The sequence below is a fragment of the Lynx rufus genome, unplaced genomic scaffold (genome assembly GCF_022079265.1).
Source record: "Lynx rufus isolate CCGP_SWC_20201006 ecotype Redwood Valley unplaced genomic scaffold, mLynRuf1.p SCAF_29, whole genome shotgun sequence".
In the NCBI taxonomy this organism is placed as follows: domain Eukaryota; kingdom Metazoa; phylum Chordata; class Mammalia; order Carnivora; family Felidae; genus Lynx; species Lynx rufus.
Genome location: NW_025814844.1, coordinates 3583772 through 3727950, shown reverse-complemented (window position 1 = coordinate 3727950; position 144179 = coordinate 3583772). Strand labels below are relative to the sequence as shown.

The window sequence follows — 144179 nt, the reverse complement described above, 5'->3', positions numbered from 1 at the left end:
ATATATATATATATATATATATATATATATATGTGTGTGTGTGTGTGTGAACATACATATATATATATGTGTGTGTGTGTGTGTGTGTGTGTATATATATGTATATGTGTGTGTGTGTGAACATACATATATATATATATATGTGTGTGTGTGTGTGTGTATATATATATATATATATATATATATATTCCAAAAAGCAGCCGCAGCCAGCAGCCAGGTTACTGAGGCTTATATAGCATCCTGAACTAACGAAAGGGGTTGGGGGCTGGGGTTGCAAAGGCAAGGAAGGCCATTCACAGGAAGGCAAGAGGAGATGTTTAGAAAACAATGATTGACCTATTATATACATAAGTTTCTTAGGTAAAAAGGTAATAACTCTCTCCCTGATACAGGCCCCCCTTTTCAATGTAAGTTTAGGCAACTGAGGAGGCAGTAAAGGGCTTTTCCTGAATCTGATCAGTTTTCATTGCCTTTAGCTCAAAACAACAATCCTTAAGCCGAACAGACATTTTGAGGTGGCAAATTCTGCTCCTCTTCAGGTTTCTGTTTTAGGTTATAAGGGTCAAAAACAACAACAACCTAGTCTATCCATTTTTCCTTCCCTCCAAGTAGTGCATGCAATGTGATCTTCATAAATTATAGAGAACAATGGAGAAGGGGAGTTTTCACATGAGACCCCTGCAGCAAGAGGTTAAATGACTGACATGGTTTATAGCATTGCAGTTTACAAATCACCTTCCTACTTCAGGTATCCAATATAATCCTAACTAAATTAGAAACTCCTTGAGGAGAGGGCCTACGTTTCATACCTATTCCTATCTAGAATAGCTTATAACAGAATACACAACACGTAACTAATTCCCAGTAAAAATATAGCAATGCCCCCTTATCCATGACGGGTAGATTCCAAGACCCCCAGTGGATGCTCAAAATGGCAGATAGTTCTGAATTCTACATATACTGGTTTTTCCTGTGCATACATACATACCTATGATAAAGTTTAGTTTATAAATTAGGCACAGTATGAGATTAATAGCAACAACTAACAATAAAATAGAACAATTATAATGTTATACTATAATAAAAGTTATGTGAATGTGGTCTCTCTCTCTCAAAATATCTTATCACACTGTACTCATCTTTCTTCTTATAATGATGTGAGATGATAACATGCCTACATGATAAGATGAAGTGAGTAACGTAGGCATGTGATGCAGAATTAGGCTACTTTTGACCTTCTGATCATACATCAGAAGGACGATTATCTGCTTCTAAACCATGGTTGACCACAGGTAACCGAAAGCAAAATTCAGATAAGGGGGGCAACTACCATATATTGGATAAATTGAAAACATTAAGATATGTTATTTATTGTCAGAGATTCTAGTTTAGGGAACTTTAATTACTTTTCAGGAAACTTGCTTTTAAGCAGCTTGGTTAGTGCTTTCCCAGGAGGATTATTCTGATTTGTTCTGCCCTGATGTGTTTATTTCAAGTCAGAGTCCAGGGTGCAAATTATTAAGACTAACTCATTAAAATTTCCCCTTTTTTTTTTTTAACATGGATCAAGGGCCATTTATCTATTAGATGCAGTGGACTGAGTAACTAGATAACAAAACCAAAACCCCTGGACAATGGTTGGGACAAAATTAGTTGACAAGGTATCCCCACAGACCCCAAAATGTAAAGGCAGTGAGGATGAATCACAGCATAGCTGCAAGATTTGGTGCTATCAGAGTACGTGTGAGCAGAAACAGGGGAACAATAAAACGTCTAATGGACCTAAAGATAGAGAAACCCTGGGGTGCGTGGGTGGCTCAGCCAGTTAGGTGTCATGATCTCATGGTTCATGGGTTTGAGCCCCGAGTCGGGCTCTGTGCTGACAGTTCAGAGCCTGGAGCCTGCTTCAAATTTTCTCTCTTCCTGTCTCTTTGCCCCTCCCCTGCTCGTTCTCTGTCTCTTTGTTTCCCTCTCAAAAATAAATAAACATTAAAAAAAAAAAAAGAGGAAACCTGAAACAGCATTGAGTTTCCCCTATGGAAGGAACAGCATCAAAAAATAGGAAGGTCATCCATCCAATAGCAGTAAATGCAAGGAGCCCACGAATAGACCTGAAGGGTTAGAACAATCCTTCCTTCTCCACAGGGATAAAGATAAGACCCTCCATGGGGTGGAAACTCCTAGGATGCAATAAGAATTTTGCAGGACAGGGACAAGAGAAATGTGGAAAAGAGAAAGGACAGAGAAAAGCGGGAAAGGAGAAATTTCAGTAGGCAAGCTTGCATATTTTAACATACTCTCGAAAAACAGAAGGCATTGTTAAGTGAACTGGCAAAAGCCCTCCTTTTGGATGCCGAGAAGTAAATAAGTAAATTCACGTAAGAATGTGCATTAGAAAAGAATCATGGTTGGGGAGCCTGGGTGGTTTAGTCCGTTAAGTGTCGGACTCTTGATTTAGGCTCAGGTCATGATCTCACCGTTTGTGAGTTCGAGCCCTGCATCGGGCTCTGTGCTGACAGTGCGGAGCCTGCTTGGGATTCTCTCTCTCCCCTCTCTCTCTGCTCCTACCCCACTTGTCCTCTCTCTCTCAAAATAAATAAACTTAAAAAAAATATTTTTTAGGGGCGCCTGGGTGGCGCAGTCGGTTAAGCGTCCGACTTCAGCCAGGTCACGATCTCGCAGTCCGTGAGTTCGAGCCCCGTGTCAGGCTCTGGGCTGATGGCTCGGAGCCTGGAGCCTGTTTCCGATTCTGTGTCTCCCTCTCTCTCTGCCCCTCCCCCGTTCATGCTCTGTCTCTCTCTGTCCCAAAAATAAATTAAAAAACGTTGAAAAAAAATTTTTTTAAAGACTCATGGTTGAAAACTATCAAAGTTATCATCAGAAGAAAATTGAGCAAGAAGTAGAGTAACATCCCTACAGACAACAAAAGCACGCCACAAAGACATGCCCACAAAACACACCCGAGCCAGAGCCTATGATTTCAAAACAAGCTAAAGGCATCAAGAGAATGAAGGCAGACTAAATCAGGACTAGGGAAACTCAGAAATGAAGTAACAACTCAGGAAAGAATTGGAAATAAGAGAAGAAAAATGAAGAAACAGAAACCAAAAGGACCGTGAAAGGAAATAAACAATTATCTTAAAATCAAAAAGAAATGGAGGAAAGGTAAAATGAGCTTCAAAGAATATGACAAATATGGAGGATAGGCAAGAATATCTTGCAGATAACAGGAGTCCCTAAAGATGAAAAGTAATAGCAGAGAACAATTCTAAAACCTGTAATTCAAGAAGGTTTTTCTGAAATAAAAAATGCACATATTCGAAGCATATTGAAAGCACTCCCTATGTACCTGAGAATATTCATTCAGAATGTTCAGCATTAAGACACATTCCAGTAAGATGATGGGATTTTTAAAGAAAAATGCTAAGAAAATATATTTGGGCATCTAGGCAAAAAGTGATTTATGAGGGAAAAATACTGATATTGTAGGAACTAGGGCAGGCCATCCCAAGATGGGCTACTTTGGCACGAAGATTATTGTGAGTCGAAAAAGCAATCAAAACCCAGCAGATACATTAAAAAAAAAAAGCTCTTTACTTCCCCCACAAGTGCCTAAAAAGAATTCGAGGACCTGTTCTGGGAAGGGAGCTATCACCACAGATCACCACATTATACTACCAGGTGTGGTTGACAAGAAGGAGCCTAGCAAGACCTGTTGACCAAAGTCCTCTATGTCCCATGTGTCCGAGTGGCTCAGCAAACATTTGTTTACCAAGCATTTACTCTTTTACATTATTCCTGAGGATTGTATGTCTTCCCCTGAAGTCCCGGACCCCTACCCCCTTGAGGGACACATGCACGCCTCATTCTGAGTGTCTTTGGAATCTCCGTGTTTCTGTGGATTCCCCGTTAAGTACACTGTTACATTTGATTCTCCCCTGTGGATCTGTCCCATGTCAATTTGATTCTTAGTCCAGCTAGAAAGACCTTGAAGGGGACAGGAGTTCTTGCTCCCTGACAAGATTATCGTCCGACTTTGACTGGAGAAAACAGAGTATACCTACTCTGATTTCATGAGGAAAGAAAATGTGACCAAGGATTTTTATATGCAGCAAAATGGAATTTCAAGTGTTAGAGTCATAGACAACTGTTATCAACATGCAAGAATTCAGAGAATTGAGTTCCCATGATTTCTTCCAGAAAACAAGCTTTGGACAATTGAAGGGACGAGGGAGAGACATTGACGTAAAAGCATTGATGGTGAACATCGGAGATACAGTTCCTTTTGAACTCAGACCAAGTTCTGGTTAAAAGAGAGAGTATGGTATGTAATAGCTATGCACCCTGACAAAATAGATGTAGAACAACTTTTTTTTTAATAGAAGAATGGAGAGCACAATGCAAAAACAAATTGCTGTTTTCAGTAAGCATATTGCTAACAATGGTATTTATGGTGTTACTCTAACACTTTTGCATGTATAACAGGGGATAAGGCAACTTAATAACTGTGGGATATTCTAATCTATTAGGCCCTGTGCCCTTTACACCAGGACTCTTGGTGTGGAAGAAAGGAGATACAGACAGGGGTATGCTGAAGCCATGTGCGCTGTTCCAAAATCCACAAGCGGTGACATCACACTGGTAACATCACTTGGAATCAGCCATGCTGGGGGTGTGTACCCCACTGTCAGGGAGGAAGAATATCCTGCCCCCTTCAAGGTCTCTCTAGCTGGACTAAGAATCAAATTGACATGAGACAGGTTAACAGAAGAAAGTCAAACTTAATGTCATATATCCCGGGAATCCACACAGACATGGAAATTCCAAATGAGGTATATATGTCATCCTGAACTAAGAAGAAAGTGGTAAGGGTCTGGGACTTCAGAGGGAAGGCATGCAATTCATATACCTTTGCCTCACCATACACGTGGGTCACTCAGATAAAGTTTATCTCTGGTAAGAATTCTTATTCTTGGAAAGAGCCCCAATTGAGATTCTTCTACATAGTTAAGGGAGGGGCAAAAGTTTCTCTTGAGCCCACAGGGTCTCCATCACCTTCAGCCCAAGATAGTCCACAGGCGAAAGGGATACATTTGGGGGAACCTGCCCCCAACCTCTTCACTATGGAAACTTGTGAAGGAGACCAGAACATGCCACTTTGGCATAATGATTATTTTTACCTTGAAGGCACTGAGAAACAACAAACATGGCAAGAGTCTACACCACCACACCCCATCTGACTAAAAGCAGGGCATACCTTTCGCTTCCATTCATAATGGAAATTTCCATTTTTAAAGATGTCCCCTTCTCCTGTACTGGAAGACAAGTCACCTGAGACTGCCTAACAAAACTTACTAGTATATACTTCTCCTAGTCACCTTCCCACAATTTACCAAATCCCCAGTTTGCTTTGTCTAGCGTCTACCCCACAATTATCATCCTTTTTTAAAATGACATACAAGCCCCAGGCCTAACTGCTTCTCCAAGTTTTTACTTCTTTTCTGAGAAGGCGCTGTGTGCCTGCAAAATAAACTTTTTTCCTATTACTCTGTCTCATAGCTTTAATTCACAGGCCCCACTCACAGAACCTCAGAGAATAGAGGAAAAGATGGTTGTTTTTTGGTTTTTTGGTTTTTTGTTTTGTTTTTGTTTTTGTTTTTTTCTTACTCCGCTAGAGTTTTGACTATCACAAAGGACAGGTGGGACACCTCAATCATTTTAGAGGTTGTAGCTGAGAACTCAGGATGTCTGACAAAGCTTGCAAAAAGTAAAAATTCATACCAAGTCAGCCTCACAGATTTCTGATCAAATGAGGACAGCAAGAGCCCCTCTTTATCTATATTTGGATTAGCAGGAGGAAACACTTGGAAGAACCAGTTCTTTGGGTATTACTCTTGGGTGACTCTTGGTTTTGAGAACTCTTTGGTTGTTGATCCTTGCTCTCCCAAGGACAGCCATTGCTTTCCTTATTGTCCATTTTGTGTCAGGCTGTCAGACCTGCATCTGCAAACAGCCAACCTTCAGGTTGGGGAACCCCAAGAACTTGTAGTTGACCACACAGAGATGTGGGCTGCACTCCACTGTTGCTGATATCCTACTGACTATTGCCAGAGATCAGGAAGCTCACTTAAGTCTTTCTTTCTTTCTTTTTTAATTTTTTAAAATGTTTATTTTTGAGAAAGACAGAGCGTGAGCAGGGGAGGGGCAGAGAGAGAGGGAGACATAGAATCCGAAGCAGTCTCCAGGCTCTGAGCTGTCAGCACGAGCCCGATGTGGGCTCAAACCCATGAACCCCACGTGAAATCATGACCTGAGCTGAAGTCGGAAACGTAACCAACTGAGCCACCCAAGCGCCCCAAGTCTTTCTTTCTTCTGGCTGCCTTTGGGAGTAGCTCTAGATCATGGTAGCTGCGTCTTTTGCACCCGCTTTGGAAATCCTCTTGGGTCCCTGGTTAAGCTATAAAAAGGCATAATTATTGACTTTGGTTTTGAGTCACATTTGTAATAGGTATACCTTTGGAAAGAAACAAAGTGGGAGGGTCAATACTGCCAGGAAAATTCAACGTTTGTCTTCACCAAACCTGATAATAATATATTTGAAAGGATTTTTTAAGAGTCTGTGGTCAGAAGTTGCCCAATTGGAGGCCAGCATTCAGGGCCCAAGAGGAGCTGTTTTTAAGGCCTCCTCACCTATGAATAACTGGGCTAAAATGGAACTATGTACTCAGAGGAAAAGAAAACAAACTCTAGCCTTTGTGGAATGACTTAAAAACAACCCAAAGGCACATAGCTATAAATCTGGAATTTGGGAATCCTCAGATTTTCATCTTAGTCGGAAATCTTTCTGAAATAAAGAAACAAATTCAAAACGATGTAGTTGGATGAGAGTCACCCCCTTGATATTATCATTGAGGTGACCGAATTCTTTGAGGAATTAAAAACTGACCCCATCTTACTAATCGAATCTTTACAAAGACAGAAAGTGACACCCTAGAAGTAATTCAAAGCCCAGACATCCTTCTTACCAATTCCCACATCTCCCTTGTTCATCTGAAGACTCTTGCAGATACTGTGAAAGGTCAGGACATTGGAAATGGAACTGTTCTGCACCTAAGAAAAAAACAAAAGGGGGGAACTTTCTAAACATCAGTTGCCCCAAACCTCTGATGATAGGAACTGTTGTTTCAAGAAGCCAAGAAACTTCTCTGAAATGGAAACTTCCAAGGAGGTTACTGTTGGTCCCTCAACTGAAGGGCTCCTTACTCTAACTTCCCAAAAATGAACTAGATATTTTATCCACTCAGATGAGCTTTTAAAATCCTCAATCTGTTGGTGTTTCCAAAAGAGCTCTTGCCTAAAATTCAGTCCACAGCCTCTATCATTACATATCAGGGCAAATGAAAGTCTTCCCCCCAAATATTGGTAGGCTTCATTGAGCAGGTAGCCTAAACCTGTTCCACCTGCCAGAAACACAGTTTGGATCCAGCCATTTTATATAAACCTGTGGGGTTTGAATGCTATGTTGGCCTGACTCATGGCTAAAATTTTAGGATGCAAGCTTTAAGATTCTTGTGTCTGTCTGCATGTTTGTGTCTATGTATGTACGATGCGTGTACATGGCATTTTCTCCCTCCAGAGGGTATTGCCAGAATTAATCTAAAATCCCATATAAGAGATCTATTTTAATTGGCTTAGAAAAACACAAGCACTTACACCAATTAGATATTGCTAAAACTTTCAGAAAAATTGGAACTAATCCAAGTACCTTTTAAGTTCACGTGAACTGGAATCATCTTTGGAAAATGGGGCTAATTTAATATTACTGGTTTAATAAAAACAGGCATGTCTTCAGAGTCATCAGCATTTAGGATAATGGAGGCATGTGTTTATATTCTACTTGGGTTTACTACTCAAATAAGCTTAAGTTATTTCTACTAGATATTTAAGATTGTTGAATTCATGAAACAAGGAGGCCATCACACTGAAGTGACTCTAATGCTCTTGGCAGCTCACCTAAGCAAACTAAAACCAAGGTCTATAAATAGCTCAAGGTTGTGAATTTGAAACCTAAGGACAACCAAGCACCAACAGCCAACTAGACTTTACGCTGTAAACAATCAGTGATTTTCTGACTTGGTTTCCACACCTTCTCTGAGTCTTTCCCCAGGCTCCTGTCCATAGAGTGCCTTCTAACCCCTTCCAGTTTGATGCTTCCCCATCTGAATAGACTTTTGCTCAAATAAACTCTTTTCTTTTTTTTTTGTTGAGGTGGAGTCATCACACAACATTACAATAGGTTCAGGTGTACAACATAGTGATTCAACAACTCTATATGCATTATGCTATACTCACTGCGAGTGGAGCTGCCATCTTTCGCCAGACAACATATTACACTACCATTGGCTATATTCCCTGTGCTGTACCTTTCATTCCCATTACCTATTCATTCCATACCTGGAAGCCAGTACCTCCCACACCCCTTCAACCATGCTACCCCTGCTCCACCCCCTTCCCTCTGGCAACCATCAGTTTGTTCTCTGTATTTACGGATCTGTTTCTGGGTTTTTTGTTTGTTTGTTTGTTTTCTAGATTCCATATGTAAGTGAAATCATACGGTATCTGTCTTTCTCTGTCTGACTTCTTTCACTTGGCGTAATATCCCCTGGGTCTATCCATGTCGTCGCAAATGGCAAGATCTCATTCTTTTTTTCACAGTTGAATAATATTCCATTGTAAATATATGCCACATCTACTTTATGCATTCATCTATTGATGGACACAGGTTGCTTCCATATCAAATAAACTCTTAAAATTTTTAATATGCCTCACTTCATCTTTTAACAAGATCATAAAATTACAATTTATCCTAAGAATAAAAAATAGAGCAAATTAATTGTCTGATGTGTCAAACACAGCAATTAAAAAAAAAGGAAGTCATACGTTTAAATTTTTGGTTCTTTACTTCTGTGACTTTTTTTTAATATATGAAATTTATTGACAAATTGGTTTCCATACAACACCCAGTGCTCATCCCAAAAGATGCCCTCTTCAATACCCATCACCTACCCTCCCCTCCCTCCCACCCCCCATCAACCCTCAGTTTGTTCTCAGTTTTTTTTTAATTTTTTTTTCAACATTTATTTATTTTTGGGACAGAGAGAGAGAGACAGAGCATGAACGGGGGAGGGCCAGAGAGAGAGGGAGACACAGAATGGGAAACAGGCTCCAGGCTCTGAGCCATCAGCCCAGAGCCTGACGCGGGGCTCGAACCCACGGACCGCGAGATCGTGACCTGGCTGAAGTCGGACGCTTAACCGACTGCGCCACCCAGGCGCCCCTGTTCTCAGTTTTTAAGAATCTCCTTATGCTTTGGCTCTCTCCCAGTCTAACCTCTTTTTTTTTTTTTTTTTTACTTCTGTGACTTTTGATACTTGCCAAACAAGCATATGTTACACAATTTGTCAACAACACCAAAATTACTTAAGATGATGGCTAGCTTACTAATGTCTCATATGATTTTCATGAGCAGTCCAAAAATAATCATTAGGAACATATGAATTAAATAGATGTAAGTGGTATAAAAGTTTATAAATGAATCCTTCAACAATACTTCCGTCTTATAATATGTCTGCTTGAAAATAACTTCCAAAATCTTTCTGGTAACTTAAAACCTTAGAGTTATACTAGGTTAAGTTAAATGATAGATATTTGTTGAATATTTAGATCATTTCTAAATAAGATAAAATGTGGAAATATTATTTTTTTCCTAATTCATTTTATTTATTTATTTATCTATTTACTTAGTATGCTTACATTCTGGTTTTTTAAATTTTTTTAATTTACATCCAAATTAGTTAGCATATAGAGTAACAATGATTTCAGGGGTAGATTCCTTGATGCCCCTTACCCATTTAGCCCATCCCCCCTCCCACACCCCCTCCTGTAACCCTCTGTTTGTTCTCCATATTTATGAGTCTCTTATGTTTTGTTCCCCTCCCTGTTTTTACATTATTTTTGCTTCCCTTCCCTTATGTTCATCTGTTCTGGGTCTGTTCTGGGTCTTGAAGTCCTCATATGAATGAAGTCATATGATATTTGTCTTTCTCTGACTAATTTCTCTTAGCATGATACCCTCTAGTTCCATCCATGTAGTTGCAAATGGCAAGATTTCATTCTTTTTGATTGCCGAGTAATAGTATATATATATATATATATATATATATATATATATATATATATATATATACCACATCTTCTTTATCCATTCATCCATAGATGGACATTTGGGCTCTTTCCATACTTTGGCTATTGTTGATAGCACTGCTATAAACATTGGGGTGCATGTGCCCCTTCGAAACAGCACACCTGTATCCCTTTGATAAATACCTAGTAGTGCAATTGCTGGGTTGTAGGGTAGTTCTAATTTTAGGTTTTTGAGGAACCTCCATACTGTTTTCCAGAGTGGCTGCACCAATTTGCATTCCCACGAGCAGTGCAAAAGAGATCCTCTTTCTCCGCATCCTGGCCAACATCTGTTATTGCCTGAGTTGTTAATGCTAGCCATTCTGACAGGTATGAGGTGGTATCTCATTGTGGTTTTGATTTGTATTTGCCTGATGATGAGTGATGTGGAGCATTTTTTCATGTGTCGGTTGGCCATCTGGATGTCTTCTTTGGAGAAGTGTCTATTCATGCCTTTTGCCCATTTCTTCACTGGATCATTTGTTTTTTGGATGTTGAGTTTGATAAGTTCTTTATAGATTTTGGATACTAACCCTTTATCTGATACATCGTTTGCAAATATCTTCTCCCATTCTGTTGGTTGCCTTTTAGTTTTGCTGATTATTTCCTTTGGTGTGCAGAAGCTTTTAATTTTGATGAGGTCCCAGTAGTTCATTTTTGCTTTTGTCTCCCTTGTCTCCAGAGACGTGTTGAGTTAGAAATTGCTGCGGCCAACGTCAAAGAGGTTTTTGCCTGCTTTCTCCTCGAGGATTTTGATAGCTTCCTGTCTTACATTTAAGTCTTTTATCCATTTTGAGTTCATTTTTGTGTATGTTGTAAGAAAGTGGTCCAGGTTCATTTTTCTGCATGTGGCTGTCCAGTTTTCCCAGAACCACTTGCTGAAGACACTGTCTTTATTTCTTTGGATGTTCTTTCCTGCTTTGTCAACAGGGGTTACAAAGTAGACAAAAAGGTCTATCCAAGATTACTAGGGTGATATCTAAAAGACTTAAAGGCAACTTGAAAAGGCTCAGGTCAAAGATCAGGATATCTGAACCTCAACAAAGATAATAATTACAATGAGTTAAAACCCATGAGATACCTTGAAATCCATGAGTTCATATTAATATTGTTTTAAAAAATTAATTTGGGGGGCACCTAGGTGGCTCAGTCAGTTAAGCATGTGAGTCTTGATTTAGGCTCAGGTCATGATCTCCAGGTTTGTGAATTTGAGCCCCACATTGGGCCCCATGCTGACAGAGGAGTCTGCTTAGGATTCTCTCTGTCTCTCTCTCTCTCTCTCTCTTTCTCTCTCTCTCTCTGCCCCTCCCCCACTCAAGCTCTTTCAAAGTAAATAAACATTTTTTGAAAATAGATAATAAAATAAGAAACTAATTTTTGAACTGCACCATGAAAATATAATCAACACAGCAAACAAATAAAGAGAAAGAATTAAAATGTACCCTGGTTTTCTTATATGAACTGTACACTGGGTTAGTAAAGAGTTGATCTCGAAATGTTTTATGGAAGTACTCCAAGTGAATAGATGAAAAAGACAGGATATAATTAGATTATGTCTACTTTGTAACTCCTGTTGAATTAATATCACTGAGCAGTGACAAGTTCTAGCATTACACATCAGGCATTAGGTCTCTTCTGCCTGAGGAAAGAACACACAATCTTCTGTTCTTGCCAAGGGGAAGAAGCCGATCAAGCTTCCGATCAAGGTGACAACGTGCATGGCCTACTGAGGAAAGAGGAACATGTTAAACTGGGTGTGAGTGTGCTACCAGCAAAATCCAGGCTGTGGGAAATTCTACAGGACAAACTCTACGGGCCTTCAACAAATAGATTGTAAGGAAAGGAGAGGATGGCAAATGGAGCTTGAAAAAAATTTTTTTAATCTTTATTCACTTTTGAGAGAGAGACAGAGACAGAGACAGAGCATGAGCAGGGAGGGGCAGAGAGAGAGGGGGACTCAGAATCCAAAGCAGGCTACAGGCTCTGAGCTGTCAGCACAGAGACCAACGTGGGGCTTGAACCCACGAACCGTGAAATCATGACCTGAGCCAAAGTCAGATGCTCAACCGACTGAGCCACCCAAGTGCCCCGCAAATGGAGCCTTTAAATTAAAAGAAACTATGACGAAAACCAGGGGTCATATATAAGTGTTGAATCACGAAACTGTAAACCTGAAACTAATATTGCACTGTGTTAACTCACTGGAATTTAAATAAACACCAAAAAAACCCCAAAAAAACAAACAAAAAAAAAAAAACCCACCTGGGTGGCTTAGTCAGTTAAGCGTCCAACTCTTGGTTTCAGCCCAGGGGATGATCTCACAGTGGTAAGATCTGTGCTGACAGCAAAGAGCCTGCTTGGGATTCTCTCTCTCTATCTCTCTATATCTCTCTCAAAAATAAATAAATAAAAACAAAATAACTTAAAAATAAATTAAAAGAAGCTCAAAAGACCTATAAAAAATGGACAAGACCAAACTACATTGTCTATGTGGGTAGTAAAACTACAAAGACGCATAGGGAAGTGATTATTATGAAAGTCAAGATAATGGTTATTTTGGGGGGCAGAGTGATGTGACTGAGAACAGCAACTGGGCAGGGGGTTCTGGGGTGTCTGGAAAAGTTGCACTTCTTGACCTGAGTGGTGGTTTCAAGAGTGTTTGCTTTATAATAATTCATAGCTCACACATTTGGTCTGTGTGGTTTCCTGTGCCTGGGTTTTATTTTATAATAACTTTTAATTCTAAAATACAGAAAGGAAAACTGTGAAATTGGAGTTAATGTGTTTCATTAACACTATAAAATGTATCCAATTTATTCATTGGAAACTTGAGTTTTCATAAAAAGGTTATTGCTCATAAAAACATTTTTTCTTGCTTTGATCAAATCCCTGAGTGTGCCCAGAGATTGTCAAGAAATTGGTCAAGTACAGACTGAATATTATTCAAGATTAAGTAATTTCAAGAGCAAAAGTGCTCTTTTTGAAATCCTTCCAAATGTATTACAGCAACAATACAAATACATATATAGTTTTTAATATGGGTGTGGAAGCATTTTAATGTTTAATATAATGCAATGGGATTTTTAATTTGAAACAAGCCTGGAGCTTACAAAGTTCTTGAAATGGCCTGGAACGGGTGCCATCCGATGACTTGGAACTGGATATAACCGGATATGTCGCCATGACTCTACGCAACCTTATGTTTAGTGCAGTAGTTAGACATTTCAACTGTGGGACTAACCTCCTGGACCTAAGGCCCAACTCTACTGCTCATTAACTGTGTGGTCTTGGACAAGTTCCTTAATTCCTTGTTCTGGATCTGTAAAGTGGGAATGATACCAATATCTACTTCATAATATTGTTGTGAGGATTAAACCCTTTACTAGATATAAAATGTTAGATTGGGCACCTAGGCGGCTCAGTTGGTTAAGCATCCAACTCTTGATTTTGGCCCAGGCCATGATCTCACAGTTCATGAGATGGAGCCCCACATTGGGCTCGCTTTCACTCTCTCTCTCTGAAAGAAAGAAAGAAAGAAAGAAAGAAAGAAAGAAAGAAAGAAAGAAAGAAAGAAAGAAAAAAGTTTTTAAAAAGCTTTAAATCTTGGGTTTTACCAATTTGACAATAAATTTCATATATTGGAAAAAAATAAAAAATAAAAATAAATAAATAAAAATAAATCTTGGGTTTTATACGAAAGAGACCTCAGATTGCATTATGACACATAAACTAGCCTTTGATACTGTGTTAATCATTGCCAATCCCTGTGGCAATCCAGAGTAATTGAAACAATTTAATTAGTTTATAGATCATGTCATAGTTCAGTTACTTTTCATATGTAGACCCAGCCAGTTTCAGAAGAAAAGAGAATGCATTTTCAACTATGGTAAATGAATCAGAAGAAAAATATATTACTAATTCCAGTAAGTAATTACCTTTTTATTTTTTTTAATATTAGCTTCTTATACTGTTTGCTGTTCCTGTCATTTTTCTCTGCCTGTTCCCCCTTTAGTGATGATCTTTCTAGGGATATTCTTGTCCCCAATGTCACCACTAGGAAAAGGAACAGGCTGTAGGAGTATTTTAAATCCTTTATTCACTGCTGTATCCCCAGAAATTAGCACAATGCCTTAAACAGAATTTAATTGGGCCATCTTAAAATAATTCATCTTGAATTAATTATTAAGATGGACTTGGATATTTCACTCAGAAAAAAAAAAAGCAACTTATCCTGATACAGATTTGAAAATGTCCTTTCTGTACCCAAGCAACTCCAGCTTGGTGGCCCAGGTACTCCAACTCCTGGTGGCCGCCCTCTTCCTAAAAGTCCATGCATCAACTCTGCAAGCACTGCTCAATAGTCATCTTACTGTTTTCTACATGTGAGTCTTGCCTTCCCAAGAAAAATGCATTCTCCTTAAAGATACAAACCATTTCTCATCAACCTCACTCTGGATTACTGGAAAGAGATGATTAAACACCTAAAGCCTAATGGTTAGAGGAGACTTTCTAAAGATTGAATTTTCATTTATATACATATCTTCATGTATAAAGAAGACTTTCAAAAACAAGTGTATGTAATAGAAACGTTATTTCAAGATGAGAAGAAAATGTAAGATTTCTGACTTTAAAAAGAGCATGTTAGGGGCGCCTGGGTGGCTCAGTCGGTCGAGCGTCTGACTTTGGCTCAGGTCACAATCTCGCTGTCCGTGAGTTCAAGCCCCATGTTGGGCTCTGTGCTGACAGCTCGGAGCCTGGAGCCTGTTTCAGATTCTGGGTCTCCCTCTCTCTCTGCCGCTCCCCCACTCTGGCTCTGTCTCTCTTTCTCTGTGTCAAAAATAAATAAACATTAAAAAAAAGAGATAACAAAAGCAAAAATGAACTACTGGGACCTCATCAAAATTAAAAGCTTCTGCACACCAAAGGAAACAATCACCAAAACTAAAAGGCAACCGACAGAATGGGGAAGATGTTTGCAAACAACATATCAGATAAAGGGTTAGTATCCAAAATCTATAAAGAACTTATCAAACTCAACACCCAAAAAACAAATGATCCAGTGAAGAAATGGGCAAAAGGCATGAATAGACACTTCTCCAAAGAAGACATCCAGATGGCCAACCGACACATAAAAAAATGCTCCACCTCACTCATCATCAGGCAAATACAAATCAAAACCACAATGAGATACCACCTCATACCTGTCAGAATGGCTAGCATTAACAACTCAGGCAACAACAGATGTTGGCGAGGATGCGGAGAAAGAGGATCTCTTTTGCACTGCTCGTGGGAATGCAAACTGGTGCAGCCACTCTGGAAAACAGTATGGAGGTTCCTCAAAAAATTGAAAATAGAACTACCCTACGACCCAGCAATTGCACTATTATATATTTGTCCAAGGGATACAGGTGTGCTGTTTCGAAGGGGCACATGCACCCCAATGTTTATAGCAGCACTATCAACAATAGCCAAAGTATGCAAAGGAGCCCAAATGTCCATCTATGGATGAATGGATAAAGAAGATGTGGGATATATATATATATATATATACACACACACACACACACACACACACACACACACACGCACAATGGAGTATTACACGGAAATCAAAAAGAATGAAATCTTGCCATTTGCAACTACATGGATGGAACTGGAGGGTATTATGCTAAGTGAAACTAGTGAGTCAGAGAAAGACAAATATCATATGACTTCATTCATATGAGGACTTTAAAAGACAAAACAGATGAACATAAGGAAAGGGAAACAAAAATGATATAAAAACAGGGAAGGGGACAAAACATAAGAGACTCATAAATATGGAGAACAAACTGAGGGTTATGGGAGGGGTTGTGGGAGGGGGAATGGGTATGGGGTATGGGGCACTAAGAAATCTACTCCTGGGGGTGCCTGGGTGGCTCAGTTGGTTAAACGTCTGATTTCGGCTCAGGTCATGATCTCATGGTCCGTGAGTTCAAGCCCCGCGTCAGGCTCTGTGCTGACAGCTCAGAGCATGGAGTCTGCTTCAGATTCTGTGTCTCCCTCTCTCTCTGACCTTCGCCCGTTCATGCTCTGTCTCTCTCTGTCTCAAAAATAGATAAAACATTTAAAAAAATAAAAAAAAAAAAGAAATCTACTCCTGAAATCATTGTTGCACTGTATGCTAACTAATTTGGATGTAAATTAAAAAAAAATTAAAATAAAAGGAAAAATTAAAAAGTAAATAAATAAAATTTATAAATAAATAAATAAGCGTGTTCATTTTTTTAAATGTATATAGGTGGGTATAAATCACAATGACACTTATATTTCCTTGGACATATTTAAAAGACAGATGTAACAGTTTCATTTAAATGTGTTGACAATTGCATCAGATTAGCAACTATTTAAACTTATAAAGAAATTATTTGAAGACTATTTAATGTGGGTGAGGGGTACAGTTTTTCAAAATCCCTTTAAGGTTATATGATTAAAAAACTGAAAATTGGCTTTATGGCCAGTGGCTCAGTTGGTTGAGCATCCCATTTTAGCTCAGGTTATGATCTTGTGGTTCATGGGGTCATGCCCCAGGTCAGGCTCTCTGCTGACAGTGCAGAGCCTACTTTAGATCCTCTGTCCCCCTCTCTCTCCTCCTCCCCTGCTCGCTCTCTCTCTCTCTCACACACACACACAAAAACAAACATTTTAAATAATAATAATACTAAAAATAAAAAGCTGACAATTATTGAGCTAAATGAGAGGAAATATTCTCCCCACCCAAAATGAGAAGGTTGAGCCCTTGATCTTTTAATATAGACACGTTCTAGTTTTATTCACACAAATACATCCTACATAAACCAAAAAGTTATTAGGGAACAGTGACATGTTTGTGAGCACTTCATTCTTAGCCTTAGTTAAGCCAGGCATGGGAAGATATTTGTATACAACAAATAAAAATCACTATATGCCAAACAAACCACAAAACACACCACATAACTTCATCACAAAAAAAAAATGATCTGCTCTGCTTTTCCCCCCAGAATCAATCAGCAGTTATTAAGTAGCTTTTACGTATCAGCAATGTGTTAGTCTGGGGCACTTGGCTGGCTCAATCAGTAGAGCATCAGACTCTTGATCTTGGGGTGGTAGGTTTGAGCCCCACATTGGGGGTAGAGACTGCTTTAAAAAATAATGTGTTAGCTTGTATGAGTGAATGCAATAATTTCTCTTTCTTTGAGGCATTCACTGAATTAGTGAATACTGAGCCATTGTTCTTAAAGGAAATGTTAGATTAGGTTCCTGCACGCCACTGGTCACAACATTTTCATTAGCAAATCAAGGCAGAACCTTGTGTGATGTGTGTTTCTGTTTAAAGACACCTTCTTTAATACATGTTGTTGATTGATTTTCCTTTAGGGCACAGCCTACAGCACCCTCGGCATGTCCTAAATGAAGCTTATCTAACACAGGCACTTTCTCTATAAGGCATATCACACCTTCTTGCTAAGCTTAGGAACACTGCACCACACTTCAGCATTACACTTGGGGCCTGTTGTAAACAAGACAGCCAACAAAAAGCACAAAGATGCAAAACACAGGCCACTAAATAGACTCCGAAAGGATTCTTCTTCACAGCGTGAGAGCTGAAACAAGGCCACAGAGAGGGTCTTGTGTGACCTCAACTGGAAATACACATATTGGGAAATTTACCTTTTTTGTCACTTGCATGTATCTGTGAATGATCTTGGGGGTTACAGATAAATTTTAGGAAGTAGGCAAATTCAGAAATATAGGATCCAAGGATAATGAACATTAATTGTAAATACATGCTCAAGAAATGTTAACTCTGGAAAGAAAGACAAAAAGAAATTTAAGCATTAAGGTAGGTAGACTTTGGATAAGATAGAGGAAGTAGGGTATTGTCTAATGTAACATAAGACCAAGATTGAAATGGTATCTGTATTAGTTTCCTATTACTGCTGCAACAAATTATCAACAAATACAGTGGCTTGAAAGGCAGACTTATTATCTTACACTTCTGTAGGTTATAAGTCCTACATGAGTCTCATTGGGCTAAAATCAAGATGTTGGCAAGACTGAGTTTTCTGGAGGCTCTAGGGGAGAATCCATTTCCTTGCCTTTTATAGCATTGAGAAGCCATCCATATTCTTTGGCTCATGGTCACTTCTTCCATCTTCAAAGCCATCAATGATGGATCTAATCCTTTTCCCATGACACTATTCTGACTTCCTCTTCCACCTCCCTCTTCTACTTTTAGGGATTTTACATGATTTTATGGGCTCACATGGATAATCCAGGATAATTTCCCCTTTTCAAGGTCAACTGATCAAAAACTGAGGATCTTTTTTCCTCCTAATACCAAACATGTAGCATCTTTCCAAACGCTACTGCTCCAATTTCCTAACACCAACTGAGTGTCTTACAACTCAATTCAATTCTGACACTAACTATCCATAGTTAGCATCAGACTCCACAGGTTTAAAGATTGGTCCCACAAGACTGCCCTCATTTCAGATACCAGTTGCAAGTATCGGGTGCCCAGGTTAGCCTCACTTCTCTTCAACTTGGCTACAAAGTCAGAGGTCCCCCCAGGGCGCCTGGGTGGCTCAGTCAGTTAAGTATCCAACTTCAGCTCAGGTCATGATCTCATGGTTCGTGGGTTCAAGCCCCACTTCTGGTACTGAGATGACAGTTCAGAGCCTGAAGCCTGCTTCAGATTCTGTGTCTCTCTGCCCCTTCCCCTCTTGTGTGCTCTCTCTCTGTCAAAAATGAATAAACACTAAAAAAAAATTTTTAAGTCAGGGGTCCCCACAATACAACCCCACATACACAATGACTCCAAGAACTCAGGAAACTGCTATCCTTGCTATTAAATTTTAAAGGATACAAAGACAGCCAAATAAAGAGGCACATAAGGCAAGAACCAGAAGTACCCCGAGTGCAGGAGCCTCTATCCCTGTGGAGATGAGATGTGCCACCCTCCCAGCACATGGATGTGTTTGCCAACTTGGAATCTCCTTAGATTTTTATGAAGTTTTACTACGTAAGCATGATTGTGGCCTTTGGCAACAATCTCAATCTCTAGTCCTCCCCTCCTCCCCAGAGGTTGGGGAGATGAGGCTGAAAATTCCAAGATTCTAATCAACTCTTGACTTTTCTGGCAACTGGCTCTTACCCTGATGCTATCTGGGGTAGCAAGAGTCACCTCCTTGGAACACCTCCTCACTTAGGAATTCTAAGAGTTGTAGGAGCACTGTTTCAGGAAGTGGGGACAGAGACCAAATATCTTTCTTATCTTACCACAGCAACTTTAATTCCATCTACAACTTTAATTCCCTTTTGCAATGTAAGGTCACATATACACAGAGTCTAGGGATAAGAATGTGAACATCTTTGGCGGAGGAAGGGGCGTCATTCCACTAACCACAGCATCTGTTGCAGTTTGCAAGCACTAAACGGTAGTGCTTTAGGAACCTTGATGTGCCAACATTATGGTGCTTGGATGGAGGGTCAGCCAAAAGGCTGAAGCCAAAGCACTACATTAGGGTGATGGAGAGAAAATAGAGAGGGGAGAGTCTGCAGGGCATTGTCAAAGCAGAAATAATAATTATGTAACAAATATGGAGCTCGTGACAGTTCTGTTGGATCATACCCTACAATTTGTAGGTGGGTTTTCTGATGAACCAGTAAACGCGTTATGAGCATGTTGGTGATCTGCATTAGTTTTAAACAAACACCTAAAAGTCTAATTCCAGGGATCCAAATTTTCCCTGCTGACAAACTACATTCTTGTTACCATGGAGAAATTTGGAAGCACCTCATTTATATTCCTTACCTCCTTCCTCCCTCCCTCAGCTCACCTCACACTACGTCCAACACTAGCTGATGTGGATGTGGGATGTGGGGAGGGAGCACAGAGAGGGAGACACCCTCCCCGCAGGCTTCATTCTATCCCATGATATCAGTGGCCAACCTACCAGTGACTTGTGGATGAGACTGATGAGCCACAGGATAAAGTCCCTGTATACCCAGGCTTTATCCTGTGGACCCATAATCAGCAGCCTTTTTCTCCGTGCCTTCCCAGAACACTTTTACAGGTTTCTAAGCCATCACCTCCTCTTCACCATAATCAACATCCCTTGCAACACCTCCGATGTAAAAAATTGCACAATGATAAGTTGGTTTCACAGTTGGTCACTAATTGCCAAAATCCCTCCAGATGGCAAATGTGCCTAGGCATCTCCGTTTTAGATATACACTCATTTTTTTCTAAAAATGAAGATTGTGGCAGTTTAAGAAGTATGGTTCGGCGGGGGGGGGGGGGAGGGAGATTGACCATGTGACTTTGATGTGATTTAGACAAATGAGAATATTTCTTGAAATCTAAGACATCATCAGCTGTGACATGCACCACTATTTTAGGCTCTGGGGATCTGGGGCAAGGGTCTCTCATGAGGTTGCCGTTAAGCCACCAGCTGGGGCTGCCATCATCGGGGGCTAGAGAATCCATTTCCAAGCTCACTCGCATATTTGATGGCAGCGTCCGGTTCCCCCTGGCTATTGGCCAAATACCCCAGTTCCTTGCCAGTAGCCAAACTGTCAGCAACCTGAATGTGTCCTCCCAAATGAGGCGAGCCCAAGATGGTGAAAGCCATAGCCTTTTATAGCCCGATCACAGAAGTAACACACTGACTTCTGCCATGTTCTATTGGTCACACAGACTAACTCTGGTACAATATGGGTGAGGACTCTACAAGGGCATGAATATCAGGAGGCTGACTACCACAGTAACGTATTACAGAAAGGAATGTGAAACTAATTTGCTTCATTAAGTGACATTTATTGAGCACTTACTATACACCTTGCCCCATACTAAACACTAATAACTCGTTTAAGACAATTAAGTGAGACCCATAATCCCATGAAATGAACCCTGTTATTATCACTTTTTTTTTTTTTTTTACAATCGTGGAAACTAAAACGTAGAAAGGTTAAGTAACGTATCCAAGGTCACTAGCCGGTCAGAGTGAGGGCTGGGACTTCTGATTTTTCACTAAAATGCTACCCAGCCTTCACTTCAATGTATATTATTGAATATGTCAAGAAAGAAATCCCACTAGATAATTTGAAAACCTCCAAGATTCTTTATGGTTTCTTGACTATTGCCCTCACCAGTCCATAAGAAAGTACTTGATTGTGTTGTGACACTTTTAAAACTTTAGCTTATTTCATTTGCTTTGGTAATTATTTATAATTGTTTAAATCAACCGTGATGGACTTCAGCTCTGGTGCCATCTATACCTTCACGTAAGAAAGGATCAAAACTGCCTGCTTTGGCTCACATGATAGTAGGTATCATTTCAAAAGCTAGGACAAACCTTCAAAGAAATCTGACCAATTTTCTCTGAAGACGTAATAGTCAACACAGTTTTAAAATTATTTTCATAACTTTACAAAAGAAATAGAAGACAAAGGAGACTACTTTTTATTCTCACGTAGATATGTTCAAATATGAATTATCTCAAACACCTGTCAAGAGTAGACACAATCACTCTCCCCCTATATTCAATAACAGTAAAAAGAAAAAGTAATGTAACTTTTAGACTGCTCTGAGAGCACAAAGTACAGTAAGTCTTACTTGTGACCCTAAGACTCATCACCTCCTATCACGCATTCTAACCCATTCTGATAAAGAAACAGGCCCAGAGATTATGAAATTAGTTCACTGCGTTTCCAATTCAGACTAGATAAAGTAATTTTCTTAAATCCCTGCAAGTAAAACCTACTAGAGTCATCAGTATGGAAACTGCCATCACATCAGGAAGAAAATAAGGATTTAAGGTACTCACCGTTGGATCAGCTAGATTGAGTTTGGAATAGCAACCAGTTGTAACTAAGCAAAGAAAGCAGTGGGTCTGGTATTCATGGAGAGTCAATTCATTGTTAAACTCTTCCTTGAGGAGCACAGAGCTAATGAGGTCTATCCTTGGGTGGTTGGGTGGGGTCTGGCTCAGGCTCAAGAGTAGGAGCAGGGAAGACCAAGCTGAGAAGACCAGTGGCCCAGACCATCAGAGAGTAGGGGTGCTCCCAGTACAAGGGTGGGGGACAGAGAGGAGTACAGGTGTGGGGGAAAGGGCGGGGTGAGGGGGCAGGAATCCAGCAGACAGTAGAGAGTTTGGGGACTCAACACTGCTGCAGGCTAGATAGTGCTCAAAGAAACAACTGATACTGACAAGTCGTGAGGGCCAAGTTGGAACCTCCAGGCCCAGGTCTCTGACTGCACTCTTTCTGGCTCTTTAGGGAGCAGAGGCCCCAACAGACTGGCTAGTGATGGGGTACTCTGAGCCCAGCACCCAAGAACCACATGAACACTGAGTATTCGGCTCCTTGTGTTTCCTCAGCTCACAGCACAGAATTCTGCAGGAGTCTAAAACTTGGGAAGTTAGCCAACAAAAGAATATACCTAGAGCTATTTCGCTCACAGTTTTTGTTCTGGATGCATATCAGATTCTCAAAAAATTGTTTTGTTCATTAGAGAAAGAGAGAAAGAGAGGAAGGGAGATGAAAAGGGAAAGAATATGGAGAAGGAGGAGGAAGAGGGGGAATGAATGAGAGTGGGTCAAAGGAAGGAAAGAGGGAAAGAAATAGAAGAAACACAAAGATGAAAAAAGAAAGGAAGGAAGGGAGAGAGGGAGGGAAGGACGTCAGTTTGGTGGGACCATGCGCATGCGCGCGCGCGCACACACACACACACACACACACACACACACACACCACTGTGATCACCCTAAAGACATTAGCTATTTCTCAGCTCTGCCTATTATATGAGCCACTCCTTAGGACATCCTTTGGGGTAGGAGCAGATGTTGGCTGGGATAACGCTATAGATTTTGGTTTAAATTTATTTTGTCTCTAGGGTAAGTTATATTTTGCTTTTCTCTGAAACATAAAGACAAAGGGTCTCAAGGCAAATAATCGTCAATCAGAAATACTAAAAGTGGTCAGGTTGCGAACTAATTAGACTCATGCCGAGGATACAAGGACTATTAATGTCCCCAGCAGGTGGCGCAAGCTGCCCTCTACTGTGATGAGACTTCCCAGATCCTTACAGTGTTAAAATAAGTTTCCTCTTCACATTATGTTTCAAACAGCAGATCCTAACCAGGTAAGGGGTTGGGTTAGGAAAGAGATCGTTCAGCAGGATTCCAAGAGACACTAAGTAGGGAAGACAAAATCTGGAGGCTTTTAATTTTCTCAGGTTAAACTGTTTAAAAAACACTCATTGACCTCACAAATAATATTGTTCCATTCATATCATTTTGGGCTCTGAAAACTTAAGAATTCTTTCAAGACAGAGTTTTAGATTAAGTGCCAAAGGACAACAAAGTACCAAGAATTAGGATATCTGAAAATATTTGTATTAATTGGTGAAGGGTTTATAATGGAGAAGGCTTTCCCATAACAAATTAAAGATAAATCAATTCTGAAGGAAACCTCGAGAAAGGGGACGTTGATTAGAGATTGTTGAGATCAGCCAACGTAGAAATTCTGCTGCTTCGCTAGTTTCTTACAAATAAATACAGTGTTCCTGCTCACACTTTCAGCTCGGGGCTATGCATTTTTTTTTGTGAGCAAACAGTAGAACTGAAAACATTTGCATCCCTGGGGATGAGGTAACCCTTTTTTGGGAAGGTAGGGAACATAATATGTTATCCTTGGAGTCATCTCCAAAATCTGGGACAGAAAACAGAAATTTATTAATTAAGTCTTCTTAAATGTCTGCCCTCATATGTTTCCAAAGAAACAAGAGTTTGGAATGTTCAGGTCAGTGACTAATTTCCAGTGAATAGCTGTCCTGCCAGCACCTACTGCCTTCCTTCCCTCACATCCATTGATGTTTTAACTCTGCGTCGTCTGCTTCCCTGTTGGTCTGCCACTAGAGCTTTTACTTGTTAAAGATATTTTAAAATATAAAAGTCGCATGTGCGAACAGCAAGAAATTTGAAAACGCTGAAAGGCATAAAGGAGAAATTTCCCATGACTGAGTAGATATTGGCAACACCTACTTCTCACAAAGAGCTTGTGCCCAGAATAGACAAAGAACTCCGACAAATCAATTTTAAAAAAAACGATAAAGAAAAATAAATAAATAAATAAAAATAAAATAAAAAACGATAAAGAGAAAAAATGAGCAATAGGTTTGAACAGACACTTCACCAAAGAGCATACTCAAATGGGCAATCTCAATTCTGTTAATAACCAGCTGTCAATGAAAACCATGGTGTGCATGAGGGTTTTAAAGTCCACAAATTCTTTGCTACTTCTCCCTTCAAGACATGGGGACTAGTTCCTGTGAGGGCAGTCTAGGAGTAAACACTGGTTTCCAACAGAGAATAAAGCAGATCGAAGTGTGTGGCTTCCCCCTTGCCCCCTCTCTTGGATCACTCGGACAGGACCACGGGCTGCCATGTTAGGTGGCTGCCCAAGGAGCTTTAGGGAGGCCAACACCAAGAGCAACTGGGGCCTCTAGCCAAGACCCTGAGCAGAACTGCCCTGCTAAGTCTCTCCCAAAGAAATGGTGATCCACAAAAACTGTGAGATAATGAATTTCTTAAGCCACCAAATTTGGGGGGAAGTTGTTATGCAGATGACATATACACTAGGATACCACTGCACATATACCAGAAGAGCTAAATTTAAAAAAAATTTTTTTTAAGTTTATTTAATTAGAGAAAGAGACAATATGAGGAGGGGAGGGGGAGAGAGAGAGGGAGAGAGATAGAGAATCCCAAGCAGACTCTGCACTGTCAGCACAGAGACTTATGTGGGGCTCGAACACAAAACGGTGAGATCGTGACCTGAGCTGAAAGCTTAACCAATTGAACCACTCAGGCGCCCCAGAATAGCTAACATTTTTAAGTTTGAGGTATGGAGAACTCATTACAATGTGCAACATGGCAACTCTCATTGCACTGCCGCTGATGGGTGTGTAACCGGTGCAACCATTCTAGAAAACCGTGTACGTGATCTACTGAAGTTGAACATATGCATGCCCTATCGTGCGTTTCCACTGCTGGGACACACAGACAGAAATGCACGCACATTAGGCATTGAAAATCACGTACAACAATATTCACAACAGCATCATGTCATAGCTCAAACTGAAAATATGACAACAGTATTTGGATAAATAAAAGGCGGTGTGTCCACGGAGTGATAAGCAGCAGCGACAATCCATGAACTATCGCTGCGTGTAATAAGCCAGCTGAGTCTAACTCCCATGATGCATGAAAGAAGCCAGGCACAAATTAACCCAGAATAGATTCTATAGTCAGCAACCAGTAAGGAGAGAGAAACCACACCAGCTAACCCAATAGACAGGATGTATCATAAAGAACAGTTAACTAGGTATAAAGATATTAACTAGATGACTAAAAGTCAAAAACAGGTATCAGGGAGGTAGCTACCACCTCCTAGGACTGGGGCACAAGAAGAAAAAAGCTGAAATTCCTGAAATCCAGAAGCTTGGAGGCAGCCCCCTCCCCAACCGTCTGGTGCTGGGACCGGTGTCTTGGGGGGCGCTCAGAGGGGTTCTCTAACTGCTGCGAAAATTACAAACTAGACTCCATTACTGCTGCCGGAAAGCGCTGCTGGCACTGGGGCGGGGGGGGGGGGGGGGGGGAGCAGGTTGCTAGGGTGACGTTGGCAGGAAAGGGAGCCAACAGGAAGCCAGCAGGAAGAAGCAAGTCCCTCCCCTCTCCTGCGAGCTGCAGGTTCCCTGCAGCCGGTTTCCAGGGGAGTCTGGCGTATCAAGGGACAGGGGACAGAGGGATGGCGCTGAGGCAGCCTCGCCCGCAGCGCGAGGCCGACGGGCGCGTGGGTCTGGAACCGAGAGGCGGCAGCCTGAGAGCTGGCACAGAGGGCATACGTGAACCTTCAAAAGGAAACAAAATGGACACGTGGTGTTAATGTTGGGACAGCGGTTACCTCGGGGTGGGGGTAGGGATTTCTCGAGCAGTGGGCCCTCCCACAAGGGGAGCTTCTGAGGTGCTAGGGACTTCGAGTGCGTTCACCTGGGCGATGTACATAGCCCTGTGTGGGCAAAGCCTTCCCTGAACACCCTGCTTTCCGGTTATAAAAGGCAACAAAAGGTTCCAGGAGGTTCAACTCCGTGTAATCCAGTGACTACTTACTGAAATCTCACCTAAACTTGAAGATGGGCCTCTTCTTGGAATGTTTCCCCGATTCTTTTATTCGCATGGGTCTCTTCCTCCTCTGAAGTCTTAGAAAAGTCGTCGACGGATTTCACAATGTAACGCAAATTGGTGTCATGGATTACATCCAAGGTGCTAGTTTCATCTTCCCAAAGAGGTGATAAACCTGAGGCCAGAAACTCAATACCCCCGAGGTGGCATAGCTCCGGACTGAACTCAGGTGTCCATAAATCAGTTATCTGTTATCTAACAATCAGCTTCAAACCTAACCGAAATGCTGATGAGTTAAACGTCTCATTTGACACGAGCTAACTAGAATATATGAAAGAGGTCACTGTTTTGAGTTTCTTTATCAAGAAAGGGAAGGCCCAAAGATGACCCGGTAAGTGTACCGTCTTCAAGGGAAAAACAAAATCCTTTTATGGAAAATTCTGTTTTCCCTATTATGTTGAGAGTGAAAATGCTTCCGGCACAAGAACCAGAGCGTCTGGGCCGCCGCAGGCGGTGGGTGCCACGCGCGACCTTTGCCCCACTTCAGGCGGCGGCGTTGACGCTTCTCCCCGCGGGCGGCCTCGGCCCCTTCTCCTCCTCGCTCAATCCTCGCTCAAGCTTGCACTAGAGCAGGCACTCGTCCCTTGCCATAGAAGCCGCTCTTCACGCGTCAGCCAGGCTATTTTTAAAGGCTCTCCTGGAGATCCCCAAAGAAAAAGCATCGCGGGGCGGGGCCGCCGCCCCGCCGGGTCCTCCGGGTCTCCACGCTGCAGCCCGGCCAGCGAGAGGACCGTCCCCAGACACCCCGGAGAGCACCGCCCCCAGACCCCGGAGGGAGGACAGTCCCCGGACACCCAGAAGGGTTACCCCCAGACCCCGGGGATCCGCCCTCAGAAGCCCCCGGAGGGGCTGTCCCCACCCTGTCCTGCTCTCTTCCTCCTTGGCGTGGCCGCCGCCGCCTTCCTTCCACGCTCTCCCGGGGAAAGGCCGCCCTCTAGGCCTCCTTGCTTTCCCCTTTCCCAGGACTGACGATGGCCCTCTTCCCACCCTTGGGCCGCCCGGAAGCTTCCTCTTTAATGGCCAGGGGCCCATACGACTCGAGTCTCAGATTTCCCACCCCTCCCCCGCGTCTGTGCCCCGCCTTCCCCCAACCTGTCACCCAAGGCGGGGGGCCAAGGCGGGCGTGGGGGCGGACCTTGGCGTGGCTGCTGTTTGAATCGCGGCCCTGGACCCTTTTTGGCTGTTGTCTCTGGGCAGCCTAGGCCAGGCGAGTCTGGGACAGGTTCAGGGGTCTTATTTAGTTCCTATAAAGGGAGGACTTCACCCTCCCATCCCCCACCCAGCAAAGAGCCTACAGTTGTCAGAAAGTCTGATTTAAAACTCATTAGGGGCGCCCGGCTGGCTCATTGCGCAGGTCATGTGACTCTTCATCTTGGGCTTGTGAGTTCCAGCCCCACCTTGGGTGTAGAGATTACTTTAAAATAATCTTGGGGCGCCTGGGGCGCTCAGTTGGTTAAGCTTCCGACTTTGGCTCAGGTCATGATCTCTAGGTTCCCAGGTTCAGGCCAGGGCGGTGGGCTCCGTGCTCACAGCTCAGAGCCTGGAGGCTGCTTCAGAGTCTGCTGCCCCTCCCCCGCTTGCACTCTGTCTCTGTCTCTCAAAAATAAATGCTAAAAAAGAAATTTAAATAAAATCTTAAAACCCTCATTGGTTAAAGAGCAGACTCTTAACTATACAGGACAAACTGATGGTTGCCGGGGGGGGGGGGGGGGGGGGGGGGGCGGGAATGGTGAAATAGTAAAGGGGATTAAGAGCACACTTCTGATGGGCACTGAGCAATGTATACAATTGTTGAATCACACCTGTACACCTGAAACTAACATTGTCTGTTAACTATCCTGGAATTAAAAATTCTTTCTAAACTAAATAAAACTCACTGGGTGAGAAACTATTAACAATGTTTTTTTTCTCTAGAAAGGAGAACTGGGTGACTGGCAAATGGGGTAGGAGGGAGACTTCTTTCATACATACTCTTTTGACCTTTTGGATTTCATGTCACATGCAAAATTGTTCATATTATTAAAATAAAACCTTGCTTTTTATTTGTTTTTTTTTTAATGTTTTAAACGTTTTATTTATTTTGAGACAGAGAGAGAGCATGAGCAGCGGAGGGGCAGAGACAGAGGGAGATACAGAATCGGAAGCAGGATCCAGGCTCTGAGCTGTCAGCACAGAGCCCGACGTGGGGCCGAACTCACAAACCACGAGATCATGACCTGAGCCGAAGTCAGACGCTTAACCTACTGAGCCACCCAGGCGCCCCTTTATTTATTTATTTTTTTGTGCTTATTTACTTATTTTGAGAGAGAGAGAGACAGAACCCAAGCAGGGGAGGGGCAGACAGACAGAAAGGGAGAGGGAGAGAGAGAGAATCCTAAGCAGACTCTGCACTGTCAGCACAGAGCCAAATGCAGGGCTCAAACCCATGAACCATGAGATCATGACTTGAACCAAAATCGAGTCAGAGGCTTTACTGACTGAGCCACCCAGGTGCCCAAAATAAAATCTTGCTTTTTAATTGGGATTGTTTGCATAGGTATGTTCAGTTGCTGAAAATTCAGTGAGTTTTATGTTTAGGGTATATGTACTTTTCTGAATGTATGTGTACCTCGTAAAAAGTTTTTAAAAATCAAATAAAATCTGTAGGCAAAGAACAGAGTGCAGGCCACCATTGTCCTTGAGAATGTCCTTGAGCACAGGCCTATGTGCCCTTGAGAAGCCATCTAGATGTGCTTGGACACAGACCAGCTCCAGGCGTCCTCTGCCCCTCCTCTTGTTGCCTTCCTTCTCTTAATCTTGGAGTCCTCCTGTGTGCACATTCTTAGTACATTCCTACTTTCTAATCTCTCTATGAAGCCAGCAAAGCCTGGAATGTTAACATTTATATTTCAATGGAAAATCATTCATAGCAATTCAGTGACTCAATAAGTAATCTGTCCCAGATTCCTGCCTTTTCGTTGGAAGGCATTGTTCTCTGTTAAAAGCGTTCCATGCTATAGCACTTCAGTTAGAGGGATTATATATCGGGAGTAAGGGGACCTCTTTCTGCTCCTACAGTCTCCTGGGGAATTAGAACATGCTTAAATCAGGTTTTGGAAGCAAACATGCTTTAGCTAACACAGTGTATTTGCTGGCATTAGAATGTAATCCCAACAAGGACGGGGATCCTGGAGCCTAGAACAGGGCATGGCACGTAGTGGGAACTCACATGCTTGTTGAATTAATGTTTGTAAGTGAACTGAGCCAAAAGTGACTAAAAAGGCCTGTCCCCTCTCTTTTCTCTTTTTCTGCCACCCACAAGCACAGACACTGCAGTACCAAAACTGCAGTCAATGGTTTGGTATGTAAAGTAATATTAACAGTCCGTTTGTAAGTATTAATGCCTGATAGTCACAAGGCATCTTACTGATTTTGGTGTTATGAGAGATATGAAAGCATCTTTACATTTCAGTCTTCTATGTCTAACCCCATAAGCTCTGGCTCCTAATAGAGTGTGGTGATTGTCAGACAAATCCAGAACAATGGCCAATGGGACACATAAGGACTTTAAAAGAGCAGGCGACCCAAGTGAGGGTTCCAGGATCTAAATAGGTGCACATTTGTGTGACAGAAGGTTAGGTGATGTGATTTAATCATGTTGTTGGGGAAACTAACGTATAGCATGATGCACTGAAGTTGGCGAGAAGATACGGGTATGTCAGATGAGAGAAGCCAGTGGCTCAGAAAAGGGAGGGAAATACTGAAAATTTTATTTTATTTTACATCAGATTGCTTTAAATAAAGAGTGCTTCCTGGGCGCCTGGGTGGCTCAGCTGAGTATCCTACTCTTGGTTTCAGCTCAGGTCGTGATCTTATGGTTCGAGGGTTCAAGTCCTGTAAAGAGTCCTGAGTCTAGCTCTGCGCTGACATCATGGAATCTGCTTGAAATTCTCTCTCTCTCTCTCTCTCTCTCTCTCTCTCTCTCTCTCTCTCTGCCCCTCCCCCACTCAAGCTTCTTCTCTCTCTTTCTCTCAAAATGAATAAATTTTTAAAAAGTTTTTTTTAAGGAGTACTCAGGGGCGCCTGGGTGGGTCGGTTGGGCATCTGACTTTGGCTCAGGTCATGGTCTCGCCGTCTGCGGGTTCGAGCCCCGCGTCAGGCTCTGTGCCAACAGCTCAGAGCCTGGAGGCTTTTCGGATTTGGTGTCTCTCTCTCTCTGCCCCTTCCCCACTTGTGCTCTCTCTCTCTCCCTCTCAAAAATAAAATAAAAAAACATAAAAAAATTTTAAAGGAGTACTCAGTAAATAAAGATGGAGGTAAAATTAGACACATACATATGAATTTCTGATATTTACTAAAGCAGCCTAAATCAGTGTCACGTTCCCAGGGCCTCTCTGCTGCTTTCAATCATAGCAGCTGATTCTATGTTGTAGAGAGGGAAAATGAAAACCAGCCTGACACACAGGGTATTTCAAGACTAAAAAGGAGCTAATTTAAATAAGGGACTCCCATGGGCTGCACTTGTGACAGTGTGAGCATTAAAAAGAAAATAATCATTCTGTAAAGCCCCTGAGTCCATTACAACCTCAAAAGAGGCAAACAGTATGAGGCGTGCTTCAGGAAAGCTTTATATAAATTTGTAATAACAGGTTCAGAAAATGATATGTACTGATAACCCCTGATTACATATCAGGCTTGTATTTTGTTTGACAACTGTCGCCATGCAGTGTGCATCAGGGCATGGAGAGTTGATCTGCTGGTGCAGGACTGACTCTGGGATCCTCTGAGGGGGATAGGGGACCAGGTAGAGGCAGGTGGGGACTATGCAGGGGTAAACTGTTATCGGGAGGAAATCCATAAAGGCAAAGAAGTGAGTTACCAGGTGGTAAGGAGGTCTTTGGGAATGAGGGTGCCAGCCTGACTCACTGGGCCTCTGCTCCAGTCCTGAGACCCCACACCTGCTCTCTCCCCTATGGCACTGCAGGCCCAGGGCCTGGGATGTGGGATCCAACTCCGTGGCCGATAAGCACCTTTTTAACTCTGAGATGAAGAAGGAACTCCAGCCTATTATATGGGGGCTTGTTTAAGTTGCTTATATAGTTGTGGTAGCAAGTTTTGCAATCATTGCACTATTTTATGTATGCTTTGGCTGCGGTTAGGATGGGTGATAGGGCTAGGGATCCTGATTTGTTGGGTTCTGAAGTCTGACTTATCAGATGGACAAGCTAATACTCGAGGGTACAGGGCAATTTTGCCTCTCAGAATTATAAAAACTCCCAGTTGAAGTATTTGAAAGAATTAGATATCATACTCAACTATAGTTTGAACTATCTAAGAGAATTTAGTCAAGTTTGGAAATGCTGTTGTTTAGGGGAATTTAATCAGTCAAATTTACACACAGATTGAGTGCTGATTAAAGATCAAGGAGGGGCACCTGGGTGGCTCATTTGGTTGAATGGCCCACTCTTGATTTCGGCTCAGGTCATAATCTCACTGTTAGTGAGATTGAGCTCTAGGAAGACAGTGTGGAAACTACTTGACGTTTTCTCTCTCCCTCTATCTGCCTCTTCCCCACTCACATGCCTGCACGCTCCCTCTCAAAATAAATAAACATTAAAAAAAATAATAATGAAAAGTCGTATTTGACTTCCCAACATTATTAGGTGGTTGAAAAAATGAGCACGATTTATCAACTGAACATAAAGGTTGAAGAACATTTCATTTTTAATTTTATAATTTTAGTTCATTAAGTATTGATTAAAAAAACCCTACAATCTTCTTTTCTTTTTGGAGAATAATACTGCCTCCCTATCAAACAACACAAATGACAGCCCTCTACCACAGTTTAGTAAAGGAGACACAGTCGCCCATGTCACAGAAAAGGCCAGGCTCTTTTCTCCTAACAACCACATGATTTCTTTTTCTGACTAATCCAATTTTGGAATATTCATACAACAACCATGTTTTCCAGTGGGCTTTTTTTTTTTTTTTAATTTCCCCTGAAAGGGCATTTTGAGAGAGATGGAGACGGAGACAAAGAGAGGGAGAAAGGGGTGCCTGGGTGGCTCAGTCGGTTAAGTAGCCAACTTAAGCTCAGGTAATGATCTTTTGGTCTGTGAGTTCGAGCCCTGCTTCAGGCTCTGCTTCCGATTCTATGTCTCCCTCTCTCTCTCTCTCTCTCTCTGCCCTTCCCCTGCTTGCTGTCTCTCTCATGCACTCTAAAATAATAAACATTAAAAGAATTTTTTTTTTTTTAAAGAAGAGAGGGAGGAAGGGAGGGAGAGAGAGAGAGAAAGGGAGATTTCTATTTAGTACTTGGAGAAATTCATTGAGGCTTGGAAGTTCTGGAGATTCTCACCAATGACTTGTTCTTTCTTTCTTTCTTTTTTTTTTTTTAATTATTTATTTATTTTGAGAGAGAGAGAATATGCTAGCTGGGGAGGAGCAGAGAGAGAGAGGGAGAGAGAGAACCCCAAGCAGGCTCTGCACTGACGGTGTAGAGCCCAAGGTAGGGGAGTGGGGGCTCAATCTCACAAACTGTGAGATCATGACCTGACCCAAAATCAAGAGAGTCCGACACTTAACCAACTGAGCACCCAGGTGTCCCCAATGACTTGTTTTTCTGCTTTTAATCAGGCAAGAATGAAGAGCTGCCCTTTGTTGACTAACACCCCCTCCCCCAGTTCTTTCCCTCTTGGTTAAGGAAAGACTCAGGAGAAGGGCCCCCGGGACATGCCTTTTATCGTGGTTCCCAGACTTCTAGATTCCACACACCAACAAAAAAAAATTTTGTTTTTGTGACCTACATAGATTTGTCAATCATGTATGTGGCCAACCGAAAAAGAAAAGCAAAAAGAAAGCCCTGCCATTTCCCATCACGATCATTTTATTACAGAAATGACATTTTGACACCAAAATGCAGAAGGGACATGACTTGGGCTAAGGACATTTTTTTCACATGAAATACACTTAGCTGAATGAAAATCTCATGGGGCTGTCCCTATGACTCTAGTGTGGGTATAAATGTCATGGGGGCAGACCAGCGCCCACCTGGGAGTTGCAGCCCCAGAGAATAGGCTGTGCACTGGGTCCATCCCACAGGTCTCGTCACACGTGTGCAAGGACTCACTCTGTGCCATCTTGGGTCTCCTGTCTCTGACCGCCCCCCCACCCCCCGCCGCCGAGCTGCCTGGCCCTCCTAGCCTCTTAGTGGGCTCAAGTGTCAGCCTCATATTGTTTAAAGTATCTGTGCCCCTCGATTAATGCGCCCCTTGGTTAATGCGCCTTATTATTGTCAGCATTACTTTACTCTCCAAAGTTGTCACGGGGCCAACCGTGAGTCCAAAGACATCATTTGAGCCCTTCCCGTCCCCAGCGGACAACTTGGAGAGGGAACGCCCTCTTCAGAACTGAGAAGTGACCTCTGTGGGGCCAATGTGCTTCCCTGGGAGGAAATTTAGCATTGTTTTGCTGTTTCTGTCATCTTCCGTAAAAGAATAACCATCCTTCCCAAAGAAAATGGGAAAAGAACAAAACCCTTCCATATATGAAAACACCTCTGTTCTCAGACCACAAGTATTTTCCATGTGTGTTATCCAACTCATGCAGAGATGAGGACTTTTAAACTCTTCCCGAAAAGTTCCTAATCCATTTGATTACTAAAGGAAAGTTATATTAGAGACTCCTCAAAAGCTACCTAATACATTTAATTACTAAAAGGAAGTTGTTAGAGTTTTCTCTAAATTAGGAAAAATCAAAAACTAATTTTTTTAAAGTCCAGTGTGCTTCACTTTCCTTTAAAGATTTTCAATTTGTATATTAATGTTTTATATGACCTCTTCCAATTAGATTATCAGTGCCATGACTGGGCAAACATCTACGACATATTCATTCAACAAATGTTTTGTTTGTTTGTTAAAGATTTATTTATTTTTGAGAGAGAGCATAAGCAGGGAAGGGGCAGGGGGCCAGGGAGGGACAGAAGATCCAAAGTGGGTTCTGCGCAGATAACAGCTAGCCCGATGAGATCATGACCTGAACCGAAGTCAGAGGTCAGCTGCTCAACGGACTGAGCTACCCAGGCGCTCCCTCAACAAATGTTTTTAAAGTATGTGCTATGTGCCAACCATAGCTTTGGAGGCACGATGATGAAAACTCACCCTTTTCCATCAAGGGGCTTCAGGATTTTAACAGGGAGAAACAGACATGTTGATGTGTTCCCAGTGCTTTCTTAATTACCTGGGCAGGTACAACGGAACCCGAGGTGGGACCACACCCCCTCATCGGGGAGGGAAGGAGACGAGGGGAAGGCAAGTGTGATCAGCAGACCAGGTGGTGAGGGGTCTGGGTGTCCTGCGGGCAGGTGAGGCTGTGCTAGTTATTAAGTCATTGCCTCGCAGCTCAGCACCGCCCTCCTCTGCTCTGCAGTTTGAGGCCAAGGTCAAGGCTCTGCAAATACACTTCCCTTTTCCAGCTGGCTCCCCATTAGGACCCACCAGTGGGAGCACTGAGAGGACACTGGAAGGCTTGAGGAGGGAATGGCCACCTGCTGGCCTGCTGTTCTTGTCACCATCACACTGGCGGACTCCCAGCTCTTTTCCAGACCCCCAAACCAGTCTGCCCGTGTCTTGCAGAGGTGACAGCACCACCAGGCAGCAGTCTGGCCTCAAGGCCCCTCTTCCACGCCTCTGCTCTGCCTGTGCAACAGCTCTCCATGGAGGCCCAGCTCCCCGCCTCAGGCCACCCCTCCCAGCTGGCAGGTTCTGGTGATCCGGCCTCTGCCTTGTTTCCTGAGCCAGCCCCCACTATCTCTGCTCACTAAACGCTTTTCTGTGTTTGCCTTCTTACCTGCACAGCCAATTTCCTACATTGAATTCTCTCTAGTGAAATGCCTAGGGTTGTCTCTGCTGTCCCGAGAACCATGATCCATGTCATATCGGGTGTGAGTGGTCCAAGAAAACAAACTTTTAAAGGTCAGAATATGGGATGGATACGGATGTGTTTGGCCTTGAATGCAGTGCTGAAGTTCTTCCTGATGAAAATGGGACGCCAGTAATCCGCAGCATATGACGGCATCACTAGTAGTGAAATGATCACCAGTGGTTCGTCGTGAGGAAGCGTCTACTGATGTGCCTGAAAAGACCAGTGGCCACTGCGCTTGACAGTTCAACAGCAACAAACATTACTGTGATGGTGGGGTGCTGGCCACTTCTCTCTGCGCTGGAGACCTTACTGAAGGAATACAACCACGCCTCTAGCTGATTTTGAGCAAGGAATCCAGCATCTGGGAGCATGGCTGGAGGAGCAGGAGATTAGGAGTAATAGATTAGGAGTCTATTGCCAACTCGATTCAGTGACTTCCTACTGGTTTGAATATGTTTGAGAAAGTTCATCGTGGAACACTGAATGCTTCTGAATATTTTTATTACTTTTTTTTTAATACAGTGACTTAAACCTAGCAAACTATACGTGCCTGGACTTGGGGGTCCCTGCTATTGGACTTGGGGTCCCTACTATTAATACATAGGCAAGCAAATGCTGTCTTAGTGCCCTCTCTGTAGCTTATCTCAGAGACTTTGATTCCTAGAGTTGGGAGAGATCATCAGCCCCTCTTACAACACCCCTGCCTCATTCGCTTCTACCCAAGGCATCCAATGACGCACTTTCTGGTTTTCTGCAGCCCATCCCAATTTTTAATAGCTCTAACTGGGAGAATTTCCAGATCTTGAGCAATGTTTGCCTCACTGTAACTTTCTACTATTAATCCTAGTTTTGTCCCAAGGAATTATGTAGATTAATTCTAGCTCAGGGGTGGATCCAGAATTAGTGGAGCTGATCTTATTCAACTTGGGGTGGGGGGAGGGCTCTCCTTCAGAAAAAAAAGAATAACAATGATGAACGTGATATTAGGTGGAAGTCTTCAAAGAAGATAGCGCAGGTGGGGGGCCCAGAAGCTTCTATTCCATGAAAGCCATAGCAAATCCACTTCTGTTCCAATCTCTTTTCCTGAGACTTCTTCATGTTACCTCATTCTCCACCATGCTGAGAGGTTTTTCCTTCTCCAAGATAAGCATCCTTCGTTGACCCAATTGTTTCCTTGGACGTATTCAGATTTGTCATGGACCCTCCTAAAAAATGGTTGCATAAAACAGTCACTGCCTCTGGAGAAGGAAAGTGGGAGACAGTGTCCGAGCTGAGAGGACACCTGTCAATACATGCCCTCATGAAGACTTTGTGTCATGAGCATGCATGGCTGCACAATGAAATGCCTTTAGTCACAAATTTAAGCAAATAACTTTTTCGAGCATGTCAAAAACTGAATAACACACTCCAGGATGACCTACCCAGCCAGAGTACAATTGGAGTCTAAACTACATGACTCTAAATATCAGGGAATCCTAACATTTCGGGGTGCTGGTCCCACAAGTGCTAGGTAACCCTAGGCACTCACTCCGCACTTGCACAGTTACTCTTTGAGACCTAAACAGAGGAGTTTCCGCTGACCCCAGTGAAATTTTCCTTTGCCAAGCTGTCCACAAAATTCCTTGAAGCCTTTTTCTATCATCTGCTGTGAATTACCCCTCTTAGGTTTGCCGTCTGGAAAACTGACACATGCTTTTGTTCACTCAGCTCTAAAATCATTAAGGGCCTCTCAGATTCGAAGACAAAGAAAGCCAAATAATTGTACAATGTGACTAGGTCTACAGCCAGTCAGAGAGTAGAGCCGCCAGGACCTGGGGGCCTGGGGAGGTAGAGGTGAGGAAGGCTAAGAGTGGAAAAGTACTGAATGCTGAGTCAGAGTGGAGAGTAGTGTCTTCAAGGCCCCCCAGACCAGGTGGTCTTGGCAGAGGTCCTGAGAAAGGCCTCATCTGAGACAACCCCCCCCACAAAAAGAGGCCTGGAAGTGGGGGTGTTTGGGCCAGGCTTGCAGATATGCCTCAGAGCAGGGCTGGGGTGGGGGGTGGGGGTGCAGCGCAGTGGGGCTTGCCTCTGAGTCTTTGCAACACTGTCCAGAAAACTGCAGTGCCCTGGCTGAGCACCAAGTCTAGCATGGGTAGGGCAGAGCCTACCCCTTATGAGACCTGCCAGGTAAAACTTTGTAATTGCCTGCAGTCTGGTCTGAAAACATCACACGTTGAAACTTGGCCTGGAGCCAGACTCCTCAGGCTAAAGTTAGAATAAAACATGATGTCTCAACCTCAGCGTTATTAACATTTTGAGCTGGATGATTCTTTGTTGGGGAGGGGAGGGGGCTATGCTGTGCATTGTGGGATATTTTACAGTATCCTTGGCCTCTATCCACCAGATGTTAATAGCACTCCCCACATCATGACAACCCAAAGTGTCTCCAGACATTGCCAAATGTCCCCTGAAGGACAAAATCACACTGGTTGAGAACACTGAAACAGAGGAACATAGTACCTCTGAGACTTGTGTTACTCAGAATTCTACTTCTGTAAATCTGCTTCCGTCTACCTTTCAGGCATTGCCCTGGGAATGTTTCTTCTGCCTAAAATATCCTTTCTTTCCTTGTCTGGTTGTGGACACCTACTCTTCCTCTCACCTCTCCATGAAGCCTTTCCTGACCACGCTCCAGCGTGGGTCTTGTCTTTGTACAGCTTCGGACTGTGCTTCTATTATTATAGTCTTAGTCTGTCTGCAACACATCCATCCACACAGGTCTGGCACTCAATAGGCACACAGTATATGTTGCAGAGAGTGGACTTAGACAAGAGGAACCAATAGTTTTCAAAGGAGACTGAAAAAGGAGTGGCCAGAGTCATGCAAAAAAATATACCAGCAGATATTGAGGTCCTGGACACAAAGAGTAGAGCACTACAAGAAGTCACCCCCAGAGTGAAATGCTGTTGAGACTTGAAGTAGGAAAAAAAGATTAAAAAGTCTCTTGTATGCAGCACTCAGAAGGGCACTGGCGACATTCATGAAAGCAGGTGAGGTGGGTGACACAGGAAGCCACATGCCCTGCAGCAGGTTGAGGGGAAGCTGGCTGGCTGGGCACTGAGGAGTGGGAAGGCTCTTTCAAGGAGATCCAGACACAATGGGAAGGTGGTGACTAGAAGGGGTGCAAGGTCAACAGAAGATATTTAAGAAGAGGCAGACATCATGGGCGGAGCAAGGAGGAAGAAATAGTCGGTGGAAATGGATGTAGGGAGTAAACATACCAGAGAGAGGAAGTAATTGATGAAGTGAGGTCCAGAGGGAAATTGGAGGGAATGGGTCCAGAGCACAATAGGGAGGAAACAGAGAAGTGCATATTTTGAAACAGGGGAAAATGAGTGCAGGGGAAGGGTGCTGTGTGTTACCATGGTGAATTACCTCTTAGTGCATTTGGACTTAGTGCAATAGGGCATTTGGACAGTGAGCAGAGGTTTGGAAACGTCAGTGAAGGGGAGAGGAAAAGCATTGCTGGGAAGCACCAAAGTCGAGGGAATGGAAAGTGGCCAACATTAATGAGCACCTACTATGTGCCAGATCTTTTAGCTGTTACTTCATTTACTGCTTGTGACTGCCCTATGAAGTTGGTGTGATATCACTTTATAGATGACCAGAAAGTGAAGTGAAAGAGATAAGGTCTCAGGTAAAGCCTGATGTCCTAGCGAGTAGCATACCTGGACCCTGAGCCTACGTTGGGTCTGAAGTCATATCCTTTGCGGTGCTCCACTCTTGGAGGCATCAGGACAGTTAAGATAGTGGGAATAGGTGCAGGACAGAAAGAAGTATGGACAGTTCAGACAGGGAGTGGAATATGGGAATGGGAATGAACACATTGGAGGCAGGAGGTCAAGAACCTCTGAGACTACTGCAGTCTGTCATTTTTTTAAACGTTGGCAAAATCTGGAAAAATGGGATAGGCCGAGGGAGGGTTAAAAAACTATAATCCTGGAGATGGACTCTGCAAAATGTGAATGATGACCTTGAAGTTAACACCCTGAGGACGGTGGAGTTGCTGTGTGGGAGGGATCTCCTTGGAGTTGGGGTCTCCCCTGAAGTCAGGAGAGCAAGGTGTAAAATGTGAAGGGATGAGGGAACACTAACCTCCTTCTCCCCACCCCCATCCTTCTGTCCTCACTCACATAACCCAGGCCCTAGAGATGCAGAAGAGTTTCCAGAAGGGGTGCTTTATTGCTAGAGACAGCCTGCTTTCACTTAGGACCAGAAGAGAGAGGAAGAGCTTTCTGTGAAGATGCTGAGTGTGTGTGTGTGTTGAGGGCAGGGGTTTAACAGAGAAATGGGTACATTGGGGTGGGGGTGGGGGTCTCAATGAGAAAGCCTGTCACAGTAGCAGCAATGGGAGGAGGGTGCATGAGAAACCAAGATGGGCCCAAAGCCCAAAAAGATAGTAGGCTTCTACCTGTTTTGCTTTCGGGGCTGATCTAAGCTTTGGACAGTAGTAACCGTGAAGTGCTCAGACACAAACTGCTTTAGTCCACACCTCTTGTCCTCCTTTCAGATGGACACACACCATTTAAAAATAAACATACTGAGGCGCTGGGTGGCTCAGTCGGGTTGAGCATCCCACTTCAGCTCAGGGCATGATCTCAGGGTTCAGTTCCTGAGTTCGAGCCCCATAACAGGCTTGCTGCTGTCAGCGTAGAGCCTGCTTTGGATCCTCTGTCTCTCTCTCTCTGTCTCTGCCCCTCCCCTCTTGCACTCTCTCTCAAAAATAAATAAACATTAAAAAAAAAAAAAAAAGAACAACCATACTTAAGAGGAGTTACCCAAGCCCCGTCCAAATACATTGAAATTTCAGGATAATTTATCACATTCATGCCCAATTCTCCTTCAACGTCCTGAGCTACTCTAAGAGGACAAGGTCATTGCCTGATAAATCACATCTCTTTTCCCACTCCCAGGCACCACAGAGTATTTATTCTAAAGACATTTGATTCTTAATGATCTTAGAATATGGGGAAGCTATGAACCATTTCTGCTGCTGCAGTGTCTGAGTACTGAGCAAATCTTTCCCTGCCTCGGCCTTTTCCGTAGAGCCCATGGAAAAACTGGCAGGGAAGACAAGTTCCCCAGACTGGGGTGGGAGTTGGGGGGTGGGGTGAGAGGGATTAGCAATCACTCAAAGGGTCTCTTGTGCCAAAAAGAGCCTACAGATCAAGATTTGAGGACCTGGAAAGATAAGCAAGTCTGGGCTGATGTTGCTGTCCCCCCATTCACCTCCCTTTCCTTCCCTCCTCTCCCAACAGCAGGTACACCCATTGGAAGTCCCACTAGCCTTAGGACAAGACTGAGAATGCACTTTTGGAAAAATATGATCCTGTCCTCTATCTTTGCTTTATATACCCCCTTCATCCGCATTTTGTGTGGCAGACCATTTGATCCAAAACAATTTGGTTAAAAAGTTGATCCAGGGGCGCCTGGGTGGTTCAGTCAGTTAAGTGTCAGACTTCAGCTCAGGTCATGATTTCACAGTTCATGAGTTCAAGCCCCGAGTCACGCTCTGTGCTGACAGCTCAGAGCTCGGAACCTGCTTTGGATTCTGCGTCTCCCTCTCTCTCTCTCTGCCCCTCCCCCACTTGTGCTCTGTCTGTCAAAAACAAATAAACATTAAAAAAAAACATTAAAAAAAAAAAAGAACTAGCTGATCCAAAACAAAAATTTAGTTTACACAACAAATCACTGCTGGACAATGTGTCATCGACTATTATTATTTTTTCAGCGTTACTGAGGCATAATTGACAGGTAAAATTGTAGGATATTTAAAGTGTACAATGTGATGATTTGATACATCTATATGTTGTGAAAGAGCTTCCCCCCTCCGTTGAGTTAATTAACACATCACCTCATAGACTTACCTCCTCCTTTTTTTCTGATGAGAACATTGAAGTTCTATGGTCTTAAAAAAAAATTAGTTCTACAAGACACTCTCATCAGCTATATTCACCATGTTAATACATTAGATCTTCCAATCTCATTCATCTTATAGCGGAAAGGTTTTAACCTTTTACCAACCTCTCCCTATTTCTCCCAACCCCCAGGCCGTGGCACCACTGTTCCACTCTCTGTTTCTATGAGTCGGACTCATGGAAATTTTTCAGATTACACATATAAGTGACACCATGCTTTCTGTCTGGCTTTTTTCACTTAGTATAATACCCACCAGGCTCATCCATGTTATCAGAAATGACAGGATTTCCTTCATGTTAAAGGCTGAACTATGATCTATCTATCATCTATCTATCCACCTACCACATTTTCTTTATCCATTCATCTGTTAACACTTAGGTTGTTCACATACTATTATGAATAATGATGTATTATTTTTAAAATTTCTTATTTGAATTCTTTTTGATTCATTTTAGGCAAATAAGAATCTACATTTTTGGTAACATCTTTTTTATATAAATTTATTTAAATCTTTGTAAAAATGTTTTTAATGTGTATTTATTTTTTGAGATAGAGACAAAGTGCGAGCGAGGGAGGTGCAGAGAGAGAGGGAGACACAGAATCCAAAGCAGGCTCCAGGCTGTCAGCACAGAGCTGGATGTGGGGCTTGAACTCACAGACCACAAGATCATGACCTGAACCAAAGTCGGATACTTAACCAACCGAGATACCCAGGCGCCCCTGTTTTTGGTAACATCTTGACAAATCTTTTAATTTTGCAAATCAGTTGGAAATGAATGCTTCCAATCATCTGTTCATGTTTGCATATTTTTTCTTGCACAGTGGGAAGGGGCGTATTAGATTTAGAAATGTTTCAAGCCATTGTGACACAGACAAGTGGTGCCGGCTTGAGTTGTTGTTCCAGCAAGCAGAAGGAGATAGAAACTCCTTGATTCAGCTGGACTTTATGCCTAAGATTTCTGTTCGTCCTGCTGGGCAAATTTTAGAGTCCTTTCAGTGTATTTTCTACATACTCACATTGCAAAATAAGGAGTGTGTTCTCTTTGGCACTGCTTAAATCTGGAGTCTACCACAAACATGTACATTCTTCTGGAGGTCAGCTAGAGAGTAGCCATGTCGGTGGCCTGTTGAATTCCCCAAAGTCTGTGCTCTGCAGTAGCCCTGAGACAGGTTTGTTTTAATGATGCTCTTACTGTGGGTGGGGTCATGCAATACCTAGATATTCAAACTCTGGCTTAACCTTAACAATATGGCCTCAGAATGTATCTCCTTGTTTTTGTTTCTGAGATTTAGGGATCAATGGATGGCACCCGTTTTCTCTTTTTCCCCTGTTTCCAGAAGGCTTCACCTTTAATCACAAAACTATTTGGAATCCTGGGGAAATATGCTCCCACCTTATGTGAAACCATTTTATAAGACACAAAGTGGATACAACAGTCCATCAACATGAAATAAGAAAATTAAGGGTGCCTGAGTGCTCAGCCGGTTAAGCGTCTGACTCTTGGTTTCAGCTCAGGTCATGATCTCGAGGTTTTGTGAGTTCGAGCCCCACATCAGGCTTTGTGCTGGTGGCACAGAGACTGCTTGGGATTCTCTCTCCTTGCTCTCTCTGCCCCTCCCCCCACTCATGCTGTCTCTCTCTCAAAATAAATAAACTTCAAAAATTTAAAAAAAAAAAAAAAAGAAGAGGAAGAAGAAAACTAGAACCCTGGCAACTTGAGAGTTCAAGTATGTCATTTCTTACAAATGTTAGAAAGCACTGCAAATAGCAAACAAAAGGCAAATCAAGTTCCGGAATGCGGAAGACATGAGAACAATGCTCATGATATAAATATGAAGACTTTTTTTCCCTAAGTAATGAAAAGTAGGATTGACTTTGTAGAAGTTAACTTTAACTTCAAGAGACCTCTCATATCGGAATAAAAGAAATATCTTTGTTTTACTTTGCTTTCTGTCTCTGGTCTCAATGATGGCCCCCCCACAATCACCATTACCTCCAAAAGAAATAGGCTTTGAAGGGAGAGTCATATGAGTCAGGGAGTTGTTTAGTGTCCTCGAGGATGGTATTTGTGCAGAGGAAACAGGTGGCTTTGGTCCTATAATTAATATTTATTACTAAGTTTCTAGTTCAACTTAATTCATATTTTGTTTAGCAAATTTAAACAATCACTTCTAAAAAGTTATTTTTTTATTATAATATGATTGTTTTGTTAAGTGCATTTAAATTTTTAGATTACATTTATACATTTAATGTATATGTGTTCACCGACAATCCCTTAACATGGAGATCCTGGGATTATGAGTTTGGTTCTCTTTAGTATGTCTTCACTTAATTCTACATCCTACATTTCTTCATTTAATTAACTTAATTTCTTCACTTAAAAGATGCCCCTCCACTGAAGGAACAACGCTCAACCCAATTCCAGGAAGACAAGGTGTCTGCTCCAGGCTTTTGAACTTGATGACATTCTGCTTCATTTTCACATTCTTCCTATTGCTGGGACCACAGCTCTCACTGATGTGACAGTGACACTTGATTGAATTCTGCACCTGTCCCCCGGATTTTGTCTGACTCTGCAAACCAGTTTCCAAAGACAATCTAATGACAATCTGTTGCTACGCTCATCTACCAGTTTTCCCATCCTCTTTCTCTTAAGCCCTACGTGATATTTTCCCCTGTCCAGAGACATTTCCAGCTCAACTCAGTGGTGGCCACCTTCCATGTGCAAAGCCACCAACCGAAATAACTGATAATATAGAACTGATAATATAGAATCACCCTCTCTTCTTGTTTCCCTGAACACCAAGAGCCACTATGTCATGAAGATATGCCTGTTGAATAAATGAACGCATGAATGAATAAACAAATGATATCTGTGGGGATAAATCCACACGAAAATATGAAATTTATCTTTGTTTTATTTTCCTCTTAAACTGCTTTCCTCTCTTGGCAGAAGAGACTCAAAAGTTAATACTGATCAAAATATTTCCTTTTTGTGAGAGACGGGTAGAATGCACATATCTCATTTAAATCTCATATTCATCCTTCAAAGTGAAAAATATGCTAGCTTAAAAGCAATGGCTGCCTTAGAAATGAAAATTCTTGAGATTCTTTATTTGCTAGCTTTCCTCTGTCAGCTATAAATTCCCTAAAGGTATATGGTGATGTGCTCTCTCTCTCTTCATGTGTGTATAAACACAATTTTTAACTGTACTAAAAAGTACTTTCTTTTTTTAAGTTCAGATTAGATTTTTTAAAGTTTAGGGGCATTTGGGTGGCTCAGTCGGTTGAGCATGAGTTTGGCTCAGGTCATGATCTCACAGTTCATGGGTTTGAGCCCCATGTTGGGCTCTGTGCTGACAGCTCAGAGCCTGGAGCCTGCTTTGGATTCTGTGTCTCCCTCTCTCTCTCTCTGCCCTCCCCCCACTGTGTTCTCTCTCTCTCTCAAAAATAAATAAACAAACATTTTTAAAGTGTAATATAAAACATGGCCTTAGGGGCGCCTGGGTGGCTCAGTCAGTTAAGCCACCAACTCTTGACTTCCACTCAGGTCATGATCTCATGATTCTTGAGATTGAGCCCGGTGTTGGGCTCTGTCCTGAGCATGCTTGGGATTCTCTTTCTCTGCCTCTCCACTGCCTGCATGTGCACGCTTTCTCTCTCTCTCTCTCTCTCTCTCTCTCTCTCTCTCTCTCAAAATGAGTTAATTTTAAAAAAAAGCCTTAATTAAAACATGACGATTTTTATTATTGCCAGAAACTCCATTTTAATAAACTTAATCTGCCTTCCAAAGGCAGGTGAACTGTTTAAGGGGCTTCATGCAACAAAGTTGGTTCAAGAAGCTTGTTATTTGTTACTCTAAGCATTGGAGCCGATGCAGACTATTATCACTAACGAGGGAGTACTTAAGATACTCTTAAGGAAGAAGGAAATGTGAAAAATGAACTGCAAGGTGAAGAAAGGTCTGGCAGGACTGAGCACATTCGTGCACTTCCCCCTTTCTGCAGTTACCAAAACAACCCGAAAAAGAAAGTGCAAGTATGAACACTTGAAAAGCCAGCGACTGTGTGATGAAGATATAAAGCTTCCAGAGGAATTGCCTGACTCAGTGCTGGTCAGTGTTCCATCCACTTCAAAAATGTCAAGTGTTTTGATAATTGGATTAAATGCAACAGAGTCTCACCGTGTCTTCCTCTCAAATGTTATTAATAACTTCGTAGCGTTTTGTAAGTACTATCAAACAAACTTTCTCCACCGTAATGTAACAATGCCTTTTTAGGTTAAAAAAAAAAAAAAAGCTTTGCAAATGGAGCATAAGCTTTCAATAAAAAGGCGGAGAAACATTTGCCTGAAAACAATCCAGTTTTAAAATACAGGCAGATGGAAGAGTTTGTTAGTATGGTCCCATCTCCATTCCTTTTCAACCCCAAGAACCTTCCCCCAGCAGAGAGACCTGAGGGTGAATTACCCTAAGGGGAAAGGGATACGTACCAGGAGAAGAACTCAGAACAAAGCATGCCCATTTGGTCAATGCTGACGAAGAAAATACAAATTTGGAAAAGATATGATGAGGCAGAGGTTGTGTCCCTCCCACCACCGCCTCCTCCCCGGGATATCGGAGATCCGGATGGCGTGAGACACAGAAGGAGCACTGCTGTGACGGAAGAGTTAAAGCTTAAAGCCAGCCACGCTGCCCCCTCCCGCAGAAGGGCGGAGCTGGGGGGTAGCGGGGGAGGAGGACTTTTCCTGGAAAACTTTAGGAAGCCTGGGCCCCTTCCTGGCAGGACCTGGGAAGCGTGCACGGACCTGATTTCCTTCCACACGACACCAGCTTGGGGGAGGGTGAGCCAGTAAAGGGGAAAATGTCCAAACTGGAAAGACCAGGCTGGGAACGTCCCCTGGGGAGCATCCCACAGCGCCAGTGCCCCGGAGAGGGGTTGCCCGAGACCCGAAGGGACCTGGGGGTTAAGGGAAAAAACTAGCACGGTCTGTCAATACCCCAGATTAGGATGGCCAAGCCTGTCAAAGGAAGGAATGATCATAGTGGCCTGGATGGAGCAGGTCTCATATCAGCATCAGCTAGCATAAGACAGAGAGAGGTTCAAAGGGCAAGAGTCCTCTCCCACGGCTGAGCCCCCTTTGTATGGACCCACCTAGGGAAAGCAGGGAGAGCTCAAAGCTGAATTAATTGAATTGTGAACTTGAAAAAGTCTGAAAACTCAGACATGTCTGAATTGTCCTGGAAGTAACTTTTCTGCCATCGGGTAGGAGAGGAAGCTAGAGAGGGAATCCAGTTATGGGGAAATAAAGAGAGTTGCACGTAATACCTCTGGGTCCGTGGGTTGTGAAATCTCATCTACTCTGCTAGAATCATCAATGTCATGAACTTCCTCATGCAGAATTTCAGGTGCATGGAACTGGAAATATTGGACATTTATTTTACAAGACTGAGGTCTTGCAGGTTAAGGTTAGGTTAACAGAATGAAAGTTAACAGGTTAAGGTTAGTTTAACAGAAATTGAAGTACAATTTCATGAAGCTTTGTTGTAGATCTCCAGGATCCACAGTAGTAAGACCGACAGACATAGCATGGAAATAAGCAGTGAGTGGAGAGCACAGCAAAGAGGAAACAGGGGTTCCAGAAAAACTGCAAAATTCTGAAAGCCAGCACACCTGGTGAATTCTCAGGGCTTATCTGGTACAAGGTCACACTCAGCAGGAGGGGTAATGACCCCATTGACTGCTTCCTCAGTGGGAATGATGACCTGGAAGTTTTTTCCAGAGTAAGAAAAAGCATCTCCAGTTTTACAGTGGAAGTAAATGAGGAGAGATAACCTTCAGAGGATGTTTTTTATAGACAATTCTGCTGGAACAGAGTTTTGCAAGGTCTCCAAGAATGGTTCTTTGTTGTGGAGCCATGCATAGAACATTGGGTGATATTTAAATACAGAGCATGTGTTGGTAATCACCTGTCTGACTTAATTTAGTAAGAAGTTGTGGGGTTGGTTGACTTTGATTATTGCATAAGTGACCCCCTCCCCCCCCCCCCCCCCCCCCCCGCCCGCACAGCTTGGCAGGGAGCTGGGCGGTAGACAGAGTGTTGGCTCTGTTGTTGCATCCTGGAGAGCCAGACTCCCTATGGCCTTCTACAAGGCCTCTTAGCTGAGAAAAGCTCTCTGTAGCCCTAAGTGTGGTGATGAACCTCTTTAACTCCCAACTGTATCAATTTGCTAAAGCTGCAAAGTACCCCAGACTGGGTGGCTTAAAAACAGAAATGTATTTCCTCACAGTTCTGGAGGTGAGAAGTCCAAGGTCAAGGTGTCCACAGCTTTGGTTTCTCCTGAGGCCTGTCTTCTTGGCTTCCCTTTTCTTATAACGGCATCAGTCATACTGGATTAGGGCCCATCCTAAGAACCTCGTTTTAACATGATTACCTATTTAAAGGCCCTATCTCCAATGTGTCTGTAGACACATTCTGAGGTGCTGTGGGTTAGGACTTCAACAAGCGAATTTGGGAGGAGACAAAATTCAGCCCTTAACACCAAATTTCACACCTGAGGCCAAGAATGGTCAAATGTTTACCCTGGGCCTACTTCTAGGGATTCAGATGAGATGAAAGGACAAAGCTCGTCAAATGTCCTAATCAGTGAGTCTTGGCCTCCAAGAATCATATCAGATTTCAAAATAACCTGGGAAGCTAGAGAAATAGGTAGAGTAGAAAAACATTGTTGACATTTTATTTAGACCCTGCTTTGTTCCAGAAAGGACATGAGGCGAGAGGACTCCCAGATTAATAAGGATATAAAGAGTAAGGCAAAAGGAGACAGTCTGTCATGAGTGCCCATCTACTCTCTCACTGCCTCCCTCCCCCCCTCTATTCTTTGACTGCATTTCACATCCTGGTGACCAGAGTGCCCACTGAGGCTGCACCCTCAGGGTGGGGGTGGAAGGGACAGTTAAGAAGTAGCTTTTCAAGGCAGAGCACTGTACTCTAGGGGCTTACCAAAGTAAATGTGATTTCCCAGGGCCTCTGAAAGAGGTAACTAGCAGACTAGCATATAGGTCATGATGGTGAAGAACTATTTTGTGTTTCCACAGAGAATCGTCAGTAAAGCACGAGAAACTTGGATAATCCATTAGAAAAAGCTGGTTTCAGTATTCAATGATTAACAGATATTTACTAAACTCCTACTATGTGCCCAGCAACATGCGGATCACTTTATGGTACACTGGTGAGCCAGTCTTTAAAAACAGTAGCAAACACACTAGTACCAAATACATGTATATTAACGTATATAATACATAACAAAAACCCTGTTGTTTAAAAAATATAATTTATTGTCAAATTGGCTTACATACAACACCCAGTACTCATCCCAACAAGTGCCCTCCTCAATGCCCATCACCCAGTTTCCCCTCTCTCCCACCCAAATACCCTATTTTTTGAGGAGCAATTAAAACTGAGGCAAAGGTTATTTGTAACTTACTCAAATCCACATAGCATGGAAGAAATGAGGCCAATATTTTGACTTAGGAAAATCTGGCTGGCTCCAAACTTCATTCTGGTAAAAAACCACATGATTCTACCTTAAGATATCTGGAAGTTAAGCAATGAAGTTATGAAGTCTTTTTCTCTAGATGTTTAGATAGGCTGAGGTCCATAAGAGCTTATCTAAAGATGTAATTGAGCTCCTAGATTGGTCCAGGACAGACGGTAGCACGATGTGTTCAGAAAGGGGAGCTAAGAAGACACCAAAGAGAAATTTTGTAACTTCCTAATTTTGCTTGGTGTTGGAAGGGATCTCTAACGAAAACCTGCCGTGAAGATCAACAAATGAATGCATTAATTTCAGAGTAAAGCATTCAGAACACAGTCTTATGTATTTTCAAAAGTCCAGCTCTGTATCTTGAAAACCATGAAAAACTGGAACAAAGAATATGAAGCAGAGCATCCCTTTAGCTGCCCCCAAATGGCCGTTGGTGGGAGCTGGGGCAATTCTTGGCCTAGTTTTCTGAGCTGTTGGGCAAGGCTAGAGCGCAGACTAAAGCCCTATCCAGCTCTGGCTTCCTAATTCCTCTTCATGGTCTGTAATTTTCACCTCTTTACACCGTAAACCTCAAGTTTCTCTGCAAGATGTTTCAACAGAAAGTGCTCACAGACAAAATCTAAAAGCATTTAATTCCATCATTAGGTTATTTGTGTAAAAAATGTCCCATCGAGGTTCTTGTACAAACTCCCATTGTTCTCCCAGACTCTGAGAAGTGGCACTCCAGAATAATTTTATATGGGTCAGCATATTTTATAAAGGGATAGGCAGAGCAGCTTATGAAATTAAACTCCTGGAAATCACAGACACACTCTCAGGAAATGCCTTGTATTTATGTTTAGGTGGTGCCAGTGTTCAACAGCGTTAAATAATCCAAGGTCGAAAAGGTCATTCCTCATTACAGAGAAAGGCTGCTCGGTTTGGGCTCCACATGGGAATTCTGAGTTCAGACAGTTTGTAAAATTCACTGTCATCGTTGTGTGTGGTTTTTAGTTGGGGTGAAGGCTTCTCGTTTGCAACGAAACATTCAGGAACACAGGCGCTTTGTGAGGGCGGGCGTCCGCGGGTGACCGAGCCGGCCGACAACCCCGGCGTCCTGTGGCTTTCCGCTGAGGGAAGAGCAACCCGTTAGCAGCTGAACTAAGAGCCTTCGGCCTGGCCGCCTATCGAGCCACGTGCGCACGGGCCGCCCGGCGGGGGCGAGAGGGTCGGAGGCGCCCCCAACTGGCTCAGACGCGTCGGCGCCCACTGCATATCGGGTGCCCGGCTGCAGTCGTGGCCTTGGCCGCGCACGAACCCCGCCCCGGGACCTTGCTCCGGTCAGGTTCCGGGGCTTCTGTTCCTGGCCCACAGTCCCCAGCACCCACCCTTCTCGCGGTAGGAGCGCGGGGCGGGGTTCAGCGTGGAGCTGGCGGGGCTGGTCTCGGGGCGGGACCGAGAGCTGGCGGGGCGGGGTTTGACGGGGAGAGGCCGGCCTCAGGGCGGGGCCTGGCGGAGCAAGAAGCTAGACGTAAATCGAGAGGGGTGCGGCTCGGGGCCGGGGGCGGGGCTGGGGGTGGGGCCGGGGGTAGGAGGGCACGAGGCGTAGAGGAGCAGGGCTCCGCGTGGGGCCCGAATCCTTGCCGGGGGGGTGGGGCTCGGTGCTGGAGGGGTTGGGCTGGGCACCGGCAGTGGCTGAGAACAGGATGGGCGGCGGAGGGGGGCGGGGCTCGGCGCTGGGTGGGGCGGGGAGCGGGATGCGCGGCGGAGAGGGGCGGGGCTCGGGGCAGGGCCGGGGCGGGACGCGGGACGCGCCGCGCGGCTCCCCCGGCCGCGGCCCGCTCCCTGCCCTTCCCGCGGGCACAGCTGTGGGGCCGGCGGCGGCCGAGGCGCGGAGTGGCGGGACGAGGAGGAAGCAGTGCGGAGCCTAGTTTCGGGGCGGCGGGAGCCGGTGGGGGCCCGGCGAGGAGGGCTGGAGGTGGCGGGGCCCGGCGAGGCCACGATGAAGCCGAACGGCGAGGACGAGGAGGCGCCCGCCGGGGGCCCCTGGGAGGAGTGCTTCGAGGCGGCCGTGCAGCTGGCGCTGCGGGCGGGACAGGTGAGCGCCGCGGCCCTCCTCCCCTGCCCGGCGGGGTCCGGACGAGCACAGCCCCAGCGGGCAAGGTCGGGCCGGGCCGGGCGGCGTGCTGGCTGTAGGACGCCCACTTGGAACTTCGCAAAGTCCGAGCAGAACTCCTGTCGGACGGAAGGAGACCTTCCCTCGGGGCTCGGGAGAGCCGGGCCCGCACGGCGTGCGGCCGCGGGGCTGGGGGCAGTGGCCCGCGCGGGCGGAGTGGGTCCGGCGCGGCCGGACCGCGAGCGGTGGGCGTCTGGTATCCGCGGACCGAGGGTGCTAGGGCGCGTTTTGGTGAAAGAAGCCTTTGTGTTGGTTTACTGCACAGACCGTCCCTTTCCCTTCTCCATTCCAGGACTCGGGGGAGGTGAGCACCTTTCTCCCGTGGAGGGGGCGGCCACCTATGAAGCATTCCTGACATGGCCCCTCTCCTTTGGCCGTGTTGAGTGTCTAACTGTAGGTGACTTGACCTTTGCGTTGGAGAGAGTAGGTTAGAATATACTAGCTATGCAAATTAGCCCTAGGATTTTAAAAAGCCCTCCCAGGCTTGAATGCCGCAGCTGTTTGTTTTTACGGACCTTGAATAGATCCTGTGGCCAGGACGTGGGTGTGGTTGCCTCCAGGTTTAAACCCCTGCCTCGGGAGATCTGGCTGTCTTGCTGTTTGATTGTCTTTCCTCAAGCAACCTAAATCCATACCTACTCCGACCCAACAGCGGAAAAGTGGTTCCATTCAGTGTTAGGAGGAACTTGGTAACGCTGACGAGAAAAAGGACGTAAATCAAGCACCAGAGCTGAAAAGAACCTGCTACTTGAATTTAAAAAGAGAGTGCAGCTACTCTTTTCTCACTTTCATTTTTGCGTTTCGTTCCCCACGTTTTCCTCTGTACCCGAAGCGGTGTCTGACACATTGTAGATTTGAAGTCCTTGCGCAGTGAATGAGCGCTGTTGGTTCTCCCAGGACGGCCAGGGTCCGGGTAGACTGAGTGGGAAGGTGGCTTACTCCTGCCAGGCTTGTTAAGGTACATGACTGTGTTTTGGTGATTGGAGGGTCAAGGTGGACAGAAGTAGCAGTGTGAGCAGATTGACTTTTTATATCCAAACAGCACTTTCTTTTTCAGGTCTAGCAGTATGAAAATGCCCTGCTGGTTTTCCCTGGGTGTTAAAGTCAGGCTGTTACCAATCTTGAGTTTGAGCCGAGTTGTCACCTGCATAGTGGATAGTGCTTCACCTTGGTGTGAATCCTCTAATCCTCTTTAAAAGTTCATTTCAACACCGAGTAGACACATTTTGTGTCGGAGGGCCCTCCCTCTGTGGTTTTAAGGATGCAAGATTCAGCCTGTAGGGAAGGCATGACTTAAAAGGTGGGTTGTGGGACTTCACCCTTTGGCTCTGTCTCCTTCCTAGTGGGAAAAGAGGACCCCAAACCTTGAGTGCTACAAGGCTGAAGTTTGTAGCTGCAGGACAAACATTCTTCCTGGAAAGCGCATCCACTGTGTACAGGGAGCACTTGCTTCCCCCCACCCCCCCAGGCCCCTCACTTCCTTTCCAGAATGAGCATCATCAGGATATTTAATAACTTTTAGATTCCACCGTAAAACTCTTCTCCCTTGAAGCTTTAAGGAGAAGCCAGTTTAGGATTTGGACACCACTGTGTAAACCCTGGTGAGTTGTTATGGGTTTTTATGGTTTTTCAAATGTAGATCCGTGAAGAAACGGAAGGGTTTTTAAAACTTTTATTTTATTTGAAGAGATGCTTATATAGAACTTGCAGTATGGTAGGCACAATTCTAAGGGTCTTATTAAGAGATATCTTAAGTTTTAATAACTTGCCAATAACAAAAAAACTTTTTTTGAGAGTGGGGGAGGGGTAAAATAAAGATTCTGCCATTAGGAGTCTGGTCAGGGAGCCCAGGATTCTGGGCTCCCTCTTGGGCATTATGTGATGCTTCCTGCCTGCCGGGCAGTGGAGGGAAGAGTGGCCGGAATGGTCTATGGCTGGAACAAACAGAAGCCACACAAGGTCATTGCAACCTATGTAAAGTGGGACAGATTTTCTTATTAACGTTCTCACAGGAATGGGGGTGCTGGTTGGAGAAAATCTGGCCTTTGGCCAGATAGCCCAAAGAGGGCTGAAAAGGTAGTTAATGGTGATCCTTTTCTGAGTCCTCCTTAGCTAAAGGAGTATTTGGCACAGTTACAGTGGCCTTGTGGCCCAACATGCCCACCCCCTCACGCGTACCCGATGTTCCGCTATTTTAAGTTTGCTCCTCTCAGCTTCTCCTGAGACAGTTCTGTGTGCTGAATTCCCAAGTCTGGGCTCTATATACTGAAATATATGCTATATATGTTCATATATGCTATATAGTTCTATATGTGCTCGGGGGTGGGGCGAGGGCCTCCCAGGAGATAAATATTGCCACCCTTCATCTTTCAGATGCTGGTTTGGGTCAGGGCAGCCCTACACACTTTGCCGACACCTCCCTTTGCCGCCACCTCCCTTTGCCCCACCCTAAGAGGTCTCCGCAAAAGTAACCTGCCCCGAAGTGCTGGCTGCCCTCTCCACCACGGCCTCCCAGTGTTCTGCACCGCCCATTCCTGCGGTGCCCAACCACCCATGCTGGTGCCACTGCAGCCCTAGTGCCCAGCCACCTGGCTGCTGGGCTTTGGGGAGGGGAGTGACTTGAGCCCCACTGCTGTCGCCACCGCAAATACAAATAGTAATCTTCGTTGGAATGGGTGTTTGTCATCTTTGACGTGTGAGCAAAAGTATCTCAGAAAACTGCTCCTGTAGGGGTAGATCTAGGTTTTGTTTATGCCTGAAACTCAGACAACTTAGGAGCCCTCTTTAAGAAAAAAATACAAAATTACAAATTCAAAATGAAGTATAAACATCGCTTAGAATAAGAAAAATCACAACAGTATAAATTCTAAGATGCTAACAAATATGACAAAATACATAAAAATAATTCTGTAGCTGCTTCTCAACCTTCTGTAATACTTTTCTCACATTTTTGGCTTCATGCTCTTTGTGCCTTCAAATGACTGTGATTTTGTAGTGTTTTCTATGGAGCCAGGAGGAGGATAAGTTCAGGCTCTCCAGTAGCACGACTGATTGAAATCGATTACTGATAGTTTGGAAAAGTTTATTTAGTCTTCAAACTTATTATGGGTAGGACTATATACATTTTTAGGATCGCCATCAAATTTGAGAATCCTGTCAGTTTTCTCTTATATGCTAGTTGTGAGAAGATAGGGAAGAGTTTTTTACAGACTAGCTTCTAGTTCCATATGGTCGCTTCTTTCCACGGTCCTGTGTGCCGGTTGCCGCTACGCATGCTCACACGCTCCTCTGGCCCTGCCCTTCATGTCACCATGCCAAGCCATTCGGCATGGTGGACAGTGGAAGCATTTCTGGAAGCCATTCCTACACAGGATGGCTAATAATAACTTACAGACAGATGTGACGGCAAACCCCACAGATATATTCCATCAAACCCAGAGGCAATTTCATCTCCACTCAACTTGCCTTCAGCCAGAAATGCCAGTGCCACCTGACACAAAATATAATGGAGGTCACAGTGGAAAGAGACAGTGGTTATATCTGCAGTCAGAATAGCTGATTTTTGCAGACTTAAAAAAGGTGTTCATGTGTGATCGTGTGAACACCTTGCTAAGGTCCCTGGGAGCCTTGAAGCCTCGGCTTCATTAGCTTCACAGTAAATTCACCTCTGCTCACTGGTGACAAAATCTCAGGACAAGGCAGGACACCAAAAGCCCAGGATCCACCCTCAGTACTCCAGACGTCCATCCTCTCTAGTTGGCCTTACCTACCCAAAGCCCAGTCTTGAGAAGTGAGGCTGTCGTCCGTAAAGCCCCTGCGTGGACCAACCCTCTGGCTAGCCAGATTGAACTACTTGGCATTTTCAAAACACATTGCGCTTTCCTGCCTTTCTTATGCTTCCTGACGACCATACGCTCCCTCCAGGGTTCAGCTCCTCAACCCTTTCCTTCATGGACCTTCCCATGTGACTCTCATCATTCCTGTGGTGCTTCCCGGCTTTGTTCATCTCTGGTCTGGTTGCTGTGTCTTCCCTACAGTGTGCTCTGAACGTGGATGCTCTTGTGTCCACCTCTGGCTCCCAGAGTGGAGAACACACATCGGTGGGCTCTGGCCCAGTGTAACCCCCTTGTCTGGCTGGCTTTGCCCATGCAGTGTCGTTTTTGATTTGTGGTTTTAATTTTTATCCGGTATATCACACGGGGAATTTAGTAAGTGAAATACCCCTGAAAGGACTATTATGAAAAACAGCAGTGCCCTGTCCTCTATCATGCTCATCCTTTTCCCCAGAGGTCACTGTTTTCAATTTTCTGATAGTTACACTTGTCTTCTGAATCACAGGCTTCCACTGCTCGCTCTGGAGTTGTCTGTTGTAGACACTGCATTTATGTTGTGAGCTGCATTTCCCAATCAGTTCCATCGTCATAAGCTCATGTTCTGTTGACTATACAATTGTAATGCATGGTTGAGTTGGATATCATAGTTGTATTACATATTTTCTTTCTCATGCAACATGTATTTTCCTTTAAAAAAAAAGTGTGTTTTTTCATTTGCTTAGCTTTGTATGTATCTGCTAATAGTCATCTTTGAACTTCCCAGCAGAATGTTTGATGATCTACTCAGGGCTGTTAAACTCATCAGATTCATGGCTGTAGAGAAATGGTCTTCACTGTCTTATGCATCAGAAGCACCCGGAAAGCTTGTAAAGGCAGACTCAGTCCCCTCCCCAGAGTGTCTGACCCACTAGGTGAGGAGCAGGGCCGAGAATTAGCATTTCCACCAAGTTCCCAGCTGATCCTGATGCTTCTGGGCGGGAGACAGCACTTTGAGAACCGCTGCTGCATTTTGTTATGTGAATAAATGACTGTTTATTCAACTCTTGAGGAAACTTTGGATGATGTCCAGTTTGGAGTTATGGATAATGTTGCTCTGAACATTCTTGCCTGTGTCTTTTGGTTTCGTATGTATGTGTTTCTACTGGGGATATTTTAATGATCGGAGTGAAATAACTGCTGCGTCATCAGGTGTGAAGTTCTGCCAGGTAGTTTTCTACAGTGGATGTACCAATTTACACTCCTACCAGCATGGGTGAGGGTTCCTGCTGCTCCACGTCTTGGACGACATTTGGTATTGTCTTTTCCACGGTAGCCGGTCTGATGGGTTTCAGGTGGTATTTCATTGCTTTAATTTGCATGTCCCTTACGACTAATCAACCTAAGTGTCTTGTCATGTGCTTCTTGGTTATCTCGTTTTTACAATGGTGGCACTAAAATGCTGATTACATATGTGTTCAGGCACTGAACAAATATTTATTGAGTGATTCTGACAAGGACTGTACCTTTACTCTGAGTATGATAATGAGGTTCTGGGCAGTCCTGTGTGGGGCCCTTACAGGGTGACAGGGAGCTCACCCTAGCTGCTGTGTGGGACCCTACAGTGCCCCCGGGGACCAGAATTGGCTATCTGATAGGAAGCTGTTCACGTAGTCCAAGTGAGAAATGAGGGTGGATTGATTGGGCAAAAGTGAAGAAGATGGTAAAACAGATGCGTTTCAAAGGCTGAACTGCCAGGCTTGCTGTTGGATGGAGGCAGAGTGTGAGACCCAGAGAAAAGGCAGGGATGCCTTCCAGGGTTTGGGCCTGCAAAACTGGTTGAATGGATTTGCCATCTTCCAAGATGGGGAAAGGGCAGGAGGAACAGGTTTGGAGGTGGAAGTCAAGTGTGTTTCGAGCACGTCAAGCTTGAATTGCCGGTGGATTTCTAAGTGGAGGTGTTGAGTTTGTATCTGGAGTTCAGGGCACAGGGTGAGGGTGGAGACCCCAATCTGGGAGCCCATGGCCCGGGCTGGGGTTTAAGGCCAGGTTCCGGGACCAAGAGAGAGCCGGTTTGTCCACCCGTGGACTCCGCCTTAGGGTGCTCCCAAGTTAACCTCCTGGATTTTCTCTGGGAGATTCCCAGATGTCAGTGTGTGGAGGTCTCAGGTCACTTATTTCTTTCAGAAGAGACTCCCTGCCCCTCTCCCACTGGGCGCTGGAGGAAGGGAGGTGGCGGGTGGCAGTTTCCCCACTTCCCGCCTTCTGTCCCCCACCTCCCCTCGGCCCCGTGCTGCATTTTGTGCCCCGGGTCCAGGCCTCCTGTTCCTGATTAGCTCCGCAGGGTGGGGAGTCAGCCTGCACTTACAATTGTAAAACTTTTGCCAACATTTGAAACCTCCGCCAAGACGGAACTCCCGAGAGACAACTGGCGAACGTAGAGTAGCAGCTGCCCTCTGTGGGGCACATGTGGTCCAAGTGTCCTGGGCCCACCTCTCCCTGACCCTGTGTGTGAGGCCAACTGCCAGTTTCCTTGTGTGTTGTTGTAAGAAAGAGGCATGTTTCTTATGCCCATTTTGCTAACAAGCTGGGGTGGGGGATGAGAGCACGCGCATTGTTTCAGAGGCATTTGCATCTGTCCTGGCAGGAGGAGTCCCTGAAATCCCACATCTTACTAAAGGGATGGAAGCAAAGGCTGGTGTCACTCCCACGTGAAGGTGAATCAGCCTCTGTGGCCCTGAGATATTTACTTGCTAACCTAATGGAGCCCTCGTTAGTGGAGTTTACAGTCTTTGAGGCTGGCGGGGAGAGTAGGCTGAAATCTTACCACTTAGCCAGAGAATGGAAATGATGCTAGTGAGTTCCAGAGCCCCCCACTCCACTCCCCAGCCCTAGGAGTTGGGGGGGGGGATGCTGAGCTCTTCCAGCTAGCCTGAGGTTTAGAGAGGAGAAGGGGACTTTTGTATCCAGGCTCCTCCCTGTCTCTCGGCCTCATCAGGCTGGAACCGAAGGCTGGTGGGCTCACATCTTTCTCCCACGGGAGATGAGGGAAGAATTCAGTTGAGTGGTGGTGCCATGTCCTTGTAGCTAAGCCAGTTTCAGGATCTCTGCGTCCACTGTCCCGGCAGTGCCTGGACTACCTGGGTGGTGCACTCAGCATGCAGTGGGCATTGGAGCCCCCCACCCCCCACCCCAGGCCTCCTGGGACAACGAGTAGCTTAGCCAATGATCACAATAGCATGCGGGATGGCTGTGGTGGCCATCTTCCCAGGCCCTGGAAGATGGGGGACAGTTTCCTGGAAGAAGTCATACCTGCACTTGTGATTTTAAAAGGAAAAGCGGGATTCCCTAGAGAAGTTGGGTGACAGGCTCGGGAAAGGTGAGGGTATCAGGGCAGAGAGAGAAGATGGACTCCCTGAGGGGAGAAAGCCAAGGCGGCACGCAGGAACGGCAAGCACGTAGCACGTTGGCTGAAGCTGAAGTTGGAAGAGGAGGGTCAGGCCAGTGGGTGGGCAAAGTTTGGGGGGCTTGAGGAGACCCTCAGTGGACGGTGGGGTTGCAGGGATTATTGTGCTCAAACTGACCAACGTGAGTCTCAGTGACGGTGTTGTGGGCGGTCTTGGCCGTGAATTGTGAGGTGAAGGAGACCTAGTTGTGAAGAGCCTAGGGGTTTCTGGCGCAGGCAGCTGGGTGCGTTCCACTGCTTGGGAACCCCACACCTGATAGGGATTCAGGAGTCCCTGGGGGGGGGGGGGTTGGCTCTGGTCAGCGACGGAAGATTTGGAGCACCTGCCGCGCAATCCCTTTTCCTGCACTTACAGCTGTGACCATGGCAACTTTCCTCATTTCTTTGTGCCTTGGTTTCCTCATCTTCAACTTAATTATCACTATGTCAGAGTTCTTTTGAGGGTTCGCTAGTTGGTACGCGTGAACTGCTTGGAGTGGTGCCAGGGCAGGGTGAGCCCTCAACAGGGTGATGGCGCGGCCACCAAGCCATAGGAGGTGGGATCCAGGGAGCGGCCCCTGCTGGTGGGGCCCAGCCTGCGATCTGGGATGTGCCTCTTGTAAGGAATGGTCTGAGGTGAAGAGGGTCAGGTGACACAAAAGGCAGTTGAGGTGTGGGGAAGGTTATCCTCAGGATGTGTCACACGAGGTGGCCAGGTGCCCAGTGGGGCTGGTTCAGAGGAGTGCCGGGGCATCAGGAGGACAGTGGGCGGGGGGTGACCGGACTTTAAAAAGTAGAGATAGCAAGTTGGAGGAAACGCCCATGAAGCTGAAGAGGGAGGCAGTGACGCTGGAGAGCTTTAAGACTCGCTGGCTTGTGATGCCTGAGAGCCCGGCATCCATGGCCCACCTCTGCTTTCACCAGCTCCTCCTCGTTCCCGTGATTAGGTTCATTTGTGAGTTATTAGCAGATGTTAACTGCTGACCCGCATGCCACAGGAGAGCCACATGGAATTCACTTTGTGGGCTTTATTGATTGTCCTGTGTCTTAGGATTCTCCAGAGAAACAACCAACTGGAGGCCAGCAAGTCCAGTTTGCAGGGTGGGCTGGCAGGCTGAAGACCCAGGGAGAGCCAGTGAGCCAGCCCAAAAGCCATAGGCAAGAAGAGCCAATGTTGCAGAATAAGACCAAAGATAGTCTGCTGGAGTTCTCTCTCACTCAGAGAAGGATCGATCTTTCCTTCTATTCAGGCCTTCAACTGATTGGATGAAGCCCACCCGCATTACAAAGAGCAATCCGCTTTGCTAGTTAAGATGTTAATCTCATCCGAAAACACCCTTGCAGAAAAGCCCAGACTACCATTTGACAAAACATTTAGGGTACCCCATGGCCCAGTCAAGTTGACTCATAAAATTAACCATCACATCACACTCACTTGTGTTCAGATATGTCTAGAACCTGAAATGTATAGTCAGTATCGTCAGGACTGTACCTCCAATCGCCACATTTTTCCCAGTCCAACAGAGGAAAGTCCTGTTGCCTATTAGAAACCCGCTTCTGGCACAGTTTTTTTTGGGGGGGTGTGCTGGTCCATGCGTTCTGGAACACACACAAGTTGCTCTGTAGTTATGGGTATTAATTGTATAGCAGACTTGGGGACAGTAACGTAGAACCAAGATGGTGTAGAGACCAGAAGGAGGCTTTGGGACACATCCCCGAATGATGCTTCTGACACGGAACCCAATGGTTTCCCTTCTTTTAGGTTTGAAATTCAGGAGTCAGTGACTAAAGGCTCATATTTTATATATTAAACATTAACAGAATGTTATCTGGAGGGAAAGCCCAGGCCAGGAGGTCTGTGAAGTGCATGCTTAGTTAGTGAGTAGCTGAAAAACATTAATTAAAAAACAGCATACACTAACTGACTGCTGGCAGAAGGAGCATGTTTACAGTGTTAAGAGCAAAGATAGCTGTGGTAAAAGGCTTAGCAGGGAAGTGCCCTGACAGCCTCACAGCCACCCCCCTGTGAATGGGACTGTGGTGGAAGGCAGGGGCTGTGTGAGTCTACTGCTGATTGATTGAAAAAAATACAGCACTTTCTCGTCGCCCTTCCTTGCAGTGTAGGAACATTTAAGAATAAATCTTTTCTTAACCCGGTATTTTAGGATCCCATTTGAGATCTGTACCTTGTGTATAGGTTTTTGATTTTTGCTGTAAGTCATTAAGTTCCGTCAGGCATTTGCTCTCAAAAATAACAGTGGTGCACGTCCTTGTGTACATAGAAATCATTTTGCGTCCCAAGACCATGACATAGGATTCCTCATTTAGTTCTTCCAACAACTGTGTCTGAGGTGCCACTGTTATTACAGATGAGGAAACTAAGGCTCCGAGAAGCTCGGTGATGCCCCCCACAGTCTCCCAAGTGGAGTTGGAACTCAGATCTGTGTGATTCTAAACTGTAGGTTTATCATCTGTGCTCCCTACTGATATTATGAAATGGGTGCAAGCAGGAACTGCATTCTAGACCAGGGGATTTTTCATATGCATTTCCTCCCCAAAGAACTAGCGTTTTCAAGTCACTGGGGACTGAAAGGAGGCTGCTGGTTCGTCTAGCTTTCCCAGGTGTGGGAGCCCGCCTGATAAGTCTGTGCTGTCCCACTTCAATGCATGTCACCTTGCCGGGTCTAGAGCCTGAGGGGCAGTGTTGTGGAGAAGGCTGGGTCCTGGATCTGCCAAGATGAAAGGCAGGGCTCCTGCCCTGCAGCCACTTCCCATCTAGTGGAAGAGGCTGGACAGTGCCTTATACTGATAAAGCAGTGCAGCGCGTGCAGTGACTGAGATGTGCCTTCCTTCGGTGCTGTGGGAACTGCTGTGCCAAGGGGAAGGGCCTCACCCAGGGTGAGTGGGCGGAGGGCTACACAGGCAGTTTCCCGGAGGAGACGGGTGTGAGCAGGGTCCTCAAGGACAAATAGGTTTGGCCCTTGCAGGAGAAAGAACATCCGTCCAAAGACGAAGTTGCTGGAGAGCGAACAGCAGAGAGTGACTGGGCATGGCAAGGGGGACAGGTGCCACCCAGGCTGGCCACAGACGTCCTCACACACAGGACATGGGGCCTGCCATCCTTTCCAAGGCGGCGTGGGGTGGGGCAGGGAGAGGACAAGTCACAGGGTGTGCCAGGAGACAGATCTGCTTTCTGGAGAGGCCGCTGGGCTCTGGGTGGACGACGCTGCAAAGGGGCAAGACAGGAGGTTTGGAGGTTGAGCAACACGGGCAAGTGAAGGCAGGCAGCGTGAGGTTAGCATAGTTCTGGGAAGTCATTCAGAAGTAGGGTCCACATATCTGGGTGTGTAACCCGATGAGAGGGAGGAGTTCAGGTGTCCCAGCGGATGGGATCCAGGGCCTGGAGGAGCTGCGGCAGAGGAGAGAGGGCTGGCCCCAGCACCGCTTCAAGTTGCCAGTGAACACGGAGGGTGGTGTGGCCTGCCCCACCATTAAAGGACACGGGCACATTCAAGCCCCATGGCTTTCCTTGTGACACATGCCCACATCGAAACAGTCATGGCAGAACAGTCATAAATATTAATAGACACAGACCAGAAATATTTTGAAAAAGAGCATGATTCGACACCTTCCTCCTGAATCCATAAATCTCCCCTCCTTTGTGTGATTTGTAGCTAGGGCCTGGGTCCTCTGGAAAGTGTGCCCAGATGACATCAGACATTGCCCAAACTGCCCACACAGGTCCCTGAGCATGCATCTCCTCAACATACGAGAGTTGTGTATATTTTGGATCTTAAAGACCAAATGCATAAATACCAGGGCGGTTAGATATGGCTTCACAAGAGCACTTGCTAAAAAAGTCTTCCAGACTTTAGTCACCTATGAGCTCAGTGTGTAGCAACCAAGAAATCTTCATTCCGATGTCCACCAACACCTGACTGTGTAGCAGCCCCCATGTAGGCCACAAAATCTACCTATGGAAGGTGGATACCTAGACAGGACCGATGGTGCTCCTTCGCTGGCATGCACTGACGTGGAATCCCAAGAGGCCAGCTGTGTGGTTTGTGTAAGTGCCCTAGCAGCACGCTGAGAGGGTGAGTGCCCTCCCTGCTGTGCCTGCAGATGTTGGAGACCCATCATACAGGAGGTGACATCTGAGCTGAGTCACCACATGGGCCAGAAGAAGGCTGGCGGTTCTGTCGGAGGGGAGACTTGAGAGTGAATGATTCACTTAGGCTGGAGCCCAACAGTCATGGAGCGGGGAGGGGAGGGAGAGAGAATGCAGAGTTTAGGTGAGGCCCATTTGTTAGGTTGGTGGCTTGGCTTTGTTCACAGACCAGTGACAGAAGCAAGGCAGGTTTCTTTCTTTCCCACAACAGCCCAGTTAGGGGTCTGGGGAAACGGGGGCTGTGCTTCTCCAAGTCACCCAGGGACCCAGGTTCCTTGGCGCTTATTGCTTTAAGGAGGTGTTCTCTTCCCACATGACCAAAGCTGACCTCTCACCCCCACAGCTACATCACCAGCTGGTGGCAAAGGGGGAAAGGACAGGAGGGAGTAGTGCGCAAACAGTGGCCTTTTATGGTGTGACTCAAGTTGCACATTCACATCCTCCTGGGCAGAAAGCAGGGCCACGCCTACCTGCCTGAGAGGCAGAGAGGTGTGGACTGTTGAGTCTTGCTAAACTTGGGCCTTCTCTCCCTGAAAGGAAGAAGAGGATACTGGCTACTTGGGATTAAAGTCTCTGCCAGGAGACCACCTCTCAAGAGCTATGGTATGCCACCTGGGGGGTTTTGTATCCTCAGAGTCTAGGGAGCCCCTAAGTGCTTTATGCTGGGATTAAGGTCAGGGGGTTAGCAAGCCCTTCTGGTTGTGGTTTGGTGAGTGGACACGGGGGCCATAAAGCAGATTTGGGCTGGCTCCAGGAGGGGGGGGGCAGTGGATGGAGGCTGGAGGAGGAGACTCCAAGTCCATCTTAACTTTCTCACAGGATAACCAAAAACCCACAGTGAAACAAAACGAAGAGACCAAGGTGGTCAGTGTTCATATAAGCGCTAATGGTCCAGTTGGAAAAAATGTGCAGAGTCTATCCAAGCAGTTTGTTGTGTATTTTCTTCATGATTCAAAGACTTCTGTGCACCTACTCTATGCCAGGTATGGTTCTAGAGGCTAGGGGTGTGGCAGGGAACCAAAGTGCCTCTGCTCTCCTGGGGGAGACATACCATCAACAAAGGGAAAAGTGAGATGATTTCAGATGGCAAGAAGTTCTGGATAGGTTAGAAGATACAAAGTCCCTGGAATAGAAAGAGATTTGGTTAGGACCAGCCAGAAAACCAGAGTGGCAGAAGGATGGCGAGACTGGGAGTGGCCTATGGGAGGTGACATCTGTAGGTCTAGGTTTTTCCTGAAAGCCATGGCAGTCTTTGCGTAGTTCTAAGCATTAAAGTGATTGGAGCTGACATATGTTTAAAAACCACTCTGGCTTCAGCACAGAGGCTGCAGGGTGCATGGTTGGAATCATAATCTTGAACTGTACAAATGCTTACTACATGTGCGGGTAGGGGCAAGTGTAACATGAAGCCGGAAGCCTGTGTCCTCTCAGGGTGGAGGTCCCAGGACTTCTGTGTGGTGCTGGGTCAGAACATCCAACCCCCAGGGGATTCTTCCTCCCCCAGGGGTTTGAGAACCTGCTCTCAGCCCAACTACTCCAGTGTGGCCCCCAGCATCGGTGTCACCATGGAACTTGTCAGAAATGTGAACATCAGACCTCAAACCCCACACCTACTTAACCACCAAAGTTTTCACTTCAGCAAGACCCCAGGTGACTGACTCATGCACAGTGAAGTTTGAGAGGCTTTGGTGGTGTGTCCTCTAGTCTTCCTCTCCCCTTTCCTCTGCTTGCATACATACCCCACACATAACCACATGCACTCCCTTCACACCTCCCCACACCTCTCCCCTTGCCTCTGCTTGCATACATACCCCACACCTCCCCACACCTCTCCCCTTCCCTCTGCTTGCATACATAACCCCACACCTCCCCACACCTCTCCCCTTCCCTCTGCTTGCATACATACCCCACACCTCTCCCCTTCCCTCTGCTTGCATACATTCCCCACACCTCCCCACACCTCTCCCCTTCCCTCTGCTTGCATACATAACCCCACACCTCCCCACACCTCTCCCCTTCCCTCTGCTTGCATACATTCCCCACACCTCCCCACACCTCTCCCCTTCCCTCTGCTTGCATACATTCCCCACACCTCCCCACACCTCTCCCCTTCCCTCTGCTTGCATACATTCCCCACACCTCCTCACACCTCTCCCCTTCCTTCTGCTTGCATACATTCCCCACACCTCCCCACACCTCTCCCCTTCCCTCTGCATGCATACATAACCCCACACCTCCCCACACCTCTCCCCTTCCCTCTGCATGCATGCATACCCCACATGTAACCACACACACTCCCTTCACACCTCCCCACACATACCACATACATCATATACACGTGAACCACACACACATCACATGCACACATAAAGCACACACGTATCACATACACAAATACATAAACCACACATATCGCCCATGTATAAACCACACAGACGTTGCCTACGTGCACATATAAACCAAATCACACACATGCACATATAAACACACACCATACCCCCCCCATACATGCTCCACACTGACTTTCCATACAAGATGCAATCTCACTGCCAAATGACCTACAAATAGGAGGTCTAGACTAGCCCAAAATTTAGGGATCCCTGGAGGACAAGGGCAGATGCTACATGAGCTAGATTGAGAAGTTTCAAATTTAAAAACAAGGAACCTGTGGAGATTTGTCTGGTAGGAACTTGCTGTGTGCACATTGATGTTTTAAGGAGATCAACCTGACAGTGCTAACCAGAATATTGCAAATAGAAGGCCCCAAGTGGCAGACAGTCTGGGGACTGGCATAGAAATGTTAATGGATTATAAGTGAGTGCTATATGCTTTGTCGTTCACATTATTTACAAAATTACACTCCACATTTTCTGTAATATGTATCCGTTTGCAACCAAGATGAAAAACTGAACAAAACCTGTCTAGGCTCAGCACTGTTTTGTCCGGCTCTAGGATGAGGGCAGTAATTTGAGGATTGCTCAATGTCTCAGGGTCTCCTGCTTATTCTTTAAAATCCCATCTGAGGTCCTCTTCCTCTCTGCAGACTTGGGGGTCATCTTTTCCTGCCCTCCTGCCTTTCAGCACCGTTAGTACATAGCACAGGCTGGCCATGAAAGAGGCACTCAGGAAACATAAAGGTAGAAGGATAAGTCAAAGGATGTCGAGTCTGGGTAGCTGTGTGATTGGTGGTGCTTTGGAAAGAAATGCAGGATCTTGGGATGGTAGCCAGTTTGGGAGGAAAGGTCTGAAGTCATTTTTAGGTGTCCTGACTTTGTCATTGTGCGGAAGGAGACACTGAGCTGTTACAACAGACAAAATTGAAACGAAAGCCCTGGGCTGGAGAAGGAGTGCTTTTTATTTATTTCACAGAGTAGACCTGATCCTTCCCAAGTGTCCTGTGACGGATTAACCACTCCGCACACCTTCCTGTTTGGGCCCTCCAGGGGTTTCTAGAGCCAGATTGGGCCAGGCACGAGGCGGTGCCTGGAGGCTCCCTCTGCACCTCGCCTCTGCATTTAGCGCAGCGGGTTTGGATCGGATGTGCTGGGGCTTGCACATCCACAGAGCCTGCCTGTGAGCCCAGAACTGGGGATCAGTGAGGTCCTGGCACCTAAGCCAGCCCATGTGCATGTCCCCCTTGGACGGTCAGTAGCGCCCTGACCAGAGCAGCAGGGAGAGCGGGACTTCCTGTTGGTGAAGTGCCTCTTAACCTCTCCCGGGTCTCCTTGTTGGAACGTTTGTAATCTGGATTCAAGAGCATAGTCCATTCCATGTGATGTGTAAAGTGAATTAGGGAAAATACATTTTTACACTGAAATCAAATTCCCGGGACTCTCTGGGGCAGAGGCGTTAGTTACATAATCTTCCACGGGTTGAAACTTCACGCTCTTCAGAGCCACTGTGTCTTTTCCTTCAAAGAATTGCTCACAGGCTGGGCAGGATAGCTTCAACCAGTGAGCCCACCTTCTGGTGCAGGAATAGCAGGTAGTTAGGTTCACTGAACGCCCAGCAGAAGATCTTGTGTGTGATGTTGAACCCCAGCGGCCTGCCCATGTTAGAAGCAGCCGGTGGCCCTCAGACCCACACCCGCCACCTCTTTTGTTCAGAGTTGCCCACAGGAGGCGTGAGTGTCTCTGAGAGACGAGGGAGCTCGTCGGTTTAACCACCTCCTGTACTTTTATGTACTTTCATTTCAGATCATCAGGAAAGCCCTTTCTGAGGAAAAACGCGTCTCAACAAAAACATCAGCTGCAGACCTCGTGACAGAAACGGATCACCTTGTGGAAGGTTTAATTATTTCCGAGCTGCAAAAGAGGTTTCCTTCGCACAGGTAGGTGTGTTCATTGGGAAGACACCCTAGTAACATGCTGCCAGCATCTGACTCGGGGTGCCAGGCCGCTGGTTGCTGGGAGCAGATGTGAAGCAGGGAGCCTTACAGTCTGCCTCTAAGACAGCGTGGTAAACACACAGTTGTTTTCATTCATCTTACTGTCATCTTGACGACCCTCATGTCAATATGTTACCTTACAAATACCGAGAAAGGTCCACTTCCTATAACGCGCCCAGGGGAAGTCTCTGCTGTCCTCGGCTAAGTCACTTGGCATATTTCTGGAGGGACTTGTGTCTGCTTGGTGACCCCATGCAGACTTTCCGAGACGGACGCGGCCCCAGGTCCACTGGCTGATGGTGCGCCCCTGCCGGTCCTCAGTGATGCACCCTCCTGTGCCAACCCAGACCAGCAGACCTGGAAGGCTGCTCTCCACCCGAGAAGGCCCTTATGAGGACTCTGCCCTCTTCTCTAGAGCAGAAGTTCTTAACCTTTCTGGCATCACCATGTGGAGAATCCAATGCAAACCACTAATTTTTTCCTCAGAAAAATTCAAATATGTATGCGGCATTTCGCATCTAGCTCCAGGGGAACCCTAGACCTCAGAGGAAGACTCCCTTTGAACTCTGAGTGGGGCTTCTCAGGCCCTCCTTCACCTCTGGAGTTCTGCAGAAGAGAGTTGGAAAACCACTGCCTTAGATGAGAGGGGTCTTTCTCCTCACAGAGGAGACTAGAATAGGAGCTCTTGGATTTCTGGTTGTGGATAACTGTGATTGTGGTAAGGTTCCATGTTTGATGGGCTTACACAGCAGAGACCTGGAAGGTGACCTCCCTGAGCATCCATCTGGCACAGGGTGGGTGCAACAGAGTTTTTCCCCTGTGAGTGATTAAATGAAAGAAGGGACAAGCCAGCCTTCAAACATACCTCCTTTTTTCCCTGTTGTTTCCTCCTAGCTGGTTAGGTCATCTCAGGGTCACCAACTCTCCTTTCGAAATTCTCTCTGCCAGTGGGTCACGTTTGTTTTGTTGACACCCTTTATGTGTGACCGTCTGTTATTTCCTATTTCCTTATTCAGTGTGAAGTCAGGATTCCTAACATCTGTTATAATATTTTTAAGCTCTAAAATGTTTATGATTTTCTTTTAACATTTTGAAATATAAGGTAAATGACAATGCCAAAAGAGTTCTATAGATTGCTTTTATTCTTTGAGAGGAAAAAGGCTGCAGTAACCAACCAGCTGTTTGTGGTTGAGGAACTGTTCTGGTGCTTGAAGTTTCTGTGGTATTGGTCCAGGTGGCCGTGGCAGAAGTGAGGGCTGGCTTGGTTATGTGGTAAAGGCCTGGAGGTCACTGCAAGACCAGACATATTGACGTTATCAGGGCTTGGCTTCTGGCGTATTTCAGTTAGAATACTCTTGCCAAACTGAATTCTGAAATCACATACCTATTGTATGTGTTGGCAGCAATTGCTGAGTGGTTTGGGTCCACTCTTGTGGATTCATGTCAATATGGGGCATGGATTCCATTTGTACAAGGTATATTTAAATCTTCATTGCTGCATATCCCAGGAGAAAAGTCAGTGTGTTATATGAGTGATTATACCTCCTTCTGTCCCCACCACCCTCCCCCGCCCCACTTGACCCTGCAGCCTGGGGTTGCCTGGAGATCACCAGACTCTGAAGCCCCTTTGGAAAAGCATTGACCAGGGCAGTGGACCCTACCTAGGGTGTACTCCAGGCCCACCTGGGAGCTTCTCCAACCTGCTAATGCCCGGCCTCCATCTCTAAAAAGCCCTGGGAGATGCAGATGCACACATCTGCCCAGGAATCCGTGATTTATAGCGATGGTTCCCAAACTGCCCCGAGCTGGTGCCAGCCAGCCTGTGAGGGAAGAGATGTGGCTGCCCAGTGGTAAGCCCCGGCATTTTGCCACTTCCTTCTCAGCTCTGACGGCACCACCAGGACTGGGGGAAGCCTGGATGTCCTGCTTCTACTCTGCTCAGTTTGCCTAGAGAACTCAAATAGATGAAATCATTTCTCAACATATCTATGCCAAGTTAGGTGTGGGTTGTTTTTTTTTTTTTTTTTGCTTTTTTGCCAGTGACTAGGATTTAAAATAATTTGGGAGCACTTAGTTATATTTTAGATCACAGATAAATTTGCAATGAGAAAAAATGGCATACACATTATAAAAAAGCATATTGTAATTTTTCTGCATTCAGAGCATTTAAATATATCCCTTAAATCAATTAGCATAAAGTTGCCTATGATTCTTATTTAGGAAGGACTCCCTGTTATTCTGAGCTTATGCTCATCCCCATTTTATGTCTTTTGTGAAACAATATTAAAGATATATTGCACCTGTTTTGTTTTTGATAAAATAAGTCTACCTGGTGTAGACTCGGTGGTTTTATTATTTTATTGTACTCATTCGTGAAATCCAGAGTCTGGTCCCTTATCTGGAAGACAGGAGTATGCTGAGCCAAAAAACTGTAAGATTGAAATTTGCTACTGCCTGCGGCTTTGGCAAATCACCCCAGCCAGTTCTCAGGGTCCCAGCCTTCTCATCTAGGATGGGGCACCCAGCCAAGGTCATCGTATGGTGGTAGTGACAGAAAGCAAACCAGCAGGTTAAGGTTGACAGAGAAAGCACAGTATTGGCATTGACCACATTAGCCCAGTCCCCATCCAGGCCTGCCTTTGTTGGGTGCCTAAACCTGTTTTTAGTGAATAATTTTTGAGTCAGATCCAAGCTCCACAACTTTGGAAATCTTTAGTAGCATCACTGAACCATATTTATATACACCTTGTCCTTATCCCTTGTGTCTGGGTTGGCACAGGCGAAGGGAGGAGAGCAGCTTGAGCTGCTCAGTGCACCCAGCTGCCTCCTCTGTCCCAGAATGGGCTCCCCTTGGCGGGACACGGCCTCATCCATCGTGGTGACTCCTGTGCCCTGCAGCATGCCCAGTATTCTCTAGACTTGGAAAATGTAAATTCCTGGCCACCACTGGCTAGACACTCGCTCCCCACCGCTTTCCCACTGTGTTTTGCCCTGGGTGCCCATTGTCCTCGGGCAGCAGAGCCTGCTGTGATGCTGGCGAGGCCTGGGAGCATTAATTGGCTCCCTATTCGACCAAAGGATGACCCTGATCTTGTCACAGAGTAGACAAACTAGCCAGGGGAAAAGGGCCTAGATGCCCTTGGCCATCAAAATTATAAGAAGGGTTTGTTAGGACTATAAGAAAAAAACGGTAGTTGAATTATGCAGCAGAATGTGTCATTCTAATCTGTTCCAAAGCTTTGAAGCTTACCCCAGGTGCTGTTTTCGTCTTGTACATTAGCTGGCTTATGAAAAGGCCCAGGAGCTCCCTAAATTTTAGGTAGATTGTTTTTTTCCTACTTATGTTATGGATTTTATGTAGCTGTCCCAGTGCTTTTACTAAGATCTCCATAATTTCACACCTCCATGTGTCCAGCTTGATGTCCCTGTGGAGAGCTGAAGAATGTTCTCTCCCATTCTGTAGGTACTAGCTTCCCAAATGAGGAAAATCAGGTTTCAGTGAATAAACTACAGCTCTCCTTACATACCAGGGAGGTATTTTGGATGCCTCAGAAGAGTGGACATCATCAAAGGCCCTGCCCCAAAGTGCCACCTGCAGGCACAAAGCAAGTAGGGAGGTGACAGACACTCCTTGCACCTCTGTCACTCAGGCAGCTGAGTAGAGAAGAAGAGAACTCTCAGGCATGAATAATCAACTGCAAAAGTCTAGGGCTCAGAATGATTACTTTGAGCGATTCCTACCAGAACTGCTGTGCAGAACAAAAGCTGTGTCAACAGAAGCATTGTGGGTGCTTCTTTCAACAGGCTGCTTGGTGACCCCCCCTAGGCCATGTCCATCCCACCTCCTGTCCCTGCCTGTCCTAAGAAGCCCCATTGGTGCACTGCAGGTTGTGCTCCCTGACTCATGTGTTAGCTGCCAGTCCTGCAGAGATGCTCTCTCCTCTTCCTTCCTGGGAGACCCCGGCAATTGCCCCTCCAACTCTAGAAGGTACCCACTTCCTGCTTAAATTAAGTTTAAAAAGGAAGAAAATTCCACATTTCTCCTCAGTTTCTGGGAATTTATGTTTGGATGTGAGTCATTGCCATTTCTATCTTGACCTTAGTAATGCCTTCTCACTGCTTTATGATCCTTGTGCCCAATTGAAGATTTGGCAGTTGGTCCCTATATGTGTGTTTTTGGGGTGTAGACCTTTTTCCTCAAGACCATAATCACAAGCCATTACATGGGAGGAAAATCATGTAGCTGTAGAAAAAAGGCATTGAAAAGGGATTTAATTCCTTAACTCTTTGGCTAAGAAAACTGGCAGAGCTAATGCTATTCCTGACCGTGACTCTGTTTGCACATCACCTGCCTTCCTGCTGTGGTCAGGGCGCAGTCTTCACTGCCCGGCCCCACTCTGCCCGGCTTGGCTCCTCCAGCGTTGACTTTCACCATGCCTTGTCTACCATCTAGACCTGCCTGCATGGATCACATGATCCAGTGACCCAAAAATCCTGTGGAGGGGGGTGATGGTAGGGAGGGCAGCTCCCAGCAGGAGGAGGGGACCAGGAGCAAAAAAAAGCAAGGAACTTGCATCCCCTGCCTCTCTAGATTGTAAGCCTCTGGGCTCAGACTGTGCTCACTCAAATTTTCTCTGCACTGTGACCATTTTTCAGGGTGTGGGTTATGGGTTCCTCAGGTGTCTCACTCAGTGCTTCCCCACCCCAGCGCCCTGCCTCTCCCACATGGGTTTCTCCAGGGGACAACAGCTGGGGGGAGGGAAACACTAACTTGAAAATGACACACAGTCATTCGTCATACACACTGACAGGTTTCAGATGCTTTATCCAATAGAGGAGGTAGATGACTCTGTGCGTGCATGTAGAGCATGAGTTTCATAATCTGTAAAATGGAAAATGATGCTCCCAGAGTTGTCAGGGGACCGTACGAGTTACAAGGCGTGTGTCACTGCTGTTCTGACGGAACCGTGACTTCAGAATGCACAGCACTTGTTCTTCCTTGAGTGTTATGGATGAGGACAACACTTGAAATGCGGCTAGTGAGAGTAAAGAACTGACTTTTTAGTTTTGTGAACTAGCATTTAATTGAAATTATTTAAATTTAAACAGTCACATGTAGCCAGTTCGTACCGTGTTGGGCAGAGCAGTTACAGAGCTTTCCAGCTCCGCCTTTTTATTTACAGTATGATGTCCATCTCAGCCGCAAGTTCATTGCCACATATTAGGGCGGACGCACAGCTCCTCTGAGCAAGTGGTTTCCGGGAGCACTTAGAGGCCAAGCTGCTCTCCTGCTCTGCTGCCTGAAGACCACGACTGATAACATACCAGATGCCGCAGGAGGACATGAAACGTTTCTTGTTTTCCCTTCATTTATCCTTCTTGATAAAAACATACTGTCTTCAGGCCCCCTTTTTCTCTAGTACAGACATGTGCATAGCATGAGAACCCGATAGAAAAACCCTCCACAAGGCCTTGCGTTCCCACACAGAACAGGTGTTTGCTCAGCGCCTGCTGCGGACCAGGCCCTGGCGACAAGGCCGAACACAGGGCAAAGGCCCCACTCCTGGTGAACCTGGGCTTGTTACATGACAGTTGGAGACACATACCAAGCACTCTGTGCACCAAGCCCTGGTGTGTAAGCTTTAGAGAGGGTATGTTCTTTACTCTCGAGAGCGGCTCCAGGAGGCATAAGCAGAGGCTGGCCCTGCAGGGACACCGGCTCAGAGGTGGCGTCTGTGGTGCATAAACCAGTGCCCAAATGCCCCCACATGCTGTGCCGAGCCTGTGTGGATGGATGGAGAGCAAGGAGGACAAAGGGAAGAAGTAAGGGTGCCTTCCCTGGTTCTTGGCCTGAGCAGCTGGGTACTGACGGTGCCTTTTGTTGAGCTAGATGTGAGGAGGGACAACCAGGCTAAATGTTGAGATGTGTTTCTCTTGTGCAGGTTCCTAACAGGAAATAGGTGGCTTGCTCAAGTGAGGATGGCTCAGGAGGGCCTGTCTACCGAGGACTAATTATAGAGGAGGGAGCTGGGGATAGGGGCCCACTCTAGCCAGCGCAGGGGGTACACAGCCTCAGTCCTGGGCTGCCCGTGTTCTTACAGGGTGCGTGGGTCGCAGAGCATGAAGGAGAAGGTGTGGCCCACCCATGGCTCCTGGGCCAGAGACCAGGATGGAAAGGGCCTCTGAGGAGAAATGGCAGCTCCTGTGGAGCCCGAATGGTGGGTGGACACAGTTGTCACCTTCTCTGCAGCTCAGAGGAGGCCAGGCTGGGTACAGACCTGGGAGGTGTCAGCTGTGGGTGACATTCAGTGTCTTGGGTCCAGTGAAGCAGTCCACGCCAGCCACAGCATTACTGGTGGGAGAGCTAAAGCCTGAGTCCTGGGTCCTGCTCCCTGGCCAGGATTCCACCTTCTCTTCTCTATCCTTTGTCTTCAGCCTTTTCTCCTCCAGACTAAAGTTAGAGCAGAGTTTAGCTTTGTGTTATAAAATCTGTTCCCCGGTGTTCTTCTCTCCTATTTCTCCACCTGACCCACTCACGCTCCTTGATGCTTTCCCAAAACTCCTATGTTGAGGTGTCACTTCGTGTTTTCTAAGTCCTGCTAAGTAGGCTAGCAGACAGAAAAGCAGATGGTCTCTTGTAGACTCTGCTTCTGATTGACCCAGAGAAACCATAATGAAATCTCTTTGCTGTGTCTGCTTTGTCTTTAATGGGACCGGAAGCAGTTTGAAGCGCTTTGTCTTGAGTTCTTGGTGAGTTTTCTCAGGCTGAGCTCCTGTCCGCCACAGGTTCATTGCTGAAGAGGCTGCAGCCGCCGGGGCCAAGTGTGTGCTCACCCCCAGCCCCACCTGGATCGTCGACCCCATTGATGGCACCTGCAACTTTGTGCACAGGTGAGCATAAGCACGGATGACCCCCATTCCGGTGCCTAAACTGTCCTCAGAGCCCTCCAAGACTTTGTCTTTTCCAAAACAGCATTTTTTTTTTTAATTTTTTTTTCAATGTTTTTTATTTATTTTTGGGACAGAGAGAGACAGAGCGTGAATGGGGGAGGGGCAGAGAGAGAGGGAGACACAGAATCGGAAACAGGCTCCAGGCTCCGAGCCATCAGCCCAGAGCCTGATGCGGGGCTCGAACTCACGGACCGCGAGATCGTGACCTGGCTGAAGTCGGACGCTTAACCGACTGCGCCACCCAGGCGCCCCCAAAACAGCATTTTTTGAGGCAGGAGTATATAAACTTCTAGTAGGTTGATAGTCTCATTAAAAAGGTGATCATGTATTGATTTTTTTTTTAACTGTTTTAAAAATGTTTTTTATTTATTTTTGAGACAGAGAGAGACAGAGCATGAGCAGGGGAGGAGTAGAGAGAGAGGGAGACACAGAATCCGAAGCAGGCTCCAGGCTCTGAGCTGTCAGCACAGAGCCCGATGCGGGGCTCGAACTCACGGACTGTGAGATCACGACCTGAGCCGAAGTCGGACGCCCAATCGATTGAGCCACTCAGGCGCCCCTATCATGTGTTGATATTTTTTACAATAAGGTTTTCCGTATTTCCTTCTTTTCCTTATTGTGAAATACTCTCAGCATGTAGGAAATCTTCATTTGTTTAAAAATGTTGTGTCTGCCATCTTTAAAATGTTGGTTTAAATTAAGAACCCCTTAAGGAACCCCTGGAGAAACAAGCAGGGTTATAAGACAAGTGTGTGCAGTCCAGCAGCTGCAGGAGCACGGGTCTGGACAGCAGCCCCTGAGGGGTGGCCTTCCAGAGCTGTCTTCAGAGGTGGGAGCAGACCTCATGCTACCGTGAGGTGGCTGAGGAACCCACTGGCAGCGGGCCAGGCCTAATCTGACTGAGTAAATAACAGCCAAAGAGCACTCCGTTTCAGGGAGGTCAGAGAGGCCCTTGGGGAGAGGGGGAATGAGCTGCAGAGCTCGGGGAGGGGATAGGGATGTGGCTTCTGCTCCAGAAGCTCTGACCGATGGGATGGGCATCAGAGCTGTCCAAGGACACAAGGGCACTGAATGTGACACGGTTTCCACAGACTGTTGGTTCTCTGACGTGAACATGCATAGGGCCCCCGGAGAGCTGGCTGGCACAGGTTCAGGGCCCTGCCTGGGTCCCCGTCCAGGTTGGGCAGCCCATGGATGTGCATTCCTCACAGGCATACGGGCAACGCCAGCAGTGCGGGACCACACTTTGAGAGCCCCTTCCACAGATGACTAGGAAATACTCTGTTTCCTTACGTAAAGTGAAAAAGCATGAGCACATCCAGACTGGTGGGGTGGGAGGGGCTTTCCTCTGTGTTTTGCCTCAGATAGTGTGTTTATGTGTAAGTACGTAAAGTAATCCTGATCCATCATGTTAATCATCATCCTTTTCTTAACCCCTCACTGTGGGTTATCTTGAGAATTTAGTCTGTCATACCCACACATTGCCTTTTGAGGCAATGGAATAGTGCCATCTGGTGACAGCAGCAGTGTCACCAGCCTAATTTGAAGCACGACAACCGCCCCACCCTGGGCAGGAATTCGCGTGGAGCCTCGGGTCTCCCCTTGTAGGTGTGTTTCACTGAGTGGAGCTCCTGTTCTTCTGTCTCACTTGTCATTGAAGTGTGCTGGTAATGGGGACAGGACGGGCTGAGCCCCATCGTGTGGTGAAGGCCACACATCCACCAGCGGGCCTCTCCTGGGTCCCAGTGGTCCCTGGGCCACGAAGAACATGGAACCAGATAGACAGCTTGGAGGAGAGCATCATTTGGAAAACCAGCTGTGGTGCTGGTCGTCAGGTTCCAGGACACCTTCAAGGGCCACAGCGTAGTGATTCTTGTGGCCTAAAGACATCGGACGCCTTTGGCCACTGCAGCTCAGATAGGATCTGTTCATTCTCTTGTCCAACAGTGTCAGGGCTGAAGCATGTGAGAGAGAGCTTTCTGAGATACCTAAAGTGGAGCCTGGCGTGCCGTGTACTTGCTCAGCGAGCCACCCGCCAGATGGCCACGCCGACTGCTGCAGCCTCAGTCAGGGCTCACGTCTGTGTGGGACTGGTTTCATAGTTTTCCTGGAAGTTAGTAGTGCCCAGCTTCTTCCTACTTGCTGGTAAGCTCTGCTGATCTTCACATAAAAGAGAAATTATTTCCAAGAGGTACAGCAGCAACAACAAAATCATAAAAGTGCAGGCAATCTGCGATGTCACAGCCCGCCTCTGACGGCTGTGGCCCATGCCTGCATAGGACCCAGGGTGAGGAGGGGCACTGTTGTCACCCAGACCTGGCCTCTGGGTGGAGGCTGTGATGCCCCCTCCTGGGGGCCCCTCCTCACCTCAACTGGGACATGGGTCTGGCCTTTTGGGAGGTCCCTACTGTCCCTTATGTCTCTGAGAACCAGCAAGCTGATTATTAAAATCCCTCTCAATTGGGTACTCGATGGTCATTGTTGAATTACATCAATCTTACATGACTTTCAGAATACTGCTTTCTTTCAAGGTCAGCTATCTTACAACATGGTCAGTTAAGCCTATTTGTCTTGGAAGCAGTTAGTGAAGTTGTGGGAAGTAATTTTTAAAAAAAACAAACCCACCCACACTGTATAAAGTTCTTTCTGTGCCTCCAGTGACGATGCTACGTAGCCACACAGAGGTTCCTAAGAGTTTGCATGAGACCATTTATATTTTAGAGTGTAAACCATTCTGTTTTTCTTTGCAGATTTCCCACCGTGGCAGTAAGCATTGGATTCGCTGTAAACCAAGAGGTACATGGTGGGTGGGTCCCCCCGGCCAGTGGTCCTGAGCCCCTGGGGCCTGGTTTAGCACCTTCCTTTTTGGGTTCCATCCCAGTACTCCTGTTTTCCCGTCTTTGTCATGTGCCTTAATCATGACTAGTAAATTCAAGCATGTGTTTTTCAAATCCAAGAAAGTAAACAAATGAAAACTGGTTTTGGGGTGTGCAGGTTTGGGACTCCATGGCCAGCCCACCCCCGTGGTGGCTGACCCTTGTTCCCACCATGGTCTTTCTGTGATGCTGCTGGAGAAGCATGGAAAGGGAAGTTCTGAGCAAATGGTCCACGTTAGTCTCCCTCTGACCCCTGGGGCGTGTGACCTAGTCACACACAGAAGAAACTCCTATTTTTGGAGGACATTTTTAATTCCAGTATTTCATTAGTTCTTCCTCATCCTTCTCTAGCTATCAGCATGAGAACGAGACTGCTGCAGGGTTCCCATCACCCGTAGAGCTACGCAACGTCAGAGGACCATATGATACATAAAGGCGTTAATCAATTTAAGCAGTGACACTTAACACTTCCTGTGCAGTCACCACAGTTATATTTAAATAGGACGGGGGGTTCGTATTTTCCAAAAGCAGCCCTCCGCCAGAGCACTGTTTTCTCTTCTTCACCCTCAGTGCCAGCATCAGTTCTCTAGCATGGAAACTGAGAGAAGTTTGTACCTGTGTAACAGTACTAAGGTGAAGATACCTAAAATTTTTGAAATCTGGTTAAGGAGTTAAATGCTCACTTGTCTGTTAGGTGTCATTGAGACCGAATAGGAGGCTGAGCATTAAGCTCAGAGGGTGACGCTCATGACCACGTGTCAGTAACTGGGTTTGGGGGACAAAATGCTGTGGGCGGGCAAGGTCTCCGATGGCAAGGCCCGCAGCCCCGCTGGGCCCGGTGCGAGTGCGCGCAGGTGGTCTGGACTTGTAGTAGAGGGCTCTGGTCAAGGGGAGCGTCCCAGCTTTCCTCACCCCTCCCTCCTGCTAGCAAAGGCCTCCAGGCCCCCCAACCACCCCAGGGGCACAGGGTCTAGAGGCCCGTGTGGTTCTAGGACTACGCTTGTTTGGGAACCCCCTGAAAGCCAGGGTGAGGGGTAGGTAGGAAGAGAGTGAAATATTGCTGGAAGGCCGACTGAATGATCCTCCCCAGAAAAAACCCCTCTTCCTGCCTTGCTGGGGAGTCCATTCCACTGTGGTCGAGCTCACCCCGGACTAGCTGAGACTCTCCCAAGAGATTTGGCCTGGGTCTCTCTTTGTTTTCCAGGGAAATGAAAACATGGCCAGCCCCCAGACCACACACACTTGCTCCTGTCAACCCCAAATAGCGACCAGTTGGTAGAAGAAAGAAGACAAAGCACGTGTGTGTAGGGCAGTGTTCTGTCCCACTCTCACCTCTTCTTTTTACTGTACCTATGGGAGGCTGCTGTCTGAGGCCGAGTGGCTGCAGTTTGGCACTCCACCTGCACAGGGACACGCCCCTCCTTGGTGAATCACCTCTCCCTCTCGGCCATCCTTGACTTGTGATTCTGTCATCAGCTTTACAGATGTATTCCTAATTCTTCACAAGTCAGCAACTTTGAGGGCTTCTTGTGAGGATTAGTCACGAGTAGCCTTCCCCACCCTCCACCCCCCAAAACCAAGGCCTTTCTGAAGAATTAAGTTTTTTCAATAGCTTTCAGTTACTCACGCTTGATTATGATGTTAATTTTTAGTAAAGCTATATTAGTGTTAGTATATTTTAAAGCGTGTCATTTTCAAAAAGACATGTCCAGTTTTGAATGGAGACACTAATGTTTTTCAGTTCCCTTTTGTGAAGGAGTTTCCATCACACTGGTCATAACACCAAGAACACCTTCCCCTTTGAATTACTGTCTTATTTTCTGTGTCAAATAAGCGAAGCATTTTTGTTTTCCATCCTGCCCCTGCACCCCACAGCTGGAATTTGGAGTGATTTACCACTGCACAGAGGAGCGGCTGTACACAGGCCGGAGGGGCCGGGGCGCCTTCTGCAACGGCCAGCGACTCCGGGTCTCCGGGGAGACAGGTAGGGCCTTGCGTGGCTCGTCTCAGGTCATTTCAGATTGAGAAATGTGAATGGAAAATGCCAGAATCACCATTCTGGGAGACGGTGCTGGAAGTCCCCTGCTGAGGGTTCAATTTCTTTAGGGACATTGTGTCTCTGATGACCTGGAAATCGAGCCAGTTCTGTGTCTTAATGTTTTTGTGGATGTGGCCAGGAGCTTTAAATAGTCTCATTCTGTTTTACACTCACATCTCTCATCTTCCGTGCTCAGAGAGACCCAGTCACCAGTGTGGTGTGGTCTCTAGCAGTCCAAGGACAAGGGCAGAGTCAGAAGCATGCTCTGGCCCTCAGAGCGTCCAGGTAGACATCAGTCATCCGGATGTCACCAGGGCGACATCACCCAGGTGCAGTCTGCGGCTCACCGGGTGTGGACTGGCTGCAGTTGGCTTCAGGTTCTGTGAGAAGACAGTGGCCATGGGAATGAGCTGTGTGAATCTGTGATGTTTCCACGCACCACAGCTGTGTCACCGTCAGCGCTACTCCTAAGGCAGAACCTCAGGGACACCCAGTAACTTTTATAAAGTGGCTGTGGCTACACTTACACCGCACAGAAGCACGTGTCCTTAACAATATGCTGGTTTAGGTTTTTCAGGGCTTTTCCGCCCTTGTCTCCCACTGATTAAATCCGTGATATTTTATCGCATTGTGGGACAGGTACTATAGAGGCAGAAACAGAAGAAGAGCCGCAGCCTAGAAGCAGCTAGATTAGGAGAAGACTTTGAAAGCTCCCTCATGTCCATGTGTGAGTGTGAAAAGGTAGAAAAGTGCAGTGGCTGCTAACTTGGAACTTGCACATCTCTGCAGCAGGACGTCATGAGGTACCCTCCCCGTCGTGGCTTCGGTCCGTGGGTGTCAGCACTCTGCCTTTCTTCATGGTCTCTAATTCTTCTGCCTTTTCTTCCTCCCTGGATGGCACCTGGGTGCCTAGATGGCCTCAGAGGCAATGAGGAGAGTGAGGGATGACCCTGCCTTCCCACTGCTCCTCACTGAGTGAGAACGAGTTCTCCAGCTCTGATCTGCAGCCCAAGGACAGCACTGCCATCAGGGAGCCCTTTGTGCCTGGAGCCAGCAGCCCGGCCCAGTGAGGAGCCCAAGGGGGCTCCCTCAGGGGCCTCTGAAGGTCACAAGCATGCCCAGGGAAGGGGAAAGGGAACATCACACGAGGCTTCAGACAGACGTGGGACCAGCAGGGCATGCTAACCAGTTACTGCTTCTGAGTCCCAGGGAGATTCCAGAACAGCCTCCAGCCTTACCCCATGCATCCCTCTCCCAGAGATGTTTTGTTTGGCTGTGTAAAAAGAAGCCCTAATTGTAGGTACACATGCCAAGAGGTAACCACTCAGGCCAAATTGTGTAACTTAGTAGTGAGGAAGCCTGTCATTAAACACGCTTACGTGAACTTTGCTCTATATTTGTTTGATTAGAACACTCGGCTCCATTCACACACACTTGGCTTCCTGGTCAGCTGCCTGCGTGGCTCAGTTGTGCATGACTACTTCCTGTCCTCAGCGGGGCTCTCAGACCCACGTGGGGCAGGGATGCTGGATCACGTCTACATCTGGCCCGGCATCGGCCCTCCAGCTCCACGCAAGCCCTGTCATGAACCCCCTCTGCAACACAGCTGGGGCTCCTACCTCTCTCAAAACTGCCCGGGTTCTGGAGCTCCTTTTTAAAAACTTCTGACTTACAAAGAGTCCGATGTGCTGTTTTCAGTGCTGGTCATTTTGTACTCACCGGGTGACTGGATTTCTATGGAGGCAACAGAGCAACTGTCTGTTTCAGTCCCAGTTCTGCCACCTTCACTGTGAGAGCCAGCTGTCACTTAACCCCCCACCCCCGAGCCTCCGTCCTCACGTGGTTGGTGGGGTGGTGATGACGGTGACTGAGGACTCAATGCGGTTCTACAGAGAAAGCACTCAGTTAAGTCCCCGGCATGTGGTACCCAAAGATGAGCGTTGTTACCAAAGGAGAAAAGACTTTAGTCTTTGCACAAGATCATTAAAGCCCATTGTGAGGATCAGGGTACGTTTCTGGAGGAAACAGGACACCCACCACTGATCTTTCTCCTTCCCTTATTTCTATTACCTTTCCAGAATGACTTCCATTCACAAAGTAAAAAGCAAACAGAACCATATCAGATGGGGTAAAGGATTAGATTGAGGCCAAAGTTTCCTTAGTGCCTTTTTTTTTCTTCACTTCCCACCATGCAGAATTTCAAACATGTACAAAGTAGAAAAAGTACAGTGAACCCACATGACCCACCATGTGTCCAGCATTGTCAATGCAGCCACCCCTGCTTCATCCATACCCCCACCCAATTCCCACCACCACAAGCAAGTCCCGGATTCAAATCCCAGACTTAATATCACTTCTGAGTCAGCATTTCAGTATGTATCTCCAAACATACACGTGATTCTTTAAAATGCGTTATTACGTATCCCTCTAAAAATTATCAGTTATTTCTGAAGTCATTAAATATCCAGTGTTCAAATTTCCAGTTGTTTCATCCTGTGGAAAACAGCTTTTCAAAGTGCCACTCAGTTCTCAGGGTTCCTTGTGGCTCCTGGTCAGTCTTTGTCACTCGCCTTCTCCGTGGACAGAGCTAGGAAGTTGTTTTTTAATATAAAAAACATTGTGAGTTCATACTGGTGTTTTTAATTCATATTCATGACTAGAAAGCTGTCTGTCTCCCTAACTCTTTGATCTGTGTCTCCTCTCCCCACACTGGAACCCGTATGCGCGGGGACTTGGGGAATGATAAATTCAGTAATGTCACACGATCACTTTTCCTCTTTATCCCACAACACACAAAAGATACCAGTTTCTGAATAGCAGTACTAGCCAGCTGTCAACAAACTGTTCCCCAAAGCCCTTGCAAGGATGTTTTTCTTTTGCTTTGTATTGTCATTTAGAGTCTACAAAGTGGTTCTTTACTCCCTTTGCTTATGAGGATAATCCCTTAGATACATTTGCTGCACTTTGCTTTTAATTTAGGAAGATGTTTTTAAAAATTGATTTTGTGTTTTAACTATACAGAAAGCTACATTGTTACAGAGTCAAATCTATAAAACAAAGTGTATTCCAAGAGGTTTAGCTTCTGGCCCTGTCCTTTACCCTATTGTCTCCCTCCCCCTTAGAGATTACCATCTAAAAAGCAGTTCCATTGCTTATTTTAGGTGTACTTTTTTTTTTCTTTTAAATAAGCAGCTGCTTCATTTGCTTTTATTCTCTGTTTTGGTATAATTTTTGGTACTTAGAAAGGTTTCTGTTTTTGTTCCAGTAATTTCCTTTATGTAAAAATGTTTCCATTCTACCCTACTCCTCTCTTTTTTGGGTTACTGTTATCAGTGACAATACTTAAGTTAGCTTGTAACTCTTCTTCCCCCTCCTCATAATGTACTCCAGTATGATTAAAACATGATAACCTTTCACTCAGTTACGACAAGGCAGTGGCTAGCTTATTGTACTAGTCACACCCTCTCCTCGTTACCTTTCCACCTCCTGATGGTTGTGCGTGTGTGTCGACAGGGCAAGTGGCCATGCGTATGATGCTGTCACCCAAGAACCATCAGTTAGTGCATAGTCTTGGTTCCACAAGTAGATTAGATGTGGTACCCCACCAGTCTCTTATGCCGATGTATCTCCATTGGGTGAAGCTCAAGCTCATTCACTTGTGCAGCATTTCTCACATTTTTTGATCCTATTTATACTACTGAAAAAATTATTGAAGACCCCCAAAGAGCTTTCATTTATGTAAGTTATACCTGTTGGTATTGATGTATTTGAAACTCAAGCAGAAACTTTAAAAATCCTTATTAAGTTATCTTTAAAATAACTCATTACATGTTAACATGAGTAATATATTTTTTATGAGAAACAACCATTTTTTCCAAAACCAAATTTTCATGAGTGGCATTATTTTACATTTTTTTCAAATCTCTTTATAATGTCTGGCGTAATAGAAGACAACTGGATTCTCATATCTGCTTCTGTATTCAACCTGTTGTAATGTATTATCTTGATGTATGAAGAAGATCTGGCTTTACACAGCTGAGTAGTTGGAAAAGGTGAGGAATATTTTAATAGACTTTCAGTAACTGGGGATATTCTTTGATGCCACACCAAAACTCACGAAGTGGTGGTTTCTTTAAGGTTAGTTGCAATATGAAATGTAATGACGGTCAATGAATTTCTTTGTACTCTGTGACCATGAAATCTACTGGGCAGGTCTCCTGCTTTGAAGGGATCTTCTGTTCATGGATGATTTTGTAACATCATGCCTTGGTCATTTGGAAAATATGGGTTCACTGAGATTTTCAAGCTCTTTTAAATGTTGACCGATTTCATTGTAAACTATTAAGCAAGTTGTACTCATTAGTGTCACTACTCTCATGAGAAATCTTTAAGTGTTGGGAAGGTGTCAAACTTTCGGTAGTAGATCTAAGCCTTCCCAAATTCTAATTTTCACTTCAGAGCTTGAATTTTATCATTGGCAGCCTTAGCAATTGAAGTGATGGGCTCACTGCCTTCATCTTCAAGAAGATCTTCCAAATACCCAACTCCAAATTGCTGTTGTCTGTCTAAGCCTCCCCCGTACTTCCCATCTAAGCCTCCTTGTACTTACAGTCTAAGCCTCCCTGTACGTCCCATCTTAGCTCCCCCACAACTTCCCATCTAAGCCCCCCTGTACTTCCCCTCTAAGCCTCCCCCATACTTCCCATCTAAGCCTCCCCCTGTACTTCCCATCTAACCCCCCCCCCCCGCCAGAACTTCCGTCTAATTCTTCTTGTACTTCTCATCTAAGCATCCCTGTTCTTCCCTTCTAAGCCTCCCCTGGACTTCCCATCTAAGCTCCCCTGTACTTCCCGTCTAAGCCCCCCACAACTTCCCATCTAAGCCTCTTTGTACTTCCCGTCTCAGCCCCCCGTACTTCCTGTCTAAGCCTCCTTGTACTTCCCGTCTCAGCCCCCCGTACTTCCTGTCTAAGCCTCCTTGTACTTCCCGTCTCAGCCCCCCGTACTTCCTGTCTAAGCCTCCTTGTACTTCCCGTCTAAGCATCCCTGTTCTTCCTGTCTAGGCCTCCCCGTAATTCCCGTCTCATCACACAGGATTGAAAAGACATTTGCCTAGGTTTTGAGGCTCAGTGCAATTCGTCATTTTTGCAGCCTTTTCATTCTTAAGTAAAACCAACCCGTTTTCCCCCAGAATGTGAGTGTGGCAGAGAGGACTGCACTGGCCACCAGAACAGGGCGTGCCCTGCCTGGCTTTGTCTACTCTGTGCAAATGTTAACACAGTGAAAAGGCAAGTCATGTCTTAGTAGTATTAAGAAAATTATTTTAACTTCGCAGATTCCTGGAAGAATCTCAAGGACACCCTCAGAGAATTTCTCCAGTTGGTTTCTCAGAAAGGCCTCCTGGGAACAACATTCTCTGTGTTCTTACGTGCTCACAGCAGCTTATCAGTGGCCTTTATACCTGGAGATCCATTCTTCTGGTAACAAAACACATGGCTCACATTTTCTTGTGCCGAGTGTCTTAAATTGTCTCCATCATCTTCTGGCGTATCTATGTTGTTGAAAAGTCTGAAGACAGTTTCGTTTTCTTTCCCTGATAAGGGAGTTCAGTTGTTTGCTTGAATGCCCAATAGATTTTTTTTCTTTTTCTTTCAAGCACAGTAATTTTAATAGAGTATATCCCAGTGTTTGTTTTCAGTCAGTTTCCTAGGCACACCATGTTATACACCCTTTCTTTTTTTTTTTTTTTTAAGTTTGTTTATGTTGAGAGAGAGAGAGTGGGGGAGGGGCAGAGAGAGAGGGTGAGAGAGAGAATTCCAAGCAGGCCCCATGCTGTTGTGCAGAGCCGACTGTGGGGCTCAGACTCATGAACCTTAAGATCATGACCTGAGCTGAGATCAAGATCACTTAACTGACTGAGCACTGGGCGCCCCTTGAGTCCCTTTTTTTTTTTTTTTAATTTTAGAAGAGTTTTCTTGAATTATAGCTGTTAGTATTTGTTCATTTCCCAATTCTTTTGCTTCTCTTTTATCTTCTGGGTCTTCTATTATTAACTATGTTGAGTCTTCTCTGCTTATCTTTTCTATTTGTTGCTTTCTCTTTAATTCGTTTTACCGGATCCACCAATTTTTTTTTTATTAATTTTACTTTTTTAATTTACATCCAAGTTAGTTAGCATATAGTGCAACAGTGATTTCAGGAGTAGATTCCTTAATGCCCCTTACCCATTTGGCCCATCCCCCCTCCCACAACCCCTCCAGTAACCCTCTGTTTGTTCTCCATATTTAAGAGTCTCTTATGTTTTGTCCCCCTCCCTGTTTTTATATCATTTTTGCTTCCCTTGTGTTCAACTGTCCTGTGTCTTAAAGTCCTCATATGAATGAAGTCATATGATACTTGTCTTTCTCTGACTAATTTCGCTTAGCATAATACCTTCTAGTTCCATCCATGTAGTTGCAAGTGGCAAGATTTCACTTTTTGATGGCTGAGTAATACTCCATTGACTATATATACCACATCTTGTTTATCCATTCATCAATCGATGAACATTTGGGCTCTTTCCATACTTTGGCTATTGTTGATAGTGCTGGTATAAACATTGGGGTGCATATGCCCCTTCGAAATAGCATACCTGTATCCCTTGGATAAATACCTAGAAGTGCAATTACTGGGTCGTAGGGTAGTTCTATTTTTAGTTTTTTGAGGAACCTCCATACTGTTTTCCAGAGTGGCTGCACCAGTTTGCATTTTCAGCAGCAGTGCAGAAGAGATCCTCTTTCTCTGCATCCTCACCAACATCTATTGTTGCCTGAGTTGTTAATGTTAGCCATTCTGACAGGTGTGAGGTGGTATCTCATTGTGGTTTTGATTTGTATTTCCCTGATGATGAGTGATGTTGAGCATTTTTTCATGTGTCAGTTTGCCGTCTGGATGTCTTCTTTGGAGAAGTGTCTATTCATGTCTTTTGCCCATTTCTTCACTGGATTATTTCCTTTTTGGGTGTTGAGTTTGAGAAGTGGTTTATAGATCTTGGATACTAGCCCTTTATCTGATAGGTCATTTGCATATATCTTCTCCCATTCCATTGGTTGCCTTTTAGTTTTGCTGATTGTTTCTTTTGCTGTGCAGAAGCTTTTAATTTTGATAAGGTCCCAGTAGTTCATTTTTGCTTTTGTTTCCCTTGCCTCCAGGGACGTGTTGAGTTAGAAGTTGCTGTGGCCAAGGTCAAAGAGGTTTTTGCCTGCTTTCTCCTTGAGGATTTTGATAGCTTCCTGTCTTACATTTAGGTCTTTTATCCATTTTGAGTTTGTTTTTGTGAATCGTGTAAGAAAATGATCCAGGTTAATTTTTCTGCATGTGGCTGTCCAGTTTTCCCAGCATCGTTTGCTGAAGAGACTGTCTTTATTCCATTGGATATTCTTTCCTGCTTTGTCAAAGATTAGTTGCCCATGCGTTTGTGGGTCCATTTCTGGATTCTCTATTCTGTTCCATTGATCTGAGTGTCTGTTTTTGTGCCAGTACTCTACTGTCTTGATGATTACAGCTTTGTAGTACAGCTTGAAATCTGAGATTGTGGTGCCTCCTGCTTTGGTTTTCTTCTTCAAGATTGCTTTAGCTATTCGGGGTCTTTTCTGGTTCCATACAAATTTTAGGATTATTTGTTCCAGCTCTGTTAAGAATGCTGGTGTTATTTTGATAGGTATTGAATTAAATATGTTGATCGCTTTGGGTAATATTGACATTTTAACAATATTTTTTCTTCCTATACAGGTGCATGGAATATTTTTCCACTTCTTTGTGACTCCTTCAATTTCTTTCATAAGCTTTTTATAGTTTTCAGTGTATAAATTTTTAACCTCTTTGGTTAGATTTATTCTTAGGTTTTTTATGGGTTTTGGTGCAATTGTAAGTGGGATCGATTCCTTCATTTCTCTTTTTGTTGCTTCATTGTTGGTGTATAGGAATGTAACCGATTTCTGTGCATTAATTTTGTATCTTGCAACTTGGCTGAATTCATGAATCAGTTCTAGCAGATTTTTGGTGGAATCTTTTGGGTTTTCCAAATAGAGTATCATGTCATCTGCGAAGAGTGAAAGTTTGACCTCCTTCTGGCCGATTTGGATGCCTTTTATTTCTTTGTGTTGTCTGATTGCAGAGGCTAAGACTTCCAATACTATGTTGAATAACAGTGGTGAGAGTGGACATCCCTGTCTTGTTCCTGACCTTAGGGGGAAAGCTCTCAGTTTTTCCCATTGAGGATGATATTAGTGTTGGGTCTTGTGTATATGGCTTTTATGATCTTGAGGTATGATCTTCTATCTCTACTTTCTTGAGGGTTTTTATTTGCTGTATTTTGTCAAATGCTCTCTGTGCATCTTTGAGAGGATCATATCGTTCTTGTCCTTTCTTTTATTGATGTGATGAATCACATTGATTGTTTTGTGGATATTGAACCAGCCCTGCATCCCAGGTATAAATCCAACTTGGTCATGGTGAATAATTTTTTTTAATGTATTGTTGGATTCAGTTGGCTAATATCTTGTTGAGGATTTTGCATCCATGTTCATCAGGGAAATTGGTCTATAGTTCTCCTTTTTAGTGGGGTCTCTGTCTGGTTTCGGAATCAAGGTAATGCTGGCTTCATAGAAAGAGTTTGGAAGTTTTCCTTCCATTTCTATTTTTTTGGAATAGCTTCAAGAGAATAGGTGTTAACTCTTCCTTAAATGTTTGGTAGAATTCCCCTGGAAAGCCATCTGGCCCTGGACTCTTGTTTTTTGGGAGATTTTTGATTACTAATTCGATTTCTTTACTGGTTATGGGTCTGTTCAAATTTTCTATTTCTTCCTGTTCCAGTTTTGGTAGTGTATATGTTTCCAGAAATTTGTCCATTTATTCCAGATTGCCCATTTTATTGGTATATAATTGCTCATAATATTCTCTTACTGTTTTTCTTTCTGCTGTTTTGGTTGTGATCTTTCCTCTTTCATTCTTAATTTTATTTATTTGGGTCCTTTCCTTTTTGATCAAACTGGCTAGTGGTTTATCAATTTTGTTAATTCTTTCAAAGAACCAGCTTCTGGTTTCATTGATCTGTTCTGTGTTTTTGGTTTTGATAGCATTGATTCTGCTCTAATCTTTATTATTTCCCGCGTTCTGCTGGTTTGGGGTTTTACTTGCTGTTCTTTTTCCAGCTCTTGAAGGCATAAGATTAGGTTGTGTATCTGAGATCTTCCTTTTTTAGGAAGGCCTGGATTGCTATCTACTTTCCTCTTATGACCACCATTCCTGTGTTCCAGAGGTTTTGGGCTGTGGTGCTATCGTTTTCATTGGCTTCCATGAACTTTTTAATTTTCTCTTTAACTTCTTAGTTAGCCCATTCATTCTTTAGTAGGATGTTCTTTAGTCTCCATGTATTTGTTACCTTTCCAAATTTTTTCTTGTGGTTGATTTCGAGTTTCATAGTATTGTGGTCTGAAAATATGCACAGTATGCTCTCGATCTTTTTGTACTTGAGGGCTGATCTTCCACCAATCTTTTTTCAACCTCCATTTCTTATAAAGTACAATCTATTCTGTTTATTTATACTTTGTTCCTTCAGTTTAATCTTCTTTGCTGAAATATTTTCTTTTCTAATTCGTTCTTAAGTTGTATCCCCTCCACTTTCTAGTTAGGCTGGTTTTTTTAGGCATTCTTTATTTATTTTATATAAAGTACCTCTGTTTTGTGGACAAATATTTCTTGTAGTCCTTGATTAACTGAAGAGATGTTCTCTTTATTCTTTTTTTTTTTTTTCCATGTAAGTGTATGTGTGGCTCACCCATCATTCTTTTTAGTTACTTATTTCTGCTTGAAATCTGTATTCCTGAAATGGGGAATGGCTTTTGAAGGGGTGGGGTGTGAGTTCAGGACCTTTTTGGTAGTTTGTGGCTCTAGAGTTCCCTTTTGTGTTGTTTTTGTGAAGTGTTCAAAAACTTGACTTTAACCTTAGATTTTGTTTTTTTGTTTGTTTTTTTGTGGGTTTTTTTTGGCTTTATTCTACTTAACTGTTCCCGGGATCTTCTCTTTTCTTTACTCCTGTTACTCCTGTCTAGTGAATTTGGAGTTTACTCCCAGTGCTGGATCCTTCCTTTAAGAGGTCTTGGTAAGTCAGTTACGAGAGATCATAGGGCTGGTGGTTCTCTCCCTTCAGCCCTTATCACGCACCAGGGGCTCCTGAACTGGTGTGTGCACGGCCCTTCTCAGCGCCCACTTCTCTCACCTGGGCCCGCGCTGACTTCCAGGGAGTGGCTGCTGGGGTCCAGCAGATGCTCCATGCTTCCTTCTTCCTCCTGATGCCACCCGGCCTCGTAGCTGTTGGAGGCTTGCCCCACCCATTTGTATTCTGGGGTTTGGATGCACCTTGCGGATATAGTTTTTTGTAGATGATGTCTACAGTTTTGCTTTCTTCTCTCCTAGTTTGCTTGGCTTCAAGTTCCAACCCTGTGCCCATCAAGCCCCCTTTCCCCACACCTCTGCCTCTGCCCAGCCCCCACCAAATCACCAACGTCCCGTCTGTCTAGTACTTAATGTTTTTAAGTTAAATAAAATTAAACTTTATTTTCATATGAGTAGCTCTTAATGGTCTATAAGAAGTCTGAAAGAATTAGGACATGTGTGTAAAAATACCTGCTGTCATAAGTGTTGTCATGGGGTGGGGGTGGGGCGGGCAGTGGTTGGGGGCTCTACATTCAGCAAAAGCAGCTTGTGTTCATGGGGGATATTTCCCAGACTTAAAGCCTACTCACCTCTTTCTCTGTGAGTATGTATTTCAGTGTATACAGATGGCTTGCTTCTCTTAAGTTGTAAAATTTCTCTTAAGACAACAATACTCTATGATACTTGGGGTACTTTAACCATGCTCAATCAGAACAATAGTTTTTAAACTGTTGCAAGTCTATTAGTGGACAATTGTTTTCACCCTAAAATCTGTTCATTAAAAAAGTATACAGAGATGCCCTACTTCAAAATCTGTTGGATTTTTTTAAAATAGATAGAACATGAAGTTTGTCATTTTAAAGTGTGTAATTCAATGGCATTAATTACATTTACAATGTTTTCCCACCATCACCACCATCTGTTTCCAAATTTTTATCTTTCCAAATTAGACTCTGCACCCATTAAGCAATAACTCCCCTTTCCCCCCCACACACATACCCATGAAGTCACAAAATATTTTAAATTATAAAATATATGCATTAGTATTTGATTGAGATAAAATACTATGGCATAATAATATGCAAAATGGATAATAAAATGCAAAAACCATAGTGATTATGGGTTTGAAATAACCATAATATAAGGTGATGTTAAATAGAAGGGATGGTTTTATCTGTGTTAAACCGTAGAAAGCATTTTGCCTGTAGATGGCAGCACTCAGGCTTCCTTTTTCCTTGTTCATTTCATTTGGGAAAAGTTTTAGTGAGAGAGAAAGAAATAGATACATTGCAGCTAGAAGAAGAGGAAACAACTGGGTGCAGAGATATCTCTTTAAAGACTTAAAAACTGTGGGAAGAAATGCTGTCTTTCACATAATCACTGGACAAGCTTGAGTTTAAGTCTGGGCCTCACCACCTAAGGGCCACATGACTACGTACTGGTCACTTCCTTAGGCTTGGTTTCTCCATCTGTGAAACAAGGGCAGCAGTGAGACAGTGAATGTCATAGAGGAATAGAAATGTAAATGTATCATAAATGTAATAGAGGAACAGAGGCATAAATGGAAAGTGTTTAGCACAGGCCTGTCTGGAGAGATTCAGAGGTTGGTAAATGTGAGCTACTGTTTCCACACCTTGCTTAGTTTCCCTTTGTGAAATAGCCTTGTGGCATTTAGTCTGAAACCCTCTGCGCTTCCTGCACCAGCCCTGCATGTGGGGTATCTGCTTGTCTGGGCTGGTACTCTGGGGACTTTTCCACTCACCCTGCAGCCAGCCCCTAGGCTTTGGCCTGAACAAGTAGTCATATTATTTTTTATGTGGTATAATATTTTTTTAATGAGGTATAACCACCATGTAGTATTATATTAGTTTCGGTGTACAACGTCATGATTCAACATTTGTATATATTGCAAAATGATCACCACAGTAAGTCCAGATAACATCCAAGTAGCCACGTCTTATGAACCTGATTAAAAGTAGTACTTATTTCCCCAATGAAATTGTGTGGCTTTCTAGTTCCTGAAGGAAATTCAGTGTCTCCCAGTGTGACTGAGATCCTAGAACCAGGAAATGCTCTGAATGTAGGGATATTATTCTCTTGATCTTAGCTCTCTGAGAAAAATCACTCTTAAGGCATATACCATGGAGTAAGAGATTCCTGTTAGGGTCTAGAAAATAGTACAGGATCTTATCTTAGTGCAGAGGGGATGATGGTACTACTGATAGAGCTTTTGTGGGGGGCAGTTTGAAAAAAAAATTTTTAATTATTTTTTTTTTTCAACGTTTATTTATTTTTGGGACAGAGAGAGACAGAGCATGAACGGGCGAGGGGCAGAGAGAGAGGGAGACACAGAATCGGAAACAGGCTCCAGGCTCTGAGCCATCAGCCCAGAGCCTGACGCGGGGCTCGAACTCACGGACCGCGAGATCGTGACCTGGCTGAAGTCGGACGCTTAACCAACTGCGCCACCCAGGCGCCCCTGAAAAAAATTTTTTTAAATCTAAAATATGCATACTCTTTGATTCAGAAATCACACTTTTTGCGGCGGGGGGAGCATGAGCGGGAAAGTGGGGCAGAGAGAGAGAGAGAGAGAATATGAATGAATGAATGAATGAACGAATGAACGAACGAACATCTTAAGCAGGCTCCACACTCTGCACGAGCCTGATGCAGGGCTCGATCCCATGACCCCAGGATCATGACCTGAGCCAAAATCAAGAGGTAGACACTCAACCAACTGAGCCACCCAGGTGCCCCCAAAAATCCCACTTCTGTCTTTCTATCCTGAAAACACTGTCGACATTGGTGCACAAACCTATAGAGAAAAAGAGGTAGGATTGTTTATAATAACAGGAATTGAGAATGTTTATCTGTAGGGGATGGTTGAGCCAATAGCAGTTCGTCTATGGGAATAACATGTAGTCCTTACAATTACAGAATGATGGAGAAAGATGTACGTGATATATTGTTTTATGAAAAGAGCAAGGAACAGAATGAACTGTGTTTAAAAATACAGTATATGGAGTTCCTGGGTGGCTCAGTCAGTTGAGCATCTGACTCTTGATTTCAGCTCAGGTCATGATCTCAGGGTCGTGGGATCCAGCCCCATGTTGGGCTCCGTGGGGTGTGGAGCCTGCTTAAGATTCTCTCTCTTGCTCTGCCGCTGGTACTCTTTCCCCACCCTGCCTCTCTCTCTCTCTCTCTCTCAAAAACTAAAAATAAAAAATAAGAATACAGTGTCTGTGTGTGGATGTGTAAGATTTGAAGTTAGATAAGGAAATTAGGGCAAGATCGGGCCACATACCCTGCTCCTTCGCTTCCGTTTTCCCCCGAGGCCTCGTCTAGGACAGCTCATCCAAATTGCAACGTTATCTTTCAAGAGTGTTTTTAACAGAAATATTTATCATTCAAGAATTCATCCCCCCCCCAAAATAGTGCCATTATACATAGTTATTAGATTCTTACACTAGCCAACCAAATTCTACCTAACTCAAGTATTCCTGCCTTAAATTAAAAAATGCTACTGATTTAACAAATCACCTCAAACAAGAAGACTCTTACCAAGGTTGCCCTAATACTGGTGTTCGAGGAAAAGTGCTCATTGCTTCCGTGACTATTGAGCGCCTGCTGTGTGCCTGATTCTGTTGATATTGTTTTCTCCAAAAGAGGTCTTCTTTCCTGCCCCTGAGAAAACGCCATCTCAGTTAGGAGCCCAGGGAGGGAATTAGGACCTGTCCACAGGGATCCTGGAGCTGCCCGGCCCCATGGCCCCTTGTTGTGGGCAGAGCCCCTTGTGCACACTGGGCATGGGGGAGGCACGTCATTGGCTCAGCCTTGGTGCTGGGTGTGCCTGGCAGGGAGTGATTAAGACCTCTCCAAGGCAGCTAGCTTTGGTGTGGAGCCAAGCGATTTTCAGAAAGTGTTTAAAGTAGAAAATGAGAGCCTCCGATTTAAGAAAAGGGGAAATGGGCATAGAGTCTGTCTGAGAGGAGATGGCCTTCTCGCCGTCATCTGGTCCCTCAGTGAGAGACTCTGTAGGTGTTGACATAGGATTGGGCCCATTGAGTGACATAACTTGTGGAGAGTGTTTTTCCTCCAGTTCATGGAGGGACTTTGTTCTGTTATCTGAACGAATACACCTGTTATGGCTGATTGTGCTCAGCCCGAAGCCTGACCAGGCGTGAGACTGAATTTGGTTGTATTTGGGTGTATAGCAAAGCAGAGACAAACCACTTGTGATAACCTACCCGTGAGTCAGGCATAGGAAGGGAGCCCAGGCACGTCCCTTGGCACCCACAGGCCAGCTTCCTACCCCTGTCACAGGAGCCGTGTGGTTGGCCTGAGCTCCTCACCACTCCACACTGGGGTGACCATACAGCCCCTGCGTCAGCCTTCCTTACGCCCAGTGGGGTTACTCCTGAGAATTCCCTTTCCAAAGACATCCTGCTTTCTCTACAGGGATGCTATTTCCATCTCCGTGATCATAGCAGTTAGAGAAAGGTTTTTAAAGACAGATTTATTTGATGAAGCCTTTTTTGTCATCATTTTGTTTTTATTTATGGCTGAAGGATGGTGATTTTCATGAGCCACCTGACTCTTGCAGGTTTTTCATGCTAACTGTCCCTGAAAAGAGAGATCTGAAAGTCTGTTCCCTCTGAAATCTGAAACAGGAAGCAGCCTTAAAGGAGTGATGAGGAAATAGCCAAGTGTGGGATTTGTTGACCTCCCTTCGCTGTCTTTACAATGCTGCACAGCTATCGGAAAAACTTCATGGCGTAAACCACTCAACAGATGGTACTTGTTCTGAAAGGGAAGGAGAGGCTGATGTTTGAGGTTTGCTTCAGAGGGAACGCTGAGTTGAGTATTCAGTTAGAACCAAGACTTGATTTTTCTGATCATGGGGCATTCTTTCTACTGCAGATATCTCCAAGGCCTTGGTTCTAACGGAAATTGGCCCCAAACGTGACCCTGCCACTCTGAAATTGTTCCTGAGCAACATGGAGAGGTTACTCCACGCCAAAGCTCATGGGTATGACTTTTCAGTTCCCAGAACATCCTGGAGCCAGAGGGGAAAGTGCCAAACACACAGTCTTGCTCACAGCTCCCCAGGGAGAGAGGAAAAGATCCCGAGTGATGGGAGGTGGCCCACATGCGCCCCATGCAGAGGCCGGGAGAGCCACATGATGCTTCCTCTGCCGGTGTACTCCCTCGTGCCTGTTAGAAAACCAACAGGGGACCTGTGTTCCTTTCGGAGCAGTGCTTCCAGAAGCCAAGTGACTGATCTCAAGCCACCCAACCAGTGAATCCTGTGTGGGCTTAGAGCCCTTCATAAATGATATCACTCCGGCAAATGTTTAGGAAAAATGAATTCTAACAAGTCCAAATGAATCTTCTCCCATCTCCCACCCTCCCTAGGTCTGTGCTGTACCTGTCAGACACACGAGGTGATTTACATTTATTTAAGTTAAAATTCAGTAGAGTTAAGATGAGTTCTTCATTTGCACTAGCCACATTTCAAGTGTTCAGCAGCCACAGGTGGCTAGTAGCTTCCACATTTGCAGAACTTTTCCATCGTCACAGAAAGTTCTCTCGAATGGCATTGCTCTGCACCACAGATCTTGAATCTAGAGAGTGTATTAGAAAAGCCCTGTGGCTCATTTTTGATGACTGGGAATGCCCAGCAAAGGGTTGACTTTGGATGATGTCAGCTATTTAAGAGAAATCTGACTTGTGCACAGCACCACTCACAGGAATCTTTGCCCTCTTCCCTCTCCTCTAGGGTCCGAGTTATCGGGAGCTCCACCTTGGCACTCTGCCACCTGGCCTCGGGGGCTGCAGATGCTTATTACCAGTTTGGCCTGCACTGCTGGGACCTGGCTGCCGCCACCGTCATCATCAGAGAAGCAGGTGGCATCGTGATGGACACTTCAGGTAAGCCCCTCTGACCCTCAGCCTGCTGTCCATCCCCAGGGGAATGACAGCAGACTAGACCCAGTAACGCCACCAGACTCAATGTCTCCCAGTCTAGACCTGGTAATGTAACCAGACCCAACATCCCCAGACTGGACCAAGTGCCATCAGACCCAACATCTCCCAGACTGGGCCAAGTGCCACCAGACCCAGCATCCCCCAGACTGGACCAAGTACCATCAGACCCAACATCTCCCAGACTGGGCCAAGTGCCACCAGACGTAGCATCCCCCAGACTGGACCAAGTGCCATCAGACCCAGGATCCGCCAGACTGGACCAAGTGCCATCAGACCCAACATCCCCCAGACTGGACCGAGTGCCGCCAGACCCAACGTCCCCCGGACTGGACCGAGTGCCGCCAGACCCAGCGTCCCCCGGACTGGACCGAGTGCCGCCAGACCCAGCGTCCCCCGGACTGGACCGAGTGCCGCCAGACCCAGCGTCCCCCGGACTGGACCGAGTGCCGCCAGACCCAGCGTCCCCCGGACTGGACCGAGTGCCGCCAGACCCAGCGTCCCCCGGACTGGACCGAGTGCCGCCAGACCCAGCGTCCCCCGGACTGGACCGAGTGCCGCCAGACCCAGCGTCCCCCGGACTGGACCGAGTGCCGCCAGACCCAGCGTCCCCCGGACTGGACCGAGTGCCGCCAGACCCAGCGTCCCCCGGACTGGACCGAGTGCCGCCAGACCCAGCGTCCCCCGGACTGGACCGAGTGCCGCCAGACCCAGCGTCCCCCGGACTGGACCGAGTGCCGCCAGACCCAGCGTCCCCCGGACTGGACCGAGTGCCGCCAGACCCAGCGTCCCCCGGACTGGACCGAGTGCCGCCAGACCCAGCGTCCCCCGGACTGGACCGAGTGCCGCCATACCCAACGTCCCCCAGACTGGACCAAGTACCACCACCAGACCAAATGTCCCCTCTACTTCCTCAGAGTCTACTGATGAGACACCATGTGAAGATGTTGGAAGAACAGTGGGCTAGTGCCTTCTCAGCTTTCCTGCCTTCCTACTCTCTGCCTCTAGGCATGAAAAGAGACCCCAGGATCAGGATACGGCCAGATAGGAACACGCGACCACTGTACACATACATAACATTTGACGGTTTTCTAGCACACATTCTGACCCCACCAAATCTGACGAGATAGGCAGAATAAGCATCGTACTCCCCATTCTATGAAGAGGAGGCTAGCACCCCCCCCACACACACACCGTGTAGCTCCGCATGGGGTCAGCATGGTGTAGAGCATGAGCACACTGTGAGCTTTTTAGGAGAACAGACTCAAAAAGGTGACTTGTTCCTTCTACTTCAAGGTCATCGTGTCCCAGTGACTGACCCCCTGGGGGTGAGTCCCCTAATATGTCTGCCCCCATAACTCCTCTTAGCTTCAGGCAGACCCTTCATCTAGTATTTAGGAATAAGCAGTTTGAGACTGGGTGAATCCTTTTAGATCCCTTTCTCTAGCTTTTTAGTCACGACTTGTTAGCCAGCCTGCATCAGGTCACTGCCTAGACAGGCCCCACCCAGACCTTCTGAGTTAGGACTTCCATCTATCACATGGGGTCCCCGGTGCCACCCATACAGCAGACATTTGAGAATTGCTCTCCACTGTGGTGGTCTAACCGATCATGTGAACCTCAGTCCTGATGGCTGGACCTTAACCTCCATTCCCCCAGCACAGCCTCGAGTGCTCCCTTCCTGGGGCAGCAGAGTGGATGCTGAGAGGCTGCACCCTTGCTTTGGCCAGGCTCACGTCTAGACCTCCCTGTACGGTCCCGCCTCCAGCCCAGCCTGGACCCTGGTTTTCCTTGGAATGTGCGTGTGCTCAGTTGCCATTCGGGACTGTTCTGCCCTTTCCGGTAACTCAGGCACCCTGTCTCCTCTCTCTGTCCTCAGGTGGACCTCTCGACCTCATGTCTTGCAGAGTGGTGGCTGCGGGCACCCGAGAAATGGCGACGCTCATAGCTCAGGCCTTACAAACGATTAACTATGGGCGGGATGATGAGAAGTGAAAGGGAGCAGAGGGGCAGAGAAATGTGACCCGAGGACTGGGCCCTCCTGCGAATGCTGAGGCTGGCGGCGAGCCCTGGGACAAAGCTGCCTCCAGCAGCCTGCACACATCAAGTGTCTCTGACCACCCCCAAGAGGAGGTGTTTTGCTAAAGTATGTGGCTTTCTGGTTAAATCCACGTCTTTCACCGGGATTCGGTGTTTAGCTGGTGTCTCTCTTTAATCTCACATAGCCTTTATCAGGTTAGTACACATTCTTCTATCAGGGCCAAAATCCAAATCTCGTGTGACGTACGTATTGAAAATTGAGTCTTGATTTTTTTTTCCTCCAGAATGCAAATCTCAGGTAATAAGGCTTTAGAACTGCTGATGAAGCGGACTTGTTCTCAGGCCCTCCCCCATGGTACTTCAGAATGCAATAAATCAAAATAATGGCGCTCTGCTTATCTGTTTCCCTCCATACGTGTGTCGCCTGCTTCCTCAAACCCACAACGCCCACAGCTGTAGATCCAGGCTCTTCAGGAAAGTTTGCATATTAAAGCCGAAGTTGGCAGTGTTTGCTGTCTGTCTGTCTGCTGCTTTTGATAAGCACTGTGAAAACTACCTTAGTAATTATCATGTGTTAATGGATAAAGTGAGCCATACAAAAATTTTAGGAATTTATTTGAGCAAAAAACAAATCAGGCAGCGTCAAAGCAGAAGTGGTTAGAAGCACTGTCTACTGGGGGCTGGGGAAAAACTGTTCTAGAGAAAAGGCCAAAGGAAATTCTCGATTGGCTGTAGCTTAAAACCTCTTTCTTTGGCTGTTTGTGATTGGTTGTCCTTAAGTTCACTCTTGTAACCTTAAGGTATTTACAGGCTTACATTGGTTTGCTTATGCAGGTGCTATGGCATTAGAGCCACCTCAGTCTGATGGCCTCCTTTTTAATTAATTTAACAATCCCCCCTTTTGGTTATCCTGTCATATGTGAGAAGATTGCCCCAAAATTTGGTATTAGCGCCACCCTCTGTCACCATCAGAGTTAAATTGCTCTTGCCTCACTGTGAAACTCCCAGGTTATGTTGTCAGATCCATGGAAGAATTGCTTTTGCTTTTTTCCCCATTGTTCAGCTTGTTTCTTTTTCTCCAAGCACACTGAGACCATCTGCTGTGCTGATGGCTGCAAGCACGCCTGTAAGACCTTTGAGAGAACACAGCACACCAGACTGATAATACCAAGTGACTGAAGTATACTCCTAGCCGTGGCCCCCATGAACCAAACCGGTTGCTATCAAATAAATCAAAGAATGTACCAGAATCAACCTGTATAAGCCAAGGAGCATGTTTGTTAATGTCTTGTACTGGAGTTTCTACAAAACCAGAGGTGTTGATCTAGGTACAGCAGGAACTATTTGCCGTGGCACAGACTCCCCCAACAAGTAATCTAAAGCAATTCTATTATCTAAAACCATCTCAGCAAGAGAGCCCCTGGGGACTTTTGTGGTGCAGCCATGGCGTTAGCGGTAGACTCAGCAGTGGTTGCCGGAGTTAAGCGTAAGTTTCTAATTGTACGTTTGTTTGTAATAACTCCAAGCCAAGGAAGAGGGGACCTTCCAAATGATGCACATCCAGAGGGGTTAACAGCTGCTAGTAAAACTTCTCTTTCAGGGGAGTGGGACAATGTGGAGTTTCTGAGGTATTATGAAGGGACAGTGGGACAGTACTCAGAGCAGGGTGCATTGTCCTTACACCCTCCAGACAGCGAGCTGCCCAAGCATGGAGGCCGCTGCCCAAAGCTCCACGTGTAAAGGTGTAGCTAGGAGGTCCACATAGGGCTTCCTCAAGTATTAGCATTCATGGACCCATTGCTCCATATAGAGGTGCATCATTCATCCAAGACTCCAATACTGTATTACCACACATTGAAAGACCAGCAAATGTATGGGCCCAATAGCAAGCCTACAAATGCTCTGATTGACACTGGCTGCTCTGCAGCCTTTCAGATGTGCATTCAGTGGATTTTGCTTTTCCCATTCCAGGATTGGATTAAATTGAGACAAGAAACAAGGATACGTAGATCTGGTGTTTGAACTTTGTTAAAGAGACCTGCAGGACAGTGGCAGCATACAGTGGCCTTCAGGATTCCCTTCACATCTTGAGTTTGGTTCAGCATGATAAATCCGGCTGTTGGTTTAGTGGTTTAGTTTCCTGCGGTAGCTGTTGTTTGTGAAATCCTGTCTTCCCCTGCATTAAGGGACAGAAAAGGCAGATCGCAAATAGGCAAAGGAATAAAGGTTTCTTACAGGAGATGAAGATCCAGATCGGTGATTTTGGGAGAGCTGCTCACCCCAAGCTGTTGAATGCTTCTGAGGAGGAACGTCTGTGGCCAGTTTTAACTTCACATCTCCGGCTGATATACGGTGCCGGAGCCTGGAGGAGGCCTTTCAACTGGGTGCTGTGGCCCCAGGGTTCAAATCCCTGAAGTTGGGCTGCCATCTGGGTGGTGAGGAGAACCTGGTGTGGTCCCTTCCAGTGAGGTTCCTGGGCAGTCTTTCTTAGGTGTCATTTCCAGAAGACCTGCTCTCCATGTCCTAAGTTGTGGAGGGTTAAGCCAGCTATAGGAGCATCATGGAAAGCTTCCTTTTCCTGGTGGCAGTACTCTTCGGCATAATGCATTAAAGCCTGACAATACTGAGTCACATCAGAATTTATGAGTACAGTAGACACGTGGTTCTATCATCAAAAGCCTAGGTCTTCCTGTTACTGCTGCATGAGATGTTAATTTGTGCTTTCCCGTGAGTGCCAGTCTAACTGCCATCAAAACCAATGGTAGACCTTTTGGCCAGGGCAGTCCAGTTGATTCTGTTAATTTAGCTAACTTCAGGTTTAAGATACCATTTGTTCATTCAACTTCAGATGACTGAGGACGGTAAGGATGATACTAATGCCACTGTTTAAAAGCAACGCCTTATTTGTTTAATTATTTCCCCAGAGAAATGAGTTCCCAATCACTGGAGATCTCTCTGGGGGATACCCCCTAAACTTTCTAAAAGTTTCTTAGCCATGGTTGTGGCATCAGCCTTTCTGCATGAGAAGGCTTCAGTCCATCCTGAGAAAATACAAATAATTACAAGGACATATCAATAATCCATTGTAGGAGCAATTGAGTGAAATCTATTTGTAAATGTTCAAATGGCCCAGTAGGTGGTGGAAATGCTCCATCAAATGAACCATCTTAATGGTCTTTCCAGGGTTAGGGGTTTGATCAATTAGACATTTGCTCATAAACCACTTTTGTGACTTTGGAGCAGTCATCCACCAATTCTTTTTCATAATTTGGGTCATTTTTTTCTGTGCCATGGTGATATGCAGAATACAGAGCTTCTAGTAATGGCAATTTTAAGGGCTCAGGAAGAACCAGGAGGCCATCTGGTGGCCCTCAGTGTGTCCTCATCTAACATTAAATTTGTACCCTTGGGCTCAACATTTGTTGTTCTAGTTCAGGTGCCCGATTTTGTCTTTTATATAGATTATCATAAATAATTTGGTTAGAGTTCGTCTTCCAGACTTCATTCAGGTTGTATATTAGAAGAGTTTTAGTGCTGGCAGATTTAGCATGGAAGTCTGCTAGACCATTTCCCTGATACTCGGGTTCTGTTTTCTAGTGCAAACTTCATTTTTAATAATTCCAGTTCAGTTGGGCACTAGAATGGCAGACAGCAGTTCATTTACTCAGAGTCCAGTTTTGATTAGGATTCTGCTAGAAGTGAGGAACTCTGTTTCCATAACGTAGCAAGGTCAGAGACCACCCCAGAGACATATGTGCTATGGGTATAAGTGTTTACTGACTTTCTGTTGGGTGGCCAACAAGCCTGAGTAAGGGCACGTAGCTCTGCTGGTTGCACAGACTTAAAACGGGCAAGATATCCTTTGGGGTAGTTCATACTGAGTTATTACAGCATATCCTGCTTGATACCTCCCTTCTGCATTCTTAGCATAGGACCCATTGATGAAGTATCAAATCTGGGCTTTCTAATGAATTGTCCTATAAGTCACGTGAAGGGTCAGTAACCGTGATACCACATGTACACATTTATGGGGTTCTGTACCATCGTCAGGCCGGGGCAGCAGGGTTGAGTGAGTCAAAGCACATAAGACGGAGGTTAGAAGGTAGAAGGTGAAGCCTCTCACAAGATGCTCATCTTCTTGCTGAAAATGTTGAGTCTAATCAGGGGGTAACAGATTCTGAGCATCATGAGGTACTTGTAGCATTAAGTCCTCTCCAAATACCAGTTCAGCTGAGGCTTAGTCACTGTGGCTCCCACTTTCCAACAGTCTGGACATGCTCCGCCTGCCAGGTCTGACTGTAAGCTGTGCTCAGTAGGTCTGTGTTTTCCTCCATGCTCTTGGGTTAGAACTCCTAAAGCCTGGTTATCACTCCCGTGGACAGATAAGGTGAAAGGCTTAGTATAATTTGGGAGCCCTGGGCTAGAGTTTGTTGGCAGGGTTAATTTTAGTTGGCTGAAGGCTTATTTCATGATTCTCTTCCTAGGAGGAGGGCTTGGGAATCGAGTTTGTTGTAAGCTCATACAGAGGAGATGCAATCAGAAAAATGTGGAACCCAAGATCTACAATATCCTGCAAGTCCAAAAATTGTCATTAGTTGTAGTTCAGGGGAAGTTTGGCGTGGTCTTTACTCTTTCAGGTGAGAGGGAAATACCTTCTGCATTCAAATCATGTCCTGGATAGTGGGCCTTCTTTTTTGTGAATTGGAGTTTTTCCTTAGAAGCCTATGTGCTTTACAAGCTAATTGCTATAATAAAGTGAACCTGTTTCTGAGTCTTCCCTTGTAAGGGAACACAGCAGTAAGGCATCTACATACTGATGAGTGTAGCATTCTTAGGGATGTAAGGTCTTGATGTAAAACCTATGAAAAATAGGATGGGGCTTCAGCGAACCCTATGGCATTATAGTCCAGGTATATTGTTGATTTTTCCAAATGAAGATAAGTAACATTGCTTCTCACTGTCAACTGGGATACTAAAGAAAGCAGAGCAAAGATCTACCACTGTGAACCACTTTGACTCTGTAGTTACATTAGATAACAAGGTGTTGAGATTTGGAACACAGGGAACCTTAGTGTCACAGTTTTATTGATTGCATGCAGATCCTGAACACATCTCCAGCCTTGTCCATTTGGTCTTTTAATGGGTAAGATCGGAGCATTACAGGGACTCGTGCATGGGGTTCTGAGTCTTTGCTTAATTAAGTCTTCTACAGTTAGTGAGAGCCCTTCAGTAGATTCTGGTCTTAGTAGATATTGAGACAATTTAGGCAGGGGTTCAGAATGATCTATTAGGATTTTTATGGGTTCAGCACTCTTTTTTTCTTTTTTTTAATTTACATCCAAGTTACTTAGCATATAGTGCAACAATGATTTCAGGAGTAGATACCTTAATGCTTCTTACCCATTTAGCCCATCTCCCCTCCAGTAACCCTCTGTTTGTTCTCCATATTTAAGACTCTCTTATGTTTTATCCCCCTCCCTGTTTTTATATTATTTTTGCTTCTGTTCCCTTATATTCATTTGTTTTGTATCTTAAAGTCCTTATATGAGTGAAGTCATAGGGTATTTGTCTTTCTCTGACTAATTTCGCTTAGCATAGTACCTTCTAGTTCCATCCACATAGTTGCAAATGGCAAGATTTCATTCTTTTTGATTGCCGAGTAATACTCCATTGTATACACTTACCACATCTTGTTTATCCATTCATCCATCAATGGACATTTGGGCCCTTTCCATACTTTGGCTATTGTTGATAGTGCTGCTATACACATTGGGATGCATGTGTCCCTTCGAAACAGCATACCTATATCCCTTGGATAAATACCTAGTAGTGCAATTACTGGGTCGTAGGGTAGTTCTATTTTTAGTTTTTTGAGGAACCTCCATACTGTTTTCCAGAGTGGCTGCACCAGTTTGCATTCCCACCAGCAATGCCGAAGAGATCCTTTCTCCACATTCTCGCCAACATCTGTTGTTGCCTGAGTTGTTAATGTTAGCCATTCTGACAGGTGTGAGGTGATATCTCATTGTGGTTTTGATTTGTATTTCCCTGATGATGAGTGACGTTGAGCATCTTTTCATATGTCGGTTTGCCATCTGGATGTCTTCTTTGGAGAAGTGTCTATTCATGTCTTTTGCCCATTTCTTCACTGGATTATTTCTTTTTTGGGTGTTGAGTTTGAGAAGTGGTTTATAGATCTTGGATACTAGCCCTTTATCTGATAGGTCGTTTGCAAATATCTTCTCCCATTCTGTTGGTTGTCTCTTAGTTTTGCTGATTGTTTCCTTTGCTGTGCAGAAGCTTTTAATTTTGATAAGGTCCCAGTAGTTCATTTTTGCTTTTGTTTCCCTTGCCTCCAGGGACGTGTTGAGTTAGAAGTTGCTGTGGCCAAGGTCAAAGAGGTTTTTGCCTGCTTTCTCCTTGAGGATTTTGATAGGTTCCTGTCTTACATTTAGGTCTTTTATCCATTTTGAGTTTGTTTTTGTGTATGGTGTAAGAAAATGGTCCAGGTTAATTTTTCTGCATGTGGCTGTCCAGTTTTCCCAGCATCGTTTGCTGAAGAGACTGTCTTTGTTCCATTGGATATTCTTTCCTGCTTTGTCAAAGATTAGTTGCCCATACATTTGTGGGTCTATTTCTGGGTTCTCTATTCTGTTCCATTGATTTGAGTGTCTGTTTTTGTGCCAGTACTCTACTGTCTTGATGATTACAGCTTTGTAGTACAGCTTGAAATCTGAGATTGTGGTGCCTCCTGCTTTGGTTTTCTTTTTCAAGATTGCTTTAGCTATTCGGGGTCTTTTCTGGTTCCATACAAATTTTAGGATTATTTGTTCTAGCTCTGTGAAGAATGCTGGTGTTATTTGGGTAGGTATTGCATGGGTTCAGCACTCTTAATTCTGCCTGTGTTGGCTGAGGAAGAAGCTCCTAGGCAGGCAGGCACTTCTGAGAGATCGGGGCTTTCACACTTTCAAGTCTCAATTTCATCAAGTCCTGCTTGCAGAGAGCAGAGCAACTCAGGTTGTTTCTCCTTCTGAATTAAATTTTATATGAGCCCTCAATTTAGAAAACTTATCTCCTCCTAACAGGTTTGCTGGGGCAGTGCCATGGAGAAGGAATGTATTGTTTCCTGGAAATGGCCCTAATATCATTTGGACTGGTCTAGATATAGGAACCCTTTGAATTTGGTTAGAAACTCCCTCTACGGAAATATTTTCTTTATTCTGAGGGATTTGCTGTTTTATGAAAGTGGGATTTATTGTTGGTGAAGTTTACTGCAGACCCACCAATACTGTACAGGATTCTCCACTGATTTTTTTTTTAATTTTTTTTTTCAACGTTTATTTATTTTTGGGACAGAGAGAGACAGAGCATGAAGGGGGGAGGGGCAGAGAGAGAGGGAGACACAGAATCAGAAGCAGGCTCCAGGCTCTGAGCCATCAGCCCAGAGCCTGACGCGGGGCTCGAACTCACGGAGCACGAGATCGTGACCTGGCTGAAGTCGGACGCTTAACCGACTGCGCCACCCAGGCGCCCCTCCACTGATTTTTTTTTAATGTTTATTCCTTTTGAGAGAGAGCACACATGTGAGAGCTGAGGAGGAGCAGAGAGAGAGAGGGAGATAGAGAATCCCAAACAGTCTCTTCACTGTCAGCAGAGCTCAACGTGGGTGTCGATCTCACGAACTGTGAGATCATGACTTGAGCCGAAATCAAGAGTTGGACACTTAACCAACGAGCCACCCTAGGAACCCCTCCATAATTTTTATCTTCATTTCCCCTTGCTAATTTAGAGGTATCATGGGGAGCAATTTACTGGAGAATCCCTTGGAAATCCATCAATGCTGATCATAATTTTGACAATCAAATTTTTAAAGACTTCCCCTGATGGAAAAACGGTGTGAATTAATAGGTGGAAGTCTGCAAAACGATGGGTTCAGCAGGAGGCATTCCTTTTTCCAGTGCCCTGATTGTTTACAGTGAAGGAGGACGTTTGGGGACAGAGTATTCCTGAGTTCTAGGTTCTGGCTTGAAATGCATACATGGAGGTCCTCAGCCCTTGGAGTGATTGTAACTATAGGGCCACAAGTTTATTGGCTTTTCAAATATCATGTTGGCCCTATGGTTTTTTCAAAATGTTCAGCTAGGGATCTGGGGCATCTGGGTGGCTCAGTTGGTGGAGCATCCCAGCTTCAGCTCAGGTCGTGATCTCATAGTTTATGGATTTGTGCTCTGCTTCGGGCTCTGTGCTGACAGCTCGGAGCCTGGAGCCTGCTTTGGATTCTGTGTCTTCCTCTCTCTCTGCCTCTTCCCTGCCCATGCTCTCTCTGTCTGTCTCTCTCCTCCCCCACTCCTGCTCACTTTCTCTCTCTCTCTCAATCTCTCAAAAATAAATAAACATTAAAAAAATATTTTTAGATGTTCAGCTAGGACTGTTAGTTCAGCAAGAAGGGCCACTGCCCAACCCAGTTTGTGCCTCTTTATTAGGCCACTTTTAGGCCAGAGCCCCGTAATAAATAAGGAATTCAGGGCATTTTCTGTGCCTGCATTTAATGAAGAAGGAACAGAATGTTTCACAAAAAAAGGTTTCCAATTTTGTCTGTAGTCTGAGACTGGTTTGTCCTTTTTTGTTTGCAAGATTGAGTGATAGAGACCAGTCTTTTGAAGAAGTGCCTATTAATACTTTCAAGTAGGTCTTGGGCTATTTTTCTAGTGCATTTTGGTCCATCCCTGGCAGAGCAAACGTATGTGGGTCTTTACCTATTGCTCCTAGCAAATTCCCATTTGACTTCACCCACCCATTTCCTAATGCCACACAAATAAATTGGTAGAGATTCTACAGCCCCAGATCATAAGCTCCAGTCAGAATTCCAAATTTTTCTCTCTTTCCCCCCCCTTATTCCGTAAGACCTTGGTCTGGACCCAGTCCAGCTTAAGCTGGACCTAGTCTGACCCTGGACCTGGTGTGGTTTCTTCTTTTTTAAGTCGGTCAGTCCCAGACCCAGTCCAGAAAAAGAATGCTCAAATAAAGTCAGGGAGCTCTTTAAAAAAATTTTTTTTAATATTTATTTATTTTTAAGAGAGACAAAGCATGAGCAGGGGAGGGGCCGAGAGAGGGAGACACAGAACCCGAGGCATGGCAGTGTTTCACCTTCGGATCACACTTCTGACACCAGACCTGTTAAAAGGTAAACTGAGGCATGTTAAAATTTTAGAGGCGTGTATTTGAGCAAAAATGGATTCCAAGCGGGCAGTGCCAAACCTGCAGTGGTTAGGAGAGCCCTGCTGACAGGAGCTGGGGGGAAACTTTTACAGGGGAAAAAGCAGAAGCAATGTGAGGAGATATTGACTGCCTATGGCATGAGGCTAGCCTGCTGTTTGTGAGTGGTTGTCCTTAGGTTTCGCTTTTGTAACCTTGAGGCATTTACAGGCTTAAGAGTTTGATTTGGTTATGTAGGTGCCCTGGCATTGAAGCCACCTCAGTCTGATGGCCTCCTTGTTTCATTAGCCTAATGCATGTTAGTATTTGAAATCCAAGACACGGGACAGACTGAAGAAAAATGAATAGCTCAAAAACAAATCTCCAAAATTACGCTGTTTGTGTGATCCATCTATTTAATGAGGAATTGTACTTTCTGGGCCTCATTTTTCCCTCTGTAGGAGGTAGAATTATGTAAAGAATATTCACTGATTCTCTTTAGGTGGAGAAGGCTGTAAGCTGCCCTTAACTTTTCCTCTCATGTTCCTAATATACCATCATCATCAACAAATAGTATTTGAAAGCTTCCATGACATCTGCTGTCTCTGGCTCCTAAAATTCAGAGGTTGGCCTATACAGTAACCCCATCATTTTCACCAGACTGTACCCCTGGGGAGTCCTCAGCAAGTCCTGGGCTGGCCCCAAGGTCTCTCCTCTCTGGACACTGGTGGACCTTCACTGCTAACTCCTGCCTGCCACCCACCTCTCACAGACCAACCTGCGTGCAGGCTGCAAATAGCAGAGCCCCCAGTGGACTTCCCCAGAGGATTATTCCCTTTGGGAGTAGATTACCGAGATGCCTTCCCACCACTTCCACTTGGCTTACTAATTGGTAAATTAAAACTATCAAAAAGGAGTTTCCTTTTCTGATCTGAATGGGGTGAGCAGGCACACCCCCAAAAGGTACACGGTTGAGGGGCTTGGATGTGTGTGGATGGGGGTCTCCTTTGGGGCTAACGAGTCTAATGTGCATGGGGGCCCTCACTTTTGATACCTGCAGGAAGTTAGCACATGGCATACAGAGCCATAGAACTTCAGGGTCAAGGGCCTTAGCGACTACTTGAAGCTTCTCCACCCCCTGGGAGTCTCGAGTCTCCTGCACGCCCTGCTGACTAGTGTCCAGGAGAGGCACGCCATTCCTCCAGAGAGCACACCCACACCAAGATCTTTCAGATCATTACGATGTCCTTTCTGTGTTCAAGTTCATTTCAGGCAGCTGAAATATGTAAGCACTTAGCCAAGATTTTCTGAATGAGATTCATTTTAACACATTTTGAAGATTAGTGACATAAATGGAGACAAGCTTCTCCAGCTAAGGGGAGCAGGCCATGTAGATCCTGTTGGGGGCACGGGCAGGTGGGGCTCCTGGAGATTTCAGGGCTCAGATTGATAGAATAACTGACCAGAAGAGAGCTTTCCCATTCCTACTAAAAATGGTTATGTAAGCAAAGGAGACACTTTGTCAATTTAATTTCTAAGTTCTATAGTTTTGGAACTTAATTTACTAAGTTTTCCAGAGGAGATGACAGTCACTTTTAAAAATTGCTTTAGCGAGTCCCCTCCCTAAAATGTACCTCACGCCATGAACCACCCCTGCCATCGTCATGGTGACAGGTTTCTCTCCTCAGGTACTAGACCTAGTTAAGCAGACACTTAATAACTTGGATGTGAAATACCAAGGATGCAAGCTTTTGGGCTGTCAAAGGGTGGGAGTGTTTTTCCATTGCCTTTAGGAGGAACCCGGAGTAAGGTTTATACTTCAGGTTTAGGCTTCAGATATGTATGTGAGATCATTGCTTTATACAAAAGTGCCAGGGGCAAAAATAAATGATATTATTATGTTAGGGGATAGCTGCCCCACCATCCTTGCAGTGATCGTGTCCATACTAAATATACGTGAAGGCCGTGGTTAATAAGAGCAAGCACCGCATACCTACCCTCTTGGTTCTCCAAGCTTCCTGGAAACTGCTGTGCACTGGGAACAGTTCTGGTGCTCATGTTGCTATTTTATCACCTGGGTTCAACATACGTGGTGTTGGAAGGGATTGTCTGGTACCCAGACAGTGATCATTTAAAAAAAGTGTTTTCCCTAAGGATCAGTCTCCTAATCTGTACGTTATATTTGCATGTACACATAGGCAACCTTTAGCCATTATTATACTGTCTCAAGGGAACCTACTTGTGATATGAAGATACCCTTAAAATGAACCGTAAGGGGGCGCCTGGGTGGTTCAGTCAGTTGAGCATCCGACTCCTGGTTTCAGCTCAGGTCATGATTTCATCGTTCATAGGATCGAGCCCCATGTTGGGCTCTGTTCTGACAGTGTAGAGCCTGCTTGGGATTCTCTGTCTCTCCCTGTTTCTGCCCCTCCCCAACCGATGTGTGCACATGCTCTTTCACTCTCTCTCCATCTCTTTAAATAAACTTTAAAAAATGAACTATAACTATAAGGGAGCCTTCCTAGAAACCCACATGTATTGGAAGGAAAAAAGAAACTTAAAAGCAATACCAGAATATTATGGTGGGGCGCCTGGGTGGCTCGGTTGGTTAAGTGTCCAACTTCACCTCAGGTCATGATCTCATGGCCCGTGAGTTCGAACCCCATGTCTGGCTCTGTGCTGACGGCTGGGAGCCTGGAGCCTGCTTCAGATCCTGTGTCTCCCTCTCTCTCTAGCCCTCCCCCGTTCATGCCCTGTCTCTGTCTCAAAAATAAATAAACATTAAAAAAAATATTATGGTAAGGTTAGTGTCATTTTGAACATAAATTAGTATCTTTCAGGCATATATCAGTGACTCTGAAAACACCAACGTGGATTATTGAGCATAAATTTTTAATGCTTAAAGATTCAAGGGGAAGTGCACAGAAGTGTGGGTAGCACACTGGACAGGGATTGGAACTGGTTCTGTGTTCAGATCCTGGCTCTATACCAACCAGCCATGTGACCTTGGGCAAACCACTTAAGGAAGCCAAGGCCCCAGTTGGTCCCTAACACTTGTGCATTAACGTTCTCCAGGGCTTTTTCCAGATTCTGTTCCCTCAGCCTGTGAACTAGTAAATACCACACCTGGCCAAAGTTCCCAGCAGGAATAAAGAAGAGGTGTGTGTTATCCAGCTGGGATAGTAAATACATTTTGTGTTAAGTCACTCCGGGTTTGTGTGTGTTTACATAGGTTCACCTTGTGAGCACTGTAGCTGAATCACATTTTGTAGATATGGAGCCTACTCCATGTCTGACCACCCTCGAGAAAACCCAGAACTTGTCTGAGTCCTCTGTCCTCATGGGCCTGGGTCCCCAGAGCTTGCCAAGCTACGGGCCAGTTCCTGAAGCACAGGTACGGTCATCTTTGAAGAGACTAGGTTTTCTCTCATCTCTGGAAACAGCCCAGTTTGCCATTTTATCATTTCGTTGCATGGGACTTTCTAATAAATGGTATAGGTTTTTTGAATGCAAGTTTAAAATGTATGCTCATGTTTCACCAAATTGTTTGCAAGATTTTATTTTCTCAGGATCTACCCAAACAGTTCTTCTGAGTATAAATGCACACAAGAAACTCCTCATGTTCTTTAACATGCATTTTGAGGGGTAACACTCGTTAATCATGTGACGTCTTTAAGTGTCTACTGGAAGGTTTCTTTGGAGAAATCACTCCCCACAGGAAAAGCCTTTGAGAGCACCCTACGGGCACCACAAGACCCTGGAGGATACAGCCTACATAAATGTCTGCAGGCGCCCCGGGTCTCTCCCCCTGTTTGTTTCTGCATTCTGCAATTGCTGGGGGTCCAGAGCTGGCCTTGGTACGCTTTTGGCATAAGCTTCGTCACTGCCTCTTCAGGAGAAGCGGAGAGACCCCCGGAGGACAGGGAGGTGTCCGAGACCCTGAAGCCATAGGCCAGGCTGGGGTGCAGAGCTCAACCCATCATGGAACCTGACACCCGGCTGCCACTGCCCAGATGAGCCTCCCGGAAGCCAACTGAGCTGCTCACATTGTGATCTTCAGAGACAACCAGACTGCTCACGATATCATTTGGACTTCCTTTCAAAATAATGTTCACCTACTCTTTGATGATCTAGCCTGAAATAAAAGGGAAAACATTTGTCCTAGCACATCGCTAAGTGTCCCTATCCAAACCAGGAGTCAGGAAACGTGGTGTTTGGTTCCAAGTTCACGATAAAATAGCTTGTGTAACCTTGAAGTCACTTCCCCCCTGTTGATCCTTGGTGAAATGTGTAACGTGGACCCTGTCCAACCGCCCTCCCAGGACTATTGTGCAGGTGGCACAGGACATTATGTGAAAGCATCCAGAGCTGTGAAATGCCAGGTGACTTTTTTTTTTTTTTACAATTAAATATTCAAGAGTGACAGGATCACATCACAGCCAAATGGAATGGTTCAGCTATTGGAGAAATATTTAGTCAGATTACACCATAGCTTAGACAGGCTTTGCCTGACTTATTAAATCATTTACGATCAGTTCTACAATTATTCTGCACCCGACACTTGAGGCAATCTCAGGAAATACCTCCCCTCGCTTTCCTTAGTAATAACCACATTAAAGTATACAAAAAACTTTAATCCTCATGCTTTATTCTATGGAGACAAGGTATAAATAGACTTTTTTTTTTTTAGTGTTTTATTATTTACTTATTTTGAGAGAGAGAGAGCAGGGGAGGGGCAGAGAGAGAGGGAGACAGAGAATCTCAAGCCCCAACATGGGGCTCAATCTCTCGAACCACAAGATCATGACCTGAGCCAAAATCAAGAGTTGGACGCTTGACCGACTGAGCCACCCAGGTGCCCCTACAAAGAACAGACCCTTAAAAGCATAAGCAAAGGACAAAATCAGTGGCCTAAAAGTTTGGATGATTTCCAGAAGCACCAGGCCCTCTGAACCAACACCCTGGGCTCCCAAGTAGATGGTGGGAAGTGCAGGGACCTGTGCTTGCGGGCGCCACTGACGAGCTGGGTGATCCCAAGCCACTCGTGGAACCTCTCTGGGCCTCTCTGTGAAACAAGTTAAATGGTGCCGCTCCCAGGGTCGGGAAAAGTGTATGAAATTGTGTGCACACGCGGTTGCATCAAACAGATGGACCAGAGCGCAGATCGACTTGCAGGAGCCAGAACAGAGAAGCCGAGGGCAAAAGTCTTCTCACTCAGCCGCTTTGACCTCTCTGTGCCGCAGCCCAACTCAGGCTTCCCTTCCTGCTGGCGGGTCCCCAGAGTGGAGTGCCGCTCAGTCACCTCATAAAGGCCTCCTGTGAAGGACACAGGAAGGCAAAAGCCTGGATGTCTGGGTAGTTCTGTACGGCGTCCGCTGAGGCTCACCTCGAACACTGAGTCACACGGCTTCCCGGCGTTAGCCTGGACCTGGCCCCTCCGGTGTCGCTCGGTCATCACACATCAGCGGCCCTATGACTGATCCAAAACAAGCAGCAGAAGAGAGAAGGATGACAGTAAGTGAAAGCTGAGGACCCAGTGTAGGAAAGGAGGGGGGTTCTTGCAACGATCCCAACGGCAGCTTCAAATCCAGGTGCGACACGGAAGCAGCTGAGGGACAGGACCGTCATCATGGTGCTGGGCTGGACAAACGAAAGAGCCCGAGCCTGGAGTTGGGGGGGTGGGGGGAGAGGGAATCAGACGGGGGGGGGGTGGTGGGCGGGGGGTAGGTGGGACATGATTCTGGCCTCGGGGAGTGCTATGACTCAGAACACGCAAGTTCATACAGAGGGAGCACCCCGGCTTCCTCGTGTGCCATGCTTCCCCGGGCTCTTGGAGGTCAGAGGTGCCTGTCTGCGACTATTCGTGTATCTTGTCCTAACATCTACCTCCGGCTTTGCTTCATCTAGGGCAAGAGTGAAGACCATTCTCAGCAATTAGACTGTCGACATTCCGGAAAATGTCGACATTACTCCGAAGCGGCACGCTGCTACTGTGAAGGGCCCCTGAGGAAACTGCAGAGGGACTTCGATCACATCAGTGTAGAACTCCATCTCCTTGGGAAGAAAAAGAAGAGGCTCCAGGTTGGCAAATGGTGCGGAGACAGAAAGGAACTGGCCTCAGTTTGCACTATCTGTAGTCATGTACAGAACATGACCAAGAGTGTTACCCTGGGCTTCCGGTAAAACAGAAAGTCTGTGTTTGCTCACTTCCCCATCAACACTGCTATTCGGGAGAATGGTTCCCTTGTTGAAACCTGAGATTTCTTGGGTAAAAAATATATCTGCAGGGTTTGGATGAGGCCCGGCATCGCTTGTTCAGTATCTCAGGCCCGGAAAGAGGAGTCAATTCTTGAAATGACATTGAACTTGTATCGAATTCAACTGCTCTGATTCAGCAAGCCACAACAGTCAGAAATAAAGTATCAGAACATTTGGGGAGGGTATCTATGTTTCCAAAAAAGAAACAGTTCAGCAGATAGCTGATAAGATTTAAGTTGTCCAGCTGCAGAAGCAGCAAGATGCTGGACCATTCCTCAGGCTTATTTGTGGTATTTTAAAGATGCAACAAAAGCTGTGTCTTGATCTGGAGAAAAAGCAAACATATGTTTCCATAACCTTGGAGCCCCTGCCCTCCAGTGCCCGGCACCGAGGGGGTCCACAGGAGAGGGCTGGCAACAGGGGCTGGCACAGGGCTCCACTGGCACCCACGAGCATCAGTGCAGGCTTCCCGGAGGAAGTGATGTTGAATCTGAGTTTGAGGAGGTGAGTGGAGGTTAGGTCAAGAATCAGGGTGGGGCATTCCAGGTGGAGAGGGTGCCATGAAGGAAAGTTCTGAGTACTGGCTGGCTGGGCAGGGGCATGGTGTCACCCAGGAGAGGGACAGGAAGGTGATGTTAAAGACACTGGGACCAGGGGCACCTGGGTGGCTCCGTCAGTTGAGCGTCTGACTTCGGCTCAGGTCATGATCTCACGGTCTGTGAGTTCCAGTCCCGCATCGGGCTCTGTGCTGACAGCTCAGAGCCTGGAGCCTGCTTCGGATTCTGTGTCTCCCTCTCTCTCTTCCCCTCCCCCGTTCTTGCTTGCTCTCTCTCTCTTTCTCTCAAAAATAAACATTTAAAAAATTAAAAAAATAAATAAGAAAGAAAAGAAAGACACTGGGGCCAGTTGAGAGGGCCTTGGGTACAAAGCAAAGCAGTGAGCACTTCGTGCTGGAAACACTCAGTACCTTTGTCACTGGGACATATTGCCATGTCTACCAGAGAGCTGCTTGTAATTTTGGGGTGAGGTAAGGGACCACTCAGGCAGGTGGTAGGTATGCTATGATTCCATGAGGCAATTTCATCGTTCATCAGTCATGCCACAGGGTTATCTTCCATTCAGTAGGATGATCTGACACATATGTGCATAAAGTCACTGGGGACTTTGACAGCGTCTCCTGTTCAACCTAACAGTCTCCCAGGAGGGATAGGGGAGGCATAGGAATGACCTGGTCCAACCTCCTGCACAGGTGAGTGACCTGGCCTCTCTTCTGCAGGTCCCACCAGTCACTAGCCTTACGGTACACTGTCAGTCTGCCTGACCTGTTCCATGGTATCAGTTCAGTCCCCCATCAGCTTTGGCTCAGGGCCAATGCTGTGCACTCTCCTATCCACTGCTTGGGTCCGGATGGTCTGACTCAGCGCAGGCATGTCCTCTGTCCCCTTCCCATCCCTGGGGACGGCCTCGCTTCTCAACCCCCCGGCCCCGCCCCCCAGCTGGCCAAGTGCCGTGCACATCTGGCACCTGGACCAGATTCATCAAAACCATCCCAGTAAGGGTCGGGGTGATGAAAAGCTCTTTCATCCTTGTTTTGGGTTTCAGCCTCCAATTGCTGCTGACCAGAAGTGTTTCCATGTTGTGAATTCTTTGGTTCTCCACGTCTCAAGTGGAACATCAGCAGGGTGCCCCCAAGGCGGTTCTCTGCGCCCCTGGGCCTGGGGGCCTGTAGGGCTTGGCCGCGCGGCTCTGGGTGGATATGCGCCCCCTGCTGTCCCCGGTGGCGAACTGCGCGGTGCCCGTGCTCTCAGATGTTGGCGGCCTGCAAAAACCATTTCCGTTCGGAGTTGACCCTGAACTGTAGGGTGTGATTCGAGATGTCCGCCCCTGGAGGGCAGGGATGCTTAGCCGCTGTGCTCTCCCGTATCCACGACTGTGTGGACACAGGATTTAGGAATCATGACAGAGTAAATGCCATCATTCTATGTAATATGACATAGCGTGTGTATAACCAAAAAAAAAGTCAACATATTTTTGAGATTCATTTGGTCATGGCCAAAGTAAAGATATGATGTAAAATTTAATTCCAATAAGAAAACAAGATATAATCGAACTAGCTCATCCAGAGTTTAATCAAGACTTTGACAAGAGGTTGTTTTGTTTTTCAAGGCTACAATAATAACTTTAGAAAAGCCGTTTAATGATTTTTAGGTAGATTTAAGATGGAATTGAAGCTATGCTTCTGGACATTGACATGCACAGTCTTGTGATGGCAAAGAGTGTTGCCAATTAAGTGTTTCAAGGACAGGGACCGTGGCTTTTATTTTTTCGACATCTTCCCAGAATAGAAAAAAATCTTGATTCAACTCAATTCAACATGCTAATAATCATTTATTTAACATATCCCAACAACACTACTTACTAGCTGTGTAAGACCTTAGGCTTCTTATACTCTCCGTGCCTCAGTTCCATTATCTGTAAAATAGGTAATAATATTACCTGCTCACAGAGTGGGGAGTAAATGAGATATATCCATTCCTGGCCAGACTGAGGGCTCATGTGAAATGTTTGTTATTATTTTTACACTTACTACAGTTAGGTTCTGAGCTGAGTGCTGGGGTTACTCATAATAAGACATGATTCCTATCCTCGAGAAGTTTACAGTTTACAGTAAAGATGGACACAAACAGGCATATAAGATTATAAATGATCGATGTTGTAAAAAGCTGTTTAACAAGGTGCTGGGGGACAACAGAGAGAAGTATATTATGTCGGAGGGGAAGGACATCAAAAGGTTTTACAGGATGGGTTACATCTGAGACAGATCTTGAAGGATGAGTTAGGATTTAGATGGACGTAGAGAAACAGCTTCCGTGGGCGGGGAGGGGGGGCGTGGTCGGGGAATCACAGGAACAACAATGCTGAGTCATCATGACAGTGTGTAGTAAATTCAGCATCAGCCAATGGCCAGTATGACCCAAGGGTGGGATATAGGAGTGGGGGCAGCAGGCAGGGAGGCTAAAGAAATGATCATAATCAGTAGCAAGCATCTGGTAAAGACTTACCCAATGCCAGGCACCCCAGATTGGAAGAAAATCACAGGCCGTATGAGCCATGCTGCAGACTGTGTGATTTGTCTTATAGACAATGAGGCACCATTAAAGCTATCTGAGCGGGTCCCTATCTGCAGAAGGGTGGAGCACACAGCAGACTCTGGGTAAACACCTGTAGGATTAAATTGAACTGGATGGTGGTAGAGTATAAATAGTGGCAAGTCCCACACAGGTATAAAAGGTGTAAACTTAGTAATGACATAGTTCAAATATACTTGATACCCAGAAGGCATGAGTAGGTACAACATTCAAGATACATGGCTTGTTTTAGAATCGATGGAAACTATAAAGGCAAGTAGGGAAGCAGTTTCTATCAAAAGTCTCTGCTCTACAAAGCTTGAACATAACAAGTACAGAGTATCTGAATGTAGTATCTTCTTCCTGAGCCAGTTGGGAGGAGATTAACTCTCGGGCTATGACAGGAAGCAGCCGTTCTGGGGCCATGGCTGGAGCGGATGTGTATTCCCCATCATGGTTGTAAGGAAGTGGGGAAATGGTGTTTCCAGCAGAAGCCAAATCCCTAGCTTCCTGGCCTGTGTACCTGGAGCCTGTTTTGCACTCTCAGGCGGACTTGTAAGGTCTTGTTGGGGGACACGAGAAGCTGTACTTGTGTTGGGCCTGCGTGCAAGGAATGCAAAACGACATACGTTGGCCACCATCTTGTTTTGCCCAGAGCATTATAGAATATACAAGCTTGCAAATTCACAGATGTGTGTATGAATAGTGCTTCCCCAGGGATATTACCAGTTCGCCTACGGACAGCTATGGCTAGAGAATATGCAGAGCCTAGAATGCGGGAAGGCTGGTGGATACAGGGCAAGACAGAGGATAGCAAGCAGGCGAGAAAGCCAGTCATGTGGGCAACACCCTCTCTGGGTCCCACGGGGCCTGGGAGAGGGGAGGGTCTACTGCCACCTGGTAATAGGCACACACCTCCTCCTCTGCAAGCTTCCTGCTACACCTCGGGGAAGATGGAGGGTCGAGAGAGGAGCCAAATGAGGCCAGGAGTTGTTGGGTAAGAAAGAGCCACCACTCCTGGCAGTCCAGAAGGTCTTTTTCCTGGGCACATACGAAAGATGACCTTTGCTGCCTTTTGGCTTGGATTAACCCCCAACTGGATTTCTGCACTGCCTCCAAAGACACATTTTGGGCTTTGCGAAAAGCATGAGCTTTTGTTCCCACGGGGTCACTGTCAGGATTCAATGCTTGGTATGGGTGTCATAGGCTGTTACTGCACTGGCCTCTGATGAATTTCTGGTCAGCAGCAAGGTCAGTGCAGAAAAGGAAGGGGAAAGTTACAGTAAGACAGTCTGTGCTATGCTGGTTTTTTATTTAAAAAAAAAAACAAAAACCTGACGCCACCTGTTTACAGCCATGTTCATAGCAGCATCATTCACAATAGCCAGCAGGTAGAAGCCACCCACTGGTGGATGAATAGATACACGAAATGTGATATATTCCCACAATGGAATATATCCAGCCTTAGAAAGGAAGGAGATTCTGCCATCTGCTACAGCACGGACGAACCTTGAGGACATTACTTGGAGTGAAATAAACCAGTCAGAAAAAGACAAATACTGGTCTGCTTCCACTTATCTGAGGTCCCTAGAGTAGTCAACTTCATAGGGACGGAAAATAGAATGGCAACTGCCAGGGGCTGGGGGAGTGGTAACCGAGGGCTACTATCTAATGGATGCGGAGATTCAGTTTTGCGAGATGACAAAGTTCTAGAGATGTGTTGCGCAACAGTGTGAATACACTTCCTCTCCTGAACTGCGCTCTTGGAAAATGGTGACGATGGCAAATTTTACGGTATGTGCTTTTTTTTCTTACCACGATTAAAAATGCTTTAAAATTATTTTTAAAAATATGATGTCTCTTGTGCTGACTCCTGTTCCCTTTTTAGGCAGCATTATTTATTTTATGTGTTTACATTATTTTGTATCGAGGTATCATTTACATACAATAAATTATACCGTTCTTATGTGTTCAGTTTGATAAGTTTTGATTACTCCAAACAAGATATGAATATTTCCATCACCCACAAAGGTCCTTGCGCCCCTTCCTGTCAGCACCCCCTTCAGGCAACCATTTGCTGACACCTGTCAGTAGATACATATTTCGTATTGAGGTTGTAATTACATACTCTGAAATGCACAGTGCATAAGTGTGCTGTTTGTGCTCTGACAAATGTCTATACCCATGTAACAAACACCCTAATCCAGATCCAGGTTTATGCAGAATTCTAGAAAGTTCCCACTGCTCCGTTCCAGTCTGTGCCTCCCCTCTCCCCCGGCCGTTCTCATTTCTCTCCCCACAGATCACTTCATCTGTTGTTGGACTTCACACAAATGGAATCCTGCAATACGTGCTCTTTTTTGTCTGGCTCCTCTCACTCAGCATAATTGTTTTTAAGAGTCACCGCTGTGGCTGTGTAGATACTTGGTTTCTTTTTATTGAAGAGTAGTATTCTATTGTATACGTGTACCAAGATGTGTTTATCCAATTCTGTTAATAGACATTAGAGCTGTTTCCAGTTTGGGGTTATTATGAATAAGGGTGCTATAAACATTCCTGTATAAATCTTTATGTGAACAAATATTTTATTTCTCTAGGGTAAAATACCTAAGCATAGTGGAATCACTGTGTAATAGGATACAGTTACGTTTAACTATTAAAAAAAAAAAAAACAACTGCTAAAGAGAATTCCAGGGTGATACCATTTTGCACCCCAACCAGGATTTTTTTTTTTTTAGATTTATTCATTTTGAGAGGAAGAGAGAGTGAGCAGGGGAGGGGCAGAGAGAGAGAGAGAGAGAGAGGGAGAGAGAGGATCCCAAGCAGGCTCCGCTCTGACAGCACAGAGCCTGACACGGGGCTCCGACCCACAGACCATGAAATCATGACCTGAGCTGAAACCAAGAGCCAGAGGCTTAACCGGCTGAGCCACCCAGGCACCCCCACAAGTTTTTTTTTTAATGTTTATTTTTGACAGAGAGACAGAGTGTGAGCAGGGGAGGGGCAGAAAGAGGGAGACACAGAATCTGAAGCAGGCTCCAGGCTCTGAGCTGTCAGCACAGAGCCCGACATGGGGCTGGAAATCATGAACTGGAGATCTTGACCTGAGCTGAAGTCATTTGCCTGACTGAGTCACCCAGGCGCCTCTACCAGTCTTTATTTTTTAACTGAAGTATGATTTACAGCCAGTAAAACTCATCCTTTTTAATGTACATCTCTGCAAAATTTCACAATGCATACAGTTGTGTAACTACCACCACAGCCAAGTTTCAACCCAGCCCATCACCGTCTGCAAATTCACCAGTGCCCCCTTTGTAGTCACTCTCCCCTCAACCCCAGCTCCTGGTTCGTTACCACCGAACTATTGCTATATCTCTGCCTTTTCCAAAATGTCATATAAATGAATTACACAGTTCATACACTGTCTTTCGAATCTGGCTTCTTTCACTTAGCAAAATGCATTTCACGATCATCCATGTTGTTGCACACACAGCAGGAGTTCATTCCTTTTTACCGCCAAGCCGTAGTCCCTTGTATGAATAAAGCAGCGTGTTTACCCATTCCCAGTTGAGGCACATTTCGGGGGTTACTTACAGCTTGGGGCCATTGTGAGTAAAGCCGCTCTAAAGATTCACGCACAGGTCTCTACGTGCATATAGGTTTCTATTTCACTTGGGCAAATAATTAGAAATGGGATTGCTGGGCTGTATGGTTGAATGTTTAGCTTTATGAGAAACTGCCGAGCTGTTGTCCACTTTACATTCCCACCAGCAATACATAAGAGTTCCAGTGGCTCTGCATCTTTGTCGGCACTTGGCATTGTCAGGTTTGTTGGGTTTGTCTTGTTTTGTAGGTTTTGTTTTTTGTTTTTTGTTTTTTTTCTTTAAGCAGACTTCATGCCAGCGTGGAGCCCAACACAGGGCTTGAACTCACAACCCCGAGATCATGACCTGAGCTGAGATCAAGAGGCAGACCCTTAACTGACTGAGCCACCCAGGCACCCCTGTTTTGTTTTTTTTTTGGGGGTAAACTCCACACCATACATGGGCTTGAACTCACTATCCCAAGTTGAAGAGTCGATGCTCTATATTGACTGAGCCGGCCAGATGCTTCCTGTCAGATTTGTTTTTAATTTGTAAATTGCACACATCTTAATCAGTGGCATCTCATCATAGTTCTAATTTGTATTTCTCTAATGACCGTCTCTTAGTGTGAATTATCTTCTTTAGTGAAGCATCTCTCCAGATCTTTTCCCCATTTTCTACTGGGCTGTTTGTTTTCTTATCATTGAGTTTGAGAGTTATTTATTCTGGATATAAGACCTTTATCACAATATGTGATTTGCAAATATTTTCTCCAAATCCACGGCTTGACTTTTCATTTTCCTAACAATCCCTTTTGAAGACAAAATGTTCTGAACTTTGATACAGTTCAATTTATCATTTTTTTCTTTTATGGCTTATGACTTTGATGTGGTAGCTAAGAAATCTCTGCCTAACCCGAACTCAGAATACTTTTCTCCTATTTTATATTCTAGAAGTGTTATAGTTTTAGGTTGTACATTTAGGTTGTACATTTATGACCCATTTTGAGTTCATTTTGTATATGGTTCAAGGTGTGGATCAAAGTTGTTTTTTCATATGGATATCCAAAATGCACCCCCATGTTTATAACAGCACTCTCAACAATAGCCACAGTATGCAAAGAGCCCAATGTCCATCGGTGGATGAACGGATAAAGAAGATGTGGTATATATATACGATGGAGTACTACTTGGCAATCAAAAAGAATGAAATCTTGCCATTTCCAACTACGTGGATGGAACTAGAGGGTATTATGCTAAGTGAAATTAGAGAAAGACAAAAGTCATATGACTTCACTCATATGAGGACTTTAAGAGACAAAACAGATGAACATAAGGGAAGGGAAACAAAAATAATCTAAAAACAGGGAGGAGGACAAAACATAAGAGACTCAAATATGAAGAACAAACTGAGGGTTACTGGAGGAGTTGTGGGAGGGATGGGCTAAATGGGGAAGGGGCACTAAGGAATCTGCTCCTGAAATCATTGTTGCACTATATGCTAACTAATTTGGATGTAAATTTAAATAAATAAATAGATAGATAGATAAATTTTTTAAAAAGGGAGAAAGAGAGAGAGAGAGCGGGAGGAGCACAGAGAGAATCCCAAGCAGGCTCCAAACTGTCAGTGCAGAGCCTGATGCAAGGCTTGAACTCATGAACCATGAGATTAGGAACTGAGCTGAAATCAAGAGTCAGACGCTTAACCGGCTAAGACACCCAAGCTCCCCTACATTTTAACCATTTTTAAATATGCACTTCAGAGGCATTAATACATTCCCACCACTTGTGCATTCATCACCACGAAGCATTTTAAGAACTTTGTCATCATCCCAAACTAAAACTCCGTATCCATTAAATGTTAACTTCTCACACTTAATCATGATGAACACTGACTAATGTATAGAATTGTTGAATCACTAAATTGTACACCTGAAATTAATACAACACTGCATGTTAACTATATTGGGATTGAAATTTTAAAATTAATTAAAGAGTAAAATAAAAACTGGGGCGCCTGGGTGGCTCAGTTGGTTAAGCGTCCAACATCAGCTTAGGTCATGATCTCATGGTTTGTGAGTTTGAGCCCCTCATCGGGCTCTGTGCTGACAGCTCAGAGCCTGCAGCCTGCTTTGGATTCTGTCTCCTTCTCTCTCTGTCCCTCCCCACATGTGCTCTGTTTCTCTGTCTCTCAAAAATAAATAAATGTAAAAAAAGTTAAAAAAAAAGGAAAATAAAAAATAAAAATCCCCCCCCCCCCGCCAAAATAACTTCTCATTCCTTCCCTTTCCTTAACCCCTGGTTATATCTATTCTACTTTCTGTCACTATGAATTTGACTACTCTCTGTACCTCATATAAGTCAAATCACATAGTATTTGTCCTTCTGTGACTGGCTTATTTCACTTAGCATAATGTTCTCAAGGTTCATCCATGTTGTAACATGTGTTAGAATTCTCTCCTTTTGAAGGCTGAATAATATCCATTGTATGGCTTTACCACATTTTGCTTCTCCAATCATCTCTTGATGGACACTTGGGTGGCTTCTGTCTTTTGACTATTGTGAATAATTCTGCTATCAACATGAATGTACAAATATCTGAGTCCCTGCTTTGAATTCTTCTGTGCTTATATTCCATGTTGCTGGAATCATATGGTAATTCTATTTTTCATTTTTTGAGGAACCACCAAAATGTTTTCCACAGCACCTGTACCATTTTACATTTCCACCAACAAAGCACAAAGGTTCCAGTTTCTCCACATACTCACCAACACTTGTTTTCTGGTTGTTGTTGTTGTTGTTGTTGTTTTTAAATTGCCAGCCTATTGGGTGTAAAGTCTTATCTCACGGTGGTTTTGATTTGCGTTTTCCTAATGTCTAATTATATTGAACATGTTTGCATATCATTTGTATATCTTCTTTGCAAAAATGTCTCTTTATGTTCTTTGCTTGTTTTTTAAATTGAGTTATTCTTATTGTTGAGTTGTTAAAATTATATATTCTGGATATTAGACCCCTAACAGATATATGATTTACAAATGTTTTCTCCTATTCTGTAGGTTCTCTTTTCACTTTCCTATTAGTGTCCTTTGATGCCTGAAAGTTTTAAATTTTCATGAAGTCCAGTGTAGTTGTTTTGTTTTGTAGACACCCTTAATCAGCTTGAGGAAATTCCCTTCTATGCTTATTTTGCTAAGAGTTTGTGTCATAAATTGCTATTGAATTTTGTCAAATGCTTTCTCTGTATCTGCTGAGATAATGGTTTTCCATTATGGTATGGTGAGGTATGGTTTTCCTAATTTATTCTGTTGATGTGAACTTTTTTGATGTTCAGATGTTGAAACTGACTTGGCCAGTAATGACCAGTACTGAGCACAGTTCTAGCCATTTATAGATCTTTTGTGAAGTGACTGTTCAAGTCTCTTGTCCATTTTTTATTTGGATTGTTCATCTTTTTATTGTTAATTGATAGGAGTTCTCTAAACATTCTGGCTAAAAGTCCTTTGTCAGATATATTTTTCTAAATATTTCTCCCAGTTTGTAGCTTGAATTTTCAACTTAAGTTTATTGTTTGAGGGACACCTGGGTGGCTCAGTTGGTTAAGTGGCCAGCTCCTGGTTTTGGCTCAGGCGATGACCTCACAGTTTGTGTGTTTGAGGCCCGTGTCGGGCTCCCTGCTAACAGCTCAGGGTCTGTTTGGGATTCTCACTCCCTCTCTCTCTGTCCCTCCCCTCACTCGTGCTCATTCTCTTGCTCTTTCTCTCTCTCAAAAATAAACTTAAAAAAAATGAAAATAAAAAATATTATTGTTTGATAAGAACATTTTAAAATTTAATGAAATTCAACATATCAAATTTTTGTTTTGTAGTTAGTGCTTTTTGTGTCATGTCCAAGAAATCTTTGTCTACCCTAAAGTTGCAAAGATTGTTTTCTATTGTTTTCTTCTAGAAGCTTTATGGTTCTGGCTCTTATATTGTGATCTGTGATCCATCTTGAATTAATATTTGTAGGTGGAGTGAAATATGGGCCAAGCCTTATTTTTTTCTATATAAATATCTAGCTGTTCCAGCTCCACTTTAAAAAAAAAAAAAAGATCTTCCTTTTGCCCTTGGCAAAATTTGATTTGGCCCCTCAGTCAGTGTTAGTTTTCTTTTAGGATTTCTCCATAATTAGGTCTGTATGTTTACAGAAGCAACTGAAGAGCATTTGGAGCTAAATTTTAAAAAACAACACTGATTACTATTCTGAATTGGTAATACATGTGTGTGGTCTAAGTTAAAAGGTACAAAATTCTAGAGGTACAAAAGATTATAGAATAGAAATTAAATTCCCTCTCATTCTCTGTCTCTCTTACCCCCAGTGCTGTCCATTAGTGCAAATGCTGTTAGCAGTTTTCTGAGCAACTTAAAAAGACAGGCTTCACGTAAGTCAACATTGAGATTCTGACTGAGGCCTATGAGTGTGTGTGTGTGAGTGTGTGCACATGTGTGTGTCACAGGTACAAAGTATGATTTGGGTATTACAAATCGTTTCCAGCTCATTGTAAGGGATTCACCTGTGACATCATAAGCAGCACTTAAGAACTTTTTATAGACCCTATTTTATTCTCTTCTTCCCACTTATGTAGATAAAGACAAACAAGGTATGGCGGAGTTTTAAGCTCACAAATATGAGGTGGCAAGCTTTTTTCTTTTTTCTTTTTTTTTTATTTCTGGCAATATTTATTGACCAACTCATCAGATCCATATACCAAATAGCTACCAGAAATTGCAATTTAATAGAAAAAAAAGTGGAGGGGCTCAGGAAGACAATAATAATTAGGGTACATCCATTAAAAAAATAATTGCATGTTGTATATCAGTTGTGAATGCAATCTGTAGACAACAAATAAGCCCAATGGATTTATGGGTTTTTTTTCTGTCCTTTAAGCAATTATCATCCACTGGCATGATCTGTGAAATTTCACCATCACAAGTGGGCTTCGTTATAAAGTGGAAAGGCAGGAACTGCCCGTCTCTAGGCCAATCCTAGGTGTTATGGAATAATGAAGTAGAGAAGATTCAGAAGATTCTGCTTTAACACAATTCCTATTATTATTAATATTATTATTGTCATTGTTGTTGCAGTAGCTGACAACAAGCCTATTCCTGTAGTGTCAATAGCTGAGGCCCAATTATATAGTCATACACAATATAGTGATGTGACAACTCCATACCCAGTACTCACCACAGTGAGTGTGGTCACCATGTGTCACCACACAATGTGGTTACAGTATTATGGCCTCTATTCCCTATGCTCTACTTTTCAGCTCTGTGATTTATTTGTTTTATAGCTGGAGGTTCCCACATCTTAATCTCCCTCACCTATTCCACCCACCTCCCCACCCCCGCCCCCTCCCCCTCTGGCAAACACCAGTTTGTTCTCTGTGTGTAAGAAGCGTCTGTTTGGTATTTTGTTGGTTGGTTGGTTGGTCGGTTGGTCACAATTTCGTTTTTATGAAAGTGCCCCCCTTTCTGAATGCTTGGTCATTGAATCCAGACACCTTGTTTAATGAATGCGCTAATTCGTAAAGTGAAAGAGCTTGAAACCCATGCTTTATTTATCGCCCAAGGATAAATCCTCAAGTGTCAAGACTGTGTCCTGCTCACACAACATCTTGTTGTTCTGGCCCCCGAGCTGCGGCCGGGCTTGGCCCACCCCACCTACAAAGGGGGAGTCTCTCCCAAGAACATTACCAACCCCACAAGTGGGCTGAAGCCCTGGGCCCCTACAGCCCGGGTGCGCTCCTCCCAGCAGGGCCTCCCCTAGTTCCAGGACGCACCCGCGGAAGCTGACGCGTGTCGCCCCCTCCCAGGCCAGAGCTCTGGACTCCGTCCGTCCCCTGAGACACTGAACCATGCCAAGGAGGAGGCGAGGGCAGCTTTCCGATCGGGGCACCTCACCAGACTGTCTCGAAGGAGGATCATTCCCCCAGAGTGAGGGTGGCGCCAGGGCAGCCAAGGCACGGCCCGGGCTGGCGCCTGCAGAGGGCGAGTCCCGTCACACGGGGAGAACGGGCCACTGCCCGGGAGGGTGCTGTTCCGAGACCCGTGGTGCTGCAGCCTTGCCTGGGTCCTCCCTGGTGGGCCCGGTGGGTCTGTGTGAGCCGCGGGGAGCTCATAGGCCAGTGGAGACGATGAAACACCCTCCACGAGACTGGCGTTTGCCAGAATACATTCCCTGAAGCAGAATGAACAGATCAAGGGTGATGATCATTTTTCTCATGTTTGTGATACATATTCTCGAATTACTTTCCAGAAGGATGGAACAATGTACACACCCACCAGGAGGAAAAGTATAAATTCCTATTCTGCACTCTCACCAGGGCTGGTTTTTAAAAAATCTTTGCTAAAGGACAGGAGGCAGAAGGTGGCAACTGCTTCTTTTTTAAATTTATATTCCTTTGAACATTAGTGAGCTTGGACATTTTCTTAAGCATATTCCTCACAAGCCACTCGCTTTTCCATTTCTGAAAACCTTTCATACATGCTTTAAAAAGGGGTGTTTTGGGGACCCCTGGGTGGCTCAGTCGGTTGATCGTCAGACTTCGGCTCAGCTCATGATCTCGCGGTTCCGGGGTTGGAGCCCCACATCCAGCTCTGTGCTGTCAGCCTGGGGCCTGCTTCGGATCCTCTGTCCCCCTCTCTCTGCCCCTCCTCTGCTGGTGCTCTCTCAAAAACAAGTAAACATTAATAAAGGGTACACTTTTAAATACCTTTTGAAGGAAAGCATAAGTGACAGCTATTAAATTATTGTAATGATGACAGTTTAACAGAAATGGGAAGAAGGGCTGTCCAGGGAGGCTTGACAGCCAGCTTATTGATCAGCACAGGAAGGACGGGGAAAGGGCCCCCAGAGATGCCAAGAAACCTGCATACATGTTAGGAATAAGAAAGTAGTATCTACTTGAATCTTTTTTTTTTTTTTTTTTTTTTTTTTTGAGAGAGACAGGGAGACAATGAGCAGGGGAGAGGCAGAGAGAGAATCCCAAGCAGGCTTCACACTCAGCGCAAACAAAGCCCCACTTGAGGGGACAATCTCACAACCGAGGGTGAGATCATGACCTGAGCCGAAATCAACAGTTGGCCACTCAACTGACTGAGCCACCCAGGCATCCCTCTACTTGAATTTTTAAATGTACCTACCCTGGGGCACCTGGCTGGCTCAGTCAGGAGAGCATGTGACTCTTGATCTCAGGGTCATGAGTTCAAGCTCCATGTTGGGTGTAGAGCCTACTTTAAAAAAAAAAAAAATGTGCATACCCTAAAAGCCAGCATTCTCATTTCTTGGTGGTATACCCCAGAGAAAAAAAAAACCATGCCCACAGGATGAATTTATGAGAGTGTTTACTTGGCACAGCACTGTTTCTACCCATGAACAAATGAAAACAGCTCAATATTCAGCAAGAAGGGACATGTTGAGAAAAAGGCATGGAAGGATTCATGTGGGACAGAGGAACTAGGCAGGAACAGGATCAGAGCTGGTGACAATGGTCTGAGATTTTTCCCTATTGGTAATGGTTTAATAAAATGTTTTCATGAAAATGTCTCCTAATGACAAGGTATTTGCGTATGACTTAAAGACTTAAGATTTCATTAAAACCTTTGTAGAGACCAGGACACTTTGTAGAAAAAGTCTGGTGCTGGGGCACCTGAGTGGCTCAGTCGACTGAACGTCCAACTCTATTTAGGCTCAGGTCATGATCCCAGGGTCATGGGATCAAGCCCTGCTTAAGATTCTCTGTCCCTCTGCCCCTCTCCCCACCTCCCCCACCAATAAAATTTCAAAAAAAAAAAAAAAAGAGTCTAGTGCTGGTTCTATAGACACATCGTTGTTGATGTTGGCACAGCTTGTTGCGAAAAGCAGAGTTCTGCTCTGCCCTCCTGCCCAGTTGGGAGAGGCAAGGACTGTTCACCCTGGAATTAGCCAAAGCACAGGCTTTTTTGGGCACTTTCTTCAGAGAGAAAAATTTGAATCAAAATCAGCAGAAAAGAACATCACCTTTGTTCCTATATTTGAAAGGAAAAGAAACATCCACACCCAGTAATGAGAACAACCAACATGAGTGTCATGACGGCAGGCAGTGGGGGCCGGTGACCCCAGGTTGTTCACAGCCTGCTCACCGAGGGCCAGCCTGGGGCTGCAGGGCTAAGCCATTCGTCCCAGCTGAGCAGGCCTCATAGCCTGTGGCACATGGAACCCCACAAAGCAGGTTGATTACGTGAGACTTTCTGGAGAAAAAGTCTATAGCTTTCATCAGCTATTTAAGGGATCTTGAACCCCAAAAGGTTGAGAATCACTGCCTTGGGATGACATGATGTCAAAGGCAGGCAGTAACTCAACACTGAGGTTTTCCTGCTACACAAGAAATCATGAAAACCTTAATGCCCATTCCAGAATGTAAAGCACTTTTAATCTAGCTGCAGAAACAGTTGTCCAGACTGAGGGCTCCTCACTCAGACCCACAGCTCTGCCTTCAGACCTGGCATGCAGGGCAGATGAATCCCCACCCAGCCAGTTCTGAGTCACCATAGCTAAGCCTCAGGTGGGCTGGGCGGCTTGTCCAGGGTCTCACTCCCAGCAAGTGGCAGAGTTGGGGCACACCCCACAGTGTTCCCGAGAACTGAAGAAGGACCAAGCTCTGGCTTTCTGGACACCCCTTCCATACCAGGGGGCTCAGCAGCCCCTGGGACTTTCAAGTGTGAATTGGCCGACGCCCCATCCATAGCCCTGCCCTCCTCACTAAAAATGTAACTGTCTGATCTTTCCTAATTGTGATTCCTGGTCTCGTTAAAGTGTGCAAAAAATGCTCCCTGGTTTTGTGAAAATTCACCTTGAATCTTTGTTAGCCGGCTCATGAATAAGGCAGAGTTCTCTGTGTTTGTGACTTGGCTTCAAAGGCACTAGAACCTGAGACCTGCACTGGTGGAAATACAGACGCCCTGGGCAGACCTCACGTACAAGCCCCAAATCACACTTTCCTGCCTGTTCCTGAGAGAGGACATCTTTCCATCCGAACTGTGTTCCTGAGATTTACAAAGTCTTCCCTCTGGTCAAATGTGTCCCCTCCCCACACATCCCTCTGTCCCTCTGCTCTGCCCTCCATCCTTCTAAACGACCCACTTTATGTAGAGTGGCCATGCACTTCACGTGCCCATGTCTTTAGATACGCTATTTATGCCCCTTGGATGGGTCTTCGCTTTTTTCTAGACACCTCCATACCATTAAGACTCCGCTCCCCTCTCTACAATCTTCCCTGCTTTCCTTGAGGGAAAAAATGGATGCTCTCCTCCTTCCTCCTATGGCACCCTGTGTCGTAATTGTCTGTGGACACGTCCGTGCCCTCAGGGTGAGCTCCTAAAGGGAAGGTAGCTTCCTACTCATTTCGAAAGCCCAGTTCCAATGGCAGAAACTGGAATACACAATGCAATTCTACTTGGTTGTAATAAAAAATGAGCAAACTGCTAATTTGCGCAACAACGTGGATGAATTTCACTGACACGATCCAGAGCACATAAAGCCAAGTATAAAAGAGAAGATCCTGTAGGATTCAATCTATTTCAAATTCAAGAGCAGGCAAAACTAATCCGTGGTGATAGAAGCCAAAATAATGTTATTGCTGGGGCGGGGCAAGGAGGGGGTTACTGCCACGAGAGAGCAAGAGGAGCCTATTGGCGTGTTGCAAATATTCTTCATCTTGATCTGAGCGTCTTACAAACATACAAATTCTATGAGTTGTAAAACAAAGAACTGTACGCTTTACCATATGCATATTATTATGCAATACAATTGTTTTTAATTTTAGAAAAAGGCCACCAGTGCTTTCCATTAATGAAACCAATTAGAAGCCAAAGGGCAAGGCGCTGCTAGTGCAATCCCAAGGGCCAGCATCCCAGAGCCCAAGGCTGGGCAAAGAAAAGCAGAGAATGGGTTGGGGGTGGGGGCGGGGAATAATTCGTGTGATACTCAGTAAATGTTTGCTGAGTGGGATAGCAATCATTTACACCTTAGCATAAATAAATATATGGTGTGTGTGTGTGTGTGTGTGTGTGTGTGTGTGTGTTTCCAACAGTGAGTTTATTGGGAAGCAATATGGAAATAAGAGAACACTGGGCACTTTGGCTATGAGAAATAGTGGAGCAAACTGAAAGAAATTCTTTGCCTTCCTGAAAGTTCTTCAGAAGATGCCCTGCTTATGTGGTCAATAGTCTTAGAGTTAGCCCTTTCCCAGGGCTCAATTTCCTTATCAATGCCATAATAAGACCTTAACACTTTTTAGTGATTGACAGCTGACAATGTATTTCAAAAGTTTATCTCATTTAATCCACATTGCAACCCACTGAGAGTTGGTAAGGAATACAGATGGTCAGGGATTATTAGAAATAAAGAAAGTGAAGCTCATAACAAGAAAAGAAATGCTGAGAAAACTTGCCCACAATCACAGAATCTGAAGGTTGCAAGGCCAGGGTTCTGACCCCGTGTTCATTGTGTTATCCACGTTGTTATTAAAAAAAAAAAAAAACACACAGCAATCGGGTTAGATGCCTGCCCAAGTTTCTCTGAGCTTTAAGCATCTATGTTCTCCATAATATAGTCCAGATAAATGAGAAGCAGCTTCTGTATCAGGTATTGACCCTTGGCTGGGAGCTGAACTCCAACTGTCCATCACCTGCATCGCAGTGGCCTTGGTCACCCACACTGATAGAGCACTCTGGCCCAGGCACTGGGCTGGGCCAGGCTTTCCCTTATAGGACTCAATTCTCTCCCAGCCTGAGGAGAGAGAGAGCCCTGCGCCTTTTTACCGATGAGGATCTACAGCCTGAGAGATGTTAGGTGACCTGCCCGTGGTCACGTTGGAATGAGGTAAGGTCAAGCTAGGAAGCTGTGCTCCAGAACAGGCGCTCGGCCAGGACTCTGAGAGGAAGGGGGATGCCCCACCTTGGAGAAGAAGCGAGACCAGGCTGCCGGGAACCCCATAGGCAGCTGCAGGGAACCAGGGAGGTCAGACTCTGGAAGTCGCCCTGAGGAGAACTGCACACAGACTCTATAGGGACTCTCGACAAACAGTGGTTAAAGTCAGCACAAAACATGGGATTTCTGATCTTAGTTGCACTGGAACATAGTAGTTGCTCAATAAAGATGCGTTAAATGGTGTTGAATGAGAAAGGAGCTTAATTGTGTCAGAGCTGGTGGCTGGAAATGTGCTGGAAAGGCACCAGCCGGCACCTGCAACCTGTCACTCACTTTCTTCTCTGCCGGCTCCTGAGCTTGGCTGCCACGTGCTTATGAGCACAACATGCCTCTGCCCTCCTCTCCCTCTCTACACACCCCCACACTCATATGGCTCAGGTTCCCACTTGGGAGCAATGGTAGCCGGCCGGCCTTGGCTGCCAGCCGGGACCTCTCCCTGAGTTCCATCTGAATGTGGGCCACAGGCCGTGGGTCCACCCCACATCTCTGCCCAGTATGGTCCGCAGGCCTATAGGCTATAGCATAATCTCAATCTCTGCCACAACCTTGCTCCCCGTCCTGTGTTTCTCCTCCCAGTAAGGGCATCACTGCCTCTCCAGTCATCCAATCTAAAAATATCAGAGTCTCTCCAGCTGCTTTCCTTTTTGTTCATCATCAGGTCCTGTGAAATGTTCCCTGGCAGCCCCTGCCCCCACCCCCAGAGCCAATGTCAGTGGTCTCACCCCTGACATATGTCACATGGATCACTGACATGTCCCCTGCCCCCAGTCTGGCTCCTGAGCCACCCCAGAGTGGTCTTCTCAAATCTATGTCTGAACAGGTCACCCAGCCACCTCTGCTGGTTCCCCACTCAGGGCGACGGCCACGGTGCGTTCGGAGATGTGCAGATTCACTCCGGCATGGCTGCCCTGAGCGTTCTCTTCTAGAACCCCCCACCCACCCACCCAGAAGCCCAGACATGCCAAGGAAGGCAGAATAGTCCCAACAGCCCCCCGTGCCCCACTTGCTCTGTCACCCTTCAAGCCTCAGCTCCAGTGTTCCTTTCTGGACACCCTTCAGGAAGAATTCATCTGTTTATTCCCTTTGCAATTTGCATTCACACATTACTGCTAACATAGTCCCTCATCCATTCATCAAATATTAACAAGTCCACACTAAGTGCCTTTGGATCCAGATGCCTCTCTAGACCCTAGAAATATGATTGGTTATTGGTGTGTCAAGATCTCCTGTGACCTTGACCTTCACTGTTCCAGAACAGGTCTAATACACTTGTATCTTGGGCACGGCAAAGTGCCTTAAATATGAGGTGTCATTTAACTGGGATGGTCAGGAGCTTGACTGTAGACTGAGTATTAGGTGCTCTTAAGAGATCATTTTTATTTTGTTAGGAGTGCTAATGTCACTGTGGTATGTGTGAGAAGGTCCTTGCTTCTTCAGAGACACAAGCTGAAGAATGTTATGTGAAGGGGTTCAGTAATAATACAGATAAATAACAAGCAAATGTATCAAAACATTACCAGTGGCTGCATCCAGGCGCTGGGGTGCTCATGTAGTGTTCTGTCTATATGTCCTTATATTCGAAAGTTTTCAAAATAAAAAGCTTTCTAAAAGGTGAATTGAGGGGCACCTGGGTGGCTCAGTCAGTTAAGCATCTGACTCTTGGTTTCGGCTCAGGTCATTATCTCACAGTTTGTGAGACCAAGCCCCATGTTGGGCTCTGCGCTGACAGTGTGGAGCCTGCTTGGGATTCTCTCTCCCCCTCTCTCTGCCCCTCCCCAGCTCTCTCTTTCTGTCTCTCAAAGTAAATAAATTAATTTTTCTTAAAAAAAAAAGGTGAATTGAGTTGACTTGCCTGGACCCCCTTTCTCATCTGTCAGACCAGGGGTGTGTTTTATCCCACGTGGGCCACTATAACAACATACCACAGAATGGATGGCTTATAAACAACAGAAATGTATTGCTCACAGTTCTGGATGCTGCAAGTCTGAGCTCAGGGTGCCCGCCTGGCTGCATTCTGGCAAAAGCTCTCCTCCTGGTACCTGCTGTGTCCTCCCCCTGCAGAAGGACCTAGGGATCTCCCTGGAGCCTCTTTCAGAAGGCACAAATCCCATTCCTGAGGGCTTCACCCTCATAGCTGAAGTACCCCCCCCCAAAGTCCCACCTTCTAATACTATCACATTGGGTATTAGGACTTCAATATATGAATTTGGGGGTGGGACAAAGACATTCAGGCCACAGCAGAGTATCCGTGGAAGGAGCCACTAATGATCGGTCTTTTTTTTTTTTAATTTTTTTTTTTCTTAACGTTTTTATTCATTTTTGAGACAGAGAGAGACAGAGCATGAACGGGGGAAGGTCAGAGAGAGAGGGAGATGCAGAATCTGAAACAGGCTCCAGGCTCTGAGCTGTCAGCTCAGAGCCCAACGTGGGGCTCGAACTCAAGGACCGCGAGATCATGACCTGAGCCAAAGTCTGACACTTAACCGACTGAGCCACCTAGGCGCCCCTAATGATCAGCCTTAAGACCATGTCCAGCCCCAGTGGCACTGAGCCGAAAACACAGCTCTGTGGCCTGGGCCTGGAGAGTTCCCAGAAGGCCCTGTGGAGTCCAGGACTCTGGAAGGAAATTGTTTTTGGCTTCAACACACCTTCAGGCAAGTCAAATGAGGTATGTTGATCCCCATGCCCCTAAAGGGGAAGAAATGTGTGTTTGTTTCTGTGAGCTAAATTGAAGGATGCAGACAGAAGGAGCCATGTGTTAGGCAATGTGTTAAAACCAAGGCGAGTCAGGTGATGGGAGGCACAGGTCAGGCTACCACTCACAACAGGGCAGTCAGCAGTTACTAACAATTTCTGGAACCAGTCACTTGACCATGTGCAGGACAGTATGTACTAGGAACCCTATATCCCAGAAAGTTTCCGCCTTTGAAGGGGCTGGAATTGAGGGACTGTTTCACTCCTTAACCTGCTCGTGAGACTTCTTTGATTTTACAGGTAGAGCTCCGTGGAATTCCTGACACGCCCCCCTGCCCTCTTCTGAGGTCCCAAACAAGCCGACTTGCATCTTCTGGTACGATTATCTGCGCAAGCAGGAGGCCGACAAAATCTCCCTCAGCCCTGGCTTGGTTTTTCTGTTGCCTCCCTTACTCTGAGAAAGTCTCTTCCCTATAGCTAAAAGATTGTTAACCAAGTCCAACAGTCCGTTTACTCCTGCATTCTAAACACCCTTCTTACTGCCCCCAAATGCCCATCAGAACAGCCGCGGAGCACCTAACAGGAAGGGAGCCAATCCCCCGGCCCCACTTCCCGAGAATCTAAAGGGCGCTGTGTCCAGGTGTCTGCGGCCACTTCCTCGCCTTGCCAGCCGGCTTGCTGAGCTTGGAGCGGGACGTCGGTCGGGGGCTGCAGCCCGGGCGCCCAACCCAGTGCGGCCCTGGGGGTAACTCATTCTGCACCTCATTCCACCGCCACCCCCGCCCCCCTCCGCCCGTGGCCCCCATGGGTTTGAAAGCAACACATCTGCCTTTTCACAGCCACAGCCACGCCGCCCAGGCTGCCTCACCTCTCAGAATGTGCAAGGCGAACAGGCTAACGACGACCGTTGGGGGACGCGCGGAGCAGCTGGTGGGTCTCGAGAGTCGTGGGGACCGTCCTCTCGCAGCGGTCTGCGAGAACCGCTTCCCCACCAGGGGCCCGGAACTGGCACGGACCCAGGCGCTCTCCCAGGAGGCGCAGCCACGACCTTCTGCAGAGGTGAGCCCCTAGCCAAGGTCCTCGCCCCGCGCGGGGCGGGCCGGCCGGGGCGGGGCTGGTGGCGGCGCTTTAAGAGGAGGGCGCGGGCGGCGGAGGCCGAGCCTGGGAGGGGGACCTTAGCGATGGAGACCGCCCGGGACTACGCCGGAGCCCTCATCAGGCGAGTGCAGCGCCAGCCAGGCTCTGGGCCACGCCTGCGCCCCGCGGCCCTGCGCCACCCATCCCCCTGAGCCCCCGCCCCCCTGCGCTCTGAACGGTCTGCATCCCCCTGTGACTGGCACCCCAGTGAGTCCCTCATTTCCCTGCGTCTCTCGTCCCCCGTGCGCCCGGTACCCCCCAGCACCTCGGAGCGCCCCGAGGCCCCAGTCCCAGCCCACACGCCCAGCGGCTGCGCGGGGGTGCAGAGTCCGAGCCGGCCGCGCTTCTCCTCCCCCTCCTCCAGCTGGCCGCAAGTGCCAGGTGTGGCGCTCCCGAGGTGCGCGGGCATCGACGGAACAGGTGACAGTGGTGAGTGCGGGAGTGGCTGAATTTCTTGATGCTGCTGCAGCCGCCGGGGCAACCGAGGGCCCGGTCCTGGGAAACGCGGGCAACGCCTCCCCGGTGCTCCCGCGCAGGGCTTCAGGGGGACCTCGGGGTCGCGACGGGAGCTGGGGCGCTGCTGGTGGGGACGCTCGGCGGCTTTGGGATGGGCCAGGCTTACCCTTAAAGGCGAGAGCGGGCTCTGGGCTCCAAGGGGAGGGTGGGCTGAGCAGAGAGCGCCCCTCGGGCTCTGAACGCTCCCAGACCCCTGTTTGATGAGCCCACCCAGGCTTGTAACGGGATGTATGGGGGGAAGCGCTCCCCCTCCTCGCCGCATCTGAGAGCGCCGACGCTGCCCAGGGAGGGACCAGGTGCCTTCCGAGGCTTCTTAGTCTTCGCTCCCTTCCCGGGTCTCGCCACCCGCTGGGGGGTTGATGGCACCGCAACACTTCCCGCCCCCCCCCCCCCAGCTGTCATTCATCCTCCTATCTTGACGTACCCAAACCCGTCCTTGCTGATAAAATCCTACAAATATTGCATGGAAGTAATTCTCAAGTATAGACTTATGGAAGGGATAGTGCTTCTCTAAAGATCTTCAAAGTACTTCAAAAAGGATAGAGAAGCCCTTTGAGTTCTTTAAAATGCAGGTTTCGGAGGTGATCCCATCTGTACCAAAGAGCAGAGCGACAGGGTGGGTTGAAGGGGCAAGGTGGGGAGGGAGAATCACTTTACAAACTAGTGCGATCTATGGAGCTGAACTTGCCGTGCGCAACCCTCAAGGTTAGAAAAAGAGCTTCCAGGGGCGCCTGGGTGGCTCAGTCGGATAAGCGTCAGACTTTGGCTCAGGTCATGATCTCCCGGTCTGTGAGTTTGAGCCCCGTGTGGGGCTCTGTACTGACAGCTCAGAGCCTGGAGCCTGTTTCAGATTCTGTCTCCCTCTCTCTCTGGCCCACCCCCGTTCATGCTCTGTCTCTCTCTGTCTCAAAAATAAATAAACGTGAAAGAAAGAAAGGAAGGAAGAAAGCAAGCTTCCAAAATGTAAAGGCGGTCTGTCTGAACAGCACTAGGCTTTCACTTTAAAAAACAAAAACAATGACGTCAAGTAGTAAGGAACCAGGGAAGGTGGGAAACAGACTTGTTTCCTGCATCTTCCCTAACTCATGTCAGCATGAAGGTGAGCCCTGGGTTTCCTTGTTGTGCTCCCCCCCCCCCGCCCCCGCCCCCCACAATCCCACTCCCAGGGGGTAACAATTATTAGCAGTTTAGAATCAATCCTCCGCACTTCTCCCCCTCAAATATGCAAATATACCCACTCAGCCACTTCTGTGAACCCTGAGGAGGTGGCAGGCTGATTTAAGGACTGCTAAGAAGGCACCCTTGATTCCTGGCTGGTATTGCCTGGAGGAGAGGGAGGAGGCAGAGCCTTCAGAATTAAGGCTGACCCTGCCCTTCCACCTGATCCCTATAACAGGATACCGAAATCCAAAGTGCATCTGTGTAAGGTTTCCACTGGGTCAAGTGTGTATGAAAGTGACTTGCTCGTGAAATGTGGGCAAGTCAAAACGTAAGGAAATGTCTACTCAAAGACACACTCCTTCTGAGCTTGGCAAACTCTAAACGTGAGTGACTGTCAGGGACGCACAGTGCAGTTCTTTCAAGAATCTACCTGCTTCCAAACGAAACTGGAAGAAAAAGGATCCATATTACTTGTTGAAAGGAAAACCCTGTCCTTCCCTGCCCTTCTTTAGAACCGTGTCAAGGCTGAAGACCCACGTGAGCCACAGACAGGGTAAAGGCCATGTTTGTTAGTTACAGTCTTGCTGGACTTCTGCCTCCTCCGTGTTCCTTAATTTAAACTAGTTGGCCTTAACTCTTTTATTAGTGGAGGATTGCATTTTGCCAAAGAAAAAGCTTCATCCACATATACATCGTGTTTTAAGGTCAGCAATCCTAAAGTCTTAAACTAGTCATTAGTTTGTTAATCGTCTGTGATCCCTCGAGGCCTTAGTCAGGGCAAAAGCTGCCTGAGGTCCCTCAGTAGAGCTCCAGACGTCAAGGATGTCCATACCAGTGTGTGTTGTCATAGGCAAAGCCACTCAGCCATTGTGTCTGTCTGTGCTAACGTTCATGCCGACCTTGAAGTTGTTACAGAGCTGATATGTATTATACTGTGTGCAAAATTGCTGTTTTTGTTGCCATTCGTACATCTTTCCTTTCCTTGAACCAGGAACTCTAGGTTTTGTATAGCTGGCATTTCAGTACACATTTTACCACTGTCTTTTTGTTTTAAGCGAGGAACTGCATTTTCTACAAGTAAATCTCCCAGGTTACTGATGCTTACTCCTTCCTGGGTCTAAACTGTTATTTTAATAACATTTCCAAGTGTTCAAAGACTTCATGGTCATATACTGAAAATACTCTTACTACATCAAGCATTTCTCTAGGCTGGTCAAGGCACAGATGTGAGCCAGCCGCCGTCGCTGTGGGGCAGACATCCCAATGTGTGTAGCCCGTAATGTGGCTCCCGCACTGCTGGGGAAGGAGGAGGCATCACTGAGGCTGACGCTTCTCCAGCTTCTGCCAGTGGGTTAGACCCTGCACCGTCCTGACCGCTCACTGAGACCCAGCCAGGCCGGATGGGTCCCGTCTCTTTTCAGTCCTGTCTGTTTTCAGTCCCGTCTGTTTCTCTGCATTGTTGTATTTGACATCACCACTTCCCTTCTTAAGGTGCTCCTTGTCCCTAGGCTTTGGTAGTAGTGGGTGGTTGGCTTGTCGTACCTGCTTGTGCGTGTTCTCTCACGTGGGTTCCTCCTTTCTACCTAACAAGGAAATGAGGGGCCCTTCTCTCTGAATGTTCCCCGGGGGCAGTAGCTTACAGGGCCTCACGGAGCCACCTCATCGCTGCTGACCCCAAAGTATTTCTCTCTGGGGGAGGCTTTGTTCCCAGGCCTGCCCTTTTCCTTCTTATTCCACTTCTGGAATAAACATCGGTCCATACAGTGGCATAAAAACATGCTTGTTTATGACTCATGGAGGCTAGCTTCCTTTTACTGGAGTGAAGTTCACCTCTGCCGTCAGTCTGTGGCCTGTTGCTTTATTTGCTACACTTTGCTAAGTCGAGACTTCTCAGTTCACTTGGGGAAAAATACAAAGGCTTCTCTGTTTCCCTCACTTCTGGGAGATATGCCTCTTCACAGTTTTTAAGAATATTCTATGAAGCCTGACTACTCTTTTTGTCTCGGTTTCCCCGAAACAATCTGTTTCCTTGAACAACCTGTTTCCTGGTTTTTCTTTTCCTTTTAGTGAGCGATTTCCTTCCTGCTTATATGGTTGTCTGCACTTTCCCAGGATGGGAGGGTGACCAGTGTGTGCTGTCTAAGGCTTCTCCGAGCTCCTGTCTCAACTTTGATATATTAAAATATTGAGGGGAGAAGAGCAAGACATTTTAGATCTTGCACTGATAGCCAGTGACATAAAATATCCTATTAAGAGGCCCAGGAGTGGGTTGGATCAATACCTTGCTTTCTTCATTTAGCTAGCTAGTTGCTTTGCTGCTCCTTTAGCTGGAGCAAAGTAAATATTCCTGGGGGCGCCTGGGTGGCTCAGTCGTTAAGCGTCTGACCTCGGCTCAGGTCATGAGCTCGCGGTTTGTGAGTTCGAGCCCCGCGTCAGGCTCTGTGCTGCCAGCTCGGACCCTGGAGCCTGCTTCAGATTCTGTGTCTCCTCTCTCTCTGTCCCTCCCCTGTCATGCTCTGTCTCTCAAAAATAAATAAATATTTAAAAAAAAGTAAATACTCCTATAATAGTTGTTAAATAGGTTTCATGTACATAAAATTTCATTTAACTCCTTTTTATATTATCTATAAGATAGCCTGGATCTTGTATAATTTGACACGTCAGATCACTCATCCTCTTCCTAGAATGGCAGGATTTAATTTTCTTGTCTTCAAGGATTTTTTTTTTAGGTGTGCTCCGTAAGCCTTTTCTCCAACAATGACCCAGTGCCCAGTTAAGGAAACATAATGGGTAAGAAGAACAATATGGTGCGTATCTTTTTTTATTGAGGATGGCTGTCCTGAGGGCAGCGTGGGGAGAGGACCAGAAATGACTGCCAGTACTTACCTAGTCCAGAAGTTAAAGACAATAAGGACTTTGTATAATCAACTGTAGTACGTAACTGGAACACTGGTGCTTACTGAGGCGTGATCGTTCGCATCCAATGAGGAGGTACAGGACCACAACTAACTAGGTCAAAGCTGTTCATGCCCACAAGGTGTGTCATTGGCCTCTAGCACCTGGACCTAAGATTCCAGCACATGAACTTTGTTCTCCCATTTCTCAGATTTTTGTCCTAGCCTGTCTTTTACTCAGTGAATGGATCGCGTGCCAATGGCAGGCTAGGTGCTGTGGGGAAGTAAAAAATGTACAGACAGACCCTGGTCTCAGTGAGTGCAGATTCTAGAAGGGCTCGAGGACAACGGCAAGGAGTTCTTGCTTTGCAGGGGGAAGAGAGGCTCATGCTGGTGAGGGTCCGGGGTTCCTCTGCATCATAGGAGGCTTTTCACCTTGTAGGGCAGGCACCGTGGCGCAAAAGTGGGAACTGGGTTCAAACCCCTGTTCTAGCTCTTGCTAACTCTGACCTTATTCATTTCTTAACTTCCCGAGCCTCACTTTTATTCATCTGACGTGCCTGTCTTGTCAAGGTATTAGGTAATGCACTAATGCACACGGGTCTGGCATAGAATAGAACTAGTCTCTCTCTCCTCCTCATACGGACTTCACCGTCAAGTTTAAGTTTCAGGTGCCATGATTAGGTTGCCAACAAAGCCAATTCTCAGTGTAAAGCATCTTAGGTAAAATCCTCATTGCCCCATCTACCAGATCACCAGAGACAGGACTGTGAGCAGGGGGATCTGTAGCACCAGCTCAGCAGAACATGGGCATCTTGTCCGTCAGGTTGTGTAACCGAGGAACTTGGTGTAACTCCTTGTAATCAGGGCAAAAGTTCAGAGGCTGCGTGCCAGCCGCACCTCTGTGTCAGTTCAAGGCTTGGATTCATCTGGTGGCTCTCTGATCAATCTAATGGGGAGCCTGCATCAGAGGCCAGTGACCTGCCACAATCCCCTTGCCGTTGCCTCACTAGGAACAAATAACGCAGTGACTCTGGCGGCCTAGAAGGGAAAGGAGCTGTCGGTGTTCACCGAGACCACTGTGGTCCTTTCAACCAGAGCAGCCCCAGACTGATGATTAAGTGATGTTTATTGCTTGAGGTTAGAAGTCCAGAGATAATTATGTCCTACTTCATTTCCTTGTTAATTGAGTGACCTTGAGAAACCACTCTGAGCCTCGGTTTTCCCATCTGGGAAGTGGGGTAATACTTTCCTTGTAAAGTTGTGATGATAATTAGTTAGTATGTATAAAAAGTTAGCATAAGCTGGCCATAGCAAGTGCTTGGATGCAAGCAGTTAGGAAGCACTAATATGATGCTAGCTGAATACACTTCAGACCAAACAAACATGTGCTAACAATCTGGGTCTGATTCCTAGAATGCCCCCTTTTTTTTTTTTTTTTTTTGCCAAGGATAATATGTAGATACTCACTGAAACTGGCTGGTCATGCTATGAGCATGAACTTAACCTGATGGTTTTTGAGAGCAGGTTCATTACTACACTATCAGTTTCTCATATAGAAAATTACTTGCTAGATCATTGAATTTTCACTTATGTCCATTTGTAGAACTTCAAGTTAGACCACATACTATTGAAAACCTATTTGCCTAGCACTAATCTAGGCATTATGGGAGATACAACAAAGAAGCTTTTTCCCTGAAGGAAATTCCAATCTAGTTGGGAAAATAAAGCTTAGATAAATAAATGGCAATATGTATGTGTGGATGTGTGTGACTGTATGTGTGTAGGTATATGTGTTTGGATATGTATAAAATAAAGTGCTAAATCCTAGGTGATAGTATAAAAGCCCCTACAATTTTAGCCTTCATGGGGTTAATCTAGACAGTCCATTTTATGTGTCAGAAATCAGTGATGTCCTCACTTTGTATCTTCTGTAAGATTGTCCTAAAAATAAGGCCCTTCATTTCATTCTTCTGAATCTCATTCTACAAGTATTTGTCCAGATCATCAACAACGACTTGAGTGCCTGCAGTAGGTAGGATACTGTTTAGGTGTGAGGCCAGTGCAGCTGTAGCTCTCATCCCTGGGGGAGATTAAGTGAGGTCATGTGTCACTTCTCACAGCACCTGACATGAAGCGAGAGCCACGTGAACTATTGATAACTTATGTTGATATTCTTTCCAATAATTTCTTTGCGGGTATATCCCTAAATTTAAAAAGCCCACCGTCCTGGGTGAAAACTACACATTTCTAGACTGTTCTCCAAAGAGACTGAACCAGCTCCTAGTGCCACCAGCAAGGCACATCTGTTGCCCCTTATGGAGTTACTTTTAAATCACTTCTTGCATGTGTGTTTGAAAGCATGCACTGGTGTGTCAAAGGTGGTTTTGCATTTCTTTGCCATCAAAAGCCTCATATGCTCCATGGGGCGCCTGGGTGGCTCAGTCAGTTACGTGTCCGACTTCGGCTCAGGTCATGATCTCGCAGTTTGTGGGTTCGAGCCCTGTGTCAGGCTCTGTGCTGACAGCTTGCTCAGAGCTTGGAGGCTGCTCCAGATTCTGTCTCCCTTTCTCTCTGTCCCTCCCCCGCTCACACTCTTTTTCAAAAATAAATAAACATTTAAAAAAATAATAAAAAAAATGAAATCTTAAAAAAGTGTTAAATAACTACTAAAGCAGTAAGCTTCTCATTTATCCCCCATTTTATATATATACATAAATGTATAATAAATATTTACATACATATTATATGCATGTATATTATATATATATAATATACATATATATATACTTGTACATATACATATATGTATATATAATATATATGTATGTATAATTTGACAACCAAAGGTTGGAGGTTGTCTCCCTCAGAAGATTGTCTTGATTTGGTTTTGTTCGTTATTTTCCCTCTCTGTGTCAGTTTATTTTATTTTTTAATAATTTTTTAATGTTTATTTTTGACAGAGACAGAGCGCAAATGAGGGAGGGGCAGAGAGAGAGGGAGACACAGAATCAGAAGCAGGCTCCAGGCTCTGAGCTGTCAGCACAGAGCCTGACGCAGGGCTCTAACTCATGAACTGTGAGATCATGACCTGAGCCAAAGTTGGATGTTCAACCAACTGAGCCACCCAAGAGCCCCTGTGTTAGTTTTTTTAATAGTGAAACTTTGAATTAATTCTTTGTTAAATGTGGAATTTACTCCAAAGTGTCATGTGACATATGGCCCAAAGTTCCTTTCCTTCTCATTATTCCAACAACAATTATTATAGTGTTCTGTTGTTCCTCATCTTTTCTAAGTTAATTTCTAAATGTTAGTTTATTGCTCTAGTGACCACTATATGGATTTTCAATTCCTGACTTAGTTTTACAACATGTAACTTTTGTGTGTGTACCTAATTCTTTAACTCTACTTGGCTAATTCATAACCTCTTAAGACTTTTCAGCAATAGGGGTGCCTGAGTGGCTCAGTCGGTTAAACGTCCGACTTCAGCTCAGGTCATGATCTCACAGTTTGTGAGTTTGAGCCCCAAGTCAGGCTCTGTGCTGACAGCTCAGAGCCTGGAGCCTGCTTCTGATTCTGTGTCTCCCTTTCTCTCTGCCCCTCCCCTGCTTGTGCTCTGTTGCTCTCTCTCAAAAATAAACGTTAGGCAAAAAAAAAAAAAAAAAAAAGACTTTTCAGCTATAAAACTCATGTTTGCAAAATCGAATTCTTATTTCTTTTTTGAGTTTGATGCTCTTACCACTTCTTTCTCACATATTTACTACAAGGACTTTGAATGTTCTAGTAAAATAGGCATAATGATGGCTGTGGTTTTTAATTGTTTGTGTTATTTGTTTCTTGGATATCAGGATTTTCAATGATCCCCAACTACTGATTTTCTTTCTTTCAGATGCAAATATGAAAACTGTTTTAATTTGTATACTTCAAACCTCTCTTTGAAGATTCCTTTTTTGAAGATAATGTCAAAGATATTTTTTACTTTTCTCCTCCATTTCCAGGCCCCTGACATTTATGGGATCACAGACCAAGAAAGTCCTGCTAACCCCCCTCATGCACTCAGCTCGCCCTTTCCGGGTCTCCAACCATGACAGAAGCAGCCGGCGAGGGGTGATGGCCAACAGTCTGAAGGAGCTTCTTAGCAAGGTGCCAGGAACCCTGGGGCTTTCCCATCCCTCACAGGAGGGCCCCTGACCGCATGCAGGGCTATGGGCTTATATACTAAACCAGGGCAGAGACAGAAATGCCACTGTCATGGCCTTGGAGAGTCTGAGGGGAGAAGAAAAGAATGAAAGGGAACATTATTACATCTCTGTACCATAAAAGATTTAGCTACAGACACAAAAGCCTTAAAAACAGTCATCAATTGATAATACAGCCTTTCTTCTTTGACAAGGGAGAATACAGGGAAGCAGCAGCCTTTGGAAATCTGTTTTTGGTTATAAAGCCCGGAGAAAAATAGTCCTTAATCTAAAACAGTGTCCTAGATCACCAAATAAGGAAGAATCACAGACTCTCTGGAGTCTGTGGAGTCAGGTTATGGAAGCATAACCCACACAGAGACACCTATGGAAAGAAGAAATGAACATCCAACATTCAGACCCTGAAGCAAGAGAGGGTCAGATATGTGATGTGAGCCTAAGGCTCTTTAAATATCATTCTGTTGCATTCTTCATTTTATTTGGCAAAATAAGTGAGTAATTATAGAAACTCTAAATTTGATCCGGTGTCTTCATTAATCTCATGTCCTTGAGATCTTTGAAGAAGACTGGTCCATTAAAAATCTTTTCTTTTTCCAAGCCAAGACTGAGTCTGAGATGCCAATGAAGGTAGATCTTTATCATTAAAGTTTTAGCAAAATCAGATCACTTCTGAATCTATAACTTAGTCAATGGCTTTGAGTGGTCAAGGTGGAATCTCTTCCTTTATTCCATGTCTCTGATGTGTTGTCAATCTAGACCCTGGATGCCTTAGTTATCACCAGCGGACTGGTCACTTTGGTGCTGGAGGAAGACGGAACCGTGGTGGATACGGAAGAGTTCTTTCAGACCTTAGGAGACAACACACATTTCATGATCTTGGAGAAAGGGCAGAGGTGGACACCGGTAAGCAAAAACACTTGTCCAAACGGCTACCGGGCAGACTTTTTTACCCACAAAAGTGCATTCCCTACTTTGGTGTTGACTTGTCCTCTTTCTGAATATGAACTTCATATTCGCCTAATAATTGGATCTGCTACCCTCAACAGGATTCTTAAATGTGTTTCTAGGGAACTTAGCATCTTAGTGAACCTGGGCTATAGGATTTAAAGCAAGCAGTTCTGGGAAACAGGTTTAGGCCAGTAAGTAGCTATGGGTCCTTTTAAAGCACACAGATTGACCTGGTGACCATTCACTGTCTCTGTCCTCAGGAGGCCAGCAAGCTAACACAGCCAGTGAAATTAGGTACGTGTGTGTGTGTGTGTGTGTGTGTGTGTGTGTGTGAATGTACAGTGATTTAGAAAGGTAAACAGAGGGGTGCCTGGCTGGCTCAGTCAGTAGAGCATGCAGCTCAGGTCATGATCTCTTTGTTCGTGGGATTGAGCCCCACATTGGGCTCTGTGCTGCCAGTGTGGACCCTGCTTTGGGGTTCTCTCTCTCCCTCCCT

At 45.5% G+C, this 144179-nt stretch overlaps 2 protein-coding genes and 1 pseudogene across 6 annotated transcripts in view; all 3 read left to right on the top strand.

The window, feature by feature from the left end:
- The first annotated feature begins 50692 nt into the window (after positions 1-50692).
- On the top strand, positions 50693-112588 carry IMPA2 (inositol monophosphatase 2). 5 transcript variants are annotated; one of them, XM_047090182.1, is made up of 9 exons: positions 50698-50990; positions 63028-63093; positions 66687-66820; positions 73664-73768; positions 76579-76624; positions 78580-78688; positions 93856-93964; positions 94715-94866; positions 112063-112588. In XM_047090182.1, the coding sequence occupies exons 1-9, from the start codon at positions 50895-50897 to the stop codon at positions 112071-112073; spliced, it is 828 nt and encodes a 275-aa protein (XP_046946138.1). In that variant the 5' UTR covers positions 50698-50894; the 3' UTR covers positions 112074-112588. The 5 variants fall into 5 exon arrangements, with proteins under 5 accessions (XP_046946140.1, XP_046946138.1, XP_046946139.1 ...); XM_047090183.1 differs by lacking the exon at positions 112063-112588 and adding an exon at positions 94959-95229; XM_047090179.1 differs by lacking the exon at positions 112063-112588 and adding an exon at positions 96800-97468 and having other exon boundaries at positions 50701-50990.
- LOC124519775 (60S ribosomal protein L9-like) lies at positions 112076-112648 on the top strand (annotated as a pseudogene).
- Positions 112649-134009: 21361 nt separating this feature from the next.
- Positions 134010-144179, top strand: part of CIDEA (cell death inducing DFFA like effector a) — an 18723-nt gene continuing 8553 nt past the window's right edge. The window contains exons 1-3 of the mRNA XM_047090362.1: positions 134010-134047; positions 142535-142679; positions 143492-143638. Of these exons, the coding sequence (XP_046946318.1) occupies positions 134010-134047; positions 142535-142679; positions 143492-143638 (330 nt within the window). The remainder of the gene's footprint in view (positions 134048-142534; positions 142680-143491; positions 143639-144179) is intronic.

Excerpts from the sequence above, each read along its gene's own strand:
- IMPA2 (XM_047090179.1), top strand. The coding sequence starts at position 50,895 with ATGAAGCCGAACGGCGAGGACGAGGAGGCGCCCGCCGGGGGCCCCTGG. Across the intron at positions 78,689-93,855 it reads CCGGGTCTCCGGGGAGACAG|ATATCTCCAAGGCCTTGGTT; the intron begins GTAGGGCCTTGC and ends TTTCTACTGCAG. Across the intron at positions 94,867-96,799 it reads CATCGTGATGGACACTTCAG|GTGGACCTCTCGACCTCATG; the intron begins GTAAGCCCCTCT and ends CTCTGTCCTCAG.